This window comes from Hemiscyllium ocellatum, assembly GCF_020745735.1.
Source record: "Hemiscyllium ocellatum isolate sHemOce1 chromosome 27 unlocalized genomic scaffold, sHemOce1.pat.X.cur. SUPER_27_unloc_3, whole genome shotgun sequence".
Taxonomy (NCBI): Eukaryota; Metazoa; Chordata; class Chondrichthyes; order Orectolobiformes; family Hemiscylliidae; genus Hemiscyllium; species Hemiscyllium ocellatum.
In genome coordinates this window covers 1,912,824-2,035,799 of record NW_026867498.1, presented here as the reverse complement: position 1 = coordinate 2,035,799, position 122,976 = coordinate 1,912,824, and the positions used below count along the sequence as shown (strand labels likewise).

General features: G+C 48.1%; 1 protein-coding gene and 1 pseudogene across 1 annotated transcript; one reads left to right on the top strand and one right to left on the bottom strand.

Annotated features, from left to right (window-relative positions):
• Nucleotides 1-3,200: 3,200 nt before the first annotated feature.
• On the bottom strand, nt 3,201-42,570 carry LOC132808054 (zinc finger protein 850-like). The gene is made up of 6 exons (XM_060821965.1): nt 42,523-42,570; nt 41,896-42,433; nt 21,525-21,531; nt 16,071-16,901; nt 5,499-5,507; nt 3,201-4,947 (listed from the first exon to the last, which is right to left on the bottom strand). The coding sequence occupies exons 2-6, from the start codon at nt 42,423-42,425 to the stop codon at nt 3,844-3,846; spliced, it is 2,481 nt and encodes an 826-aa protein (XP_060677948.1). The 5' UTR covers nt 42,426-42,433; nt 42,523-42,570; the 3' UTR covers nt 3,201-3,843.
• A 16,984-nt stretch (nt 42,571-59,554) lies between these two features.
• LOC132808008 (zinc finger protein 850-like) lies at nt 59,555-122,268 on the top strand (annotated as a pseudogene).
• The last annotated feature ends 708 nt before the right edge of the window (nt 122,269-122,976 follow it).

Genomic DNA, 122,976 nt, shown 5'->3' with positions numbered 1-122,976 from the left:
GGTGACATCTCAGCTCTGACAATGCATTAAAGGTGTGAAATCAGGGTCTGTCTGTATCACAATCTTGAGTCAAACTGGTTCTATTTTCAAAGTGGAATTTACAAAATATTACATGGATTGAACAGCCTGCAGGCTGTGCATTTTTTGAGAAAAATAGAATGTATCTGCAAATACAAATTCACCCCCATGGATGTATGTGTTTATGTGTGTGAATGAGACAGAGTAAAGTCTATTGCGTGCTGTATATCCCGATGTCTACTTGATAACAGATGCTTTAATTCTGCTGGCGTAAATATTGTTATAAATCATAGCTGTTATAAATCATAAATCCCAGCTAGGACTACACTGTGTGTCTGGATGGTTGACAGGCTGGGGGATTGTGGCTTGGGTCTTAATTGACTGAATGTTTTATTGTTCCAGAAGGTGTAGGGGTGGGGGGTCAAAGCTTCAGCAGAAATCCAGCAGAGCAGAACAGACCAATATCTTACTCTGTAGGTACAGGGACATCACAGGACAGAGAAATCAGGACCTGAATCCAAGCTAACACTAGACTTCCCTGTGATCAGTGCTTTGATGAGCAGCGCAAAGCCTCTATCTTCACCTCGCTTCCCATTTGACTATCACCTTGATATTCAGGATCCAATCCTTGTCATCCTGAAGCCACGCCTCTGTAAAGAATCTCAGATCATAATTATTCTCTTCAATGTGTGCAGTCAATTTTGTTACAATGCACCACACATTCAGAAACATCATTTTTAGTTTCAAGTTTTGTGATCTTCAGATCCAGTTTTGATTGCTGGTACATTTACTCACCTTGTCCCTTTCTATCGTTCTCTGATGTTTATTTTCCTACATCACCACATTGCTCACCGGCCTTGATTTGGATTGGCCATGCTAAATTGCCCATTGTGCGCAGGGATGTGCAGGTTAGGTGGGGTAGCCATGGGAAATGCAGGGTTAGAGTTTCATAGTAAAAGAAGTAGTAGTTGGCCATTTGGCCCATCGAACCTGCTCCACCGTTCATTATGATCATGGCTGATATATGCGTCATCTGAGATCCTCCTCCCTGCATTGTCCCAACTACCCTTAATTCCCATACCATGCAAATACCCATCCAACTGTGTTTTGAATATTCTTAATGAAGATGCCTCTACCGCTTCCTTGGGCAGGGAATTCCATAGATTGACTACTCTCTGGGAAAAGCAGTTCCTCCTCATCTCTGTCCTAAATCTACTCTCCTCAACTCAAGGCCTGGTCTTATCCTGGGTAGGGTAGGGCTTCATCCCCACAGTGCAATAAATTCCCACTTTCCACCAAACTCCCAGATGTAGTCACTCACTCAGTTGCTGTCTCACAAACAAAATACTTCATTGTAACTTCTTTTGCTCCCAGTAAGGGCAACCCATCTTGGAAAGCTGCTCTGAAAGTCCAACCAGACTTCTGCATTCACCAGAGACAATTCCAGGATAACAGCACAGAAACAGACCCTCCAGCCAAACACGTCCATGCTGACCAAATATCCGAAATTAACCTTGTCTCATTTGCCCAGATATCCCTCTAATCTCTTCCTATTCATGTACCCATCAAGATGGGTTTTAAATGTTGTACCTGTTCCAGCCTCCACCACTTCCTCTGCCCCGGGCCGCACGGCGCCATTTTCCTAACGGCCGCCCTCCCGCCGCTTCCTCGCTCGAGCGACTTCTCCTCCCAACCGCCTTCGCCCCCGCGTGACGTCTGCACGGGGGGATGGGCGGGGCCGGGGGAGCCTCACCGTCACCAAGCAACAGCCACCTCGCGCTACAACTGCTCATTCACAAAAACAAACTCTCCTGTCTCGCTCTGCAGCTGCAGGGGGGGACACTGCCACGTTTCGAGGAGCCCTGTCTACATTGGGAAAGCTCACCGCTCCATTTAAACAGATATTCCCACATCTAACGGAACGGCCTCATATCTAAAGGGGGCAATCTGCATTTTAAAGGGACATGGACATTTTAACGGTATTTCTGCAAATGAAGAAATTTAAATGGACGAGATTACATTTCAAAGGGATGTGGCACATTCAAAGGGATATCTTAATATTTAAAGTGACGCAGTTATATCTAAATGAATCTACATTTCGAAGAGACGTTGCCCTGTTTATAAGTAGAGACCAATAGGTGTGAATTCTGTCTGTATCCCAATGTTGAGTCAAACTGACATTTTTCTCAGAAAAGCTCTGCACTTAAATTACATTCTTGAGAAGGTAATTTATAGATTAGAGTGTAGGTTAGGGAGAATTGGCCGTGCTAAGTTACCCATAGTGACCAGGGATGTACAGGTTCGGGTGGATTGGCCATGGGAAATACAGAGTAAGGGGTTGGGTGTGGGTGGGATACTGTTCAGAGGGCCAGAGTGAAATAGATCGGCTAAATGGCCTGCTTCCACATTGTCGGGATTCGAGACCCTCCCCACAAAGAGGCATTTTATCTGCATCTATCCTGTCAAGCCCCTTTCAGAATTCTACTGGTTTCAAAAGAAATATACAGCACAGAAACAGACATGATGTCCCAATCCCTATACTCAGTGGTGTGAACAATGAAGGCAATGTTGCGAGATGCTGCCTTAACCACCCTGTCTAGCAGTGATGCAACTTCCAAAGAACTATGTACTTGAACACCACCCGCCCCTCCCCACACCCCATGTCTGTCTGTTCTATAACACAACTCATGGCCCAACCATTATCTGGACAACCCCTTGCTTTTGTTAAGCATCTCTCTCACACACATACTCTATCTCTCAGACAGACAGACACACCCCCTCAACATTCTCTCACACTCACTTTCCCAAGCATGCACAACACACTTCTGCGCACTCTCACGCACAAACTCACATGCACACACTCTCACTCTCTCATGCACACACACACACACACACACTACTCTATGGGGTGAAATGTCTTGGCAGAATTATATTTGCAGATACATTCAATTTTGGTCAAAAAGCACACAATCTGCAGGCAGTCAATGCATGTAATATTTTACAAATTCCGACTTTGGAAACAGAACCGATCTGATTCAAGATTGGAATACTGACAGGTTCAAATCTCACACTTTTAATGCCTTTTTTTATAAAACCTTATGTCATCTCAAGAACATTGTTACATATTAATGAACCAAAGCCCACACCCATTCTAAGAGATGAAGACTATCTAAGTTTGTTCAATATATTCTATCAGTTGCATGACACTGATCTTTTGATACAAGTTCTGTGTCTTATGATGCTGTTCCATGAGGCTTATGTATTGATGAGGCAAGATGGTACAGATGAGGCAATAGAGAATTACAGATCACCGAGGAAGGATTGAAAGAGAGAGATAAGAAGAGCAAAGAGAGGACACGAGCAGCCTTTAGCAAATAGAATAAAGGAGAACCCTAATTGGATCCTTGGTACAGCCGTAACCCAGAGGAAGGATTGCCTCACTCAGCAATTTCAACCCATACCCTGTCTCCAAGTAAGTTTCTTCCCGCTCCTTTACCAGGAAGGGGCAGTGTAGAGTCAACCAGACTGCTGTGGGTCTGGAGTCACGTGTAGGCCAGACCAGGTAAAGGATGCAGCTGGAACGACTGAGTGAATCCTTTCCCACAATGGGGGTTCCCTCCCCTAACAACAAGGGAGAGAGGGAATCAGATGGGGGCTTTCTCCCCCGCACCACCCCCTCCCTGAAACGGTCTCATAATTAGATTCCGAACTCCACATTTCTGACTGAATACCAATTCTGCCATCTGTCGTGGCGGGATTCGAACCCGGGAGTCCCCGGAACCGGGTGGATAGTCCGGTCGATAATGGGACTCGGCCGTCACTCCTTCACTCCCCCTGCAATGGCACGTGAACTCGCTGGTGTCTCCGCAGGTTGGAGGAGCAGGTGAAGCCCTTCCCGCAGTGAGGGCAGGTGTACGGTCTCTCCCCGGTGTGGATCCGCTGGTGCCTCAGCAGGGAGGACGATGTGCTGAAGCCCTTCCCACACTGAGGGCAGGTGTACGGTCTCTCCCCGGTATGGATCCGCAGATGCTTCATCAGGGAGGAGATGTCGGTCAAGGCCTTCCCGCACTCTGGGCAGGTGATGGGCTTCTCCCCCGTGTGGATCCGCTGGTGTCTCCGCAGGTGGGAGGAGTAGGTGAAGCCCTTCCCGCACTGAGAGCAGGTGTACGGTCTCTCCCCTGTGTGGACCCGCTGGTGGGTCAGCAGGCCGGAGGAATACCTGAAGCCCTTCCCGCAGTGAGGGCAGGTGTATGGTCTCTCCCCTGTGTGGACATGCAGGTGGGTCAGCAGGTGGGAGGATGTGCTGAAGGCCTTCCCGCACTGAGAGCAGGTAAAGGGCATCTCCCCCGTGTGGATCCGCTGATGCTTCAACAGGGAGGAAATGTCGGTAAAGGCCTTCCTGCATTCGGGGCAGCTAAAGGACCTCTCCCCGGTGTGGACACGCCGGTGGCTCCGCAAGGCAGAGACGCGGGTAAAGGCCTTCCCACACTCGGGGCAGCTGAAGGGCCTCTCCCCCGTGTGGAAACGCCGGTGGGTCCACAAGATGGAGGAATACCTGAAGGCCTTCCCACACTCAGGGCAGCTGAACGGCCTTTCCCCCGCGTGGAAACGCCGGTGGGTCCGCAAGGTGGAGGAATACCTGAAGGCCTTCCCACATTCAGGGCAGCTGAACGGCCTCTCTCCCGTGTGGACATGCTGGTGGCTCAGCAGGGTGGAGGAAGTGCTGAAGGCCTTCCCACACTCTGGGCAGCTGAAGGGCCTCTCCCCTGTGTGGCCCCGCTGGTGGGCCAGCAGGTGGGAGGAATGTCTGAAGGCCTTCCCGCGGTCGGTACAGGGGAATGGCCTCTCCCCGGTGTGACTGCGCCGATGAGTCTCCAGGGCAGACGGGACGCGGAAGCCTTTCCCACAGTCACCACACTTCCACGGTTTCTCCATGGGGCGGGATTCCTCAGGTTTCTCCATGGCCACAGCTTCAGCTGCTCACAAACACGTCTAGAACTCCTCCCTGCCGTGAAATCCCCTTCCCAGGCCGTATAACTGTTTCAGGCTCCACACACAGTGTGCTGCAATAGTGGGGTCTCTTGTCCAGTCCCACCTGATGTTGAAAACGTCCTCAAACAGGAACCAAAAAGCGTTGATCCCTCTCACAGAAATCAAAATCAAAAATTGTTGTGGTCCCGATGGATTGAGTGACTGTCAGACATTGACATCAAAGTGAGGACTGCAGACGCTGGAGAGTCAGTCAAAAAATGTGGCGCTGGAAACACAGCAGGTCAGGCAGCGTCCGAGGAGCAGGAGAGTCAATGTTTCGGGCATCAGCTCCTCATCTGTTGATTTTGAAACTTCAGTCTTCAGATTTTCAAATACTCTGCAAAAAGAGATTACAAAAGTCATCACTATCAGTGCAGGGTAGAAATTCAGAACAAGCAACTCTACTTTCTGTGGAATATTCTTTTGTTGTTCCACATAATTGAAAGCACCATCCCACTCTCCCTCCCCCTCTGTTCTCACTCTGATCTAACTAATTCCCCTGAAGGTGCTGATTCAGGATCTTACAGGGACAGAAAAAGCAAAAACATCAAGACTGACATCTCTCTGAATTTTGGATGCCTCCACCTGAAAGTTAATATCTTTCCCAACACTGGGATCCTGCTGAGAGTGAGCAGATCTGATTTTGGGAAGCAAAAACAAAGTGCCAATTCAGGGTGAACCTGCAATGCAGCTTCTTGAGGAAGGACCAGACACAAAATGGTTAACGACCCCGGGAAGGTGGGAGCAAAATGAGACATCAAGGCATTAACACCGATACACTTCAGTCAAACTCTTCTGCTCCCAGTCAGGGCAAAACATGCCCTGAAAGTCCAGCCTTCACAACCACACTTCTGCTTTCACTGAAGACAATTAGAATCACACAGCACGGAAACAGACCCTTTGGCCCAACCTGCCCAGATATCCGAAATTAATCTAGTCATGTTTGCTATCACTTGCCCCTATATGGGCCAGGTGCTGGCAGCTGGGACTAAATTGGGTTGGCTATCTTGTCAGCAAGGACAAGTTGGACCGAAGGGTCTGTTTCTGTGCTGTACATCTCGATGACTCCAGTCGCATTTGCCATCACTTGGCCCTGACCCATCTGAACCCTTCATATTCAGATGCCCGCCCAGGAGCCTTTTGACATATCATCGTACCAGCACCCACCACTTCCTCTGGCAGCTCACGCCATCGCTCAAGCGACTCCACGTTGAAAGTGTCTGGTCTGGTGCACCAGATGACATCAGGATAATCTCAGATCGTTCCAGATCGCATCGATACTCAGTCAGTGGCTTTCCCGATCAGGATGTTGTACGTGATCATACAGGTCAGTGGGTAGGTGATCCCCCACCTCTTAGTTCAAGTATCTCTATGAAAACTCCCTTGGAGACACTTCAACTGGACTTCATTGAGTTGTAGAAATGAGTTGAGTTGCTATAAATATGTTTTGCTTATTGTTGATGTCTTTTCTAAGTGGATTGAAGCCTACCCTCTTCCTAACACTACTGCTGAGTCTGTGGTGAAGATTTTGTTTAAGGAAATAATTCCTTCAGTATACCTGCGTGCATTAGCTCGGACAATGGACCACACTTTGTAGGTAATATTAACGGAGAACTCTGTTCCCAGCCTTGTATTTGTCGGCAACTGCATGGTGCTTATCATCCTCAGGCGGCCGGCCTTGGTGAATGTTTTAACCAGAGTCAAGACTAAACTTGCCAAATTAATGGCTGAGTCTGGCCTCTCCTGGTTATGCTAATCCCTGTGGCCTCATTCCAGATGGGATCCATGTCTGTGGGCAAGATACGACTATCTTCAGCTGAGAATCTCTCTGGTCTCCCTCTCCGTACCCCTTGGAACGATTCGGCTCCCTTCTCAGTCCCCTTCCACCACATGACCGAAGAAATGGTTGGTTATGTTCTTGCTCTAACTAGTGTTATGCGTGCCTATCACACCCAGGAGCGTGCAGCCTACAGCGATGTTCCCTCCCTTTCAGCCTCATCACGGGTAGAGCCTGGTTCGTTGGTGCTCGTCAAGACCTGGACTGGCAAAGGTCTCCAACCTCGCTGGGATGGCCCCTTCCAGGTTTTACTTCCCACCCCTACGGCGGTCAAAGTCGCTGGGCACTCAGCTTGGGTCCAACTGCACCATTGTAAATTGATTGACCGCACCAATCAAAAGTGGGGAAGAGGAGGAGAGAATACTGGAATCCCAACAATAGGAGTGGACCCTGTCCAGTTGGGTTTTTGAATTTTGCTGTTGTTCTAATGTTAATCTTATTACAGATACTTGAACTCAGAGGAGGGACATGTGGGGGATCGCCTATCTCCTCACCTTTCTGATCACATACAACATCCTGATGAGGAAAGCCACTAAGTATGGATGTGACCAGGAATGATCAGAGATTATCCACCACCCATGCTGAGGAGATGTCGTCCAGTGCACCGGACCAGACGCCTTTGACGTGTGGGACGTGATGAAGATTGATTATTGCAATGGACTCTTACATCAGAAAGACCAGATGGTCCATCTGGACAGTAGAAATCAGTGGGAGTTACCATGTCGTTACCATGGTTTTTTGATTTTACCTGCAGACGCAAGCCTAGTGAGGATAAAAATGGTCAACCCCGTTATTATGGTAAATATTTTAAGGATGCCTGGGAACACCATCCCTTTTTGCAGGACGGGCCGACTCGAGAAAAGGGAAGCCTGATCGGGGAAACTCCACAATCCGCAAACAACTTATTTATACGGGCCCACAGAACGCTCTTCACCCCAGAGGCAGTAGTATGTTACTCCCCTCTATCAGGAGATGACTTACTTGCCCAGTCCCAAGTCCCCGATTCCATACTATTCGTCAGTCTTCCTGCTGCCGACCCTGCGAAGTGAAATATCACGTTCCAATACCTCCGGTCTGTGTGTACAAACAGCTGGTGTAACACTGGCTGGGGTACAGCAGGCCTTATGCGGTACATGGACCTGGAACGGAACCCTTCCCTTGTGCATTTATAGGCCTTTTCTCTTTTCAGAATCTGATATTGTCACCAAGACCATGTACAATAGAGCTAAGGGAGAGCCCAATGGGAACAGCATTCTGAGGACCATTGTCTCCTATACAGTGCGGGTGCTCGAGTCACTTGGCCCATTTTTTACAGCGCTCAAGCGAATCCTCTTGCAAAACTTCGACCCTTTGCTCCTGTATATCTGACCAGACCCTCTGCTGTAACATTTCAGTAACCTATTTTGACAAACTCTCCCTCATCTACCCCAAATCAGACTATTATTTCGTCAGCTGAGGTAAAGCTACCAATTTCCTTGTCATGGATGGCAAAGACGTCCCTCATAACATCAATATCGGAGACCTTGTTCCCACAACAGTGCCTTGTCCTGGCCAGTGGACAAGTCGATGGAACCTCCATCTGAGGAGAATGCAGCGGTCGGTCTCAGCCAACTTTACTCCGACTGGAAGGATCCCAATGGACTGGGTGACAATACAGGACACCCAATAGGCTGGGGAATCCAGAGTACCCTGAGGTTGGAAGGATCGGCAGGGGTGACAAGTCAAAAGAACCGCAATTCCCTCTTTTGTGGCCTGACCATTCGAGGAAATAAGACTAAAGAGGCTCTGGAACAGAGTAAACTGGGATTATCAGACCTGTGTCTTTACTCTATGCAGAATCGGTATGCCTTAGACTATATACTCGCCCGGGAGGGTGAGGTCTGCACCACTGTCCAAGATAAATGCACTATGGGCATTTCCGATCTCACTGGCAATATTACTAAGATACAAGAAGAGATCCAGGTATTCCTTGACAGAATGACTGAAGGGACCAGCTGGGGAAACTGCAGGTCCGGCTGATGGTACAATTGGCTTATCAATTTAGCTATTAATGTTTGTCGGTATTGGTATTGTTAGGTATTTAATTGCTTGGCTTATGAGGTCCCTTAGTGATATAGATTTGCCCCAGAAGATGCACCTTTTGCGATCCGATGGCTCACCCACATGTGTCGATGGCGATGATAAATATGACCAGATGAGCCGCGAAGATGGTGGTGCCGCTCTACAGGATGTTGATGGCTGGACCACCTTGAAGGGCATTCGTTTGGACCAGCCTTCTCTCTCAGTGATCGCGGTGCAATCAAAGGGAGGAATGAGGGTGTGGGCATCTGGGTGATAAAGTCTACAGCCTTAAAACTTGTCATTAAACATTCAAACTAAAATGTAATGCTGAATTATTGAACACATTTACTGCACTAGAAAATAAACAGGCAGGAAGGCTCAGAAAGAGGAGAGAACTTAAAGATAGGGACACCTGGGCTCACCAAGTGATAACAGGATGCTGTAAGGCAATTAAGAAGGTTTGCCTCAGCATCGGTGAATCTGTGTGAACAGGACACCAAGTGATAACATTCACAGCCGTTCCCTTGTGAGACCATTTTCGTGCTGAGGCTGTTGAATCCCGTAGAAAATTAACTCTTAGTGCTTATCTGCAATGGATTGAAATGAATGGCATTTTGGGACTTTATGATGATATTGAGTAGCCATTACTGGTTATTAAATACAAACTCTGTAAAAGGAAATACTGATAAACTTTTACCTTACTTGCTGCAGCCGAGACTCCAGCGGAGGGAACAGGCCGCGGACACACTTCCGTCTTCGGAACGGCCTCGGCCCCGCCCCCTCCGGCACCAAAGCGACACGTAAACTCCGCCCCCTCAGAACGCAGCACGTAAACCCCGCCCCTTCCGAACGCTGAGAGTAAATCTCGCCCCTTCCGAAGGCAACGCGTAAACCCCGCCCCTTGCGAACAAATCTCCTCATACCCGCCCCTTCCGAACGCAGCTCGTAAACCCTGCCCCTTCCGAACGAACCTCGTAGTACCCGCCCCTTCCGAACGCTGACAGTAAACCCCGCCCTTTCCGGACGCAGCACGTAAAACCTCGCCCCTTCCGAACACAACTCGTAAACCCTGCCCCTTCGAGACAAAGCCCCGCCTCTTGGAACCACACCCCGTCGCGCACGAAAACCCACCCCTTCCCTTGGTCCCCGCGCGAGTCAAAACCATGCCCCCTTACCCCACGAGCAACCGCGCGGCTCCAGGCTCAACGCGCCGCATCGCCCGCTGAGCCTCGCCCCGCCAACTAGCGCGTGATCCTTTCACGAGACACGCCCCGCCCATGAGCAACCCCCTCCCGCTAAAACCCGCCCCCAGGCTAAACCCCGCCCCCCCAGGTGTATGTGGAAGCACTAGCTTCTGCAGCGCTGCTCCTTCTGCGGGGAGCTGTGCTGCAGGATCATAAGGCACAGAATTAATAGCAACAGATCACAGCGTAATGCAACTGACGCAATATTTGGAACAAACCTGGATCGCTGCTGAGTCCTGCATCTTTTAGAATGGGTTGCAGGTTTCAGTTCATCAATATATAAATTCCAGAACTTTAGATCAGATTCCCTACAGTGTGGAAACAGGCCCTTCGGCCCAACAAGTCCACACCGACCCGCCGAAGAGCAAAACACCCAGCCCCATTCCCCGTCACCTAACACTATGGCGCAATTTAACGTGGCCAATTCACCCGAACCCGCATGTCTTTGGACTGTGGGAGGATACCCGCCCAGATGTGGGAGGGGAATTGAACCCGGGGCTCTGGCGCTGTGAGGCAGCAGTGATAACCACAAATAAAGGTGACATTTTCTGTTTTTCAGCGGCAGCAGCAACCCAGGAGCGGGGAGTCACTGATTTGAGGTTTTAAATTTGAAGTCAGAGAGCAGAGGTTCCTGGGAGAGTAGGGCTGACTTATTTTTATTTCCTTCTTGCTGTATAAGTCAGTGTTACTGTTGAGGCGGGAAAATGACCCACCAGGGGTATGCACTGGGGCCCAGGTCTCTGGCACAGAGCCTGTCCCTGTTGCACCAGAAGGGAAGGAGGGAAAGCAGGAGAGTGTTAGTCATTGGGGACTCGATAGTTAGAGGGTCAGATGGAAGGTTTGTTGGGAACGAACAAGACTCGCGGTTGGTGTGTTGCCTCCCAGGTGCCAGGGTGCGTGATGTCTCGAATCGTATCTTTGAGGTCCTGAAGGGAGAGGGTTTCCAGCCCCAAGTCATGGTCCATGTCGGTATCTATGACAAACGTAGAAATGTGAGAAACTGAACTCACTCATAAATCAATCAGCCTGAGACAAAGCCTTGGAAACAAGAACAATTTATTACAGTCTTGCAGGTACCGGACGCTTCTGCAATCAAGCAGAAATGCTCACCAAACACAGCATGTTAGCTTTCTTATTCAGTTTACAAGTTGCGGAATCACACCTCCCTTTTCCCATCCTATCATAAGCCGATTCCCTCACTTGTTGGTTGTTTTTTTATCTGGCCATCCTGCTGTCCTTGTCTGCATTCTTTGTTCCTTGTTTGTTACAGCTTGTTCTTTTGTCCACTTTCTCTTATCATACTATAAGCTTTATTGTGAAATGCCCCTGTTGCTTCTTCTTGTGGTCAACTACAACACTTTAAAGTTATTTCTGAGCTTCAAACTATTTTCTTTAAAAGGCCCTCCATATTTATTAAAGTCTTAGCCTGGAGTATGCTACATGCTACAAGAATTCCGCGACCGTTTGTATAATGTTCCCCTTCCCTTTCCCCCACTACACCCCGTCACCCATCTGCAAAAACATTTCTAATCTCCCACAGAAAGAGGGAGATGGAAGTAAGGCAGGATTTCAGGGAGCTAAGGTGGAAACTGAGGGCTAGAACAAACAGATTGGTTATCTCTGGTTTGTTACCCGTGCCACGTGACAGCAAGGCAAGGAATAGGGAGAGATATCAGCTGAACACGTGGCTGCAAGAATGGTGCAGGAGGAAGGGTTTCAGACTTTTGGATAATTGGGGCTCATTCTGGGGAAGGTGGGACTTGTACAAACAGGACAGTCTTCACTTGAACCAGGGTGGGAAATATCCTGGGTGGGAAATTTGCTGGTGCTATTTGGGTGGGTTTAAACCAGCTCAGCAGGGGGATGGGAACCGGGGGTGTAGCTGCAGTCCACAGGAGGATGAGAGTAGGGAGGACAGGGACAGGATTTCAGGGTCACAGGAATGTGCTGGCAGACAGCGAAGCGGTTTGAACTGTATCTACTTCAACGCCAGAGGATCTGCAATAAGGTAGGTGAGCTTGCAGCACGGCTAGGTACCTGGGACTTGGATGTTGTGGCCATTTCGGAGACAGGGATAGAGCAGGGTGAGGAATGGATGTTGCAGGTTCCAGGGTTTTGATCTTTCATTAAGAACAGGCAAGGTGTTGTGGTTCTGTTCGCCGAGCTGGGAGTTTTTGTTGCAAACGTTTCGTCCCCTTTCTAGGTGACATCTTCAGTGCTTGGGAGCCTCCTGTGAAGCGCTTCTGTGCTGATTCCTCCGGCATTTATACTGGTTTGTATCTGCCGTTTCCAGTTGTCAGTTGCTGTCCGCTGCAGTGGCCGGTATATAGGGTCTAAGTCGATGTGTTTGTTGATAGAATTTGTGGATGAGTGCCATGCCTCTAGGAATTCCCTGGCTGTTCTCTGTTTGGCCTGCCCTAGAATAGTGGTTGAAAATGTGTTGCTGGTTAAAGCACAGCAGGTCAGGCAGCATCCAAGGACCAGAAGATTCGACGTTGTGTCGAATGAAGGGCTTATGCCCGAAACGTCGAATCTCCTGTTCCTTGGATGCTGCCTGACTTGCTGTGCTTTAACCAGCAACACATTTTCAGCTGTGATCTCCAGCATCTGCAGACCTCATTTTTTACACCTAGAATAGTGGTGTTGTCCCAATCAAATTCGTGTTGTTTGCCATCTGAGTGTATGGCTACTAGGGATAGCTGGTTGTGTCGTTTCGTGGCTAGTTGGTGTTCATGGATGCGGGTTGTTAGGTGTCTTCCTGTTTGTCCTATGTAGTGTTTTGTGCAGTCCTTGCATGGGATTTTGTAAACTACACAGCGGACAGCAACTGATAACCGGAAGCGGCAGATACAAACCAGTATAAATGCCAGAGGAATCAGCACAGAAGCGCTTCACAGGAGGCTCCCAAGCACTGAAGATGTCACCTAGAAAGGGGACGAAACGTTTGCAACAAAAACTCCCAGCTCGGCGAACACAACCACAACAACGAGCACCTGAGCTACAAATCTTCTCACAAACTTTGAACAGGCAAGGTGTTAAAAGAGGGAGTGGCGTGGCCTTGTTAGTCAAGGATAGTATAACGGTGGCTGACAGAACGTTTGATGAGGACTCGTCTACTGAGGTAATGTGGGCTGAGGTTAGAAGCAGGAGAGGAGAAGTCACACTGCGTGGAGTTTTTTTTTAAAATAGGCCTCTGCTGAGTTCCAGGGAGGTGGAAGAGAGGATTAGCAAAATTATTCTGGGTAGGAGTGAATGGAACAGGGTGGGCATTATGGGGGACTTTAACTTCCCCAACATTGACTGGAAATGCTTTCACTCTAGTACGTCGTATGGATCAGTTTTTGTCCAGTGTGTGCAGGAGGGTTTTCTGACACAGTATGTCGAAGGGCTGACAAGAGGGGAGGTCACACTGGATCTGGTGCTTGGTAATGAACCAGGCCTGGTGTTTGATTTAGTGGTAGGTGAGCACTTTGGAGAGAGTGACCATAATTCAGTTAGGTTTCATTTTGCGATGTAAAGGGATAGGAACATGCCACAGGTCAAGAGTTATCAATGGGGCAAGGGCAATTATAATGCAATTAGGCAAGACTTAGGATGCATAGAATCGGGTAGCACAATGCAGGGGATGGGGACAATTGAAATGTGAGCTGGTTTAAGGAACAGATATTGTGTGTCCTTGATAGATATGTCCCAATCAGGCAGGGAGGAAGTGATAAGGTAAGGGAACCGTGGTTTACAACAGATATTGCATCTCTTGTTACAAGAAGGAGGAGGCTCATGTGTTGATGAAGCAAGATGGTTCAGATGAGGCGATGGAAGGATTTAAAGAGAGAGTTAAAGAGAGTTAAGAGTAAAGAGAGGACATGAGCAGTCTTTATCAAATAGAATAAAGGAGAACCCTAAAGCTTTGTGTAGGTATCTGATGAATAAAAGGACGATTAGGGTAGGAAGAGAGCCAATCAAAGCCAGAAGTGGGAAGTTGAGTGTGGGCCCTGTGGAGATTGGAGAGGTGTTAATGAATCTCTCTCATCGGTCTTCACTCAGGAAAAGGAGAATATTGTAGAGGAAAAGAATGAGGTACGAGATATTAGACTCGAAAGGATCGAGGTTAGTTGCACACAGGTGTTATCAATTCTAGAAGAGTGAAAGTAGACAAGTGCCCTGGGCCGGATGGGATTTATCCGAGGATTCTCTGGGACGCGAGGGAGGAGATAGCAGAGCCTTTGGCTTTGATATTTGAGTCGTCATTATCTACGGGTTTAGTACCAGAGTGGAGGATTGCAAATGTTGTGCTCTTGTTCAAGAAGGGCAGCAGAGATGACCCAGGTAATTATAGACCAGTGAGCCTTACTTATATTGTAGGAAAGCTTTTGGAAAGGTATATGAGAGATAGGATTTATAATCATTTAGCAAGCAACAATTTGATTTCAGATAGTCAACATGGTTTCATCAAGGGCAGGTCATGTCTCACAAACCCCTCAGTTTTTTGAGAAGGTGACCAAGCATGTAGATGAGTGTAGAGCAGTTGACGTGGTACATGGACCTCAGTAAAGCCTTTGATAAGGTTCCACATGGCAGGCTGTTGGAGAAAATGCAGAGGCATGGGATTGAGGGTGAGTTTGCAGTTTGTATTAGAAACTGGCTTTCTGAAAGAAGGCAGCGAGTGGTGGTTTATGGAAAATATTCAGCCTGGAATCCGGTTACTAGTGGTGTGCCACAAGGATCTGTTTTGGGACTACTGTGGTTTGTCATTTTTATAAATGGCTTAGACGCAGGCATAGGTGAATGGATTAGCAAATTTGCAGATGACACTAACGTCGGTGGAGTAGTGGACAGTTTGGAAGAATGTTACAGGTTGCAGGGGGACTTGGATAAACTGCAGAATTGGGCTGAGAGGTGGCAAATGGAGTTCATTGCAGCTAAATGTGAGGTGATTCACTTTGGGAAGAATAACAGGAAGGCAGTGATCTAGGAGTCCACGTGCATAGATCCCTGAAAGTTGCCACCCAGGTGGATAGTGCTGTTAAGAAGGCATACGGTGTGATCGGTTTCATTCGGAGAGGGATTCAATTCTGGAACTGCAATATCATGCTGCAACTATACAAAACGCTGGTGCAGCCACACTTGGAATATTGTGTATAGTTCTGGTCCCCATATTTCAGGAAGGATGTGGAAAACATTGGAAAAGGAGCAGAGGAGATTTATCAGTTTGTTGCCTGGTCTGGAGGGAGGGTCTTATGAGGAAAGGCTGAGAGACTTGGGTATGTTCTCATTGGAAAGAGGAAGGCTAAGGGGGGATTTGAGAGAGACATAAAAGATGATCAGAGGATTAGATAGGGTAGAGAGAAAGACTTTTTCCTAGGATGATGATGTTAGCTTGTACGAGAGGGCATAACTACATATTGAGGGTTGATAGCTTTAAGACAGATGTCAGAGGCAAGTCCTGCTAAGGTAGTCAACTCAGCCACATTAGGGAGATTTAAACAATCCTTAGATAAGCGCATGGTTGATTTTGGGATAGTGTAGGGGGACAAGCTGATAATAATTCACAGGTCAGCACAACATCGAGGGCCGAAGGGCCTGTTCTGCCCTGGATTGTTCTATGTTCTAAACTTAGTGCAGGAGGCTGAAAGAAATGAGCAGCTTTAAAACAAAAACCTCTTGGAGCTCAAAGCTTTCAATGAGAGTCTGAGCCCGGTGGGAAGTTCAGGTAACCTTTATTGCAACCCAACTTTGTTACAGCTTCAGATCCCCCCAGCAAAAAGGCAGAGAAAAAGTAGTTGCTTTTTGAACAGCTCAAGGTGAAAGTGCACACACCACACCTCCCCTGTCGATAATGGGACTCGGCCATCACTCCTTCAATCCCCCTGCGATGGCACATGAACTCGCTGGTGGCTCCGGAGGTGGGAGGAGCGGGTGAAGCCCTTCCCGCATTCGGGGCAGCTGAAGGGCCTCTCCCCGGTGTGGATCCGCTGGTGGGTCAGCAGGGTGGAGGAAACACGAAAGGCCTTCCCACACTCGGGGCAGCTGAAGGGCCTCTCCCCGGTGTGGATCCGCTGGTGGCTCTGCAGGTGGGAGGAGCGGGTGAAGCCCTTCCCACACTGAGGGCAGGTGTACGGTCTCTCCCCCGTGTGGACACGCTGGTGGGTCAGCAGGTGGGAGGAACTGCTGAAGGCCTTCCCGCACTGAGAGCAGGTAAAGGGCCTCTCCTCTGTGTGGACCCGCTGATGCCTCATCAGGGAGGAGTTGTTGGTAAAGGCCTTCCCACACTCGGGGCAGGTGAAGGGCCTCTCCCCAGTGTGGATCCGCTGGTGCCTGAGCAGGGTGGAGGAGCAGGTGAAGCCCTTCCCGCACTGAGGGCAGGTGAACGGCCTTTCCCCCGCGTGGAAACGCAGGTGGGTCCGCAGGGTGGAGGAATACCTGAAGGCCTTCCCACACTCTGGGCAGCTGAACGGCCTCTCTCCTGTGTGGACCCGCTGGTGGGCCAAAAGGGCAGAGAAAAATATGAAGGCCTTCCCACAATCTGGGCAGCTGATGGGTTTTTCCCCCGTGTGGCTCCGCTGGTGCCTCAGCAGGTGGAAGTAATCTCTGAAGGCCTTCCCGCAGTCGGTGCAGGGGAATGGCCTCTCCCCGGTGTGACTGCGCCGATGAGTCTCCAGGGCAGACGGGACACGGAAGCCTTTCCCACAGTCACCACACTTCCACGGTTTCTCCAGAGGGCGGGATTCCTCGGGTTTCTCCATGGCCACAGCTTCAGCTGCACACAAACACGTGTAGAGCCCCTCCCTGCCGTGAAATCCCCTTCGCTGGCCGTATAACTGTTTCAGGCTCCACACACAGTGCGCTCCAACAGTGGGGTCTCTCGTCCAGTCCCACTGATGCTGAAAACGTCCTCAAACAGGAACCAAAAAGCATTGATCCCTCTCACAGAAATCACAGTCAAAAGTTGTTGTGTTCCCGATGGATTGAGTGACTGTCAGACATTGACATCAAAGTGAGGACTGCAGACGCTGGAGAGTCAGTCAAAAAATGTGGCGCTGGAAAAGCGCAGCAGGTCAGGCAGCATCCGAGGAGCAGGAGAGTCAATGTTTCGGGCATAAGCCCTTCATCCGTTGATTTTGAAACTTCAGTCTTCAGATTTTCAAATACTCTGCAAAAAGAGATACAAAAGTCATCACTATCAGTGCAGGGTAGAAATTCAGAACAAGCAACTCTACTTTCTGTGGAATATTCTTTTGTTATTCCACAAAATTGAAAGCACCATCCCACTCTCCCTTCCCCTCTGTTCTCACTCTGCTTTAACTAATTCTCCTGAAGGTGCTGATTCAGGATCTTACAGGGGCAGAAAAAGCAAAAACATCAAGCCTGACATCTCTCTGAATTTTGGATGCCTCCACCTGAAAGTTAATATCTTTCACAACACTGGGATCCTGCTGAGAGTGAGCAGGTCTGATTTTGGGAAGCAAAACAAAGTGTCAATTCAGGGTGAACCTGCAATGCAGCTTCTTGAGGAAGGACCAGACACAAAATGGTTAACGACCCCAGGAAGGTGGGAGCAAAATGAGACATCAAGGCATTAATGCCGACACACTTCAGTCACACTCTTCTGCTCCCAGTCAGGGCAAAACATGCTCTGAAAGTCCAGCCTTCACAACCACACTTCTGCTTTCACTGAGGACAATTAGAGTCATACAGCACAGAAACAGACGCTTTGGCCCAACCTGCCCAGATATCCTAAATTAATCTAGTCACATTTGCCATCACTTAGCCCCTATAATAGGCCGGGTGCTGGCAGCTGGGACTAAATTGGATTGGCTATCTTGTCAGCAAGAGTTGGATCGAAGGGTCTGTTTCCGTGCTGTAGATCTCGATGACTCCAGTCACATTTGTCACCACTTGGCCTCTCTCTATCTGAACCCTTTGTATTCATCCGCCCATCCAGATGCTTTTTAACTGTAGGAATTGGACCAGCCCCCTCCCACTTCCTCTGGCAGCTCATTCCATATACGCACCACACTCTCCATGAAAAAGTTGACCCTGAGGTCTCTTTTCCATCTCCCCATTGCCCTCACCCTGAACCTATGACCCTCCAGTTCAGGACTCCACAATTCCAAGGGAAAGACCTTGTCTATTTACCCTATCCATGCCTCTCATGAAATTAGAAATGTCTCAGGCTCTGGCACGAGAAGGAGAGGCACCATCCTTACGTCCCTCCTCACCCGGGTAATTAAGACACATACCTGAGTTTGCAGCGTCTGCTCCCTCCTTGGATTCATTCTAGTTGCCACAAGTGAACATATTCCCCCCCCCCCCCCCCCCCCACTTGCTCCCAGGATGTAGAATTGCCCAGAGGGAGGGGGTTCATGCAAACTGACAGGGCCACTTCCACGTTGTGATGCCTTCAATGGGTCGGGGGTGGGGTAGGGAATGGGAGAAGGGGCGAGAGGAAGGGGTGCGGTGCGGTTCGCCGGCTGGCCATCCCACACTGCCCTGCACAGTTTGCGGGAATTCCTTCCCTTCACAGAATCCCCACAGTGTGGAAGCAGGCCACTCGGCCCGACGAGTCCACACTGACCCTCCGAAGGGTAACCCACCCACACCCATTCCCCTACACCTGTTGCTCTACTCCCTGACTATCACACCTCACCTGCACGTCCCTGGGCACGATGGGTAATTTAGCATAGCAATTCCCCCCTAACCTGGACAAAGTTAAAAATCACACAACACCAGGTTACAGTCCATCAGGTTTATTTAGAAGCACTAGCTTTTGGAGTGCTGTTCCTTCGTCAAGTGGTTGTGGAGAATAAGATCATAAGACACAGAATTTATAGAAAAACATGACAGTGTCCTGCCACTGAAATGATACATTGAACAAACCTGGATTGTTAAGTCTTTCATCTTTACAAATGGGTTGCAGATATCAGTAAAATGCAAATCCCAGAACTTCCTGGAAAGCACCTTATCAAGTGAACTTAAAGTTTTATTACGAAAAGTGACATTTCTGCTCAGCTCTGCAAATGTTCATTCACTCCCGCGGGGGTGTGTGTGTGTGTGCACATGAGAGAGAAAATGTCTATTTCCATCCTGTATATCTCTCTGTCTATTTGAGAACAGATGCCTTACTTCTGTTGACGTAAATATTGTTGTAAATCATAGCTGGGTTCTCATAGATAGATGCAAGGGAGAGAGAATTCCTCAAGTAGGATAGTATAAGAATCCTGGGAGACCCCCATTTCTCGTTTACTTCCTAATGAATAAACATTAAACAACAGCACCTATTTCTTACAAATTTGGTTTCATTTTTCTTCTTTGATTCCCTGCTAAGATTTAAGGGAGACAAAATTCCCCTGAGAATCCTGGGGGAGCCCTATTTCTGGTTTACTTTCTCATGAACAAACATTAAACACGAGCACCTATTCATTTCTAATTTGGTTTCATTTTTCTTGTTTGATTCCCTGCTGTGACTACACTGTGCCTGGATGGTTGACAGGCTGGGAGATTGTGGGTTGGGGCTTGATTGACTGAATGCTTTATTGTTCCAGAAGGTGTAGAAGGGGACAAAGCTTCAGCAGAAATCCAGCAGAGCTGAGCACAGACCGACATACTCCTTGGGAACAGGGAGATCAACAGAGGACAGAGAAACCAGGACCTGAAATCTGAGCTGACACCAGACTACCCTGTGCTCAGTGCTTTGATTAGCAGTGCCAACCCTCTACCTTAACCAAGCTTCCCATTAGACAACACCCTCAATATACAGGATCTAATCCTTGCCATCCTGAAGCCATGTCTCTGTGAGGAGTCTCAGACCATAATTCTTCACTTCAATGTGTGCAGTCAATTCATTCACTTTTGTCACAATGCAGCACATATTCAGACTCACCATTTTTAGTTTCAATTTTTGTGATCTTTTTGATTGCTGGTACATTTACTCTCCTTGTCCCTTTCTCTGATGTTCATTTTCCACATCACCTCACTGCTCACCGGCCTTGGTTTGGATTGGCCATGCTAAATTGCCTTTCATGACAACGGATGTGCAGGTTAGGTGGGTTAACCATGGGAAATGCAGGGTTACACAGTTACATAGCAATAAAAGTAGGGGAAGGCCATTTGGCCCGTCCAACCTGCTCTGTCATTCATTAAGATCATGGCTGATCTATTCATCATCTGAGATCCTCCTCCTTGCATTGTCCCAACTACCCTTAATTCCCTCACCATTGCAAAAACCCATCCAACTGTGTCTTGAATATACTTAACAAAGCTGCGTCTCCTGCTTCCTTGGGCAGAGAATTCTATAGATTCACTACTGTCCAGGAAAAGCAGTTCCTCCTCATCTCTGTCCTAAATTTACTCCTCCTAATCTTGAGCCTGGTTTCATTCACCAGTAGAAATGACTCAATAAGTAGAGCTTCATCCCCACAGTGCAAAGAATTCCCACTTTGCACCAAAACCTGGGATTTACTCACTCACTCAGTTGCTGTCTCACAAATGCAAGATTTAATTGTAGCTTCTTCTGCTCCCATTAAGGGCAAAACATCTTTGAAAGCTGCTCTGAAACTCCAGCCTTCACAATCACACTTCTGCTCTCACTGAAGATGATTAGAGTCATATAGAACGGAATCAGACCCTTTGTCCATCCAAACATCATTCCTGATGAAGTGCTCGGGACTGAACTGTCGACTCTCCTGGTCCTCAGATGCTGCCTGACCTACCACCTTTTTCAGCGCCACATTTGACTCTAATCTCCAACATTTGCAGTTCTCACTTTCTCCACATCCCAAAGTATCACCATTTAAACAATAAACCGCCTTTATGCTTTTTTTTCATAGCAAAGGCTATAACTTCACATTGTGGTACTGCATTTGCCACGTGTTTGCAAATTGTCATCTTCTCTACTTCGGGGAGACCGAGAGTAAACTTGGGGAACGGTTTGATGAGCATCACAGCTGGGTCTGGAGAGGCCATCCTGACCTCCCAGTCACCATCCATTTTAATTCCCCTTCCCACTCCCTTTCTGACAAAAATATCTTAGGCTTCCTCTATTGTCACGACAAACCAACTGCAAATTGGGGGAACAACACCCCATCTTCCGCCTGGGCAGCCGACAGCCTGCAGGACTCAACATCGAGTTCTCCAATTTCAAATAACCTCCCTTTCCATCCCCCGACTCCCTCCTCAGCCCGGTGCCCCTCATTTCCACTCCTTCCTGCCACCAACCTGATTTCTTCCCCCCATTGACTCATCAGGCCGTACCCTCTCCCTGTCTTCACCTATCCCCACTTTAGCCCCAGCACCTATCCCCAGTCCTGAAGAAGGGTTACACCCGAAACATCGACTTCTCCACTTCCTGATGCTGCTTGGTTTGCTGGGTCCTTCCAGCCTCCTTTCTGTCTATTTTGCCAATTGAGACACAGACCTCGACCACGTTTCCAGAGTCTGTCCTCCCCCTGGGTTCACCCCCTTTCCCTTCAGTTGCTGCAAGTCAACAATTGAACTCCGGAAAGAAGTAGAAATGGCAAAGGGGGCGAGAAAAGAGAGTGCCGTACTCACAGATCTTAGACAGAGGAAGGGGTTTGCAGTCTGGGTGAAGCTCAATGTGGATTCAGACAGAGAGGAGCAGGAGGAGCACCTTCAGAAACTCATGGTCCAACTTCTGCATTCAGACAATGGGATGGCTCTGATTGGCAGGAGGATCAATTTCGTTCCGGTCCTCCACGGTTCCCTATTGGACCATCAAAGGAAGGTCGGGCGCCTTTTTTTTGCGGAACGCGATGAGCATGCCCAGAGTTTTGCTGACACCGGTGAGCATGCGTACTGCGTTACTGACACCAGGAAACATGCGCAGTATGCTCACTGGGGATGCTGGTGTTCCTGTCAGATTTTAAGAGTCTAAATGCCAACAGGAAAAAAGGGGTCGAGCTACAATTTGTTTTTCCCTGTAATTAGACATTGTATTGTTTTTGCATTCTGTCTGGCTGCTCAACTTCTGTATGTCTTTTCCACACGTTGGGTGGCGAGTCCGGAACTGGAGGGCATGGGTTTAGGGTGAGAGGGGGATGGTTTCTGAGGGGTAACCTGTTTACACAGACGGTGGTGCGTGTCAGCCAGAGGAAGTGGTGGAGGCTAGTACAATGATAATATTCAAAATGTATCTGGATGGGGATATGAATAGGACAGATTCAGAGGAATAAGGGGCCAAATGCTGGCAAATGGTTCACTAGATTAATTTAGGATATCTGGTCGGCATACACCGAAGGGTATGTTTCTGTGCGTGTGATATTATTTCTAGATAGTTGGAACAACTTCACAAGACAAAGACTAGACCATTCACCCCTTACATTCAAGATCAGAGTGCTGCTGGAAATGCACAGCAGGTCAGGCAGCATCCATGGCGCAGGAAAATCGACATTTCAGACAAAAGTCTCGAATGCTGCCTGACCGGCTGTGCTTTTCCAGCACCACTCTAATCTTGACTCTCATCTGCAGTCCTCACTTTCGCCCATTCACCCCTTCCAGCCTGTCCTGAGCAGTGGCCTGACTGTGCTGATTTCAGTGAAAGTTTCAGATGGATTTCAGCAGCTCTTTAAAACAAAACTTGAACGTGCTTTCTGGCGTTAACGGTGTTTCTGAAGATATCATTTTAGGTATTCTCAATTTTGAAGATCAGCCATTTCTCACCCCTCCCGACTCCCAGGTAGAGTCATCGCGACCCATTCTCTCTCTTTCTCTCTCTCTGTGTCTGTCTTTTGAAGGGCTTGATACAGAGGTCAAAGATGGTTCGAGGCTCGAGAAAGGATGGGTGGGGTGTGGTGTGGGCTGGGGAGGAAAGAGACAGAATGGATGGGGGACAGAGAGAGAGAGAAAATGGAGGGGGGTAGAGTGAAACTGTGGCGGGGGGGACAGAGAGAGAGAATGAGTGGGGTTGATAGAGAGATTGAGCGGGGGAGAGAGAGTGGGCGCGGCGGAGAAGTGGGCGATGGCACAGGGCAGGGTGACACTAGGCACACGGATACACAAGATGGTCACTGAGCCATCAGTTGGCCAAGTTGACACACAAGATGGCCGCCGGATCACAATACTGAGAGAAACAGCAGAGCAGATACAGACACTGCCTGAGGGCCACCAGAATGCCAGCACAATGGACTCACAACCCAGGTGATTAGTTTAAGGCGGGTGGGGGAGAGAATACACATGAGTAATGAACACTGCCCGCCGAAGTGTCTGGGTCCGGCCAACACCTCTTATAGAAGTGCTAACAGCTTGATACAGACTCAAACCCAAATGCTAATAGCCAGGGCTGCAGGAATCCTCCTTCTCAGGAAGAGCAATTAGCGCCCATTACTACAACAATGGATTTCCATGCAGACATTGAAATGGACAATGTCTTCACTGAAACTGACAACGACTGTGCGGAAATTAACAAAGGCTGTGCCTGAACTGACAATGATTGTATCAACTATCAACGATTCTGCAAGGACTACCACAAACACATCATGTTACAAAGACAAGAATCTCATCCCTGACCGATTGTATCAGAAGATGGATCAAAGTTTCTTGACGTGTGCTCCGGGTGGAGAGAAGTCTCGCAGCTGACACTGTGCTGTTGGTGTCTTTCTCTCCCCGGAGCCCCGGGATTTCCTTGTGCAATAAACTCTGTCATTGAACCGCAATTCTGACTCCGAGCCTGGTGTTTTTCCCCACAGCAGGGGAGAGAGAATGGGGGTGAGGGGAGAGAGAATGGGGGTGGGGAGAGAGAATGGGGGTGGGGAGAGAGAACGGGGGATTGAGGAGAGAGAATGGGGGGGTGGGGAGAGAGAATGGGGTGGAGGGATGGGGGAGAGAGAATGGGGGTGAGGTGCGGAGAAAGAATGGGGGGTGGAGAGAGAGAATTGGGGTGGGTGTGGAGAGAGATTGGGGGGAGGGGAGAGAGAATGGGGGAAGGGGAGAGAGAATGAGGGAGGGGAGAGAATGGGGGTGGGGGAGAGAAAATAGGGAGGGGAGAGAGGAGAGGAATTGCGAGGGTGGCAGAGGGGAGAGAGAATGGGGATGGGGGAGAGAGAATGGGGGAGGGGAGAGAGAGAATGGTGGGAGGGGAGAGAGAATGGGGGGAAAGGGGAGAGAGAGAAATGGGGGAAGGGGAGAGAGAATGGGGAGGGGAGAGAGAATGGGGTGGGGAGAGAAAATGGGGAGGGGGAGAGACTGAGGTGAGAGAGACTTGGGGGAAGGGAAGAGAGAATGGGGGAGGGGACAGAGAATGGGGAGGGGGAGGTGAGAGAAAATGGAGAGAGATAGAATGGGGAGAGAGAGAAAGGGGGAGAATGGACATTGGACAGAGGGTATGGTGAGAGAGAATAGTAGGGGACAGATGGTGGGGAGAGAATAGATGGAGGGGACAGAGGATGGGGAAAGAAACGACAGGGATGCAGAGGGTTGTGTGAGGGAGAATGGACAGAGTGTTCAGAGGAAAGAGAGAATGGACAATAAGCTGGGGCTGGAGAGAGAATGGACGGGGGCACTGCAATTGGCGGGGGCAATGGACAGTGAGCACTGAGGGTGGTGGGCAGAATAGATGAGGGGCTGTGAGTGGCGGGGAGAATGGATAGAGGGTGCTGGACTGGCGGGGAGAATGGACAGGAGGCACTTTGAATGGCGAGGGCTAATGGACGGGGACACTCAGAGTGGCAGGGGATAATGGATAGGGAACGCTTGAGTGGCAGGGGAGAATGGATGGGGGTGCTGTGGGTGGCAGGGGAGAAATGGCCAAGATCAAAAGGGTTCATGACAGTCAACACTTATCAGATTGTTCCTGGAACAGAAAAACTTGCACTGAAGGCTCCCAGAAGAGGGGTGTCTCATATGTATTCCTTCAATTAGTTTTGAAATATTATTGTGTATCTTAAGTGTTAAGGTATACCTGCCATATAGAGAGATGGCTGTGGTTGTTGGAGGTCACTCATCTCAGTTCCTGGACGTCTATGCAGGAATTCATAAGGTAGTGTCTTAGGCTCAATCATCTTCATCAATGACCTTCCTCCATCATAAGGTCAGAGGTGGTGATATTCCCCAATAATTGCACAATGTTCAGCACGGTTCACAACTCCTCACAAACTGAAGCAGTTCAGTTTGAAATGCAACAAGACCTTAACAATATCCAATGGGCTGATGAGTGACAAGTAACATGTATGCCATTCCAATGCCAAACAATGACTCATCCCCAAAAGAGATAATCTGACCACTGCCCCGTGATATTCAACAGTGTTACTGTCATTAAACACCCCACTATCAACATCCTTGGGGTTTACCATTGACCTGAAACTCAAATAGACTAATCACAGACACAATGGCAACAAGAGCAGGCAACAGGCCAGGGATACTGTGGCGAGTGACTCACCTTCTGACTCCCCAAACCCTGTCCATCTTCTACAAGGCACAAGTCAGCAGTGTTATGGACTACTCTCCCACCAGCTTGGATGGGGGCAGCTTCAACAACATTCAAAAAGCTTGATACCATCCAGGACAAAGTCACCTGCTTGATTAGCCCCATCTCCACATACACCCACTCCCTCTGCCCCACTGTTAAGAAGCAGGAATGTGTTCAGTGTGTAAGATGTACCACGGAAATTCACCAAATATCCTGAGAAAATACCTTCCACACCAACAACCACTTCCATCCAGAAGGATCAGGGCAACAGATACTTGGGAACACAACCTCTTGCAAGTACCCCTCCAATCCACTCACCATCTTGACTTGGAAACATATTGCTGTTCCTTCAGTGTCCCTGGGTCTAAATCCTGGAATTCCCACCCAAAGGACATTGTGGGTCACCGTACCATTATGGATCACAGCAGTTGAAGAAGGCGGGTCACCACCACCTTCTCAAGGGGAACTAAAAGCTGGCCAGCCAGCGATGCACATGTACCATGAGTAACTTTTAGTAAATGATTGAAACAGAGGGTTGGAACCTGCAAACTAAACAAAAATCGAGGTTCAGGTGAAACAGATATAGGGCCTTGATTCTGTCCTGATGTGAGGACAAATAAAGAGTGCTGCACTGACACTGAATTGGAAATAGTGTTTAGAGTTGAATGCCTGCAGTGTTTCACTCAGTGTACCAATCTAATATCGATTAAAGATTAGTTCCTGACGAAAACATCAGCAATATACGACAAAGGACGTTTAAGAAGGCATATGGAACACTTGATTACATCTCTTTAATGGTTGATGTAACACCCACAATCCCATGCGATCAAGAAACCATTCTATCGGCCGTGAGCAGTGCTTATGGTGCGCATGTGTGAAATCGATCTGGGGCCCCGCCCCTCATCGCTCTGATGGACGGGGAGACGAACCTTTGGGAAACCCTGAAGGACCGGAAGGAACCTGGTCCTCCTGCCAATCAGAGCCCTCCTATTGTCTGAATGTGGATGGTTTTGACCATGAGCTTCTGAAGTTGCTGCTCCCCCTCTCTCCCTGAATGGAGGTTGAGCTTTATCCCAGATTGCAACTTCCTTCCTCTGTTTAACATCTGAAAGTACCGCACTCTCTTTTCTCGCTCCCTTTCCCATTTCTTTTCACATCCTTGGGTTCAGCTGTTGGTTTGTAGGAGCTGAGGGAAAAAGGAAGTCAATCGAGGTGAAGGGACAGACTCTGGAAAAGGTTGGTCTAGATCTGTGCCTGTTAATGTTTGACAGGCTTTGTTTCCTGAGCTTGAGACATTTACTTGTCTGGCAAAAAAGGATGGCCTCTTGATCCATGTTGGGGATGGAAGGGGATTATGCTGTGGGTGACTTGCTCGTAGTAGTCCAATAAGTATTGGATAAGTAATCATGACACACAAACCTTGAGTTATTGACTGTTTATTCGGGAGCTCACAGGGAGAGCCAAGACAACCTAATAATCACAAGTCACTCCGACGACAAACAAATTTGTGTGATTATATAGGTCACAATCATTTAACAATTAGCAATCTGTTAATTGCAGGATATTGAGCAAACTGAGGCACTTTGACCAGTCACGTAGTGTCTGGACAGTGTTGGTTAGAATCTGTTAAGTATACAATAGGTCCTTGCAAAGAGAAGGATATTCCCATGGAAGGAAAGAATTTGTTTATCAGGTAGCAGTACAGCTGCAAGGCCGAGTGTCTCTGTTGAGCCTGGGAAACACAATCTTAGCCTGGGAAACAGAAGCTTTGGCAAGCAGGCACTAAGCTGAGATTGAAAGTAGTTTCCAGGTTTTTAATATGTGACAAAATACCTGACCAGAATATAATAATTCTCCCACAATTCCTTCCTTCTTTCCTTTCACCAAATCAGGAGGTCAGTTCAGAGGAACCGGCAAAAGGAGGGATGTAGCAGACCCAGTGGGGCTTGTTGGCCATGGGGGTTTAGAGTCGCCAAGGTAACTGTCATAGTCCAGGTCACCAGGATCAGGAGAGAGAGTGTCAGTGAAACCATCCATTGGTGCGGAAATGTCAGAAATGAGAAGCGGCACAAGTTGGGAAGATGCTGGGATATTCGGCATCAGAAGGCAGCTGAAATGGGCACAGCACTGTTTCTGGAAAATAATGCCATGTGCCCGCAGAACAAAACCAGCAATGAGAAGCACAAGGCCCTGGAAGAGAGCGGAAGCCCAAGAGCCAAGCCAGCCACCCATCCATGTCCAAAGGTCCCAACGGGGAGTAGTGTCATGGAGGGAGGAGGCCGCCTTGCCAATGTGGGCGGCAATGTTAGTAATGTTGTCACTGGAGTCAGGGATGTAGGTACAGCAGTCAGAGTCGATAAGGGCACAAGTGCCTCCTTTCTCGGCTAACAGGGAGTCGAGGGCCATGTGACTTTGGAGAGCAATGGTGAGGAGAGTGACCATCCCTGCATTGAGCTGGTCAAAGGCTGAAGATGTGGCATTGACAATCTCTTCCAGAGTGGTAGCAATTCACTAACCCTCAACCTCAAGGTGGAGGGGAGAAGGTAGAGAAAAGGTGCTGAAAAGTTGCGAGCACTCTCTTGATTTGTGGTTTGGAAGTCTCAAAAGGCAAAGTGTGGGAGTGGTAAAGGAACGGGACAACATAACCTAAATCCCAGCTGCCAGTCCAGGAGGTAGGCAGCCAGGGGGAGGCCGTATGGCCACAAATGAAATCAGTGCCATTGAAGGGCAACAAATGATTGCATTGGGTTCCAATCCAAAAGGTGGGAAATGAGGAATTGATGGCAGTCTTGTTGGGAACCCTGAGGTTAAGTATGCTCCTGTCTGCAGTGGGCTGGTAAGCAGTTAAAGTAAGGAGTAGGGAGTGCAGACACTTACAGAAACCAGCCTGCCATCCTGAGGGATGCTTCCTCTTGATGCAAATACTTCCTAGATGTGGAGTCCTGGCTGTGAGATTGGTGAGGAACAGGGAGGGGGGTGTACGGGAGGGGTTGTATTTTTTCTCTTCTCTATCCCCACACTACTGCCTAACTGTGGGAGTGCTTATATTTCCCCCCACACCCATGTTGTGTGTGTGCAGGTGTGAGACACAGTGAGAGACAACAAGTGCACAAATCTTTATTCACCTTCCACCACCAGGAAGAAAGGAAACACCTGAGTGGCCAGTGACAAGCAGTGCCCCTCTCAGAGGGCAATGCTGCATGATCACATAGTGAGGGGGAGGGCAGGGATCAAATCCAAATAGAGTTGGAGGGGGAAATAATACACTCCACTCCCTGCAGTGCCCACCTCTCTCTGAACAGCCCAAAGATGTTGGTGGGCACCGCGTGCTCCTTCTCCAGAGACACCCCGGCTCTGACATACCCACAGAGGAGGGGCAGGCAGTCAGCCCTAATGACCCCCTCCACGGCCTGCTGCCTGGACTTGTTTATGGTCAGTTTGGCCAGGCCCAGGAGCAGACCCACGAGGAGGTCCTGTGACCTGTCCTCCCCACTTCACACTGGGTGCCCAAACATCACAGGAGTGATAGTATTGAGGCTGGAACCAACCCTTGAATGTATCCATTGTATATCCCACTGATTGCCAGCGGAAGTGGGTATTATCCCTGTCAGAGTTTGGGGTGCTCACCCACTTAGGAAACCAGGGGGATGTGAAAAGTTGTGACAGCAGCAGAATGACCCTGATGCAGCCCCCATTCAGCAGGGTCAGACTCATTAAAAGGTATGGATCTCAGGGGGATCCTTCCCTTGGAGTGGGTGGGAATATGGGCACAAACCCAGCAGCTAGAGCGGCTGTCCTTTTCTGCACAAAGCTATGTCCTGTAATGAAAAGTATTACACAGTAATTCCCATTTACTACAGGTTATCAGGCTATCCATTGTGTCCCAATCAAACATAGTCAGTGACAGAAAGATAAGGAAGAGTGCAGTGCCAGGCAGAATGATGAGACTGAGCCATTCACGGGTGAAGGCTGAAGATGTGTCTCTGACGGGGTCTTCTGGTGTTCCTCCAGGAGGTGGCGCTGGTTTGCATTGTGTAGTGTGTGTCCATGCGGCCTCCCCATGACCTTGCCTGCTGAACGGGGAACCAGCAGGACTAGGGACAGGCCTTTCCATCTCAGCTCCAATATACCCCGGGCCTAATGCTGAGGCTTGGCGGACCCGTGAATGTAAACTCTGAAGAGTTTTGGTTAACTGATGCAAATATTTCCCACTTGTCCAACACTGGAGAGTCAGCTGTTTCAGCCATTGGGATGGTTTTGATTCATCTACTAAATACATCTGCTATTATTAGACAATATTCATAACAATGTACGCGAGGTGATTCTATAAAAGCAAGTTGCAGACAGGCAAAAAGGCTGACCAGGCAAGGAGGGGGTTAACAACCTCAGGGCATCCCTCTTACAGCATGCATCCTGTTTGTTTACAAATTAAACACGCTTCAGCTCTTTTCCCAGCTGTTTTCTGGAAATCTGGGTGACACCAGGTTTGTAATACAGTATTAACCATTTCCTTCTTGCCCAAGTGTATACAATAAAGCACATAATTAACTGAAGTAAGCAGCAGCAAAGAAGGAACACAAACCAGTCCATCAGGGATCACCCACATTTCAGTTTGAGTATCAAAGGAGTACCCTATTTGAGGCCATAGTTTGTGCTGCTCAGCAGGGGGGCTTCCCCTGTGATTTCTGTCCCATACCCAGGCCTGGCATTCCGATCCCCATATTATCTCTATCCGGGTTTTACTGGGGACCCAATGGGACCAGAAGTTTGGGGTGTAAGGCTGCCTGCTTGGCAGCAGCATCCATCTGCTCATTCCTTTGGAAGACTGTATCCATTGCCTCAGCGTGAGCTGAACATCTTGATAGCTGCCAGATTGATTGGACAAAACAGCATTACTATTCGTCTGCCCCGTGGGGGTTACAAATCCTCTAGGTTCCCACAAGGCTCTGTAATCATGGGTCACACCAAAAGTACAGTGAGAGTTGCAGATCCAACCCCGGGAGGGGTCTCTCAGTTCCGAGATCAGTTAAATGAACACTAGGAGTATAGTCTGTTTCAGTAAGGTTTCACAATTTAATTACTAACGGCCGGGCAAAGATTTGTCCAGAAACATTCTGTGTTCCTTGGAGAAACTGCATGATTAACTTGGAACAAAAATTAATTTCATGTTTCTTAGGAGACAGTACAGCATGAAATTACAAATGGACAACAGGTTAACCCTGGGAAACAATGTTGTTCCACGTGCATTATCTCCTCATACCTGTGCTTCTAGGTTAGCTGGGATGGTAGTAATGTCCTATCTAGTTTAATTATATCCATACTATGAAGAAGGCATTGTTTGCTTAATCTGTGATTCAGTTAGTTCAGGAATGCAGAAATGCAGCTTTTGGCCATTTTAAACACAGTGTTAATTTGCAGCCTGAAGCCATGTTGTTATATTACTTTATATTGAGATGCCATTTTGTGGTTAATAAAAGCTCCTGACAACAGCCTAAATCCAGGTATTAGATCCTCATCTGGTGTGGACCTGCTCTGTCACTCAAAAGAAAACTGGATTTACAATTTAAAGCCAGACATGCTATTCTGCTAAATTTTTTTTTTAAAAGATATTTTTATTAGAAACTTAATATTTTGACAGATTTACAAAAATAAACAGAACTTTCAAGCACAAACATTAATATAAAAATAGATCTTAAATATATAATCATCAAAATTCAAAGGAATGATACTAAAGAAGAAAGAAAAACAATGAAACTCAGTTAACTACTAATCTAATCCACAATTATCCAGAGTGTATAGTTGAGTCACTTACATCCTTCAAACAAGAGAAAATGTTCTCTAATACACTCATAACAGTATAATAAAAAGGAAACTATTTCCAAACAATAAGAACAAAAAAAAACATGTTTGAATGGAGATCCTCCCCCTTGTTCTCAGGGGGCCTTACTTCCTTTCTAAAGGTCCACCATATCCTCTCCCAAACAGTGTCCCACCCTTGACCCGGGCGCTCCTTAATAGGATTTAGATATAATACTGAGCTAGAGTTAACAGTGAGCGCCCCACCCCCACCCCTCCCCACCCATACCTGAGTATATCTGATAGCATCAATGCCACGTACAAACACACATAACTATAAAATTACAACTCCAACAAATTACAGTTAAGTATAATAACATAAAATAGCAAGGGAAGACAACCCTGCTCCCAGAAGCAAAAGTAAAGTAGAGTAAAGTATCCACTTCTCCCCACGGAGTGTGGAAGAGGCAAGCCAACATAAATTGTCTCTTACGATTTATTTAAACGAGTCTAAAAGTTCCTTAGCCTCTTCTGGTGATCTAAAATTATACTCGGATCCTTCGTGGTTAAAGCATAACGTCGCTGGGTAGCGTAAGGTGTATTGAATATTTAAGTTCCTTAGATATTTTTTCACCTCATCAAACGCCTTCCTTCTTCGTGCCAAAGCCGGGGAGAAGTCCTGAAATAACATAATCTTGGATCCTTCATGAATCATAACTTTAGGATCCTTTCCAAGCTTTCTGGAGGCATCCAGGAGTATCTGCCTCTCCCTATAACTCTGCAGCCGGAACAGGACCGGGCGTGGGCGCTGGTTTGGGCCAGATCCGCGTGCTGCGACCCGGTAGGCCCACTCCACCCTTACCCGGTCAGTTTCAGCCCCCAGGTTTAAAAGCTGGGGCAACCATCGCTCCAGAAATACTGCTAACTGTCCCTTCTCTTCTTGTTCAGGGAGGCCCAGAAGACGGATATTCTTTCTCCGATTTCTATTATCCAGGTCATCCATGTAGATTTCAAAGGCCCGGACTCTCTGCTCCAGAGCTCGCACCTGTTCTGCAGCTGTTTGTGCTGCAGCCTCGGAGGTCGTGGCCTTTAGCTCCGCCCCCTTCACTCGGCCCTGTAATTCCTCAATAGCCTGGCTGTGCTTTTGTAGCTTTTCTTCGAATGAGTTCCATCTCTGTCTGGATTCTGCGATGAAATTGACGAGTGTCGTTTCCAGCCTGGCAATCATCTCTTCAAGGCCTGTTTTTACATCAGCTGCAGCCGGAGGAGGAGAGGAGGGTGGGGGAGGGGTCTTTGTTTTCTGAGAGCTGCCGGATCCCTTTGGTTTACTCATTATCCACTTAATATTAAACTGCTTAAATATAATAGTAAGCAGCTAATTAAGGTTAGAAAATTTTTTGGGTGGTTTGGTAAGTGTGGTGGGGGTGAGTAACTCACTTTACCCAGGTTTTGGGAAGAGCTCTGTAAACTCAGACTTGCTGAGTTGCCGCCATCTTGGATCTCGGTCCCGGTAAATTTAAGGTCAGGGTGGAATGTGTTGGTGAAGTTGATGAATTGCTCAACCTCCTCGCGGGAGCATGAGATGGCGCCAATGCAGTCATCAATGTAGCGGAGGAAGAGGTGGGGAGTGGGGCCGGTGTAATTATGGAAGATCAACTGTTCTACGTAGCCAACAAAGAGACAGGCATCGCTGGGGCCCATACATGTGTCCATGGCTACCCTTTGGTCTGGAGGAACCGGGAGGATTCAAAGGAGAAATTGTTAAGGGTGAGGACCAGTTCGGCCAAAAGAATGAGAATGTCGGTGGAAGGGTACTGTTGGGGATGTCTGGAGAGGAAAAAACAGAGGGCTTGGAGTCCCTGGTCATGGTGGATTGAGGTGTAGATGGATTGGATATCCATGGTGAAGATGAGGCATTGCGGGCCAGGGAAATGGAAGTCTTGGAGGAGGTGGAGGGCGTGGGTGTTGTCTCGAATATATGTGGGGAGTTCCTGGACTAGGGGGGATAGGACAGTGTCAAGGTAGGTAGAGATGAGTTCAGTGGGGCAGGAGCATGCTGAGACAATGGGTCGGCCAGGGTGGTCAGGCTTGTGGATCTTGGGAAGGAGGTAGACTCTCGGTCTGCCTTTTTGAAGAAAGGAGTTTTCCAATCTAAAGGAACCTTCCCTGAAACTAATGAGGTTTGGAAAATTTAAACCAATGCATGATGTGGGTTATGAAATTTCTGCAATTAATGGCTAACTGTTAAGAATAAACTGTCAGGGTCAAGCATTTTCGAAGTCAGCATTTTATTTGGGTTATGAAATTTCTGCAATTAATGGCTAACTGTTAAGAATAAACTGTCAGGGTCAAGCATTTTCGAAGTCAGCATTTTTTATAAATCAAGACAAAGAACCACAGTAAGACTGAAACTAAGTAGCAAAAGTATACACAGAAAGCGTGTAAGCGAGGGATGTTTAGACCAATTAGCAAAAGCTTACAAAATAAGGTGACCACAAAAAGCATATATGACTCATAGACGAAGGATATTTGAACCAATAAGGATACTACACAAGTGAAAAGTGCGCGTTTTAACTGATAAGCAAAGAAAATAATGTATAAATATTCTGACTGAAGGCAACTTGTGTGTGTGTGTGCCAGCCAGCAGCAGCTCCGCACACCCAATCTTGGAAGATTGAATAAACTTCATTGAGAAAGCTCATCTATGTGTCTCGTCCATTTCGATCTGCCATGGGTCAGATTTAGACGGAGGGTATAAGGGTCGGCCCCTAGGCTGGTCGGTGTTCTCCTTCCGAGGGGGTTCTGAACAGACGTCTACCTTAGACAGGTTGTTAAGAGCAGAGATCTGCCACACGAAGGTCAGGTTTTGAAAGACGTTCTGTTCCCTTTATCGGATCTGACGGAGGAGAAACTGGCTGGCCCTTGATGGGATCGCACCTATAGTATAGTGTAGTCAGGGGTTAGGGAATAAGGGCTGATTCTCAGGAGTGTCTCCCAGGGCCCTGGGATTGGGTCAGTTGCTTGGCCGGATGGCATACAAACTGACTGGCTCCAAATAAGAGATCACGCCTATATAAGAATAAAGGGGTTCATCTATAACATGCATTAACTATTTCACTAGCTAGTTTTTCTTTAAGGGTCTAGAATGAAATACTTTGGCCAACTGGGACTTGTGAACTCGTAGTTCCAACAGTTTACTCAGGACTACTTCCCTGGTCATTGTAAATGTCTTCAGTTCCTCCTTCCCTTTCAATTCCTGATTTCCATCTAGTTCTAAGCTGTTACTTGTATCCTCTCTAGTGAAGACAGATTCAAGCTCTTTTCAATTCTCCGACCATCTCTTTATCCTCTGTTATTGAATTCCCAGACTCATTTTTAAATGAACCAGCACTTAATTTGTTAGTTTTTTTTAAGAAAAGCTGATGAAACTTTCCTTCCTGTTTTTATATTTTTGGCTAACTTTCTAACTCTAATTGCTGTGTTCCTGCCTCCATTATTTCTGATGTTTGCCCCAGCTCTTAACTCTCCTATCAACCTGACTGCATATTCTATGGAACTGACCTTGGTTAAGTGTTGCAAAACACACAGGGGCAAATTTTTCATCTCCAGAAAGTCTTAGTACTGAACACGATAACATTCACTTTGAAATATTGTTCATTCAAAACTTTACCAAGCACACCCTCCAGATTCAAAATCCCACAATGACACCCAGTTTTGTTGTGATCTTCAATTTTGAAGAGAAATTTGAATATCCAGTGATTAACTGGAAGAACTGTTCACGAGGTTTTCACATTTTTAAACAAAAACAAATCAACTGGATTAATTTAGCAGAATAGCACGTCTGGCTTTAAATTGTAAATCCAGTTTTCTTTTGAGTGACAGAGCAGGTCCACATCAGATGAGGATCTAATACCTGGATTTAGGCTGTTGTCAGGAGCTTTTATTAACCACAAAGTGGCATCTCAATATAAAGTAATATAACAACATGGCTTCAGGCTGCAAATTAACACTGTGTTTAAAATGGCTAAAAGCTGCATTTCTGCATTCCTGAGCTAACTGAATCACAGATTAAGCAAACAATGCCTTCTTCATAGTATGGATCTAATTAAACTAGATAGGGCATTACTGACCATCCCAGCTAACCTTGAAGTACAGGTATGAGGAGATTGTTCCCAGGAAATATCATTGGGTTGACCTGTTGTTCATTATGTAATTTTATTACATTTTATTGGATTTACTCTGTAATTAAGGCTGTTCTGTCTCTTAAGAAACATATGAAAATTGATATTTTATTCCAAGGTAATCACACAGTTTTCTCCAAGGAACACAGAATCTTTTAATATCTGTGTTGCTGGACAAATCTTTGCCCGGCTGTTACTAATTAAAGTGTGAAACCTTACTGAAACAGACCATACTCCTAGTGTTCATTTAACTGATCTCGGAACTGAGAGACCCCTCCCGGGGTTGGATCTGCAACTCTCACTGTGCTTTTGGTGTGACCCATGATTACAGAGCCTTGTGGGAACCTAGAGGATTTGTAACCCCCACGGGGCAGACGAATAGTAATGCTGTTTTGTCCAATCAATCTGGCAGCTATCAAGATGTTCAGCTCACGCTGAGGCAATGGATACAGTCTTCCAAAGGAATGAGCAGATGGATGCTGCTGCCAAGCAGGCAGCCTTACACCCCAAACTTCTGGTCCCATTGGGTCCCCAGTAAAACCCGGATAGAGATAATATGGGGATCGGAATGCCAGGCCTGGGTATGGGACTGAAATCACAGGGGAAGCCCCCTGCTGAGCAGCACAAACTATGGCCTCAAATAGGGTACTCCCTCGATACTCAAACTGAAATGTGGGTGACCCCTGATGGACTGGTTTGTGTTCCTTCTTTGCTGCTGCCTTTTTCAATTGATTATGTGCTTTATTGTACACACTTGGGCAAGAAGGAAATGGTTAATACTTATTACAAACCTGATGTCACCCAGATTTCCAGAAAGCAGCTGGGAAAAGAGCTGAAGCGTGTTTAATTTGTAAACAAACAGGATGCATGCTGTAAGAGGGATGCCCTGAGGTTGTTAACCCCCTCCTTGCCTGGTCAGCCTTTTTCCCTGTCTACAACTTGCTTTTAGAGTCATAGAGATGTACAGCATGGAAACAGACCCTTCGGTCCAACCCGTCCATACCGACCAGATATCCCAATCCAATCTTGTCCCACCTGCCAGCACCTGGCCCATATCCCTCAAACCCTTCCTATTCACATACCCATCCAGATGCCTCTTAAATGTTGCAATTGTACCAACCTCCACCACATTCTCTGGCAGCTCATTTCATACACGTACCACCCTCTGCATGAAAAAGTTGCCCCTTAGGTCTCTTTTATATCTTTCCCCTCTCACCCTAAACCTATGCCCTCTAGTTCTAGACTCCCTGACCCCAGGGAAAAGACTTGGTCTATTTATCCTATCCATGTCCCTCATAACTTTGTAAACCTCTGTAATGTCACCCCTCAGCCTCTGACACTCTAGGGAAAACAGCCACAGCCTGTTCAGCCTCTCCCTATAGCTCAGATTCTCCAACCCTGACAACATCCTTGTAAATCTTTTCTGAACCCTTTCAAGTTTCACAATATCTTTCCAATAGAAGGAGACCAGAATTGCAAGCAATATTTCAACAGTGGCCTAACCAATGTCCTGTACAGCTGCAACATGACCTCCCAACTTGTGTACTCAATACTCTGACCAATAAAACATACCAAACGCCTTTTTCACTATCCTATCTACCTACGACTCCATTTTCAAGGAGCTATGAACCTGCACTCCAAGGTCTCATTGTTCAGGAACACTCCCTAAGACCTTACCATGAAGTAAATAAGTCCTGTTAAGATTTGCTTTCCCAAAACGCAGCACCTCGCATTTATCTGAATTAAACTCCATCTGTCACTTCTCAGCCCATCAGGTCCAGATCCTGTTGTAATCTTCGCTGTCCATTACACCTCCAATTTTGGTGTTATCTGCAAACTTACTAACTGTACCTCTTATCCAAATCATTTATGTAAATACCAAAACATAGAGGGCCCAGTACCGATCCTTGTGGAATTTCACTGGTCACAGGCCTCCAGTCTGAAAAACAACTCTCCACTGCCACCCTCTGTCTTCTATCTTTGAGACAGTTCTGTATCCAAATGGCTAGTTCTCCCTGTATTCCATGAGACCTAACCTTGCTAATCAGTCTCCCATGGGGAATCTTGTTGAATGCCTTAGTGAAGTCCATGTAGATCACATCTAAAGCTCTGCCCTCATCAATCTTCTTTGTTACTTCTTCAGAAAAACTCAATCAAGTTTGTGAGACATGATTTCCCATGCACAAAGCCATGTTTACTATCCCGCACCAACTGATCCCACACGGACTCCGGACTACGTTCCGACCAACAAAATTTGGACCCAACCAGGACAACCTGTACCTACAACAAATCCGAAGCCTCTAGCAACAGACCTCCCTCCGGATCCTCCGCTCCACCCTTGCAGCCATGCGTCGCTACCTACATTCCCTGCAATCATCCCTACCCCAGCTCAGGACAACTCTCTCACAGATCTCTACTGTTCTTCATCCACAGAAGAATCCATAACCTGACTGCCCCGCATGGGCCCCAGCTATGCCTGCCTCTTCGTAGGATATGTGGAACAGTCCATCTTCCACAACTACACTGGCACCAGCCCCACCTTTTCCTCCGCTACATCGATGACTGTATCGGTGCTGCCTCGTGCTCCCACGAGGAGGTTGAACAGTTCATCCACTTTACCAACACCTTCCACCCCGACCTCAAATTCACCTGGACTGTCTCAGACTCCTCCCTCCCCTTCCTAGACCTTTCCATTTCTATCTCGGGTGACCGAATCAACACAGACATCTACTATAAACCGACTGACTCCCACAGCTACCTACACTACACCTCCTCCCACCCTGCCCCCTGTAAAAACGCCATCCCATATTCCCAATTCCTTCATCTCCGCCGCATCTGCTCCCAGGAGGACCAGTTCCAATACTGTACAGCCCAGATGGCCTCCTTCTTCAAGGACCACAGATTCCCCCCAGACATGATTGACAATGCCCTCCACCGCATCTCCTCCACTTCCCGCTCCTCCGCCCTTGAACCCCGCCCCTCCAACCGCCACCAGGAGGGAACCCCACTGGTTCTCACCTACCACCCCACCAACCTCCATATCATCCGCCGTCATTTCCGCCACCTCCAAACGGACCCCACCACCAGGGATATATTTCCCTCCCCTCCCCTATCGGCATTCTGAAAAGACCACTCCCTCCGTGACTCCCTCGTCAGGTCCACACCCCCCACCAACCCAACCTCCACTCCTGGCACCTTCCCCTGCAACTGCAGGAAATGCAAAACTTGCGCCCACACCTCCTCCCTTACTTCTCTCCAAGGCCCCAAGGGATCCTTCCATATCCACCACAAATTCACCTGCACCCCCACACACATCATCTATTGCATCCGCTGCACCTGATGTGGCCTCCTCTATATTGGGGAGACAGGCCGCCTACTTGCGGAATGTTTCAGAGAACACCCGAACCAACCAACCCAACCACCCCGTGGCTCAACACTTTAACTCCCCCTCCCACTCCACCAAGGACATGCAGGTCCTTGGACTCCTCCATCGTCAGACCATAACAACACGATGGTTGGAGGAAGAGCGCCTCATCTTCCACCTGGGAACCCTCCAACCACAAGGGATGAACTCAGATTTCTCCAGTTTCCTCATTTCCCCTCCCCCCGCCTTGTCTCAGTCAAATCCCTCGAACTCAGCACCACCTTCCTAACCTGCAATCTTCTTCCTGACCTCTCCGCCCCCACCCCACTCCGACCTATCACCCTCACCTTGACCTCCTTCCACCTATCACATTTCCACCGCCCCTCCTCCCTACCTTTTATCCTAGCCTGCTGGACACACTTTCCTCATTCCTGATGAAGGGCTTATGCCCGAAACGTCGAATTTCCTGTTCCTTGGATGCTGCCTGACCTGCTGCGCTTTTTCAGCAACACATTTTCAACTCTATCCCTAATCAGTCCTTGCCTTTCTAAATACATGTACATCCTGTCCCTCAGGACTCCCTCCAACAACTTGCCCACCAATGACATCAGGCTTACTGGACTACACCCTTTTTAAACAGTAGAACCATGTTAGCCAAGCTCCAGTCTTCCGGCAACTGACCAATTGATGATAATAATATCTCAGCAACAGGCCCAGCAATCACTTCTCTAGCTTCCCACAGAGTTCCAGGCCACGCCTGATCAGGTCCCGGGGATTTGTCCACCTTTATATTTCAAGACGTCCAATACTTCCTCCTCTGTATTTAGGGTGTAAGTTAGGGTGGATTAGCCATGGGAAATACGGCGAAAGGGGTTAGGTATGGGTGGGATGCTCTTCAGAGGGCCAGTGTGGAATAGATGGGCCGAATGGCCTGCTTCCACATTGTTGGGATTCTATGACCCTCCCCATAAAGGAGCATTTGATCGGCATCTATCCTGTCAAGCCCCTTTCAGAATTCTACTAGTTTCAATAAGATCACTTCTGGTTCAGAGAGGTAGACAGCACAGAAATAGACCCTTCGGTCCAACTCGTCCAAGCTGACCAGGATTCCCAAACTAAACTAGTCCCACTTACTTACATTTGGCCCATATCCCTCTAAACCTTTCTATTCATGTACCCATCTGAATGTCGTTTAAATGTCGTAACTGTCCCTGCATCTACCACTTCCTCAGCAAGTTCATTCCATATGCAAACCACCAAAACGTTGTCCCTCAGGCTCCTTTTAAATCTCTCTCCCCTCCCTTTTAAAAATATGCCTCCTAGTTTTGAGCACCTCTACACTAAGGAAGAACCCTTTGCTATTCACCGAACCTCCATTCCTCAGGATTTTATAAATCTCAATGACATCACCACTCAACCTCCTGTGTTCCAGTGAAAAGTGTCCCAGTCTCTTGTTATAACCCAAATCCTCCAGTCCTGGCAACATCCTGGTAAATCTTTATTAAACCCTCTCTAATAGTTTTCTTCCTATTACAGGGCCACCAGAACTGTACTCAATACTCTAAACGTGGCCACAACCTCAACATGATGTCTCAACCCCTGTACTCAATGGGGTGAACAATGAAGGCAAGTGTGCTAAATGCCTTCTTAACCACCCTGTCTCCCAGTGATGCAGCTATGCACCTGAATCCTCCCATGTCTCCGTTCTACAACACGACCCAAGGCCCTACCATTACCTGTATAGGTCCGCCCTTCGGTGTTTCAGCAAAATGCAACCCCTTGCTTTTATTCATATCTCTCTCATACATATACACACACATACCCCCCCCCCCCCCAACACTCTCACAGGCTTATACTCTTTACCAAGGATGCACACAAACTCACATGCACACACACAAATAACTCTAAGAAGTGAATTTGAATTGGCAGAATTATGTTTGCAGATACATTCAACTTTGCTCAAAAAGTGCAGAAACTGCAGGCAGTCAATCCATGTAATATTTTATAAATTCCTACTTTGGAAATAGAACTAGTCTGATTCAAGATTGGGGTATGACAGACTCGAATCTCACACCTTTAACACATTGTCTGAGCTGTAAGTCTTTTTTTAAAATAAAACCTTAAGTCATCTCAAGAACGTAACTTAAAAGATGTTCTGGGATTTACAGATTAATGAACCAAAACCTGCAATCCATTCTCAAAGATGGAAGACTCAACAGCAATCTAGGATGGTTCAATATATCCTATCAGTTGCATGACACTGAGCTTTTACTATAAATTCTGTGTGTTTTGATCCTGCTCCACAGCTACCCGGTGAAGGAGCAGCGCTCTGAAAGCTAGTGCTTCCAAATAAACCTGTTGGACTATAACCCAGTGTTGTGTGATTTTTAACTTCATCCAGGCCAGTCCACCACCAGCCCCTCCACATTGTTTCCAACGAACACAGCCCACACCTCCCGATGCTGCCAGTAAACTTTACAATGTTGATGAACTGAAGCACTCCACACTCCTGAGAAATTTACAATTTCTAATGATACTGGCTCCTCATTCACTGCTCCATCTGATAGACAACATTGGCAGCTTAGTGCAGGAGGCTGAAAGAACTGATCAGCTTTAAAACAAAACCTCTTGGAGCTCAAAGCTTTCAAAGAGAGTCTGAGCCGGGGGTAAATTCAGGTAACCTTTATTGCAACCCAACTTTGTTTCAGCTTCAGATCCCCCCAGTAAAAAGGCAGAGAAAAAATAGCTGCTTTTTAAACAGCTCAAGGTCAAAGCACATACACTTCCCCCACCCTCCCATCTCACATTCTTTACTATTGGTTAGCACCCAGTCGTCCCTTTGTAATTGGACCCTTGGTACAGCCGTAACCCGGAGGAAGTATTGCCTCACTCAGCAATTTCAATCCAAGAATGTAACTTGGCCATCACTGTTTCAATTCCCCGACAGGTGAACTCGCTGGTGCCTCCGCAGGGCGGAGGAGCAGGTGTAAGCCTTCCCGCACTGACAGCAGGTGAACGGCCTCTCACCTGTGTGGACCCGCCGGTGGGTCAGCAGGGTGGAGAGCTGGGTAAAGCACTTCCCGCACTCTGGGCAGCTGAAGGGCCTCTCCCCAGTGTGAACCCGTTGGTGGGTCAGCAGGGCGGGGGAATTGCTGAAGGCCTTCCCACACTCGGAGCAGCTGAAGGGCCTCTCTCCTGTGTGGACCCGCCGGTGGGTCAGCAGGGCAGAGGAATTGCAGAAGGCCTTCCTGCACTTGCGGCAGCTGAAGGGCCTCTCCCCCGTGTGGACCTGCTGATGCCTCAGCAGGTTGGAGGAATTGCTGAAGGCCTTCCCGCACTCGGGGCAGGGGAACGGCTTCTCCCCGGTGTGGCTGCGCCGATGAGAGTCCAGCGAAGATGGGAAACAGAAGCTTTTCCCGCAGTCATCACACTTCCATCGTTTCTCCAAAAGGTGGGATTCCTCGGGTTTCTTCATGGCCGATGCTTCAGTTACACACAAACAAGTCAACAATTGAACTCCGGAAAGAAGTAGAAATGGCAAAGGGGGCGAGAAAAGAGAGTGCCGTACTCACAGATCTTAGACAGAGGAAGGGGTTTGCAGTCTGGGTGAAGCTCAATGTAGATTCAGACAGAGAGGAGCAGGAGGAGCACCTTCAGAAACTCATGTTCCAACTTCCGCATTCAGACGATGAGATGGCTCTGATTGGCAGGAGGACCAATTTGGTTCTGGTCCTCCACGGTTCCCTATTGGACCATCAAAGGAAGGTCGGGCGCCTTTTTTTTGCGGGAAACGATGAGCATGCCCAGAGTTTTGCTGACACCGGTGGGCATGCGCACTACGTTGCTGACACCGGGAAACATGCGCAATATGCTCACTGGGGATGCTGGTCAGATTTCAAGAGTCCAAATGCCAACAGGAAAAAAGGGGTAGAGGCACAATTTGTTTTTCATTGTGGTTCGACATTGCATTGTTTTTGCATTCTGTCTGGCTGCTCAACTTTTGTATGTCTTTTTCCCACGTTGGAGGGCGAGTCCTGAACTGGAGGGCATGGGTTTAGGGTGAGAGGGGGAAGGTTTCTGAGGGGGTAACCTGTTTGCACAGACGGTGGTGCGTGTCAGCCAGAGGAAGTGGTGGAGGCTAGTACAATGATAATATTTAAAATGCATCTGGATGGGTTTATGAATAGGACAGATTCAGAGGGATAAGGGGTCAAATGTTGGCAAATGGGTCACTAGATTAATTTAGAATATCTGGTCGGCATAGACCGAAGGGTATGTTTCTGTGCTCTGTGACGCTATTTCCAGATCGTTGGAACCAACTTCACAAGACAAAGACTACGCCATTCCCCTCTTACATTCAAGATCAGAGTGGTGCTGGAAATGCACAGCAGGTGAGGCAGTATTCATGGAGCAGGAAAATCAACGTTTCAGGCAAAAGTCTCGAATACTGTCTCACCAGGTGTGCTTTTCAAGCACCACTTTAATCTTGACTCTCATCTGCAGTCCTCACTTTCGCCCATTCACCCCTTCCAGCCTGTCCTGAGCAGTGGCCTGACTGTGCTGATTTCAGTGAAAGTTTCAGGTGGATTTCAGCAGCTCTTTTTAAAAACTTGAACGTGCTTTCTGGCGTTAACGGTGTTTCTGAAGATATCATTTTAGGTATTCTCAATTTTGAAGATCAGCCATTTCTCACCCCTCCCGACTCCCAGGTAGAGTCATTGCTACCCATTCTCTCTCTCTCTCTCTCTCTCTCTCTCTCTCTCCTTTGAAGGGCTTGATACAGAGGTCAAAGATGATTCGAGGCTCGAGGCTCGAGAAAGGATGGGTGGGGCGGGGCCGGGCCTGGGGAGCAAAGACAGAATGGATGGGGGACAGAGAGAGAGAAAATGGCAGTCAGACGGTGGGGTAGAGAGAGAGAGAATGAGTGGGGTTGACAGAGATTGAGCGGGGGAGAGAGAGTGGGCGTGGCGGAGAAGTGGGAGATGGCACAGGGCAGGGTGACACTAGGCACACGGATACACAAGATGGTCACTGAGCCATCAGTTGGCCAACTTGACACACAAGATGGCCGCCGGATCACAATACTGAGAGAAACAGCAGAGCAGATACAGACACTGCCTGAGGGCCACCAGAATGCCAGCACAATGGACTCACAACCCAGGTGATTAGTTGAAGGCGGGTGGGGGAGAGAATACACATGAGTAATGAACACTACCCGCCGAAGTGTCTGGGTCCGGCCAACACCTCTTATAGAAGTGCTAACAGCTTGGTACAGACTCAATCCCAAATGCTAATAGCCAGGATTGCAGGAATCCTCCTTCTCAGGAAGAGCAATTAGCGCCCATTACTACAACAATGGATTTCCATGCAGACATTGAAATGGACAATGTCTTCACTGAAACTGACAACGCCTGTGCGGAAATTAACAAAGGCTGTGCCTGAACTGACAATGGTTGTATCAACTATCAACGATTCTGCAAGGACTACCACAAACACATCATGTTACAAAGACAATAATCTCATCCCTGACCGATTGTATCACAAGATGGATCAAAGTTTCTTGACGTGTGCTCCGGGTGGAGAGAAGTCTCGTAGCTGACACTGTGCTGTTGGTGTCTTTCTCTCCCCGGAGCCCCGGGATTTCCTTGTGCAATAAACTCTGTCATTGAACCGCAATTCTGACTCCGAGCCTGGTGTTTTTCCCCACAACAGAGGAGAGAGAATGGGGGTGAGGGGAGAGAGAATGGGGAATTGAGGAGAGAGAATGGGGGGGGCGTGAGGAGAGAGAATGGGGGTGTGGAGGGAGAATGGGGGGGTGGGGAGGGAGAATGGGGGGTGCGGAGAGAGAATGGGGGCGTGGGGAGAGAGAATGGGGGAGTGGGGAGGGAGAATGGGGTCGGTGAGAGAGAATGGGGAAAAGGGGAGAAAGAATGTGGAAAGGGGAGAGAGAATGGGGGAGGGGAGAGAGAATGGGGGTGGGGAAAGAGAATGGGGTAGAGGAGAGAGAATGGGGAGGGGAGAAAGAATGGGGAGAGAGAGAATGGGGGAGAATGGACATGGGACAGAGGGTGTGGTGAGAGAGAATAGTGGGGGGGGCAGACGATGGGGAGAGAATAGATGGAGGGGACAGAGGATGGGGAAAGAAACGACAGGGATGTACAGGGTTGCGTGAGAGAGAATGGACAGGGTGTTCAGAGGAAAGAGAGAGAATTGACAAGAAGCTGGGGCTGGAGAGAGAATGGACGGGGGGCTGCAGTGGGCGGAGGCAATGGACAGTGAGCGCTGAGGGAGGTGGGCAGAACAGACGAGGGGCTGTGAGTGGCGGGGGTGAATGGATAGAGGGTGCTGGACTGGCGGGGGTGAATGGACAGGAGGCACTTTGAGTGGCCGGGGCTAATTGACAGGGGGCACTCAGGGTGGGGGGAGGTAATGGATAGGGGGCGCTTGAGTGGCAGGGGAGAATGGATGGGGTGCTGTGGGTGGCAGGGGAGAATGGATAGGGGGCGCTGGGGGTGGCCAAGATTAAAAGGGTTAATGACAGTCAACAATTATCAGATTGTTCCTGCAACAGAAAAACTTACACTGAAGGCTCCCAGAAGAAGGGTGTCTCATATGTATTCCTTCAATTAGTTTTGAAATATTATTGTGTATCTTAAGTGTTAAGGTATACCTGCCATATAGAGAGATGGCTTTGGTTGTTGGAGGTCAGTCATCTCAGTTCCAGGACAACTCTGCAGGAATTCATAGGGTAGTGTCTTAGACTCAACCATCTTCATCAATGACCTTCCTCCATTATAAGGTCAGAGGTGGAGATATTCACCAATAATTGCACAATGTTCAGCACGGTTCACAACTCCTCACAAACTGAAGCAGTTCAGTTTGAAATGCAACAAGATATTAACAATATCCAATGGGCTGATGAGTGGCAAGTAACATGTATGCCATTCCAATGCCAAACTGACTCATCCCCAAAAGAGATAATCTGGCCACTGCCCCGTGATATTCAACAGTGTTACTGTCACTAAACAGCCCACTGTCAACATCATTGGGGTTTACCATTGACCAGAAACTCAGCTAGACTAATCACAGACACAATGGCAACAAGAGCAGGCAACAGGTCAGGAATACTATGGCGAGTGACTCACCTTCTGACTCCCCAAACCCTGTCCATCTTCTACAAGGTACAAGTCAGCAGTGTTATGGACTACTCTCCCACCAGCTTGGATGGGGGCAGCTTCAACAACATTCAAAAAGCTTAATACCATCCAGGACAAAGCCGCCTGCTTGATTAGCACCATCTCCACATACATCCACTCCCTCTGCCCACTGTTAAGAAGCAGGAATGTGTTTGGTGTACAAGATGTACCACGGAAATTCACCAAAGATCCTGAGAAAATACCTTCCAAACCAACAACCACTTCCATCCAGAAGGATCAGGGCAACAGATACTTGGGAACACAACCTCTTGCAAGTACCCCTCCAATCCACTCACCATCTTGACTTGGAAACATATTGTTGTTCCTTCAGTGTCCCTGGGTCCAAATCCTGGAATTCCCACCCAAAGGACATTGTGGGTCACCGTACCATTATGGATCACAGCAGTTGAAGAAGGCGGGTCACCACCACCTTCTCAAGGGGAACTAAATGCTAGCCAGCCAGCGATGCACATGTACCATGAGTAACTTTTAGTAAATGATTGAAACAGAGGGTTGGAACCTGCAAACTAAACAAAAATCGAGATTCAGGTGAAACAGATATAGGGCTTTGATTCTGTCTTGATGTGAGGACAAATAAAGAGTGCTGCACTGATACTGAATTGGAAATAGTGTTTAGAGTTGAATGCCTGCAGTGTTTCACTCAGTGTACCAATCTAATATCGATTAAAGATTAGTTCCTGACGAAAACATCACCAACATACAACAAAAGACGTTTAAGAAGGCATATGGAACGCTTGATTTCATCTCTTTAATGGTTGATGTAACACCCACAATCCCATGCGATCAAGAAACCGTTCTATCGGTCCTGAGCAGTGCTTATGGTGCGCATGTGTGAAATCGATTTGGGGCCCCGCCCCTCATCGCTCTGATGGACGGGGAGACGAACCTTTGGCAAACCCTGAAGGACCGGAAGGAACCTGGTCCTCCTGCCAATCAGAGCCCTCCTATTGTCTGACTGCGGATGGGTTTGACCATGAGCTTCTGAAGTTGCTGCTCCACCTCTCTCTCTGAATGAAGGTTGAGCTTTATCACAGATTGCAACTTCTTTTCTCTGTTTAACATCTGGGAGTACCGCACTCTCTTTTCTCGCTCCCTTTCCCATTTCTTTTCACATCCTTGGGTTCAGCTGTTGGTTTGTAGGAGCTGAGGGAAAAAGAAAGTCAATCGAGGTGAAGGGACAGACTCTGGAAAAGGTTGGTCTAGATCTGTGCCTGTTAATGTTTGACAGGCTTTGTTTCCTGAACTTGAGACATTTACTTGTCTGGCAAAAAAGGATGGCCTCTTGATCCATGTTGGGGATGGAAGGGGATTATGCTGTGGGTGACTTGCTCGTAGTAGTCCAGTAAGTATTGGATAAGTAATCATGACACACAAACCTTGAGTTATTAACTGTTTATTCGGGAGCTCACAGGGAGAGCCAAGACAACCTAATAATCACAAGTCACTCCGATGACAAACAAATTTGTGTGATTATACAGGTCACAATCATTTAACAATTAGCAATCTGTTAATTGCAGGATATTGAGCAAACTGAGGCACTTTGCCCAGTCACGTAGTGTCTGGACAGTGTTGGTTAGAATCTGTTAAGTATACAATAGGTCCTTGCAAAGAGAAGGATATTCCCTGGGAAGGAAAGAATTTGTTTATCAGGTAGCAGTACAGCTGCAAGGCCGAGTGTCTCTGTTGAGCCTGGGAAACACAATCTTAGCCTGGGAAACAGAAGCTTTGGCAAGCAGGCACTAAGCTGAGATTGAAAGTGGTTTCCAGGTTTTTAATATGTGACAAAATACCTGACCAGAATATAATAATTCTCCCACAATTCCTTCCTTCTTTCCTTTCACCAAATCAGGAGGTCAGTTCAGAGGAACCGGCAAAAGGAGGGATGTAGCAGACCCAGTGGGGCTTGTTGGCGATGGGGGTTTAGAGTCGCCAAGGTAACTGTCATAGTCCAGGTCACCAGGATCAGGAGAGAGAGTGTCAGTGAAACCATCCATTGGTGCGGAAATGTCAGAAACGAGAAGCGGCACAAGTTGGGAAGATGCTGGGATATTCGGCATCAGAAGGCAGCTGAAATGGGCACAGCACTGTTTCTGGAAAATAATGCCATGTGCCCGCAGAACAAAACCAGCAATGAGAAGCACAAGGCCCTGGAAGAGAGCGGAAGCCCAAGAGCCAAGCCAGCCACCCATCCATGTCCAAAGGTCCCAATGGGGAGTCGTGTCATGGAGGGAGGAGGCTGCCTTGCCAATGTGGGCGGCAATGTTAGTAATGTTGTCACTGGAGTCAGGGATGTAGGTACAGCAGTCAGAGCCGATAAGGGCACAAGTGCCTCCTTTCTCGGCTAACAGGGAGGCGAGGGCCATGTGACTTTGGAGAGCAATGGTGCGGACAGTGACCATCCCTGCATTGAGCAGGTCAAAGGCTGAAGATGTGGCATTGGCAATCTCTTCCAGAGTGGTAGCAATTCACTAACCCTCAACCTCAAGGTGGAGGGTAACATAGGGAGGGGAGAAGGTAGCGAAAAGGTGCTGAAAAGTTGTGAGCGCTCTCTTGATTTGTGGTTTGGAAGTCTCAAAAGGCAAAGTGTGGGAGTGGTAAAGGAAAGGGACAACATAACCTAAATCCCAGCTGCCAGTCCAGGAGGTAGGCAGCCAGGGGGAGGCCGTATGGCCACAAATGAAATCAGTGTCAATGAAGGGCAACAAATGGTTGCATTGGGTTCCAATCCAAAAGGTGGGAAATGGGGAATTGATGGCGGTCTTGTTGGGTACCCTGAGGTTAAGTACGCTCCTGTCTGCAGTGGGCTGGTAAGCAGTTAAAGTAAGGAGTAGGGAGTGCAGACACTTACTGAAACCAGCCTGCCATCCTGAGGGATGCTTCCTCTTGATGCAAATACTTCCTAGATGTGGAGTCCTGGCTGTGAGATTGGTGAGGAACAGGGAGGGGGGTGTACGGGAGGGGTTGTATTTTTTTTCTCTTCTCTACCCCCACACTACTGCCTAACTGCGGGAGTGCTTATATTTCCCCCCCACACCCATGTTGTGTGTGTGCAGGTGTGAGACACAGTGAGAGACAACAAGTGCACAAATCTTTATTCACCTTCCACCACCAGGAAGAATGGAAACACCTGAGTGGCCAGTGACAAGCAGTGCCCCTCTCAGAGGGCAATGCTGCATGATCACATAGTGAGGGGGAGGGCAGGGATCAAATTGGAGGGGGAAATAATACACTCCACTCCCTGCGGTGCCCACCTCTCTCTGAATAGCCCAAAGGTGTAGGTGGGCACCGCGTGCTCCTTCTCCAGAGACACCCTGGCTCTGACATACCCACAAGAGGAGGGGCAGGCAGTCGGCCCTAACAACACCCCTCCACGGCCTGCTGCCTGGACCTGTTTATGGTCAGTTTGGCCAGGCCCAGGAGCAGACCCACGAGGAGATCCTGTGACCTGTCCTCCCTACTTCGCACTGGGTGCCCAAACATCACAGGAGTGATAGTATTGAGGCTGGAACCAACCCTTGAATGTATCCATTGTATATCCCACTGATTGCCAGCGGAAGTGGGTATTATCCCCGTCAGAGTTTGGGGTGCTCACCCACTGAGGAAACCAGGGGGATGTGAAAAGTTGTGACAGCAGCAGAATGACCCTGATACAGCCCCCATTCAGCAGGGTCAGACTCATTAAAAGGTATGGATCTCAGGGGGATCCTTCCCTTGGAGTGGGTGGGAATATGGGCACAAACCCAGCAGCTAGAGCGGCTGTCCTTTTCTGCACAAAGCTATGTCCTGTAATGAAAAGTATTACACAGTAATTCCCATTTACTACAGGTTATCAGGCTATCCATTGTGTCCCAATCAAACATAGTCAGTGACAGAAAGATAAGGAAGAGTGCAGTGCCAGGCAGAATGATGAGACTGAGCCATTCATGGGTGAAGGCTGAAGATGTGTCTCTGACGGGGTCTTCTGGTGTTCCTCCAGGAGGTGGCGCTGGTTTGCATTGTGTAGTGTGTGTCCATGCGGCCTCCCCATGACCTTGCCTGCTGAACGGGGAACCAGCAGGACTAGGGACAGGCCTTTCCATCTCAGCTCCAATATACCCCGGGCCTAATGCTGAGGCTTGGCGGACCCGTGAATGTAAACTCTGAAGAGTTTTGGTTAACTGATGCAAATATTTCCCACTTGTCCAACACTGGAGAGTCAGCTGTTTCAGTCATTGGGATGGTTTTGATTCATCTACTAAATACATCTGCTATTATTAGACAATATTCATAACAATGTACGCGAGGTGATTCTATAAAAGCAAGTTGCAGACAGGCAAAAAGGCTGACCAGGCAAGGAGGGGGTTAACAACCTCAGGGCATCCCTCTTACAGCATGCATCCTGTTTGTTTACAAATTAAACACCCTTCAGCTCTTTTCCCAGCTGCTTTCTGGAAATCTGGGTGACATCAGGTTTGTAATATAGTATTAACCATTTCCTTCTTGCCCAAGTGTGTACAATAAAGCACATAATTAACTGAAGTAAGCAGCAGCAAAGAAGGAACACAAACCAGTCCATCAGGGATCACCCACATTTCAGTTTGAGTATCGAGGCCATAGTTTGTGCTGCTCAGTAAGGGGCCTCCCCTCTGATTTCAGTCCCATACCCAGGCCTGGCATTCCGATCCCCATATTATCTCTATCCAGGTTTTGCTGGGGACCCAATGGGACCAGAAGTTTGGGGTGTAAGGCTGCCTGCTTGGCAGCAGCATTCATCTGCTCATTCCTTTGGAAGACTGTATCCATTGCCTCAGCGTGAGCTGAACATCTTGATAGCTGCCAGATTGATTGGACAAAACAGCATTACTATTCGTCTGCCCCGTGGGGGTTACAAATCCTCTAGGTTCCCACAAGGCTCTGTAATCATGGGTCACACCAAAAGCTCAGTGAGAGTTGCAGATCCAACCCCGGGAGGGGTCTCTCAGTTCCGAGATCAGTTAAATGAACACTAGGAGTATGGTCTGCTTCAGTAAGGTTTCACACTTTAATTAGTAACGGCCGGGCAAAGATTTGTCCAGCAACACAGATATTAAAAGATTCTGTGTTCCTTGGAGAAACTGCGTGATTAACTTGGAATGAAATATCAATTTTCATATGTTTCTTAAGAGACTGTACAGCCTTAATTACAGAGTAAATCCAATAAAATTTAATAAAATTACATAATGAACAACAGCTTAACCCAATGATATTTCCTGGGAACAATCTCCTCATACCTGTGCTTCAAGGCTAGCTGGGATGGTCAGTAATGCCCTATCTAGCTTAATTAGATCCATACTATGAAGAAGACATTGTTTACTTAATCTGTGATTCAGTTAGCTCAGGAATGCAGACATGCAGCTTTTAGCCATTTTAAACACAGTGTTAATTTACAGCCTGAAGCCATGTTGTTATATTACTTTATATTGAGATGCCATTTTGTGGTTAATAAAAGCTCCTGACAACAGCCTAAATCCAGGTATTAGATCCTCATCTGGTGTGGACCTGCTCTGTCACTCAAAAGAAAACTAGATTTACAATTTAAAGCCATACGTGCTATTCTGCTAAATTAATCCAGTTGATTTGTTTTTGTTTAAAAATATGAAAACCTCATGAATAGTTCTTCCAGTTAATCACTGGATATTCAAATTTCTCTTCAAAATTAAAGATCACAACAAAACTGGGTGTCATTGTGGGATTTTGAATCTGGAGGGTGTGCTTGGTAAAGTTTGAATGAACAATATTTCAAAGTGAATGTTATCGTGTTCAGTACTAAGACTTTCTGGAGATGAAAAATTTGCCCTTGTGTGTTTTGCAACACTTAACCAAGGTCAGTTCCATAGAATATGCAGTCAGGTTGATGCGAGAGTTAAGAGCTGGGGCAAACCTCAGAAATAATGGAGGCAGGAGCACAGCAATTAGAGTTAGAAAGTTAGCCAAAAATATAAAAACAGGAAGGAAAGTTTCATCAGCTTTTCTTAAAAAAAACTAACAAATTAAGTGTTGGTTCATTTAAAAATGAGTCTGGGAATTCAATAACAGAGGATAAAGAGATGGTCGGAGAATTGAAAAGAGCTTGAATCTGTCTTCACTAGAGAGGATGCAAGTAACCGCTTAGAACGAGATGGAAATCAGGAATTGAAAGGGAAGGAGGAACTGAAGACAATTACAATTCCAGGGAAGTAGTACTGAGTAAACTGTTTGGAACTATGAGTTCACAAGTCCCAGTTGGCCAAAGTATTTCATTCTAGACCCTTAAAGAAAAACTAGCTAGTGAAATAGTTAATGCATTGGTTTTAATTTTCCAAACCTCATTAGTTTCAGGGAAGGTTCCTTTAGATTGGAAAACTCCTTTCTTCAAAAAGGCAGCTGAGAGTCTACCTCCTTCCCAAGATCCACAAGCCTGACCACCCTGGCCGACCCATTGTCTCAGCATGCTCCTGCCCCACTGAACTCATCTCTACCTACCTCGACACTGTCCTTTCCCCCCCAGTCCAGGAACTCCCCACATATGTTCGAGACACCACCCACGCCCTCCTCCTCCTCCAAGACTTCCGTTTCCCCGGCCCGCAACGCCTCATCTTCACCATGGATATCCAATGCCTCTACCTCCATCCACCATGACCAGGGACTCCAGGCCCTCTGTTTTTTTCCTCTCCAGACATCCCCAACAGTACCCTTCCACCGACATTCTCATTCTTTTGGCCGAACTGGTCCTCACCCTTAACAATTTCTCCTTTGAATCCTCCCAGTTCCTCCAGACCAAAGGGTAGCCATGGACACATGTATGGGCCCCAGCTATGCCTGTCTCTTTGTTGGCTACGTAGAACAGTTGATCTTCCATAATTACACCGGCCCCACTCCCCACCTCTTCCTCCGCTACATTGATGACTGCATTGGCGCCACCTCATACACCCGCGAGGAGGTTGAGCAATTCATCAACTTCACGAACACATTCCACCATGACCTTAAATTTACCTGGACCATCTCTCACACCTACCTCCCCTTCCTGGACCTCTCCATCTCCATTAATGACGACTGACTTGACACTGACATTTTTTACAAACCCAACGACTCCCTCTTCCCACCCTACCTCTTGCAAAAATGCCATCCTGTATTCCCAATTCCTCCGCCTCCGCCATATCTGCTCCCAGGAGGACCAGTTCCACCACGGAACACACCAGATGGCCTCCTTCTTTCGAGACCGCAATTTCCCTTCCCACGTGGTTAAAGATGCCCTCCAACACATCTCGTCCACATCCTGTACCTCTGCCCTCAGACCCCACCCCTCCAACTGTAACAAGGACAGAACACCCCTGGTGCTCACCTTCCACCCTACAAACCTTCGCATAAACCAAATCATCCACTGACATTTCCGTCACCTCCAAAAAGACCCCACCACCAGGGATATATTTCCCTCCCCACCCCTTTCCGCCTTCCGCAAAGACCATTCCCTCCGTGACTACCTGGTCAGGTCCACGCCCCCCCCACAACCCACCCTCCCATCCTGGCACTTTCCCCTGCCACCACAGGAACTGTAAAACCTGGACCTACACCTCCTCCCTCACCTCTATCCAAGGCCCTAAAGGAGCCTTCCACATCCATCAAAGTTTTACCTGCACATCCACCAATATCATTTATTATACTAGTTGCTCCCGGTGCGGTCTCCTCTACATTGGGGAGACTGGGCACCTCCTAGCAGACCGCTTTAAGGAACATCTCCGGGACACCTGCACCAATCAACCACACTGGCCCGTGGCCCAACATTTCAACTCCCCCTCCCACTCTGCCGAGGACATGGAGGTCCTGGGCCTCCTTCACCGCTGTTCCCTCACCACCAGACACCTGGAGGAAGAACGCCTCATCTTCTGCCTCGGAACACTTCAACCCCAGGGCATCAATGTGGACTTCAACAGTTTCCTCATTTCCCCTTCCCCCACCTCACCCTAGTTCCAAACTTGCAGCTCAGCACTGTCCCCATGACCTGTCCTACCTGCCTATCTCCATTTCCACCTATCCACTCCACCCTCTCCTCCCTGACCTATCACCTTCATCCCCTCCCCCACTCACCCATTGTACTCTATGCTACTTTCTCCCCACCTCCACCCTCCCCGAGCTTATCTCTCCACGCTTCAGGCTCATTATTCCTGATGAAGGGCTTTTGCCCGAAATGTCGATTTCGCTGCATCTTGGATGTGCCTGAACTGCTGTGCTCTTCCAGCACCACTAATCCAGAATCCGGTTTCCAGTATCTGCAGTCATTGTTTTTACTTCGAGAACAGGAAACTGCAGACCATTTAACTTAACATGTCATAGGGAAAATGTTCAAAGCTATGATTAAAGATGTGATGACAAGGCACTTGTATAAGTTCAGGCAGCGTGAATCTGTTTTTGTCAATGAGAAATAATGTTGTAATAATGTTTTGAAGAACTGCCTCTCCGCACTGCGACGGAGCTGATGAATCTCCAGTGCTGACAGGGAATGGAATCCCTTCCCACTGTCCCCACATGTCCAGGCTTCTCCCCAGTTCTGGTATCCTTTTAGCTCCCTGTTTCTGATGAACAATTGAAACTGTGACCACACTCAGGAAACGTGTACAGTCACTCCCTGCTGCGAACAGGGTAATGTTTCTTCACCTGTGTAACTGGTTACAGCTCCTTCCCACAGACAGCTCACTGGGGCACACTCTTTCTCCCAACAAGGGGAAAAGACATACAAAAGTTGAGGAGTCAGACAAAATGCGGAAGCAATAAAATGTCGAATCACGGGGGGAAAATATTGTGGCTCTCCCCCCTTTTTTTCCCTGTTACCATTTGGACACTTAAAATCTGTCAGAAACACCAACATCCCAAAGAGCACACTGCGCATGTTTGCCGGTGTCACCAACGCAGTGCGCATGTTTATCGGTGTCAGCAAACATCTGGGCATGCTCGTCACTGTGCGTTAAAAAAGGTGCGCGATTAAAAGTCGATTGCCCAATAGGGAGCCCTGGAGGACCGAAAGGACGTTGGTCCTCCTGCCAATCAGGGTCACCCCATTGTCTGAATGCGGAAGTCGGACCATGAGGTTCCGACGCTGCTGCTCGTGTCTGAATGAAGAATGAGCTTTATCCCAGACTGCAAATTCCTCTGTCCGTTATCTGTGAGTACGGCACTCTCTTCTCCTGCCACCTTTTCCATTTAATCTTCATTTTGGGGTTCAGTTGTTGACTTGCAGCAACTAAGAGAGAAGGGAGTGTGTCGGGGTGGGGACAGACTCTGGAAACGTTGCTCCAGGTCTGTGTCTGAATTGGCAAAATAGACAGGCAGAAGGTTGGAAGAACACAGCAAGCCAGGCAGTATCAGGAGGTGGAGAAGTCAATGTTTCGGGTGTAACCCTTCTTCAGGATTGGGGATGGGTGTAGGGGGTGATGCAGATAAAGGGTGTGTTGGGTGGTGAAGTGGGCATAGGTGTAGACAGGTAGAGGGTTCGACCTAGGCAAAAGTGAGGACTGCAGATGCTGGAAACCAGAGTTTAGATCAGAGTGGTGCTGGAAAAGCACAGCAGGTCGGGCAGCATCGAGGAGCAGGAAAATCGACGTTTCGGGCAAAATCCCTTTATCAGGAATTTCCCCAGGTTAGGGGAGTCCAAAGCTAGAGGGCATATGTTTGAGGTGAGAGGGGAATGATTTAAAAGGGACATGAAGGACAACTTTTTCACAGACGGTTGTGAGTGTATGAAACGGACTGCTAGAAGAGTTGGTGGAGGCTGGTACGATTATATTTAAAATGCATCTGGCTGGGTACATGAATCGGGATGGTTTGGAGTCGTGTGGGTCACGTGCTGCCAAACGGGACGAGATTAATTTCAGATATGTGGTCGGCACAGACAAGTTGGGCCGTAAGGTCTGTTTCCATGCTGTGAAAGCAGAAGTGTGGTTGTGAAGACTGGACTTTCTGGGTTTATTTGGAAGTACTCGCTTTTGGACACTGCTCCATCATCAGGTGGTTGTGGAGTACAAGATCATATGGAAAAAGATTAAAGTGTCCTACCACTGAAATGATGTATTGAACAAACCTAGATAGTTACGTCTTTCATCTTTTAAAGTGGGTTGCAACTATCATTCATGTGTAAATCTCGATAACATAAGGTTTTATAACAAAAGGTAACAACATCTGGGCGGCATGGTGGCTCAGTGGTTCTTAATTCTGCCTCACAGCGCTTGGGACCCAGATTCAATTCCAGCCACTGGCCACAGTCTGTGTGGAGTTTGCACATTCTCCCCGTGTCTGCATGAGATTTCTCCAGGTGCTCCGGTTTCCTCCCACAATCCAAAAATATGCAGGTTCGGTGAATTGGCCATGCTTAAATTGCCCATTGTGTTCCATCCATTGGTCAGGGGTAAATATGGGGAATGGGGCCTGGTGGGTTACTCTTTGGAGGGTTGGTGTGGATCAGTTGGGCCAAAGGGCCTGTTTCCGTACTGTACAGAATCTCATCCAATCTCAGCTCAGACAATGTGTTCAAAGTGTGAGGTCAGAGTCTGTCTTTATCCCCATCTTGAATCTGACTAGTTCTGTTTCTAAAGTAGGAATTTATAAAATGCAACATGTTCTGACAGCTTGCAGATTGTGCATTTTTGAGCGAAATAGAATTTATCTTAAAATATAATTCTGCAAATGCAAATTCACCCCCATGGACCTGTGTGTGCTTACATGCATGAGACCGCAAAAACGTTTATTTCCTTGCTGTGTATCTCTGTCTATTTGGTAACAGATACAACAATATTTACGCCAACAGAAATAAAGTAAGTCATAGCTGGGTACTAATAGTTAGATATAAGGCAAAGAGAATTCCTCAAGTCGGGCACTATCAGAATCCTGGGAGACCCCTATTTCTGGTTTACTTCCTATTGACAAACCTTAAGCATGAGCACCTATTTATTTCTATTTTTTTGTTTCACTTTTCTTGTTTGATTCCCTGGTACAACTACACTCTGTGTCTGGTCGGTTGTCAGGCTGGGAGATAGTGGATTGGGTTTCGATTGACTGAATGTTGTATTGTTCTGGAAGGTGTAAAGGATGTGGGGGGGTTGGGGAATCAAAACTTCAGAAATCCAGCAGAGCTGAGAACAGACCAACATCTTACTCTGTGGGAACAGGGAGATCAACAGGACAGACAAACCAGGACCTGAAATCCGACCTGACACCGGATTACTGTGATCAGTGTTTTGATTAGCAATGCCAACCCTCTTCGGGCATGAGCCCTTTTTCAGGAATGAGGAAAGTGTGTCCAGCAGGCTAAGATAAAAGGTAGGGAGGAGGGACTTGGAGTAGGGGTGTTGGAAATGCGATAGGTGGAAGGAGGTCAGGGTGAGGGTGATAGGCCGGAGCTTCCTGTTTGACTACCCCCTCGATATTCAAGATCCAATCCTTGTCAGCCTGAAGCCATGTCTATGTAAGGAGCCTCAGATCATAATTATTCTCTTCAATGTGTGCAGTCAATTCATTCACTTTTGTAACAGTGCAGCACACATGCAGACGCACTGTTTTCGGTTTTAATTTGTATGATCTTTGCAATCCGGTTTTGATTGCTGATACATTTACCCTCCTTGTCCCTTTCCATCATTCTGTGATGTTCATTTCCCACATCACTACATTGCTCACTGGCCTTGATTGGGATTGGCCGTGCGAAATTACCCATAGTGCCCAGGGATGTGCAGGTCAGGTGTATTTGTCAGGGTAATGTAGAGCAGTAGGGGTATGGGTGGGTTCCCCTTCAGAGGGTCGGTGTGGACTCGTTGGGCCGAGTAGCCTGCTCCCACTCTGTGGGGATTCTCTGTAGCGAATGAATAGGAGCAAACGGTGCAGGACAACGCAGGCGCAGTGCGTGCGCCCGGCTTGGCCACGCCCACCCTCTCAATCGTCTGAGTACAGGATTTGGGAGATTACGTTGTAGCTGTCCAGGACATTGGTAAGGCCACATTTGGAATATTGTGTGCAGTACTGGTCTCTCTGCTGTAGGAAGGATGTCATCGATGTTGTGAAACTTGAAAGGATTCAGAAAAGATTGGCATGGATGTTGTCAGGGTTTGAGCTGAACAGGATGGGGCTGTTTTCCCTTGAGTACCAGAGGCTGAGGGGTGATCCTACAGGTTTCTATAAAATCATGAGTGACATGGATAGGATAAATACACAAGGCATTTCCCTGGAATGGGGGAGTCCAGAACTACAGGGTAATAGGTTTAGGGTTGGGGGGAGATTTGAAAGGGCCCTAAGGGGCTACTCTTATATTCAGAGGGTGGTATTATGTAAGGAATGAGCTGCCAGAGGAAGTGGTGGAGGCTGGTACAATTACAGCATTTAAAAGGCATCTCGCTGGGTATATGAATAGAAAGGGTTTAGAGGGATATGGGCCATGTGCTGTCAAATGGGACTAGATTGATTTAGGATATCTGATCGGCATGGATGAGTTGGACCGAAGGGACTATTTCTGTGCTGTACATCGGGTAGACAACGGTCCTCAAAATTCTGTTCCCATTAGGCTCTCCCTTAGCTCTATTGCACATGATAGCCGACCCAATTTAGTCCCAGCTGCCAGCACCCGGCCCATATAGGGGCCAAGTGATGGCAAACGTGACTAGATTACTTTAGAATATCTGGTCAACTCGGACAGATTGAGCTAAAGGGTCTGTTTCTGTGCTGTGTGACTCTAATTGTCTCCAGTGAAAGCAGAAGTGTGGTTGTGAAGGCTGGACTTTCAGAGCATGTTTTGCCCTGACTGGGAGCAGAAGAGTTTGATTGACGTGTGTCGGTGTTAATGCCTTGATGTCTCATTTTGCTCCCACCTTCCCGGGGTCATTAACCATTTTGTGTCTGGCCCTTCCTCAAGAAGCTGCATTACAGGTTCACCCTGAATTGGCACTTTGTTTTGCTTCCCAAAATCAGACCTGCTCACTCTCAGCAGGATCCCAGTGTTGGGAAAGATATTAACTTTCAGGTGGAGGCATCCAAAATTCAGAGAGATGTCAGTCTTGATGTTTTTGCTTTTTCTGTCCCTCTAAGATCCTGAATCAGCACCTTCAGGGGAATTAGTTAGAGCGGAGTGAGAACAGAGGGGAAGGGAGAGTGGGATGGTGCTTTCAATTTTGTGGAACAACACAAGAATATTCCACAGAAAGTCGAGTTGCTTGTTCTGAATTTCTACCCTGCACTGATAGTGATGACTTTTGTAATCTCTTTTTGCAGAGTATTTGAAAATCTGAAGACTGAAGTTTCAAAATCAACGAATGTAGGGCTTATGTCCGAAACATTGACTCTCCTGCTCCTTGGATGCTGCCTGACCTGCTGTTTTGCCAGCGCCACATTTTTTGACTGACTCTCCAGCGTCTGCAGTCCTCACTTTGATGTCAATGTCTGACAGTTACTCAATCCATCGGGACAGCAACTGTTTTGGACTGTGATTTCTGTGAGAGGAATCAACGCTTTTTGCTTCCTGTTTGAGGACATTTTCAGCATCAGTGGGACTGGACGAGAGACCCCACTGTTGGAGCGCACTGTGTGTGGAGCCTGAAACAGTTATACGGCCTGGGAAGGGGATTTCACGGCAGGGAGGGGCTCTACACGTGTTTGTGAGAAACTGAAGCTGTGGCCATGGAGAAACCCGAGGAATCCCGCCCTGGGGAGGAACCGTGGAAGTGTGGGGACTGTGGGAAAGGCTTCCGTGTCCCGTCTGCCCTGGAGACTCATCGGCGCGGTCACACCGGGGAGAGGCCATTCCCCTGCACCGACAGCGGGAAGGCTTTCAGCACATCCTCCCACCTGCCGGCCCACCAGCAGCACCACACAGAGGAGATGCCCTTCAGCTGCCCAGAGTGCGGGAAGGCCTTTACCCGGTCCTCCACCCTGCTGAGGCACCAGCGTGTCCACACCGGGGAGAGGCCTTTCAGCTGCCCTGAGTGTGGGAAAGGCTTCAGCAATTCCTCCGCCCTGCTGACCCACCGACGGGTCCATACTGGGGAGAGGCCGTTCATCTGCTCTCAGTGCGGGAAGGGCTTCAGTACTTCCTCCGACCTCCAGACCCACCAGCGGGTCCACACGGGGGAGAGGCCCTTCAGCTGCCCCGAGTGCGGGAAGGCCTTCAGCACATCCTCCACCCTGCTGAGGCACCAGCGGGTCCACACCGGGGAGAGGCCGTTCACCTGCTCTCAGTGCGGGAAGGGCTTCAGTACTTCCTCCCACCTGCTGACCCACCGGCGGATCCACACGGGGGAGAGGCCCTTCAGCTGCCCCGAGTGTGGGAAGGCCTTCAGCGATTCCTCCACCCTACTGACCCACCAGCGGATCCACACCGGGGAGAGGCCCTTCAGCTGCCCCGAATGCGGGAAGGCCTTCACCTGCTCCTCCAACCTGCGGAGACACCAGCGAGTTCACGTGCCATCACAGGGGTATTGGAGGAGTGACGGCCGAGTGCCATTATGGATTCGATTATCAATCGACCGGTTCCGGGGGACTCTCGGCTTTGAATCTCACCACGACAGATGGCAGAATTGGTATACGGTCAGAAACATGGAGTTTGGAATCTAACGATGAGACCGTTTCAGGGAGGGGGTGGTAGGGGGAGAAAGCCCCCATCTGATTCCCTCTCTCCCTTGTTAGGGAAGGGAACCGCCATTGTGGGATAGGATTCACTCAGTCGTTCCAGCTGCATCTTTTACCCGGTCTGGCCTACACGTGACTCCAGACCCACAGCAGTCTGGTTGACTCTACACTGCCCCCCCCCCCCCCCCCCCCCCCCCCCTCCCCCACTGGCAAAGGAGTGAGGAGAAACTTAACTGGAGACAGGGTATGGGTTGAAATTGCTGAGTGAGGCAATACTTCCTCCGGGTTACGGCTGTACCAAGGATCCAATTACTAAGGGACAACTTGGTGCTGACCAATAGTAAAGACAGTGAGGGGTGGGGGACAGGTTAGGTGTGGTTTGTGCGCTTTGACCCTGAGCTGTTCAGAAAGCAACTACTTTTTCTCTGCCTTTTTGCTGGGGGGATCTGAAGCTGTAACAAATTTGGGTTGCAATAAAGGTTACCTGAACTTACCACCGGGCTCAGACTCTCATTGAAAGCTTTGAGCTCCAAGAGATTTTTGTTTTAAAGCTGCTCATTTATTTCAGCCTCCTGCACTACGTTTAGAACATAGAACAATCCAGCACAGAACAGGCCCTTTGGCCCTCAATGTTGCACTGACCTGTGAACTATTCTCAGCTCATTCCCCGACACTATCCCAAAATCATCCATGCGCTTATCTAAGGATTGTTTAAATCTCCCTAATGTGGCTGAGTTGACTACCTTAGCAGGTAGGGCATTCCACGCCCTTACCACTCTCTGTGTAAAGACCTTGCCTCTGACATCTGTCTTAAATCTATCACTCCTCAATTTGTAGTTATGCCCTCTCGTACAAGCTAACGTCATCATCCTCGGAAAACGGCTTTCACGGTCTAAACTTTCTCATCCTCTGATCATCTTTTATGTCCCTATCAAATCCCCCCTGAGCCGCCGCCTTTCCAATGAGAAAAGACCTAAGTCTCTCAGCCTTTCCTCATAAGACCTTCCCTCCAGGCCAGGCAACATCCGGTAAATCTCCTCTGCACCTTTTCCAATGTTTCCACATCCTTTCTATGATGGGGCGACCAGAACTGTACACAATATTCCAAGTATGGCTGCACCAGTGTTTTGTATAGTTGCAGCATGATATTGCGGTTCTGGAACTCAATCCCTCTCCCAATGAAAGCTAACACACCGTGTGCCTTCTAAACAGCACTGTACACCTGGGTTGCAACTTTCATGGATTTATGCACATGGACTCAAAGATCCCTCCGCACATCCACAATACCAAGAATCTTTCATTGACCAACTACTCTGCCATCCTGTTATTCTTCCCGAAGTGCATCATCTCACATTTAGCTGCATTGAACTCCATTTGCCACCTCTCAGCCCAATTCTGCAGTTTATCCAAATCCCCCTGCAATCTGTAACATTCTTCCAAACTGTCCAGTTCTCCACCGACTTTAGCGTCGTCTGCAAATTTACTAATCCATCCACCTGTGCCTTCATCTAAGTCAGTTATAAAAATGACAAACAGCAGTGGTCCCAAAACATCCTTGTGGAACACCACGAGTAACTTGACTCCAGACTGAGTATTTTCTATCAACCACCACTCGCTGCCTTCTTCCAGTTTCTCATCCAAACTGATGAAGGGCTCTGGCCCGAAACGTCAAATTTCCTGTTCCTTGGATGCTGCCTAACCTGCTGTGCTTTAACCAGCAACACATTTTCAGCTCTAATCCAAACTGCTAAACCACCCTCAATTCCATGCCTCTGTACTTTCTCCATCAGCCTACCATGTGAACCTTATCAAAGGCTTTACTGAACCAAGTATACCACGTCAACTGCTCTACCCTCATCTGCATGCTTGGTCACCTTCTCAAAAAACTCAATGAGGTTTGTGAGACACGATCTGCCCTTGACGAAACCATGTTGACTATCTGAAATTAAATTGTTGCTTACTAGATGATTATAAATTTTATTTCTTATGATCCTTTCCAAAATCTTTCGTACAATAGAAGGAAGGCTCACTGATCTATAATTACCTGGGTCATCTCTGCTGCCCTTCTTGAACAAGGGCACAACATTTGCAATCCTCCAGTCCTCAGGTACTAAACGCGTAGACAATGATGACTCAAATATCAAAGCTAAAGGCTCTGCTATCTCCTCCCTCGCTTCCCAGAGAATCCTCGGATAAATCCCATCCAGCCCAGGGACTTTTCTACTTTCACTCCTTCTTGAATTGATAACACCTGTGTGCAACTAACCTCGATCCTTTCGAAGAGAAAGTGAGGACTGCAGATGCTGGAGATCAGAGCTGAAAACGTGTTGCTGGAAAAGCACAGCAGGTCAGACAGCATCCAAAGAGCAGGAGAATCGATGTTTCAGGCATAAGCCCTTCTTCAGGAATGAGGAAAGTGTGTCCAACAGGCTAAGATAAAAGTGGGGGAGGAGGGACTTGGGGGAGGGGCGTTGGAGATGCGATTGGTGGAAGGAGGTCAAGGTGAGGGTGGTAGGCCGGAGTGAGGTGGGGGTGGAGAGGTCAGGAAGAAGATTGCAGTTTAGGAAGGCGTTGCTGAGTTCGAGGGATTTGACTGAGACAAGGTGGGGGGAGGGGAAATGAGGAAACTGGAGAAATCTGAGTTCATCCCTTGTGGTTGGAGGGTTCCTAGGTGGAAGATGAGGCGCTCTTCCTCCAACCATCGTGTTGCTATGGTCTGGCGATGGAGGAGTCCAAGGACCTGCATGTCCTTGGTGGAGTGGGAGGGGGAGTTGAAGTGTTGAGCCACGGGGTGGTTGGGTTGGTTGATCCGGGTGTCCCAGAGGTGTTCTCTGAAACGGTCCACAAGTAGGCGGCCTGTCTCCCCAATATAGAGGACACATCGGGTGCAGCGGATGCAATAAATGATGTGTGTGGAGGTGCAGGTGAATTTGCGGTGGATATGGAAGGATCCCTTGAGGCCTTGGAGGGAAGTAGTGGGGAGGTGTGGGCGCAAGTTTTGCATTTCTTGCGGTTGCAGGGGAAGGTACCAGGAGTGGAGGTTGGGTTGGTGGGGGGTGTGGACGTGACGAGCGAGTCACGGAAGGAGTGGTCTTTCGGAACGCTGATAGGGGAAGGGAGGGAAATATATCCCTGGTGGTGGGGTCCGTTTGGAGGTGGCGGAAATGACGGCGGATGATACGCTGTATATGGAGGTTGGTGGGGTGGTAGGTGAGAACCAGTGGGGTTCTGTCCTGGTGGCGGATGAAGGGGTGGAGCTCAAGGGCGGAGGAACGGGAAGTGGAGGAGATGCGGTGGAGGACATTGTCGATCACGTTGAAGAAGGAGGCTATCTGGGTTGTACGGTATTGAAACTGGTCCTCCTGGGAGCAGATGCGGCGGAGACGAAGGAATTGGGAATATGGGATGGCGTTTTTACAGGGGGGCAGGGTTGGAGGAGGTGTAGTCTAGGTAGCTGTGATCGTCAGTCGGTTTATAGTAAATGTCCGTGTTGATTCGGTTATCCGAGATAGAAATGGAAAGATCTAGGAAGGGAAGGGAGGGATCTGAGACGGTCCAGTTGAAGTTGAGGTCAGGGTGGAAGGTGTTGGTAAAGTGGATGAACTGTTCAACCTCCTTGTGCATGGCTACTCCTTTGGTTTGGAGGAGTGGGAGGATTGGAAAGAGAAGTTGTTCAGGGTGAGGACCAGTTCAGTCAGTCGAAGAAGGGTGTCAGTGGAAGGGTACTGGTTGGGTTGGTGGGAAAGGAAGAAGCGGAGGGCTTTGAGTCCTTCATGATGGGGGATGGAGGTGGAAAGGGACTGGATGTCCATGGTGAAGATAAGGCGTTGGGGACCGGGGAAGCGAAAACCATGGAGGAGGTGGAGGGCGTGGGTGGTGTCCCGAACTTATGTGGGGAGTTCTTGGACTAAGGGGGACAGGACCGTGTCGAGGTATGCAGAGATGGGTTCAGTGGGCCAGGAGCAGGTTGAGACAATGGGTCGGCCGGGGCAGTCAGGTTTGTGGATTTTGGGCAGGAGGTAGAAACGGGCAGTGCAGGGTTGTGGGACTGAGGTTGGAGGTGGTGGATGGGAGATCCCCTGAGCTGATGAGGTTATGCATGGTCTGGGAGATGATGGTTTGGTGGTGGTCAAGGGGGCAGAAGGAGGAAGTGTCCATGAGTTGGCGTTTAGCCTCACCGGTGTAAAGGTCGGTGCGCCAAACTACTACCGCGCCTCCCTTGTCTGCCAGTTTGATGGTGAGGTTGGGATTGGAGCGGAGGGAGTGGAGGGCTGCATATTCAGTGGGTGAGAGGTTGGAGTGGGTGAAAGGGGTGGAGAGGTTGAGGCGGTTAATGTTGCGGCGGCAGTTGGCTATAAAGTGATCAAGGGCAGGTAAGAGGCCAGCACGGGGCGTCCAGGTGGATGGGCTGTGTTGGAGGCGGGAGATGGGGTCGTCAGAGGGTGGGCAAGAATCTTGGTTGAAGAAGTAGGCAGGGAGGCGAAGGCGGCGGAAGAATTGTTCGATGTCTCGCCGCGTGTTGAACTCGTTAATCCGAGAGCGTAGGGGAATGAAGGTGAGGCCTCTGCTGAGGACTGATCTTTTATCCTCAGAGAGGGGGAGGGCTGGAGGGATGGTGAAAACACGGCAGGGCTGGGAGCGAGGACCTGCTGTGGGGCTGGAGCTGGGAGTGAGGGTGGGTTTAGGGGCGGGGACGGGGACGAAGATCGGTGTGGGGGCGGAGTTGGGCATGGTGACAGAGATCGGCATGGGGTGGGGGTGGGCGCGGTGACGGAGATCGGCAATGGGGTGGGGGTGGGGGTGGGCGCGGTGACGGAGATCGGCGTGGGGGCGGAGACACATGCGGCGTTGTGGTCGTGCGGGTTAGTGATGTCACTGGGGGCGGAAGTGGCTGCGGCGATGGCAACCCAAGGGGCTAAAGTGGCTGTGGCGACGAAAGAAACCATGTTCTTCCCGATAGCCGCGGAGGTCGCAAATTGGCCACAAACAGGTCCAGGCGGTGGGCCGTGGAGGGGGTCGTTAGGGCCGACTGCCTACCCCTCTTCCGCGGTTACGTTAGAGCCCGGGTGTCCTTGGAGAAGGAGCACGCGGTGTCCACCAACACCCTGGAGTTGTTCAGGGGGAGGTGGGCGCTGCAGGGAGTGGAGTGCATCATTTCCCCCTCCAACTCTATTTTGATTGAGTCCCTGCCCTCCCCTTCACTGATTGATCACACAGCATTGCCCTTTGATGTGAAGGGCGCTGCTTGTCACTGGCCACCCGGGTGTTTTCCTATCTTCCTGGTGGTGGCAATTGAATAAAGATTGGTGCACTTTGTTTCTCTCACTGTGTCTCACACCCGCACACACACAACATGGTCAATGTGACTATGACAGGACAGGCCCCACATTCCTTCCCCTCCGTCCCCCCCACAACCTGCCTCACCTTTCACCTCCCGGGCCCAGTACCTTCCAGGTGGCCCCATAGTTGACACAGGGGCCGCCCCACGACCAGTAGAACTCCACCACCCAGGCGCCCGACCAGTTCCCAAGCAGGTCCTTAACCCCATCCGCCTCCAGAATGTTCACCGGCTCCTGGCTGCTGTACAGCCGGCCGGTGTGGCCGTGACACAGCAGCTGCGCCAGGAAGGCGGCGGCGGCGGCCAGTGCCGGGTGTCTGCCCCGGGCCGCACGGCGCCATTTTCCTAACGGCCGCCCTCCCGCCGCTTCCTCGCTCGAGCGACTTCTCCTCCCAACCGCCTTCGCCCCCGCGTGACGTCTGCACGGGGGGATGGGCGGGGCCGGGGGAGCCTCACCGTCACCAAGCAACAGCCACCTCGCGCTACAACTGCTCATTCACAAAAACAAACTCTCCTGTCTCGCTCTGCAGCTGCAGGGGGGGGACACTGCCACGTTTCGAGGAGCCCTGTCTACATTGGGAAAGCTCACCGCTCCATTTAAACACATATTCCGACATCTAACGGAACGGCCTCATATCTAAAGGGGCCAATCTGCATTTTAAAGGGACATGGACATTTTAAAGGTATTTCTGCAAATAAAGAAATTTAAATGGACGAGATTACATTTCAAAGGGATGTGGCACATTCAAAGGGATATCTTAATATGTAAAGTGACGCAGTTATATCTAAATGAATCTACATTTCGAAGAGACGTTGCCCTGTTTATAAGTTGAGACAATAGGTGTGAATACTGTCTGTGCCCCAATGTTCAGTCAGACTGACATTTTTCTCAGAAAAGCTCTGCACTTAAATTACATTCTTGAGAAGGTAATTTATAGGTTAGAGTGTAGGTTAGGGAGAATTGGCCGTGCTAAGTTACCCATAGTGACCAGGGATGTACAGGTTCGGGTGGATTGGCCATGGGAAATACAGAGTAAGGGGTTGGGTATGGGTGGGATACTGTTCAGAGGACCAGAGTGAAATAGATGGGCTGAATGGCCTGCTTCCACATTGTCGGAATTCGAGACCCTCCCCCACAAAGAGGCATTTTATCTGCAGCTATCCTGTCAAACTCCTTTCAGAATTCTACTGGTTTCAATAGAGGCTGCTGCCGCTGGAATACAGAAAATGTCACCTTTATTTGTGGTTAGCACTGCTGCCTCACAGCGCCAGAGCCCCGGGTTCAATTCCTCTCCCACATCTGCGTGGGTATCCTCCCACAGTCCAAAGACGTGCGGGTTCGGGTGAATTGGCCACGCTAAATTGCACCATAGTGTTAGGTGACGGGGAATGGGGCTGGGTGTTTTGCTCTTCGGCGGGTCGGTGCGGACTTGCTGGGCCGAAGGGCCTGTTTCCACACTGTAGGGAATCTGATCTAAAGTTCTGGAATTTATATATTGATGAACTAAAACCTGCAACCTATTTTAAAAGATGAAGGACTCAGCAGCGATCCAGGTTTGTTCCAAATATTGCGTCGGTTGCATGACGCTGTGACCTTTTGCTATTAATTTTGTGTCTTATGATCCTGCAGCACAGCTCCCCGCAGAAGGAGCAGCGCTCCAGAAGCTAGTGCTTCCAAATACACCTGGGGGGCGGGGTTTACCAGGAGGGGCGGGGTTTAGCGGGAGGGGGTTGCTCATGGGCGGGGCGTGTCTCGTGAAAGGAACGCGCGCTAGTAGGCGGGGCGAGGCTCAGCGGGCGATGCGGTGCGTTGAGCCTGGAGGCGGCGGCTTTGTGGGCGGTTGCTCGTGGGGGAAGGGGGCGTGGTTTTTTTCGCGCGGGGACCAAGGGAAGGGGTGGGTTTTGGTGCGGGAGGGGGAAAGAGGTGTGGTTCCAAGAGGCGGGGCTTTGTCTCGAAGGGGCAGGGTTTACGATGTTTGTTCGGAAGGGACGGGGTTTACGGGCTGCCTTCGGAAGGGGCGGGGTTTACGTTCTGAAGAGACGGGGTTTACGTGCAGCGTTCTGAAGGGGCGGGGTTTACGTGCAGCGTTCTGAAGGGGCGGGGTTTACGTGATGCGTTCGTAAGGGGCGGGGTTTACGTGTCGCATTGGCGCCGGAGGGGGCGGGGTCGAGGCCGTCCCGAAGACGGAAGTGTGTCCGCGGCCTATTGCCTCCGCTGGAGTCTCGGCTGCAGCAAGTAAGGTAAAACTTTATCAGTATTTCCTTTTACAGAGTTTGTATTTAATAACCAGTAATGGCTACTCAATATCATCATAAAGTCCCAAAATGCCATTCATTTCAATCCATTGCAGATAAGCACTAAGAGTTAATTTTCTACGGGATTCAACAGCCTCAGCACTAAAATGGTCTCACAAGGGAACGGCTGTGAATGTTATCACTTGGTGTCCTGTTCACACAGATTCACCGATGCTGAGGCAAACCTTCTTAATTGCCTTACAGCATCCTGTTATCACTTGGTGAGCCCAGGTGTCCCTATCTTTAAGTTCTCTCCTCTTTCTGAGCCTTCCTGCCTGTTTATTTTCTAGTGCAGTAAATGTGTTCAATAATTCAGCATTACATTTTAGTCTAAATGTTTAATGACAAGTTTTAAGGCTGTAGACTTTATCACCCAGATGCCCACACCCTCATTCCTCCCTTTGATTGCACCGCGATCACTGAAAGAGAAGGCTAGTCCAAACGAATGCCCTTCAAGGTGGTCCAGCCATCAACATCCTGTAGAGCGGCACCACCATCTTCACGGCTCATCTGGTCATATTTATCATCACCATCGACACATGTGGGTGAGCCATCGGATCGCAAAGGGTGCATCTTCTGGGGCAAATCTATATCACTAAGGGACCTCATAAGCCGAGCAATTAAATACCTAACAATACCAATACCGACAAACATAAATAGCTAAATCGATAAGCCAATTATACCATCAGCCGGACCTGCAGTTTCCCCAACTGGTCCCTTCAGTCATTCTGTCAAGGAATCCCTGGATCTCTTCTTGTATCTTAGTAATATTGCCAGTGAGATCGGGAATGCCCATAGTGCATTTATCTTGGACAGTGATGCAGACCTCACCCTCCTGGGCGAGTATATAGTCTAAGGCATACCGATTCTGCATAGAGTAAAGACACAGGTCTGATAATCCCAGTTTACTCTGTTCCAGAGCCTCTTTAGTCTTATTTCCTCGAATGGTCAGGCCACAAAAGAGGGAATTGCGGTTCTTTTGACTTGTCACGCCGGCCGATCCTTCCAACCTCAGGGTACTCTGGATTCCCCAGCCTATTGGGTGTCCTGTATTGTCACCCAGTCCATTGGGATCCTTCCAGTCGGAGTAAAGTTGGCTGAGACCGACCGCTGCATTCTCCTCAGACGGAGGTTCCATCGACTTGTCCACTGACCAGGACAAGGTACTGTTGTGGGAACAAGGTCTCCGATATTGATGTTATGAGGGACATCTTTGCCATCCATGACAAGGAAATTGGTAGCTTTACCTCAGCTGAAGAAATAATAGTCTGATTTGGGGTAGATTAGGGAGAGTTTGTCAAAATAGGTTACTGAAATGTTACAGCAGGGGGTCTGGTCAGATATACAGGAGCAAAGGGTCGACGCTTTGCAAGAGGATTCGCTTGAGCGCTGTAAAAAATGGGCCAAGTGACTCGAGCACCCGCACTGTATAGGAGACAATGGTCCTCAGAATGCTGTTCCCAAGGACTCTCCCTTAGCTCTATTGTACATGGTCTTGGTGACAATATCAGATTCTGAAAAGAGAAAAGGCCTATAAATGCGCAAGGGAAGGGTTCCGTTCCAGGTCCATGTACCGCATGAGGCCTGCTGTACCCCAGCCAGTGTTACTCCAGCTGTTTGTATACACAGACCGGAGCTATTGGAAAGTGATATTTCACTTCGCAGGGTCGGCAGCAGGAAGACTGACGAATAGTATGGAATCGGGGACTGGGGACGGGGCAAGTAAGTCATCTCCTGATAGAGAGGAGTAACATACTCCTGCCTCTGGGGCGAAGAGCGTTCTGTGGGCCTGTATAAATAAGTTGTTTGCGGATTGTGGAGTTTTCCCTATCAAGCTTCCCTTTTCTCGAGTCGGCCTGTCCTGCAAAATGGGATGGTGTTCCCAGGCATCCTTAAAATATTTACCATAATAACGGGGTTGATCATTTTTATCCTCACTAGGCTTGCGTCTGCAGGTAAAATCAAAAAAACCATGGTAACGACATGGTAACTCCCACTGATTTCTACTGTCCAGATGGACCATCTGGTCTTTCTGATGTAAGAGTCCATTGCAATAATCAATCTTCATCACGTCCCACACGTCAAAGGCGTCTGGTCCGGTGCACTGGACCACATCTCCTCAGCATGGGTGGTGGATAATCTCTGATCATTCCTGGTCGCATCCATACTTAGTGGCTTTCCCCATCAGGGTGTTATACGTGATCAGAAAGGTGAGGAGATAGGCGATCCCCCACATGTCCCTCCTCTTAGTTCAAGTATCTGTAATAAGATTAACATTTGAATTTTGCTGTTGTTCTAAAACCCAAATGGACAGTGTCCACTCCTTTTGTTGGGATTCCAGTATTCTCTCCTCCTCTTCTCCACTTTTGATTGGTGCGGTCAATCAATTTACAATGGTGCAGTTGGACCCAAGCCGAACGCCCAGCGACTTTGACCACCGTAGGGGTGGGAAGTAAAACCTGGAAGGGGCCATCCCAACGAGGTTGGAGACCTTTGCAAGTCCAGGTCTTGATGAGCACCAACGAACCAGGCTCTCCCAGCGACGAGGCTGAAAGGGAGGGAACATCGCTGGAGGCCGCACGCTCCTGGGAGTGAAAGGCACGCATAACACTAGTTAGAGTAAGAACATAACCAATCATTTCTTCGGTCATGTGGTGGAAGTGGACTGAGAAAGGAGCCGAATCGTTCCAAGGAGTACGGAGAGGGTAACCAGAGAGACTCTCTGCTGGAGACAGTCATGTCTTGCCCACAGACATGGATCCCATCTGGAATAAGGCCACAGGGATTAGCATAACCAGGAGAGGCCAGACTCAGCCATTAATTTGGCAAGTTTAGTCTTGACTCTGGTTAAAACATTCACCAAGGCCGGCCGCCTGAGGATAATAAGCACCATGCAGTTGCCGACAAATACAAGGCTGGGAACAGAGTTCTCCGTTAATATTACCTACAAAGTGTGGTCCATTGTCCGAGCTAATGCACGCAGATATACTGAAGCGGGGAATTATTTCCTTAAACAAAATCTTCACCACAGACTCAGCAGTCGCGTTAGGAGGAGGGTAGGCTTCAGTCCACTTAGAAAAGACATCAACAATAAGCAAAACATATTTATAGCAACTCAACTCATTTCTACAACTCAATGAAGTCCAGTTGAAGTGTCTCCAAGGGACCCTCCAACAAGGGAGTTCTCGTAGAGATACTTGAACTAAGAGGTGGGGGATCGCCTACCCACTGACCTGTATGATCACGTACAACATCCTGATCGGGAAAGCCACTGACTGAGTATCGATGCGATGTGGAACGATCTGAGATTATCCTGATGTCATCTGGTGCACCAGACCAGACACTTTCAACGTGGAGTCGCTTGAGCGATGGCGTGAGCTGCCAGAGGAAGTGGTGGGTGCTGGTACGATGATATGTCAAAAGGCTCTTGGACGGGCATCTGAATATAAAGGGTTCAGGTGGGTCAGGGCCAAGTGATGGCAAATGCGACTGGAGTCATCGAGATGGACAGCACGGAAACAAACCCTTCGGTCCAACTTGTCCTTGCTGACAAGATAGCCAACCCAATTTAGTCCCAGCTGCCAGCACCTGGCCCATATAGGGGCCAAGTGATGGCAAACGTGACTAGATTAATTTCGGATATCTGGGCAGGTTGGGCCAAAGGGTCTGTTTCCGTGCTGTGTGATTCTAATTGTCTTCAGGGAAAGCAGAAGTGTGGTTGTGAAGGCTGGACTTTCAGGGCATGTTTTGCCCTGACTGGGAGCAGAAGAGTTTGACTGAAGTGTATCGGTGTTAATGCCTTGATGTCTCATTTTGCTCCCACCTTCCCGGGGTCATTAACCATTTTGTGTCTGGTCCTTCCTCAAGAAGCTGCATTGCAGGTTCACCCTGAATTGGCACTTTGTTTTGCTTCCCAAAATCAGACCTGCTCACTCTCAGCAGTATCCCAGTGTTGGGAAAGATATTAACTTTCAGGTGGAGGCATCCAAAATTCAGAGAGATGTCAGTCTTGATGTTTTTGCTTTTTCTGTCCCTGTAAGATCCTGAATCAGTACCTTCAGGGGAATTAGTTAGAGCGGAGTAAGAACAGAGGGGAAGGGAGAGTGGGATGGTGCTTTCAATTTTGTGGAACAACAAAAGAATATTCCACAGAAAGTAGAATTGCTTGTTCTGAATTTCTACCCTGCACTGATAGTGATGACTCTTGTAATCTCTTTTTGCAGAGTATTTGAAAATCTGAAGACTGAAGTTTCAAAATCAACAGATGAAGAGCTTATGCCCGAAACATTGACTCTCCTGTTCCTCGGATGCTGCCTGACCTGCTGTTTTGCCAGCGCCACATTTTTTGACTGACTCTCCAGCATCTGCAGTCCTCACTTTGATGTCAATGTCTGACAGTCACTCAATCCATCGGGACCACAACAATTTTTGACTGTGATTTCTGTGAGAGGGAGCAACGCTTTTTGGTTCCTGTTTGAGGACGTTTTCAACATCAGGTGGGACTGGACGAGAGACCCCACTGTTGCAGCGCACTGTGTGTGGAGCCTGAAACAGTTATACGGCCTGGGAAGGGGATTTCACGGCAGGGAGGGGCTCTACACGTGTTTGTGAGCAGCTGAAGCTGTGGCCATGGAGAAACCCGAGGAATCCTGCCCTGTGGAGAAACCGTGGAAGTGTGGTGACTGTGGGAAAGGCTTCCGTGTCCCGTCTGCCCTGGAGACTCATCGGCGCAGTCACACCGGGGAGAGGCCATTCCCCTGCACCGACCGCGGGAAGGCCTTCAGACATTCCTCCCACCTGCTGGCCCACCAGCGGGGCCACACGGGGGAAAGGCCCTTCAGCTGCCCAGAGTGTGGGAAGGCCTTCAGCACTTCCTCCACCCTGCTGAGCCACCAGCATATCCACACGGGAGAGAGGCCGTTCAGCTGCCCTGAGTGTGGGAAGGCCTTCAGGTATTCCTCCACCTTGCGGACCCACCGGCGTTTCCACGCGGGGGAAAGGCCGTTCAGCTGCCCCGAGTGTGGGAAGGCCTTCAGGTATTCCTCCATCTTGTGGACCCACCGGCGTTTCCACACGGGGGAGAGGCCCTTCAGCTGCCCCGTGTGTGGGAAGGCCTTTACCCGCGTCTCTGCCTTGCGGAGCCACCGGCGTGTCCACACCGGGGAGAGGTCCTTTAGCTGCCCCGAATGCAGGAAGGCCTTTACCGACATCTCCTCCCTGATGAAGCATCAGCAGATCCACACTGGGGAGATGCCCTTTACCTGCTCTCAGTGCGGGAAGGCCTTCAGCACATCCTCCCACCTGCTGACTCACCTGCATGTCCACACAGGGGAGAGACCGTACACCTGCCCTCACTGTGGGAAGGGCTTCAGGTATTCCTCCGGCCTGCTGACCCACCAGCGGGTCCACACCGGGGAGAGACCGTACACCTGCTCTCAGTGCGGGAAGGGCTTCACCTGCTCCTCCCACCTGCGGAGACACCAGCGGATCCACACGGGGGAAAAGCCCATCAGCTGCCCAGAGTGCGGGAAGGCCTTGACCGACATCTCCTCCCTGATGAAGCATCTGCGGATCCATACCGGGGAGAGACCGTACACCTGCCCTCAGTGTGGGAAGGGCTTCAGCACATCTTCCTCCCTGCTGAGGCACCAGCGGATCCACACCGGGGAGAGACCGTACACCTGCCCTCACTGCGGGAAGGGCTTCACCTGCTCCTCCAACCTGCGGAGACACCAGCGAGTTCACGTGCCATTGCAGGGGGATTGAAGGAGTGACGGCCAAGTCCCATTATCGACCGGACTATCAACCCGGTTCCGGGGACTCCCGGGTTCGAATCCCGCCACGACAGATGGCAGAATTGGTATTCAGTCAGAAATGTGGAGTTCAGAATCTAATGATGAGACCGTTTCAGGGAGGGGGTGGTGTGGGGGAGAAAGCCCCCATCTGATTCCCTCTCTCCCTTGTTGTCAGGGGAGGGAACCCCCATTGTGGGAAAGGATTCACTCAGTCGTTCCAGCTGCATCCTTTACCCAGTCTGGCCTACACGTGACTCCAGACCCACAGCAGTCTGGTTGACTCTACACTGCCCCTTCCTGGTAAAGGAGCGGGGAGAAACTTACTTGGAGACAGGGTATGGGTTGAAATTGCTGAGTGAGGCAATACTTCCTCCGGGTTACGGCTGTACCAAGGATCCAATTACAAAGGGACAGCTTGGTGCTGGCCAATAGTAAAGACAGTGAGAGGGGTGGGGATGGGGCCAGGGGAGGTGTGGTGTGTGCACTTTCACCTTGAGCTGTTCAAATAGCAACTACTTTTTCTCTGCCTTTTTGCTGGGGGGATCTGAAGCTGTAACAAAGTTGGGTTGCAATAAAGATTAACTGAACTTACCACCGGGCTCAGACTCTCATTGAAAGCTTTGAGCTCCAAGAGGTTTTTGTTTTAAAGCTGCTCATTTCTTTCAGCCTCCTGCACTAAGTTTAGAACATAGAACAATCCAATGCAGAACAGGCCCTTCGGCCCTCGATGTTGCGCCGACCTGTGAACTATTCTCAGCTCGTCCCCCTACACTATCCCAAAATCATCCATGCACTTATCTAAGGATTGTTTAAATCTCCCTAATGTGGCTGAGTTGACTACCTTAGCAGGTAGGGCATTCCACACCCTTACCACTCTCCGTGTAAAGAACTTGCCTCTGACATCTGTCTTAAATCCATCACCCCTCAATTTGTAGTTATGCCCTCTCTTGAATAAGGGCACAACATTTGCAATTCTCCAGTCCTCAGGTACTAAACCCGTCGACAATGACGACTCAAATATCAAAGCCAAGGGCTCTGCTATCTCCTCCCTCGCTTCCCAGAGAATCCTCAGATAAATCCCATCCAGCCCAGGGACTTGTCTACTTTCACTCCTCCTCGAATTGATAACACCTGTGTGTAACTAACCTTGATACTTTTGAGTCTAATATCTCGTACCTCATTCTTTTCCTGAGTGAAAACCGATGAGAAATGTTCATTTAGCACCTCTCCGATCTCTACAGTGTCCACACTCCACTTCCTGCTTCTGTCTTTGACTGGCCCTATTCCTACCCTAATCAACCTTTTATTCCTCACATGCCTATGGGAAGCTTTAGGGTTCTCCTTTATTCTATTTGCCTAAGACTGTTCGTGTCCTCTCTTTGCTCTTCTTAACTCTCTCTTTAAATCCTTCCTCGGTGATCTGTAATTCTCTATCGCCTCATCTGTACCATCTTGCCTCATGGAACAGCATCATAAGACACAGAACTTATATCAAAAGATCAGTGTCATGCAACTGATAGAATATATTGAACAAACTTAGATAGTCTTCATCTCCTAGAATGGGTGCGGGCTTTGGTTCATTAATATGTAACAATGTTCTTGAGATGACATAAGGTTTTATTAAAAGAAAGGCATCTCCGTTCAGACAATGCATTAAAGGTGTGAGATTTGAGTCTGTCAATATTCCAATCTTGAATCAGACCGGTTCTGTTTCCAAAGTCGGAATTTGTAAAATATTACATGGATTGACTGCCTGCAGATTGTGTGCTTTTTGAACAAAATTGAATGTATCTGCAAATATAATTCTGCCAATACAATTTCAACCCATAGAGTGGTGTGTGTGTGTGCATGAGAGAGTGAGAGTGTGTGCATGTGAGTTTGTGTGTGAGTGTGCACAGAAGTGTGTTGTGCATGCTTGGGAAAGTGAGAGTGTGATGGAGTATGAGGCTGTGTTTGTGAGAGAGTGTTGAGGGCTGTGTGTGTGTGTGTCTGTCTGAGAGATAGAATATGTGTGTGAGAGAGAGGCTTAATAAAAGCAAGGGGTTGCATTTTTGGTAAAACAAGGACTTGTACAGATAATGGTTGGGCCATGAGTCATGTTAGAGAACAGATAGACATGGAGATGGGGGGTGGCGGTGTTCAGGTACATAGTTCTTTGGAAGTTGCATCACTGCTCGACAGGGTGGTTTTCAGACGGCATTTTGCAACATTGTCTTCATTGTTCACACCACTGAGTATAGGGGTTGGGACATCATGTTGAGGTTGTACAGGATGTTGGTGAGGCCACTTTCAGAGTACTGAGTACAGTTCTGGTGGCCCTGTAATAGGAAGAATACTGTTAGAGAGGGTTTAATAAAGATTTACCAGGATGTTGTAAGTTCTGGAGGGTTTGCGTTATAAGGAGAGGCTGGGACTTTATTCACTGGAGCACAGGAGGTTGGGGGGTGACCTCATTGAGATTGATAAAATCATGAGGAGTGGAGGGAAGGTGAATAGAAAATGGCTCTTGCTTAGCGTAGGGGAACTCAAAACTAGGGGACTTTTTTTAAATATGAGGAAAGAGATTTAAAAGGACCGGAGGGGCAACGATTTGAAAGAGGGTGATTTACATGTGGAATGAACTTGTTGAGGATGTGGTCGATGCAGGTACAGTGACAACATTGAAACAGCATTTGGATGGGTACATGAATAGAAAGGTTTAGAGGGAAATGGGCCAAATGCAGGCAAGTGGGACTGGTTTAGTTTGGAATCCTGGTGGGCATGGACGAATTGGACCGAAGTGTCTGTTTCTGTGTTGTATACCTCTATTGAAACCAGTAGAATTCTGAAAGGGGCTTGCTAAGATAGATGCAGATAAAATGCCTCTTTGTGGGGAGGGTCTCGAATTCCGACAATGTGGGAGCAGGCCATTCAACCCATCTATTTCATTCTGGCCCTATGAACAGTATCCCACCCATACCCAACCCCTTACTCTGTAGTTCCCATGGCCAATCCACCCTAGCCTGTACATCCCTGGTCACTATGGGTAACTTAGCACGGCCAATTCTCCCTATGACCTACACTCTAATCTAAACTCGTCGGGCGCCTGGGTGGTGGAGTTCTACTGGTCGTGGGGCGGCCCCTGTGTCAACTATGGGGCCACCTGGAAGGTACTGGGCTCGGAACGGAAAAGGTGATGCAGGTTGTGGGGGGACGGAGGGGAAGGAATGTGGGGCCTGTCCTGTCATAGTCACATTTTACACTCACTTTCCATCTGCTTTTACTGGCGCTTGTGCTGTTTACCCCTCACTGTGTGTTTAATCCTTGTGCTGTTTACCCCTCACTGTTTTGATTAATCCTTGTGCTGTTCCTTGTGACAGTGCAGGGAGGAGAAGATGAGACGATGGAAAGATCAGCCATGATCTTAATGAATGACGGAGCAGGCTCACTTGTAGCAACTGGAGTGAATCCAGAGAGGGAGCAGACTTTGCGACCTCAGGTATGTGTCTGGGTGACCCGGGTGAGGAGAGACAGAAGTTCAGGTTGGGACTGTTTTCTGTAGCTTGCCAGAGTCTGAGGAGTGACCTGATACACTTTTATATCATCATGAAGGGCATGGATAGGGTAAATAGACGTGGTATTTTCCTTTGGATGGGGCTGTCCAGAACTGGAGGGTAATAAGTTTAGGATCAAGAGGGTGGTGCTGCAGCAAGTCAGGCAGCATCCGAGGAGCAGGAAAACTGACGTTTCGGGGAAGCGCCCTTCATCAGGGAAGTGTGTGTGTGAGAGTTTGTGTTTAAGACTGTGCGCTGTGAGTGTGTATTTACATGTGTGCCTGCTTGATAAAGTGTGATTGTGATGGAGTATGAACCTGCGAGAGGGTGTGTGTGTTGAGGGGGTGGTGTATGTGTATGTCAGAGAGACAGCGTGTGTGTGTATGAGAGAGGTATGGATATAAGTGAGGGGTTGCATTTTGCTAAAACAAAGGAGGGCAAGACTTGAACAGGTAATGGTAGGGCCCTGGGTCATGTTGTAGAACAGAGACCTGGAGGTGTTCAGGTTCATTGTTCTTGGAAGTTACCTCAGTGGTAGACGGGGGTGAAGAAGGTGTTCAGCACACTTGCCTTCATTGTTCACATGCTGAGTACAGGAGTTGGGACATCATATTGGAGATGCACACAGAAAGTACGTTACTCAGAGGGTGATAGGTGCCTGGAACGCATTGCCAGCAGAGGTAGGGACGGTAGATTCATTCAAGGTGCATCCGAGCAGTAGGACAGTCAAAGTTTCGGGCACAAGCCCTTCATCAGGAATGATGCGTGGATGTTCAGAGGGGCATCAGCGTCCTTCTGTGCCAGTTGTCAGACAGGAGCAGCAGGCAATGAGCAAGGCAAGTGGTGTGTTAGCAAGAGGAATTGAGTTCAGAAATGGGGATGTCATCCTGCAGTTAGGGGGTCATTTGAATAAATACAAGGCTGAGTTAATCTGATTTTTGAACAAGAAAGAAGTGGATGTTTATGGAGGAAGGCAAGAAAATGGTTTTAAGCCCAGTTTAGAACAGTTCCAGAGTCAGACAACACAGAAACAGACCCTTCAGTCCAACTAAACCATGCTGACTGTGTTCACAAACTAAACTAGTCCCACCTGTGTGTATTTGGCCCATATCCCTCTGACCCTTTCCTATTCATGTCCTTATCCAAATGTCTTTTAAACCTTGTTACTGTACCTACATCCACCACCGTGTCTGGACATTGATTCCACACACAAACTACTCTCCAAAAAAAAAAGGCGCTACTCCAGTCTTTTGAAAATCTTTCTCCACTCCCCTTCCTCATTTGCTCCCTAATCTTGAAACCCCCATCCTAGGGAAAGGACACCTGCGGTTCACCTCATCTACCCTCCTCAGGATTTTATGAACCTCTTTTAAGGTCACCTCTCAACCTCATGTGTTCCAGTGAAAAAAAGTCCCAGCCTATCCACCTAGCTGTAGGTATATTCCTATCCAGTTATGAATTGTTCAATGCTGGTGCCGACTCGAAAGACCGAATGGTCTAGTCTTGCTCCCAACTCTCTCACTCTGTGTCCAGGACAACAAGAGGCCCTAAGTCAGAGGAGCAGAAATTAGGCCATTCAGTCCATCAGGTCTAATCACCCCATTCAATCGTGGCTGCTAGGTTTCTCAACCCCATTCTCCCCGTAACCCTCGATCCCCTTGATACTCAAGAACCTATCTGTCTCAGTTTTAAATATCCCCAGTGACCTGGCCTCCACAGCCTTCTATGGAAATAGATTCCACAGATTCACCGCTCTCTGGCTGAAGAAGTTTCTCCTTTCTAAAAGGACTTCCCTTTACTCTAAAGCTGTGCCTCTGGTCTGAGTCTGTCCTACCAATGGAAACATCTTCGCAACGTCCACTCTGTCTGGGCTGTTCAGGATTATGTAGGTTTCATTTAGACCCACCCCCTCCCGAGTGTGGGCCTATTAATCAGCATGAACCAGACCCTTCAGGATGAGGTACAGCAGGGATTAGGGTCAGTAAACTGAGAATGGAGGGAGAGTGTGTGGGATGGCGATTTTCAGCTTCTAGAGAATGAGAGAGAAAAGTGAGATCGCTATAAATTAGAATTGATCAGATGGGCCAAAGTGTGGTAGATGGAATTAAATTTTGAGAAATGAGAGTTGTTGCATTTTGGTCAAGCAATCCAGGCAGGAGTGACACAGTTAAGGGGAGTGTTGCAGAACAAAGAGACCTTGGAGGGCAGGGTCCATAGTTCCTTGAAAGTGGAGTCTCAGGTAGACAGGATAGTGAATGAGGCATTTGGTAGGATGGCCTTTATTGGTCAGAGCATTGAGTAGACGAGTTGGGAGGTCATGTTGTGGCTGTCCAGGATGTTGGTTAAGCCAATTTTGGAATACTGCGTTCAGTTCTCATCTCCCTGCTGTCGGAAAGATGTTATGAAACTTTGAAAGGGGTCAGAAAAGATTTGGGCTATAGGGAGAGGCTGAATAGGCCAGGGACATTTTCCATGGAGCATCAGAGGCTGAGGGGTAAACTTAATGACCTTTGTAATGGGCATGGATAGTGGGGGGAAACCTAAGGTCTTTTCCCCAGGGTAGGGGAGTCCAAGAAAACTAGAAGGCGTATGTTTGAGGTAAGAGCAGAATGATTTAACTGGGGTCTGAGGGGCAACCTTTTCACACAGAGGGTGGTGCATGTATGGCACGAACTGCCAGAGGAAGTGGTGGAGACTGGCACAATTACAACATTTAAAAGGAATGTGGATGTCGGTCTGTTCTCAGCTCTGCTGGATTTCTGTTGAAGTTTTGACCCCCCCCCCCCCCCCAGAAATAGGGCTCTCCCAAGGATTTGTATGGTATCCTATTTGAGGAATTCTTTCTGTCTTACATCGAACTGTTCGTATGCAGCTCTGATTTACAACAGTATTTACGTCAACAGGACTAAAGCATCTGCTATCAAATTGGCATCGAGCTATACAGCACGGACATTGACTTTTTCTCTCTCTCATGCACAGACGCACATAACAAGTCCATGGGGGTAAATTTGTATTTGCAGAATGATATTTGCAGTTATGTTCTATTTTGCTCAAAAAATACACAACCTGTAAGCAGTCAATCCATGTAATATTTTGTAAATTCCACTTTGGAAGTAGAACCAGTCTGACTCAAGACTGGGACACACAGACAGACTCTGACCTCACACCTTTAATGCATTGTCTGAACTGAGATGTCACATTTTGCTATAAAACCTCGAGTTACCTTGATAAGGTGCCTTGCAGGAAGGTCTGGGATTTACATGTGAATGATAGCTGCAACCCAGTCTAAAAGATGAAAGACTTGACAATCCAGGTTTGTTCAATATATCATTTCGGTGGCAGGACACTATAATGTTTTTCTATAAGTTGTGTCTTATGATCTTATTCTCCACAACTACCTGAAGGATCAATGCTCTGAAAGCGAGTGCTTCTAAATAAACCTGTTGAACACTCACCTGGTGGTGTGAATTTTAACTTTGTCCAGCTTAGGATGGATTGACCGTGCCCAGAGATGTGCAAGTTAGGTAAATGTAGAGCAGTAGGGGTAGGGGAATAGGTGTAGGTCTGTTACCTTTCAGAGGGTCGGTGTGGATTTGTGGGGCTGAGTGGCCTGCTTTCACACACTGGGAATTCTCTGAAGGGAAGGGATTGGCACAAACTCATTTTTTTTTTTTTGGCTTCCCAAATTCAGACCTCCTCACCTCTCAGCAGTATCCCAATGTTGTGAAAGATATTAACTTCCAGGTGGAGTTATCCAAAATTCAGAGAGATGTCAGTCTTGACGTTTTTGCTTTTCTGCCCCTGGAAGATCCTGAATCAGCACCTTCAGGGGAATGAGTTAGATCAGAGTGAGAACAGAGGGGGAGAGAGAGTGGGATGGTGCTTTCAATTTTGAGGAATAACAAAAGAAAGTATTCCACAGAATTCCTTGTTCAGAATTTCTACCCTGCACTGACAGTGTTGACTTTTGTAATCTCTTTTTACATTTCAGGATCTGAAGATGGAAGTTTCAAAATCAACAGATGAAGGCCTAATGCCCAAAACGTTGACTCTCCTGCTCCTCGGATGCTGCCTGACCTGCTGTGCTTTTCCAGCACTGCACTTACTGACTCACTCTCCAGCATCTGCAGTCCTTACTTTGACGTCCATGTCTGACTGTCATTCAATCCATTGGGACAGCAACAGTTTTCAACTATGATTCTGTGAGAAGGAGCAAAGCTTTTTGGTTCCTGTTTGAATACGTTTTCAGCATCAGTGGGACTGGATGAGAGACCCTACCGTTGCAGTGCACTGAGTGAGGAGCGTGCAACAGCTCTACGGTTTGGAAAGAGGAATTCACGGTGGAGAGAAGCTCCACATGCGTTTGTGTGGGGCTGAAGCTTCGGCCATGGAGAAACCCGAGGAATCCCACCCTGTGGAGAAACCATGGAAGTGTGGCGACTGTGGGAAAGGCTTGTTTCCCGTCTGCCCTGGAGACCCATTGGCGCAGTCACACTGGGGAGAGGCCGTTCCCCTGCCCTGACTGCGGGAAGGGCTTCAGCGATTCCTCCAACATCCAGACCCACCAGTGGATCCACATGGGAAAGAGACCCTTAAGCTGCCCCGAGTGCAGGAAGGCCTTTACCCAGGCCGCCTCCTTGCTGACCTACCAGCGGGATCGCATGGCATTGCAGGGGGATTGAAAGAAAGACAGCCGAGTGCATTTACCAACTGGACTATCAACCCAGTTCTAGTGGCTCCCGAGTTCGATTCCCACCGCGACAGATGGTGGAATTGGAATTTGGTCAGAAATCTCGAGTTCAGAATCTAACGGTGAAACCATTGTCGGTGGGGTGAGGGTGGAAGAAAACCCCCATCTGATTCACTCAGTTCTTTTTTAGGGAAGAGCAGCGTGGAGTCAACCAGACTACTGTGGGTCTGGAGTCACGTGTAGGCCAGACCGGGTAAAGGATGCAGCTGGGACATCGGGAAAAGTTTGTTTATAAACAGTGTGTTTCATGTATTGAGTGAATGTAAAGAGGAAGTGGTGGATGCATGTTCAGATGCAACGTTTAAAAGACATGTGGATAAGTACATGAATAGGGAAGGTGTGGAGGTATATGGGCCAAACACTGGCAAGTGGCACTAGTTTAGTTTGAGAACATAGTCAGCGTGGCATAGTTGGACTGAAGGGTCCGTTTCTGTGCTGTCTGACCACAACTGTTCTGTCATGGTCTTAAATCCATTTTCTTGCCTTCCACTATAAATGTGGTTCCTGTACCTGCATCCAACACAAACCACAAAAAAACCCCTCATGCACACAACATAAAAATCCACACTTTATTGTTCAAAACTCAGATGAACTCAGCCTTGAATAAACTCAATGACCCCCTAACTGCAGGAAGACATCCCCACTTCTAATCTCAGTCCAGCCTGCTAATATACCACTTGCCTTGCTGCACCTGTCTGACAACTGGCATTGACTGATGTAGAAGGATGCTGCTAATCAAAGCACTGATCACAGGCTGGTCTGGTTTCAGGACCTGATTTCTCTATCCTCTGTTGATCTCCCTGTTCCCACAGACTAAGATGTCGGTCTGTTCTCAACTCTGCTGGATTTCTGCTCAAGCTTGGACCCCGCCTTTTATAACTTCTGGAACGATAAAATATTCAATCAAGACCCAAGCCACAATCTCCCAGCCTGTCAACTATCCTAATACAAGGTGTAGTCATTGCAGGGAATCAAACAAGAAAAATGAAAAAATCATAAATAAATAGGTGCATGTGCTTAATGTTTGTTCATGAGGAAGTCAACCAGAAATAGGGGTCTCCCAGGAATCTTACAGTGCCCTACTTGAGGAATTGTCACCCTTACACCTATTAGGATCCAGCTATGAATTACAACAACATTTACACCAACAGAAATAAAGCATCGGTTATCAAATAGAGATAAACAGCACGGAAATAGACTGTTTCTCTAACTCATGCACACACGAGATAGATCATCCATGGGGGGTGAGTTTGTATTTGCAGCATGCTGTTTGCAAATACATTCTACTTTGCAAGGTTTGTGAAGGTTTGTAGCTCAGGTTGAGGTTTAGGGTGTAGGTTTGCTCACTGAGCTGTAGGTTTGATATCCAGACGTTTCATTACCTGCCTAGGTAACATCATCAGTGGCGACTTCTATGTGAAGCGAAGCTGTTGTCTCCTGCTTTCTATTTATATGTTTGTCCTGGATAGGGTTCCTAGGGTTTGTGGTGATGTCATTTCCTGTTCATTTTCTGAGGGGTTGATAGATGGTATCAAGATCTGTGTGTGTGTTTATGGCGTTGTGGTTGGAGTGCCAGGCCTCTAGGAATTCTCTGGCATGTCTTTGCTTCGCCTGTCCCAGGATAGATGTTGTCCCAGTCGAAGTGGTGGTTTTTTTCATCCGTATGTAGGGGTACGAGGGATAGAGGGTCGTGTCTTTTTGTGGCTAGCTGGTGTTCGTGTATCCTGGTGGCTAACTTTCCTCCTGTTTGTCCTACGTAGTGTTTGTGGCAGTCCTTGCAAACCCCCGGAGTATGGGTCTGGGTGGTGTACACGTCGACAGGTCGGTGTGGACTTGTTGGGCCGAAGGGCCTGTTTCCACACTGTAAGTAATCTAATCTAAAAAGATTTACAAGGATGTTGCCAAGACTGGAGGATTTGAGCTATAGGGAGAGACAGAACAGGCTGGGGCTGTTTTCCCTGGAGCGTCAGAGGCTGAGGGGTGACCTTATAGAGGTTTATAAAATCATGAGGGGCATGGATAGGATAGATAGACAAAGTCTTTTCCCTGGGATGGGAGAGTTCAGAACGAGAGGTCATAGGTTTAGGGTGAGAGGGGAAAGATATGAAAGAGACCTAAAGGGCAACCTTTCCATTTAGAGGGTGGTACGTGTATGGAATGAGCTGCCAGAGGAAGTGGTGGAGGCTGGTACAATTGCAACATTTAAAAGGCAACTGGGGGAATATGGGCCCCGTGCTGGCAGGTGGGACTAGATTGGGTTGGGATATCTGGTCGGTATATACGAGTTGTCCAGGTTCAGGTGGATTGACAGTACTAAAATACCCATAGTGCCCAGGGATGTGCAGGTTAGGTGGATTAGTCAGGGCTAAATGTTGAGCAATAGGGGTTGGGGAATTGCGTGGTGGGTTACCCTTTGGAGGATCGGTGTGTAGTCTTTGGGTCGAGTGGCCTGCTTCCACACTGTGGGGAGTGTCTGAAGGGGAAGGGATGTTTGTAAACTGTGCAGGGCAACGCAGGTGTAGTGCGGGGGCCTGCTGTTGGCCTTGCCCTGCCTCTTGCTCCTCCCCCTGTTGTTGAGCTGTCTAAAAAACAGCTACTCTTTCTCTGCCCTTTTGCTGGGGGCATCTGAAGCTGTAACAATGTTGGGCCACAATAAAGGTAACCAGAACGTACTGCTGGGCTCAGGCTCTCATTGAAAGCTCCAAGCGGTTTTTGTTTTAAAGCTGCTCATTTCTTGCAACCTCCTGCACTACGTTCCCAATGTCGTGTATCAGATGGAGCAGTGAATGAGTAGCTGGGTTCGTTAGAAATTATAAACTTTTCAGGAGTGCAGGCACTGCATCGTTTCATCTGCAGTTTACTGGCAGCACCGGGAGGTATGAGCTGTGTTCATTAGAAAGGAGGTGGAGGTGCTGCTGTTGGACTCGGTGGGACATGGTTTAAAAATCACAACACCGGGTTATAGTCCAACAGTTTTATTTGGAAGCACTAGCTTTCGGAGCGCTGCTCCTTCATTGGGTAGCTGTGGAGCAGGATCATAAGACGCAGAGTTAAGAGCAAAAGGTCACAGTGTCATGCAACTGATATGATATATTGACAAATGTAGATTGATGTTAAGCATTCAGCACACTTACCTTAATTGTTCACACCATTGAATAAAGGAGTTGGGACATCATGTTGAAGTTGTACAGGATGTTGGTGAAGTCACTTGTAGAGTACTGAGAAGGCTTCTGGTGGCCCTGTAATAGGAAGAATACTATTACAGAGGGTTCAGTAAAGATTTACCAGGATGTTGCCAGGACTGGAGGGTTTGAGTTATAAGGAGAAGCTGAGACTGTCTTCACTGGAGCACAGGAGGTTGAGGGGTGACCTCATTGAGATTGATATAATCATGAGGGCTCTAAGTAACATGAACATCAAATAGCGAGGAGCCTGCACGGTTATGTCAAGTGAGTGGGGGAGAAATTGTGGCATTTGGACACTTGAAATCCATCAGAAATAGCATCTCCATAGAGCATACTGTGCATGTCAGGTGAGGTGCCAGAAGACTGGAGGTTGGGTCATGTGGTGCCACAGTTTAAGAAGGGTGGTAAGGACAAGCCAGGGAACTATAGACCAGTGTGCCTGACATCAGTGGTGGGCACATTGTTGGAGGGAATCCCGAGGGACAGGATTCTACCTTCATCTAGGTGGATGGGCTGGGACTTTTTCACTGGAGCATTGGAAGTGGAGATGTGACCTTATCAACGTGTATAAAATCATGAGGGGGGAGATGAGGTGAACGAAGGGTGTCCTTCCCTGAGGGTTGGGGTTTCAAGATTAGGAAGCAAATTTTGACAGTGACAGGAGAAAGAGATTTTAAAAAGAAGGGCACAATTGTTTTTACACAAAGTGGTTCACGTGAGGACTAAATGTCGAGAGGAAGTGGTGGATGCAGGTACAGTAACGTCATGAATAGGAAAGGTTTGGAGGGATATGGGCCAAAACACTGGCAGGTGGGACTGGTTTAGTTTGAGAACATAGTCAGCATTGACTAGTTGGACTGAAGGGTCTGTTTCTGTGCTGTCTGACTCTGGAACGGTCTTAAAACTGGATACTGGTCTTAAAACCATTTTCTTGCCTTCCCCCACAAGCATCCACATAAAAATCACGTGAACTCAGCCTTGAATGTATTAAATGACCCCCTAACTGCTGGAAGACATTCCCACTTCTGAACTCAATTCCTCTTGCGAACACACCACTTGCCTTGCTCATTGCCTGCTGCACCTGTCTGACAACTGGCACAGAAGGACACTGATGCCCCTCTGAACATCCACGCATCATTCCTGATGAAGGGCTTGTGCCCCAAACTACGACTGTCCTACTGCTCGACCCACTGTGCTTTGCCAGTTGTGGTCGTCTCTACATCAGGAAGACCGAGCGTAAACTTGGGGAATGGTTTGCCGAGCATCACAGCCGGGTCTGCAGAGGCTGAGCGGACTTCCCAGTCTCCACCCATTTTAATGCCCCTTCCCACTCCCCTTCTGACAAATTGGAGGAACAAAACTTCATCTTGTCTGAGCAGTCCACAGCCCGGAGGACTCGACACTGAGTTCTCCAACTTCAAATAATCTCTCATCCCATCCCCCAACTCAATTCCCAGCCCCTTCCACTCTTCCCTGCTAACTAGATTCCTTCCTCCCATTCACCAACCAGGTTATGGGGATAAGGCAGGAACAGGATACTGATTGAGGATGATCAGCTATGATCATAATGATTGGTGGTGCTGGCTCGAAGGGCAGAAGAGCTGCCTCCTGCACCTATTGTCTATTGTACCCTCTACCTGTCTCCACCTATCCTCACTTCATCACCCTGCCCCCAGCACACCCTTGTTCCACAGCTCTGCCTATACACACCCCCAATCCTGAACAAGGGTTACACCAGATACCTCAACTTCTCCACCTCCTGATACTGCCTGGCTTGCTGCGTTCTTCCAGTCTCCTGCCTGTCTATTTTGCCAATTGAGACAAAGGCTTGGACTAACTTTTCCAGAGTCTGTCCCCTCGCTGGATTCACTCCCATTCTTTTCAGTTGCTCCAAGTCAACAATTGAACCCCAGAATGAAACGTAAATGGAAAAGGGGGTGAGAAAAGAGAATGCTGTACACACGGATGTTGGACAGAGGAAGGAAGCTACAGTCTGAGTGAAACTCAATTAAGATTGAGAGAGAGGAGGGGCAGGAGCTTCAGATCCTCATGGCCCAACTTCCGCATTCACCAATAGGGGAGCTCCGAATGGCAGGAGGACAAGTCTCCTTCCGGTCCTCCAGTGATCCTTATTTGTCCATCAAAAGTCGGTTTTGCCCCTTTTCTGCCAACAATGAGGAACACACCCAATGTTTTGGTGACAGTGGCAAACATGTGCCCTGCTTGTTGACACTGAGGAGTGTACACAATATGCTCTGTAGCAATGCTGGTGTTACTGACAGATTTTAAGTTTCCAAATGTCTATAGGAGATCAAAAAGGGCAGAGCGATATTTTTTTCCCCCATGTGGCTCGATATTTGATTGAGCAGCCAGACAAACGCAAAAGCAATGTTTTTAAGTCTTTTCCTCCATGTTGGGGTGACCTTCACAACTAGAGGACATAGGTTTAGGGTGAGGCCACAAAGATATAAAAGGTACCTGAAGGGCAATGTTTCCATGCAGAGGGTGGTGCAGGTATGGAATGAACTGCCAGAGGAAGTGGTGGAGGCCAGTATAATTACAGCCTTTAAAAGGTATCTGGATGGATATATGAATAGGAATGGTTTAGAGGGATATAGTGCTGGCAAAGGGGACTAGATTAATGTAGGATATCTGGTTGGCGTGGACAGGTTGGACTGAAGGGGTATGTTTCCGTGCTGTACATCTCTATGACTCTAAATAATAAAAAGTCAACTTTTCCAATGAACAAACTATATCCATGTTAACAAGGCTTAGTGCACAACCTGCTTTACTAACCATTCTCAACAGGTCCTGCCCCTTCAATGACTGAGGAACATATACATGCTGGTGCATAGTATCCTTCACTAGTATTTACACACTACCCTCAGCAATTGCACAAGTAACAGCAAAGGGCAAACAGCACAAGGATTAAACACACAGTGAGGGGTAAACAGCACAAGGATTAAACACACAGTGAGGGGTAAACAGCACAAGGATTAAACACACAGTGAGGGGTAAACAGCACAAGCGCCAGTAAAAGCAGATGGAAAGTGAGTGTAAAATGTGACTATGACAGGACAGGCCCCACATTCCTTCCCCTCCGTCCCCCCCACAACCTGCCTCACCTTTCACCTCCCGGGCCCAGTACCTTCCAGGTGGCCCCATAGTTGACACAGGGGCCGCCCCACGACCAGTAGAACTCCACCACCCAGGCGCCCGACCAGTTCCCAAGCAGGTCCTTAACCCCATCCGCCTCCAGAATGTTCACCGGCTCCTGGCTGCTGTACAGCCGGCCGGTGTGGCCGTGACACAGCAGCTGCGCCAGGAAGGCGGCGGCCAGTGCCGGGTGTCTGCCCCGGGCCACACGGCGCCATTTTCCTAACGGCCGCCCTCCCGCCGCTTCCTCGCTCGAGCGACTTCTCCTCCCAACCGCCTTCGCCCCCGCGTGACGTCTGCACGGGGGGATGGGCGGGGCCGGGGGAGCCTCACCGTCACCAAGCAACAGCCACCTCGCGCTACAACTGCTCATTCACAAAAACAAACTCTCCTGTCTCGCTCTGCAGCTGCAGGGGGGGACACTGCCACGTTTCGAGGAGCCCTGTCTACATTGGGAAAGCTCACCGCTCCATTTAAACACATATTCCCACATCCCACTTGCCTGCATTTGTCCCATTTCCCTCTAAACCTTTCTATTCATGTACCCATCCAAATGCTGTTTCAATGTTGTCACTGTACCTGCATCGACCACATCCTCAGCAAGTTCATTCCACATGCAACTCACCCTCTTTCAAAATGTTGCCCCTCCGCTTCCTTTTAAATCTCTCTCCTTACATTAAAAAAAATGCTCCCCGAGTTTTGAGTTCCCCTACGTTAAGCAAGAGCCATTTTCTATTCACCTTACCTCCGCTCCTCGTGATTTTATCAATCTCAATGTGGTCACCCCCCCCAACCTCCTGCACTCCAGTGAATAAAGTCCCAGCCTCTCCTTATAACTCAAACCCTTCAGTCCTTACAACATCCTGGTAAATCTTTATTAAACCCTCTCTAATAGCATTCTTCCTATTACAGGGCCACCAGAACTGTACTCAGTACTCTGAAAGTGGCCTCACCAACATCCTGTACAACCTCAACATGATGTCCCAACCCCTCTCCTCAATGGTGTGAACAATGAAGGCAATGTTGCGAGATGCCGTCTGAAAACCACCCTGTCTGCCAGTGATGCAACTTCCATCGAACTAAGTACCTGAACACCACCACACCTCACCCCCACCCCATGTCTGTCTGTTCTATAAGTAACTAATGGCCCGACCATTATCTGCACAACCCGATGCTTTTATTAAGCCTCTCCCTCACACCCTTCAGACAGACACACACTCCTCAACACTCTCTCACACTCGCAGCCTCATACTCCATCTCACACACACACTTTCCCAAGCATGCACACACTCTCACATGCACACACACACACTACTCTTTGGGGTGAAATTGTATTGGCAGAATTATATTTGCAGATACATTCAATTTTGTTCAAAAAGCACACAATCTGCAGGCAGTCAATCCATGTAATATTTTACAAATTCCGACTTTGGAAACAGAACCAGTCTGATTCAAGATTGGAATATTGACAGACTCAAATCTCACACCTTTAATGCATTGTCTGAGCGGAGATGTCTTTTTTTAATATAAAACCTTAAGTCATCTCAAGAACATTGTTACATATTAATGAACCAAAGCCCACACCCATTCTAAGAGATGAAGACTATCTAAGTTTGTTCAATATATTCTATCAGTTGTATGACACTGATCTTTTGATATAAGTTCTGTGTCTTATGACGCTGTTCCATGATGTTTATGTATTGATGAAGCAAGATGGTACAGATTAGGCGATACAGAATTACAGATCAGCTAGGAAGGATTTAAAGAGAGAGTTAAGAAGAGCAAAGAGAGGATATGAGCTGTCTTTAGCGAATAGAATAAAGGAGAACCCTAAAGCTTTCTATAGGTATGTGAGGAATAAAAGGTTGATTAGGGTAGGAATAGGGCCAGTCAAAGACAGAAGCGGGAAGTGGAGTGTGGACACTGTAGAGATCGGAGAGGTGCGAAATGAACATTTCTCATCGGTGTTCACTCAGGAAAAGAATAAGGTACGAGATATTAGACTCGAAAAGCTCGAGGTTAGTTACACACAGGTCTTATCAATTCGAGAAGGAGTGAAAGTTGACAAGTAGGTTTTATAAAAATAGATGACATCTCAGCTCAGATACTGCACAAAAGTGTCTGTGTCCGAATCTTGAATCAGACTGGTTCTATTAATCAAAGTAGGAATTTATAAAATATTACATGGAATGACGGCCTGCAGTTTGTGTGCTTTTTGAGCAAAATTGAATATTTATATCTGCACATATAATTCTGCAAATGCAAATTCACCCCATTGACTGATGTGTGATTGTATCTGCACGAGTGTGTGTGTGTGCGCATGTGCGAGTTTGTGCATGCATGCTAATGAAGTGTGTGTGAGCTGGAGTATAAGCCTGTGAGATGGTGTGGGTGTTAGGGTGTGTGTGTCTGAGAGAGTGACAGGTAAAGGCAAAAGGTTGCATTTTGCTAAATCATGGAAGGGCAGGACTTGAACAGTTAATGGTAGGGCCCTGCATCGTGTTGTAGAACAGATTCATGGGGGGAGGGGGTGGGTGGGGCTGCGTGGAGGGGTTCTGGTACATAAAGTTTAAAATCTCTCAACACCAGGTTATTGTCCAACTGGTTTATTTGGAAACACAGCTGTTGGAGCGCTGCTCCTCCATGGGGTGTTTGTGGAGCAGGGTCATAAGACACAACCACCTGATGAAGGAGCAGCGCTCCAAAAGCTAATGCTTGTAAATGAGCCTGTTGGAGTATCACCTGGTGTGGTGTGAATTTTAACTTCGTACACCCCAGTCCGACACCGGCATCTCCAAATCGGGGACATAGTTCTTTGAAAGTTGCATCATTGCTGGACAGGGTGGTGAAGGAGGCGTTTAGCACACTTGCCTTCATTGTTCACACCGTTCAGTGTAGGAGTTGGGACATCACGTTGAGGTTGTACAGGATATTGGTGAGACCATGTGTAGTGTACTGAGTACACTTCTGGTCGCCCTATGGGTGGCACGGTGGCACAGTGATGCTCCAGGGTAAAATAAATGCCCCAGCCCCTCTCTCAGTCTGTGTAACTGGTTAAAACTCCTCCCCATAGTCAGCTCCCTGGGACACATACACTCATTCTGTGTAACCAGTTAAAGCTCAGTTCACTGGTGTGTTCCTCTCTGAGTGCTTCTCTGCTCACACTGATGTCTAGTACTTTTGAAGCAGGTCAAATGGATTTCTCTTTCCAGACTCAACCTCCTCAATGATATTGAGTGATCAGATCTTGGTATGGAATTTCTTCCAAGATTTCTGTCTGCAGATCCTCCCCTTCTGATACCCTGTTAGCAAAGTTGAAAGAAGTCATCACTGTCTGTACCGAATAGAAATTCTGATGATAATGTATGTGTCTGTGTGTTTAAAGTGCTAACCCAGTAACATACAACCACTATTATTGATTTAAAATGCACAGGAGACGTGAGGAAGGAGGTCTCAGGACCTGGCACACTCTGAACCCTAACAGGGTGTTCCAAGTGGTAGTGAAAACATTTCAAAATGAAGTGGATGGCCATAGAGCTGTACAGCACAGAAACAGTCCGACTCGTCCCTGCTGACTAGATATCCGAAATTAATCTATCCTATTTTCCAGCACTTGGCCCATATCCCTCTAAACCCTACCCTTTCACATCCCTATCCAGCTGTCTTTTAAATGTTGTATTTGTGCCAGCCTCCACCACTTCCTCTCGCAGCTCATTGCACACACGCACCACCCTCTGTGTGAAAAAGTACAAATCTATGCCTTCCTCATCCCCCGTTTTACCTGTACTGATACCTTCGGGGATCTCTGAACTTGGACAGTTAGTTTCCCTTGTTCCTCAGCACTCTGTAGTATTTGTTCTGTACTTCCTTCCCTTATTAAATTTCCCAAAATGCCTGGAGATTACATTCCATAGTTCTGCCCCATTTACTAGCTGATAGATATCAGAGTGTAGCTGGAGACCATCCTCCTCCCTAGGAACAATACAACCTTTCCAGCGTTTACTCCTGGACAGAGGAGGCAGTGTTTTCTCCAGCTGAGCAGTGTGTTTGTAAGCTGATCAGCATGTCCAACGATATTAATCAAAAGTACCTCACGCTAGCTACACAATAAACCAGTGATTTTAGTTCCCATTATCTCTTTAGTTGTGCCCTTATAGTTTTTCCTACATTCTACTTAATGTTATTCTAATGTCACAGTTTGAGATTTAGTGTCAGCTTTTGCAACAATGGTCTTGCATTCCAGACCCTACTTAATATTTTCCTAATGTCATGATGAGATATTTATTATCAATAGTCTCAAGCAGGCTGACTCTACTCATTATTAATTAGATATTTGATGTCATGTCCCAAATATTTATTGTCCTAATCCTGTCAATCATATTTAGCAAGTGAGGCTAACTTTACTGACTGTTACCTCATCTTGCCAAAGTGACCTTTCAGCCTCAACCTTACTCTGCTAATTGGTGTAAGAGTGTTCCACTATCCTTTGCAACAAATTGGCAGTAGTCTCCATGCTCTAACCCTTCCCATGCTTTCATGCTCTTTATTTTCCATAATATCTAAAAATAGACTCAGAGTTGTAGAGCACAGAAACAGACCCTGCGGTCCACGCTGACCAGATGTCCTAATTAATCTAGTGATCCATTTGTCAGCATGTCGCCCCTTACCCCTCTGAATCTTTCCTATCCATATCCGCATTCAGATGCATTTTAAATACTGTAATTGTACCAGCCTCCACCACTTCCTCTGGCAGCTCATTCCATACACATACCACCCTCTGTGCGAAAGGATTGCCCCTTCGGACCCTCAGAAATCTTTCCCCTCTCACCCTAAACCTATGCCCTCCAGTTCTGATCTCGGCGTCTTGCTCCCACAACAAGGGGAAAAGACATACAAAAGTTGAGCAGCCAGACAAAATGCAAAAGGAATAAAATATCGAGCCAAAGGCAAAAAAATTGTGGCTCTATCTTTTCATCCCGCTGGCATTTGGACACTTAAAATCTGTCAGGAACACAAACATCCCCAGAGAGCATACTGCGCATGTTTGCTGGTGTCAGCAACGCAGTGCGCATGCTGGCCAGTGTCAGCAAAACACTGAGCATGCTCATCGCTGTACGCAAAAAAGGGGCGAGACATTCTTTTGATTGACCAATAGGCAGCATTGGAGGACCGGAAGGAGCCTGGTCCTCCTGCCAATCAGAGTCAGCCCATTGTCTGAATGCGGAAGTTGGACCATGAACTTCTCAAGCTGCAGCTCCTGATCCTCTCTCTCTGAATAAAGATAGAGCTTTACCCAGACTGCACATTCCTTCCTCTGTCCCAGATCTGTGAGTACGGCACTCTCTTATCTCGCCCCCTTTTCCATTTCTTTTTCATTCTGGGGTTCAGTTGTTGACTTGCAGCAACTGAAAGGAAAGAGTGAATTCGGCAGGGACAGACTCCGGAAACGTTGATCCAGGTCTGTATCTCAATTGGCAAAATAGTTAGGCAGGAGGCATCAGATGGTGGAGAAGTCGACGAATCGGTTGTAACCCTTCTTCAGGGCTGGGGCTGGGTGCAGAAGCTGCAGAGAAAAGGGGGTGGGGATGAAGTGGGAAAAGGTCAAGACAGTTAGAGGGTACGACCTGGTTGGTCAATCGGAGGAATGAATCTTGTTGGTGGCAGGGAGGAGGGCGGGGATGGGAATGGAGTCAGGGAATGGAGAGGGAGGATTTTTGATATTGGAAAACTCAACGTTGAGTCCTTCGGGCTGCAGGCTGCCCGGAAGATGAGGTGTTGTCCCTCCAATTTGCGGTTAGATTCGTTGTGGCAATGGAGGAGGCCAAAGATAGTCATGTCAGAAACGGGGTGGGAAGGAAATTGGAATGGGTGGTTACTGAGAGGTCTGGTCGCCCTCTGCGGGCACAGCTGTGATACTCGGCGAATCGTTCCCCAAGTTTGCACTCGCTCTCCGATATAGAGAAGACCACAATGGCAAATGCAGTACCACAATATGAAGTTATAGCCTTGGCTGTGGAAAAAAACCGCAGAAAGGAAGTGCATTGTTTAAATGGAGATGTATTTGAATGTGGAGAAAGTGAGAACTGCAGATGCTGGAAATCAGGGTCAAACATTGTGGTACTGGAAGAGCACGGGAGGTTAGGCAGCATCTTAGGAGCAGGAGTGTTGACGTTTTGGACATGAGCCCTTTATCAGGAATGATGTGTGGATGGACAAAGAGGCCTCAGTGTCCTACTCCAGTCACTGCCAGTTGTCAGACAGATGTAGGAAGCAATCGGCAAGGCAAGCGTTATATTAGCAAGAGGAATTGAGTTCACAAGTGGGATGTCTTCCTGCAGTTAGGGTGTCATTGAGTATATTCAAGGCTGAGTTCATCTGATTTTTGAACAAAGAAGTGGATGTTTGTGGGGGAAGGCGAGAACATGGTTTAAGACCAGTATAGAATGGTTCCAGAGTCATACAGCACAGAAACAGACCCTTTAGTCCAACCTGTCATAGAGATATACAACATGGAAACAGACCATTTGGTCAAACTCATCCATGGTGGGACCAACAATCTGGTCCCACCTGTCAGCATCTGGTGCACATCCCTCAAAATCCTTCCCATTCATATACCCAGCCAGATGCCTTTTAAATATTGCAATTGTACTAACCTCCACCTCCGACAGCTCATTCCAAACATGTACCACCCTCAGTGTGAAAAGGTTGCTCTTCAGATCTCTTCTGTATCTTTCTCCCCTCACTCTAAACCTATGCCCTCTTGTTCTGGACCCACCCCTTCCTGGGAAAAGACCTTGGCTATTTATCCTATTCATGCCCTTCATAATTTTGTAAACCTCTATAAGGTTACTCCTTAGTCTCCAACGCTCCAGGGAAAACAGCCCTAGCCTCCAAATAGAACAAATCCTCCAACCCTGGCAACATCCTTGTAAATTTTTATGAACCCTTTCAAGTTTCACAACATCTTACTGATAGTAAGGAAACCAGAATTGCACACAATATTCCAAATGTGGCCTAACCAATGTCCTGTACAGCCACAACATAACTTCCCAAATCCTAAACTCAGAGGATTGGGAGAGTTTTCAAAACCTACAAAAGACAACTGGGAAAGAATGGAGGACAAACGAAACCTTCGAGGGTCAGCTTGGAGGCATCAAGGTCTCAGGACAGGGGGTGGGGATGATCCCAGCTATGGGCCACATGCCAGCAAATGGGACTAGATTAATTTAGGATATCTGCTCAGTACAATTGTGTTGGACAGAAGGGTCTGTTTCTGTGCTATGTATCTCTATGACTCTGGCATTTGCCAGAGTCAGGAGGTTCACTTTCTCTCTACTTTCAATGTTAATGCCTTGATGTCTCATTTTGCTCCCACCTTCCTGGGGTCGTTAACCATTTTGTGCCTGGTCCTTCCTCAAGAAGCTGCGTGGCAGGTTCACCCTGAATTGACACTTTCTTTTTGCTTCCCAAAATCAGACCTGCTCACTCTCAGCAGGATCCCAGTGTTGGGAAAGATATTAACTTTCAGGTGGAGGTATTCAAAATTCAGAGAGATGTCAGTCTTGACATTTTTGCTTTTCTGTCCCTGTAAGATCCTGAATCAGCACCTTCAGGGGAATTAGTTAGAGCGGAGTGAGAACAGAGGGGGAGAGAGAGTGGGATGGTGCTTTCAATTTTGTGGAATAACAAAAGAAAAGAATTGCTTGTTCAGAATTTCTACCCTGCACTGACAGTGATGACTTTTGTAATCTATTCCGACAGAATTTTTGAAGATTTGAAGAGGGAAGTTTTAAAATCAACAGATGAAGGGCTCATAACCGAAACATTGACCCTCCTGCTCCTCGGATGCTGCCTGACTCCCCTGTGCTTTTCCAGTACCACATTTTTCGACTGACTCTCCAGCATCTCCGGTCCTCACTTTGTCAATGTCTAACAGTCACTCAGTCCACTGGGGCCAGCAAAGATTTTCGCCGTGATTTCTGTGAGAGGGATCAACGCTTTTTGGTTCCTGTCTATGTTTTCAGTATTAGTGGGACTGGATGAGAGACCCCACTGTTGCAGCGCACTGTGTGTGGAGCCTGAAACAGTTATACAGCCTGGGAAGGGGATTTCACGGCAGGGAGGGGCTCTACACGTGTTTGTGTGCAGCTGAAGCTTTGGCCATGGAGAAACCCGAGGAATCCCGCCCTGTGGAGAAACCGTGGAAGTGTGGGGACTGTGGGAAAGGCTTCCGTGTCCCATCTGCCCTGGAGATTCATCGGCGCCGTCACACCGGGGAGAGGCCATTCCCCTGCACCGACTGCGGGAAGGCCTTCAGACATTCCTCCCACCTGCTGGCCCACCAGCGGGACCACACGGGGGAAAGGCCCTTCAGTTGCCCCGAGTGCGGGAAGGCCTTCGTGTTTTTCTCCACCCTGCTGAGGCACCAGCGGGTCCACACAGGAGAGAGGCCGTTCAGCTGCCCAGAGTGTGGGAAGGCCTTCAGGGATTCCTCCATCCTGCTGGCCCACCAGCGCGTCCACACGGGGCAGAGGCCCTTCAGCTGCCCAGAGTGTGGGAAGGGATTCAGCACATCCTCCGCCCTGCTGAAGCACCAGCGGGTCCACACCGAGGAGAGGCCGTACATCTGCTCTCAGTGCGGGAAGGGCTTCAGCAGATCCTCCACCCTGCTGACCCACCAGCGGGTCCACACCGAGGAGAGGCCGTATACCTGCTCTGAGTGCGGGAAGGCCTTTACCCGGTCCTCCACCCTGATGAGGCACCAGCGGGTCCACACCGGGGAGAGGCCCTTCAGCTGCCCCGAGTGCGGGAAGGCCTTCAGCAGGTCTTCCTCCCTGCTGACCCACCAGCGGATCCACACCGGGGAGAAGCCGTACATCTGCTCTCAGTGCGGGAAGGGCTTCACCCGCTCCTCCCACCTGCGGAGACACCAGCGAGTTCACGTCCCGTTGCAGGGAGATTGAAGGAGTGACGGCCGAGTCCCATTGTCAATTGGAATATCAACCCAGTTCCGGGGACTCCCGGGTTCGAATCCCGCCACGACAGATGGCAGAATTGGAATTCGGTCAGAAATGTGGAATTCGGAATCTGACGATGAGACCATTTCAGGGAGGGGGTGGTAGGGGGAGAAAGCCCCCATCTGATTCCCTCACTCCCTTGTTAGGGAAGGGAACCGCCATTGTGGGAAAGGATACACTAAAGCCGTTCCAGCTGCATCCTTTACCCGGTCTGGCCTACACGTGACTCCAGACCCACAGCAGTCTGGTTGACTCTACACTGCCCCTTCCTGGCAAAGGAGCGGGGAGAAACTTACTTGGAGACAGGGTATGGGTTGAAATTGCTGAGTGAGGCAATACTTCCTCCGGGTTACGGCTGTACCAAGGATCCAATTTCAAAGGGACAGCTTGGTGCTGACCAATAGTAAAGGCAGTGAGGTGGGGGGGGGGGGGGGGGTGGTGCGTGGGGGGAACAGGAGAGGTGTGGTGTGTGCACTTTCACCTTGAGCTGTTCAAAAAGCAACTACTTTTTCTCTGCCTCTTTGCTGGGGGGATCTGAAGCTGTAACAAAGTTGGGTTGCAATAAAGGTTACCTGAACTTACCACCAGGCTCAGACTCTCATTGAAAGCTTTGAGCTCCAAGAGGTTTTTGTTTTAAAGCTGCTCATTCTTTTCAGCCTCCTGCACTAAGTTTAGAACATAGAACAATCCAGCGCAGAACAGACCCTTCGGCCCTCGATGTTGCGCTGACCTGTGAACTATTCTCAGCTCGTTCCCCTACACTATCCCAAAATCATCCATGCACTTATCTAAGGATTGTTTAAATCTCCCTAATGTGGCTGAGTTGACTACCTTAGCAGGTAGGGCATTCCACACCCTTACCACTCTCTGTGTAAAGACCTTGCCTCTAACATCTGTCTTAAATCCATCACCCCTCAATTTGTAGTTATGCCCCCTCATACAAGCTAACGTAATCATCCTAGGAAAAAGTCTTTCTCTGTCGACCCTATCAAATCCTCTGATCATCTTTTATGTCTCTATCAAATCCCCCCTTAACCGCCTTCTTTCCAATGAGAAAAGACCCAAGTCTCTCAGCTCGAAATGTCGACTCTCTTGCTCCTTGGATGCTGCCTGACCTGCTGCGCTTTTCCAGCAACACATTTTCAGCTCATCAATATATAAAGCCTCATGGAACAGCGTCATAAGACACAGAACTTATATCAAAAGATCAGTGTCATGCAACTGGTCGAATATATTGAACAAACTTAGATAGTCTTCATCTCTTAGAATGGGTGCAGGCTTTGGTTCATTAATATGTAACAATGTTCTTGAGATGACATCAGGTTTCATAAAAGAAAGGCATCTCCGTTCAGACAATGCATTAAAGGTGTGAGATTTGAATCTGTCAGTATTCCAATCTTGAATCAGACTGGTTCTGTTTCCAAAGTCGGAATTTGTAAAATATTACATGCATTGACTGCCTGCAGATTGTGTGCTTTTTGAACAAAATTGAATGTATCTGCAAATATAATTCTGCCAATACAATTTCACCCCAAAGAGTAGTGTGTGTGTGTGTGTGCATGAGAGAGTGAGAGTGTGTGCATGTGAGTTTGTGTGTGAGTGTGCGCAGAAGTGTGTGTGTGCATGCTTGGGAACGTGAGAGTGTGATGGAGTATGAGGCTGTGTTATAGGTGACTTCTGTCTAGGTATTCTAAATCTCCGGAGAATAGTCCCTGACACTCGGCTTACTACTCAACACTAGGGCTATGGTTCAGATCAACCGGGTTCTGCCTCCACACTCTGCTGACCGCGGACTGTCCTTTAACCCTTGACTTCTGTGTGGCAGACGAACCGCTCCAACACACAGTCTAAGGGAGACTGTCCACAAGGTCCCGTCCTAGGAGGCGAACTCCAAGCTGTCAGCACCAGCCCTTATCCCCGTCGGCTACCGCTATCCCGTGGCAAATCGAAATGCTGCGAGACACACAAATGAAGCAACGAATGTTTATTCAAACTTGCAAGTTTGGGTGTCTTCCAAAAGAAAAAGGGAAGGTCCGTGCCGAAAGATTTACAGCAGTAATATTTATACATTATTTTTACATCTGAAAAGGTTAGTAACAATTCCATTGGTTAAAACATTTCACGCTTCTCTCTGCCAATTCTTTGATTAAACATTATATTGTTTTTAACAATTCTGCTGGTTAAAGCATTTCTTGGTTATCTGTATGTTTCTAATGTTATAAAGGGCTTCTATTGTATCTTGCCCTCTGTGTCTTAATCATTACATCATTTTAACAATTCTGCTGGCTAAAGCATTCCTTGGTATCTTGCCCAAGGTTACCTAACTTCATAGCAGCCTAGTTTTAATTAATAACTTATGTCAATTTTATGCAAGGTCACAATCCGCCATGTTCTTGACATAACAGTTCCTTCTGACTTCTTTCATGTTCCCAAGCAGGCCTGCTTGCATTTTAGTCTCATAATTAGCCCTTACTCATTCATCCTTAGTTTTAGTACAGAAATTACCTCATCCATACCAAGAGAGTGTGTGAGTGTGTGTGTGTGAGAGTGTGTGTGTATGTGTGAGAGAGTGAATGTGTGTGAGAGAGTGTGTGTGTGAGCGTGTGTGTGTGTGTGTGAGAGAGATAGAGAGAGTGTGTGAAACTGCAGAAATTACATTACCCATATCAGCTGCGAGTGTGAGAGTGTTGAGGGGTGTGTGTGTGTCTGTCTGAGCGAGAGAGTATGTGTGTGAGAGAGAAGCTCATTAAAAGCAAAGGGTTGCATTTTTGCCAATACAAGGACTTGTACAGATAATGATCGGACCATGAGTCGTGTTATGGAACAGACAGACATGGGGCTGGGGTGTTCAGGTACATAGTTCTTTGGAGGTTGCATCACTGGTAGACAGGGTGGTTAAGGCGGCGTTTTGCAACATTGTCTTCATTGTTCACACCACTGAGGAGAGGGGTTGGGACATCATGTTGAGGTTGTACAGGATGTTGGTGAGGCCACTTTCAGAGTACTGAGTACAGTTCTGGTGGCCCTGTAATAGGAAGAATACTGTTAGAGAGGGTTTAATAAAGATTTACCAGGATGTTGTAAGGACTGGAGGGTTTGAGTTAGAAGGAGAGGCTGGGACTTTATTCACTGGAGCACAGGAAGTTGCGGGGTGACCTCATTGAGATTGATAAAATCATGAGGAGTGGAGGTAAGGTGAATAGCAAATGGCTCTTGCTTAGCGTAGGGGAACTCAAAACTAGGGGGGCATTTTTTAATGTGAGGAGAGAGATTTAAAAGGAAGCAGAGGGGCAACATTTTGAAAGAGGGTGAGTTGCATGTGGAATGAACTTGCTGAGGATGTGGTCGATGCAGGTACAGTGACAACATTGAAACAGCATTTGGATGGGTACATGAATAGAAAGGTTTAGAGGGAAATGGGACAAATGCAGGCAAGTGGGATGTGGGAATATGTGTTTAAATGGAGCGGTGAGCTTTCCCAATGTAGACAGGGCTCCTCGAAACGTGGCAGTGTCCCCCCCCTGCAGCTGCAGAGCGAGACAGGAGAGTTTGTTTTTGTGAATGAGCAGTTGTAGCGCGAGGTGGCTGTTGCTTGGTGACGGTGAGGCTCCCCGGCCCCGCCCATCCCCCCGTGCAGACGTCACGCGGGGGCGAAGGCGGTTGGGAGGAGAAGTCGCTCGAGCGAGGAAGCGGCGGGAGGGCGGCCGTTAGGAAAATGGCGCCGTGCGGCCCGGGGCAGACACCCGGCACTGGCCGCCGCCTTCCTGGCGCAGCTGCTGTGTCACGGCCACACCGGCCGGCTGTACAGCAGCCAGGAGCCGGTGAACATTCTGGAGGCGGATGGGGTTAAGGACCTGCTTGGGAACTGGTCGGGCGCCTGGGTGGTGGAGTTCTACTGGTCGTGGGGCGGCCCCTGTGTCAACTATGGGGCCACCTGGAAGGTACTGGGCCCGGGAGGTGAAAGGTGAGGCAGGTTGTGGGGGGGACGGAGGGGAAGGAATGTGGGGCCTGTCCTGTCATAGTCACATTTTACACTCACTTTCCATCTGCTTTTACTGGCGCTTGTGCTGTTTACCCCTCACTGTGTGTTTAATCCTTGTGCTGTTTACCCCTCACTGTGTTTTTAATCCTTGTGCTGTTTACACCTCACTGTGTTTTTAATCCTTGCGCTGTTTACTCTTTGCTGTTACTTGAGCAATTGCTGAGGGTAGTGTGTAAATACTAGTGAAGGATACTATGCACCAGCATGTACATGTTCCTCAGTCATTGAAGGGGCAGGACCTGTTGAGAATGGTTAGTAAAGCTGGTTGTGCACTAAGCCTTGTTAACATGGATATAGTTTGTTCATTGAAAAAGTTGACTTTTTATTATTTAGAGTCAGATGTACAGCACGGAAACACACCCATTGAGTCCAACTTGTCCACGCCAACCAGATATCCTACATTAATCTAGTCCCCTTTGCCAGCACTATATCCCTCTAAACCATTCCTATTCATATACCCATTCAGATACCTTTTAAAGGCTGTAATTATACCGGCCTCCACCACTTCCTCTGGCAGCTCACTCCATACCTGCACCAACCTCTGCATGGAAACATTGCCCTTCAGGTACCTTTCGTATCTTTGTGGCCTCACCTGAAACCCATGTCCTCTAGTTGTGAAGGTCACCCCAACACGGAGGAAAAGACTTAAAAACATTGCTTTTGCATTTGTCTGGCTGCTCAATCAAATATCGAGCCACATGGGGGAAACCAAATATCGCTCTGCCCTTTTTGATCTCCAATAGACATTTGGAAACTTAAAATCTGTCAATAACACCAGCATTGCTGCAGAGCATACTGTGTACACTCCTCAGTGTCAACAAGCAGCGCACATGTTTGCCAATGTCACCAAAACATTGGGCGTGTTCCTCAATGTCGGCAGAAAAGTGGCGAAACCGACTTTTGCTGGACAAATAAGGATCACTGGAGGACCGGAAGGAGACTTGTCCTCCTGCCATTCGGAGCTCCCCTATTGGTGAATGCGGAAGTTGGGCCATGAGGTTCTGAAGCTCCTGCCCCTCCTCTCTCTCAATGAACATTGAGCTTCACTCAGACTGCAGCTTCCTTCCTCTGTCCAACATCTGTGTGTACAGCATTCTCTTTTCTCACCCCCTTTTCCATTTACGTTTCATTCTGGGGTTCAATTGTTGACTTGGAGCAACTAACAGGAATGGGAGTGAATCCAGCGAGGGGACAGACTCTGGAAAAGTTAGCCCAAGCCTTTGTCTCAATTGGCAAAATAGACAGGCAGGAGACTGGAAGAACGCAGCAAGCCAGGCAGTATCAGGAGGTGGAGAAGTTGAGGTGTCTGGTGTAACCCTTGTTCAGGATTGGGGTGTGTATAGGCAGAGCTGTGGAACAAGGGTGTGCTGGGGGCAGGGTGATGAAGTGGGGATTGGTGGAGACAGGTAGAGGGTACAATAGACAATAGGTGCAGGAGTCAGCTCTTCTGCCCTTCGAGCCAGCACCACCATTCATTATGATCATGGCTGATCATCCTCAATCAGTATCCTGTTCCTGCCTTATCCCCATAACCTGGTTGGTGAATGGGAGGAAGGAATCTAGTTGGCAGGGAAGAGTGGAAGGGGCTGGGAAGTGAGTTGGGGGATGGGATGGGAGATTATTTGAAATTGGAGAACTCCGTGTCGAGTCCTCCGGGCTGTGGACTGCTCAGACAAGATGAGGTTTTGTTCCTCCAATTTGTCAGAAGGGGAGTGGGAAGGGGCATTAAAATGGGTGGAGACTGGGAAGTCCGCTCAGCCTCTGCGGACCCAGCTGTGATGCTCGGCAAACCATTCCCCAAGTTTACGCTCGGTCTTCCTGATGTAGAGACGACCACAACTGGCAAAGCACAGTGGGTCGAGCAGTAGGACAGTCGTATTTTGGGGCACAAGCTCTTCATCAGGAATGATGCGTGGATGTTCAGAGGGGCATCAGTGTCCTTCTGTGCCAGTTGTCAGACAGGTGCAGCAGGAATGAGCAAGGCAAGTGGTGTATTAGCAAGAGGAATTAAGTTCAGAAGTGGGAATGTCTTCCAGCAGTTAGAGGGTCATTTAATACATTCAAGGCTGAGTTCACATGATTTTTATGTGGATGCTTGTGGGGGAAGGCAAGAAAATGGTTTTAAGACCAGTATCCAGTTTTAAGACAGTTCCAGAGTCAGACAGCACAGAAACACACCCTTCAGTCCAACTAGTCAATGCTGACTATGTTCTCAAACTAAACCAGTCCCACCTGCCAGTGTTTTGGCCCATATCCCTCCAAACCTTTCCTATTCATGACATTACTGTACCTGCATCCACCACTTCCTCTCGACATTTAGTCCTCACGTGAACCACTCTGTGTAAAAAAAATGGTGCCCTTCTTTTAAAAATCTCTTTCTCCCGTCACTGTCAAAATTTGCTCCCTAATCTTAAAACCCCAACCCTCAGGGAAGGACACCCTTCGTTCACCTCATCTCTCCCCTCATGATTTTATACACGTTGATAAGGTCACATCTCCACTTCCAATGCTCCAGTGAAAAAGTCCCAGCCCATCCACCTAGATGAAGGTAGAATCCTGTCCCTCAGGATTCCCTCCAACAATGTGCCCACCACTGATGTCAGGCACACTGGTCTATAGTTCCCTGGCTTGTCCTTACCACCCTTCTTAAACTGTGGCACCACATGAGCCAACCTCCAGTCTTCTGGCACCTCACCTGACATGCACAGTATGCTCTATGGAGGTGCTGTTTTTCATTGATTTAAAGTGTCCAAATGCCACAATTTCTCCCCCACTCACTTGACATAACCGTGCAGGCTCCTCGCTATTTGATGTTCATGTTACTTAGAGCCCTCATGATTATATCAATCTCAATGAGGTCACCCCTCAACCTCCTGTGCTCCAGTGAAGACAGTCTCAGCTTCTCCTTATAACTCAAACCCTCCAGTCCTGGCAACATCCTGGTAAATCTTTACTGAACCCTCTGTAATAGTATTCTTCCTATTTCAGGGCCACCAGAAGCCTTCTCAGTACTCGACAAGTGACTTCACCAACATCCTGTACAACTTCAACATGATATCCCAACTCCTTTATTCAATGGTGTGAACAATTAAGGTAAGTGTGCTGAATGCTTAACATCAATCTACATTTGTCAACATATCATATCAGTTGCATGACACTGTGACCTTTTGCTCTTAACTCTGCGTCTTATGATCCTGCTTCACAGCTACCCGCTGAAGGAGCAGCGCTCCGAAAGCTAGTGCTTCCAAATAAAACTGTTGGACTATAACCCGGTGTTGTGATTTTTAAACCTAGTCCCACCTAGTCCAACAGCAGCACCTCCACCTCCTTTCTCACGAACACAGCCCATATCTCCCGGTACTGCCAGTAAACTGCAGATGAAACGATGCAGTGCCTGCACTCCTGAAAAGTTTATAATTTCTAACGAAACCAGCTACTCATTCACTGCTCCATCTGATACACAACATTGGAAACTTAGTGCAGGAGGCTGCAAGAAATGAGCAGCTTTAAAACAAAAACCGCTTGGAGCTTTCAATGAGAGCCTGAGCCCAGCAGTACGTTCTGGTTACCTTTATTGTGGCCCAACATTGTTACAGCTTCAGATGCCCCCAGCAAAAGGGCAGAGAAAGAGTAGCTGTGTTTTAGACAGCTCAACAACAGGGGCAGGTGCAAAGGGCAGGGCAAGGCCAACAGCAGGCCCCCGCACTACGCCTGCATTGCCTTGCACAGTTTACAAAACTCCCTTCCCCTTCAGAGACTCCCCACAGTGTGGAAGCAGGTCACTCGACCCAAACACTACACACCGATCCTCCAAAGGGTAACCCACCGTGCAATTCCCCAACCCCTATTGCTCAACATTTACCCCTGACTAATGCACCTAACCTGCACATCCCTGGGCACTATGGGTATTTTAGTACTGTCAATCCACCTGAACCTGGACAACTCGTATATGCCGACCAGATATCCCAACCCAATCCAGTCGCACCTGCCAGCACGGGGCCCATATCCCCCCAGTTGCCTTTTAAATGTTGCAATTGTACCAGCCTCCACCACTTCCTCTGGCAGCTCATTCCATACACATACCACCCTCTAAATGGAAAGGTTGCCCTTTAGGTCTCTTTCATATCTTTCCCCTCTCACCCTAAACCTATGACCTCTAGTTCTGGACTCTCCCATCCCAGGGAAAAGACTTTGTCTATCTATCCTATCCATGTCCCTCATGATTTTATAAACCTCTATAAGGTCACCCCTCAGCCTCTGACGCTCCAGGGAAAACAGCCCCAGCCTGTTCTGTCTCTCCCTATAGCTCAAATCCTCCAGTCTTGGCAACATCCTTGTAAATGTTTTTAGATTAGATTAGATTACTTACAGCGTGGAAACAGGCCCTTCGGCCCAACAAGTCCACACCGACCCATCGAAGCGTATACCACCCAGACCCATACTCCGGGGGTTTGCAAGGACTGCCACAAACACTACGTAGGACAAACAGGAAGAAAGTTAGCCACCAGGATACACGAACACCAGCTAGCCACAAAAAGACACGACCCTCTATCCCTCGTAGCCCTACATACGGATGAAAAAAACCACCACTTCGACTGGGACAACATCTGTCCTGGGACAGGTTAAGCAAAGACATGCCAGAGAATTCCTAGAGGCCTGGTACTCCAACCACAACGCCATAAACACACACACAGATCTCGATACCATCTATCAACCCCTCAGAAAATGACATCACCACAAACCCCAGGAACCCTATCCAGGACAAACATATAAATAGAAAGCAGGAGACAACAGCTTCGCTTCACTTAGAAGTCGCCACTGATGATGTTACCTAGCCAGGTAATGAAATGTTTGGATATCAAACCTACAGCTCAGCGAGCAAACCTACACCCTAAACCTCAACCTGAGCTACAAACCTTCACAAACCTTGCAAAGTAGAATGTATTTGCAAACAGCATACTGCAAATACAAACTCACCCCCATGGATGATCTATCTCGTGTGTGCATGAGATAGAGAAACAGTCTATTTCCCTGTTGTTTATCTCTATTTGATAACAAATGCTTTATTTCTGTTGGTGTAAATGTTGTTGTAATTCATAGCTGGATAGGAGTAAGGGTGACAGAATTCCTCAAGTCGGGCACTGTAAGATTCCTGGGAGACCCCTATTTCTGGTTTACTTCCTCATGAACAAACATTAAGCACGTGCACCTATTTATTTATGATTTTGTTTCATTTTTCTGCTATGACTACACCTTGTATTAGGATAGTTGACAGGCTGGGAGATTGTGACTTGGGTCTTGATTGAATATTTTATCGTTTCAGAAGTTATAAAAGGCGGGGTCAAAGCTTGAGCAGAAATCCAGCAGAGCTGAGAACAGACCGACATCTTAGTCTGTGGGAACAGGGAGATCAACAGAGGATAGAGAAATCAGGACCTGAAACCAGACCAGCCTGTGATCAGTGCTTTGATTAGCAGCATCCTTCTACATCAGTCAATGCCAGTTGTCAGACAGGTGCAGCAAGGCAAGTGGTATATTAGCAGGCTGGACTGAGATTAGAAGTGGGGATGTCTTCCTGCAGTTAGGGGCTCATTGAATTTATTCAAGGTTGAGTTCATCTGAATTTTGAACAATAATGTTTGGATTTTTATGTTGTGTGCATGAGGGTTTTTTGTGGTTTGTGTTGGATGCAGGTACAGGAACCACATTTAAAGTGGAAGGCAAGAAAATGGTTTTAAGACCACGACAGAACAGTTATGGTCAGACAGCACAGAAACGGACCCTTCAGTCCAACTATTCCACGCTGACTATGTTCTCAAACTAAACTAGTGCCACTTGTCAATGTTTTGCCCATATACCTCCACACCTTCCCGATTCATGTACTTATCCACATGTCTTTTAAACGTTGCATCTGAACATGCATCCACCACTTCCTCTTTACATTCACTCAATACATGAAACACACTGTTTATAAACAAACTTTTCCCGATTCTGTCCATTCCATGGAATCATTCTCTTTCCTTTCAGTTGCTGCAAGTCATAAATTGAAGCCCAGAATGAAAAAAATGGAAAAGGAGTTGTGAAGAGAGTACCTTACTCACAGATGGTTGACAGAGTAAGGAGGTTGCAGTCTGGAGCAAACCCGAAATGTCGATTTTCCTGCTCCTCGGACGCTGCCTGACCTGCAGTGCTTTGCCAGCACCACTCTAATCTTGACCCTGATCTCCAGCATCTGCAGTTCTCACTTTCTCCTGTAAGAAATCAGCAGTTTTAAACCAAAAACCTGTTGCAGTTTAAAGCTGTCATTGAGAGTCTGAGCTCAGTGTGAAGTTCAGGTAATCTTTATTGTGACCCTACTTTGTTACAGCTTCAGAATCTCCCAGCAGAAAGGCGGAGAAAAAGTAGCAATTTTTTTAACAACAGCTCAAGGTCAAAGTGCAACCCCTCACTTTCTTCATTATTGGTCACCACTGAGTTGTCCCTTTGTAATTGGATCCTTGATATAGCCTTAACCTGGAGGAAGTATTGCCTCACTCAGCAATTTCAACCTGTATCCAAGTAAGTTGGATGAGCAGCGTAGAGTCAACCAGACTACTGTGGGTCTGGAGTCACGTGTAGGCCAGACCGGGTAAAGGATGCAGCTGGGACGACTGCTCTAATAACTGCTCAAGTCTTCCCTAAAAAAGAACTGAGTGAATCAGATGGGGGTTTTCTTCCACCCCCACCCCACCGACAATGGTTTCACCGTTAGCTTCTGAACTCCAGATTTCTGACCAAATTCCAATTCCACCATCTGTCGCGGTGGGAATCGAACTCGGGAGCCACTGGAACTGGGTTGATAGTCCAGTTGGTAAAGACACTCGGCCATCTTTCTTTCAATCCCCCTGCAATGCCAAGTGATCCCGCTGGGAGGTCAGCAAGGAGTCGGCCTGGGTAAAGGCCTTCCCGCACTCGGGGCAGCTTAAGGGCCTCTCCCCCCATGTGGATCCACTGGTGGGTCTGGAGGTTGGAGGAATTGCTGAAGCCCTTCCCACAGTCACGGCAGGGGAACGGCCTCTCCCTAGTGTGACTGCGCCAATGGGTCCCCAGGGCAGACGGGAAACAAGCCTTTCCCACAGTCGCCACACTTCCATGGTTTCTCCACAGGGCGGGATTCCTCGGGTTTCTCCATGGCCGAAGCTTCAGCCCCACACAAACGCATGTGGAGCTTCTCTCCACTGTGAATTCCTCTTTCCAAACCGTATAGCTGTTACACGCTCCTCACTCAGTGCACTGCAACAGTAGGGTCTCTCATCCAGTCCCACTGATGCTGAAAACGTACCCAAACAGGAACCAAAAAGCTTTGCTCCTTCTCACAGAATCATAATTGAAAACTGTTGCGGTCCCGATGGATTGAATGACTGTCAGACATGGACGTCAAAGTAAGGACTGCAGACGCTGGAGAGTCAGAGTCCGTTAGTGCGGCGCTGGAAAAGCACAGCAGGTCAGGCAGCATCCGAGAAGCAGGACAGTCGACGTTTTGGGCGTAAGGCCTTCATCTGTTGATTTTGAAACTTCCATCTTCAGATTCTGAAATGTAAAAAGAGATTACAAAAGTCATCACTGTCAGTGCAGGGTAGAAATTCTGAACAAGGAATTCTACATTCTGCGGAATATTCTTTTCTTTTGTTATTCCACAAAATTGAAAGCACCATCCCACTCTCTCTTCCCCTCTGTTCTCACTCTGATCTAACTCATTCCCCTGAAGGTGCTGATTCAGGATCTTCCAGGGGCAGAAAAGCAAAAACGTCAAGACTGACATCTCTCTGAATTTTGGATAACTCCACCTGGAAGTTAATATCTTTCACAACACTGGGATACTGCTGAGAGGTGAGGTGGTCTGATTTTGGGAAGCCAAAAAAAAAACCAACGAATTTGTGCCAGTGCCAATCCCTTCCCTTCAGAGAATTCCCAGAGTGTGAAAGCAGGCCACTCAACCCCACAAATCCACGCCGACCCTCTGAAGGGTAACAGACCCACACCTATTCCCCTACCCCTACTGCTCTACATTTACCCCCTGATTAATGCACCTAACCTGCACATCTCTGGGCACGGTCAATCCATCCTAACCTGGACAAAGTTAAAAATCACACCACCAGGTGAGTGTTCAACTGGTTTATTTGGAAGCACTCACTTTCAGAGCGCTGATCCTTCATCAGGTGGTTGTGGAGAATAAGATCATAAGACACAGCTTTTGCCTGAAACGTCGATCTTCCTGTGCTCTAGATGCTGCCTGACCTGCTGTGCTTTTCCAGCACCACTCTAATCTAATCTAGACTATTCCATAGATTCACGACCCTCTGGGAAAAGCAGTTCCTCCTCATCTCTGTCTGAAAACTACTCCCTCTAACCTTGAGGCCCAGTCTCACCCACCAGAAATTACTGGACGGGTTAGGGCTTCATCCCCACTGTACAATGACATTGGGAATATGTTTCCATTGGTAGGAGAGACGAGGACCAGAGGACACAGCTTTAAGAATAAAGGGAAAACCTTTAGGAACAGAGATAAGTGATGTCTCCTTTTCTGCCGACAGCGAGGAGCATGGACAATGTATTGGTGACATGAGCGAGCAGGTGTGCTGTTGTTCACACCAAGGAGCAGACACAATGTGCTCTGTGGTGATGCTGGTGTTATTGACAGATGTTAAGTGTTCAAATGCCAAGAGTAGAAATAAAGGGTAGAGCCACATTTCTTTTTCACCATGTGGCTCAATATTTTATAGCTTTTGTCTGGCTGCTCAACTTTTTTTTTGATGTCTTTTCCCCAGAGTCGGGGTGAGGTTCACAACTAGATGGCATAGGTTTAGGGTGAGAGCAGAAAGATATTCAAGGTACTTAAGGGGCAACTTTTCCATGCAGAGGATGGTGCATGTATGGAATGAGCTGCGAGAGGAAGTAGTGGAGGCTGGTATAACTACAACATTTAAAAGGTATCTCGATGGGTATATGAATAGGAAGGTTTTAGAGGGATATGAACCAAGTGCTGACAAATGGGACTAGATTAATTTAGGATATCTGGTTGGCATGGGCAGGTTGGACCAAATGGGTGTGTTCATGTGCTGTACATCTTTATGACTCGAAATAATACAAAAATATATTTTTCCAAATACCAAACTATCTCCATGTTAAACGGGCTTAGTTCACCACGTACTTCACTAACCATTCTCAACAGGTCCTGCCCCTTCAATGACTGAGGAACATATACATGCTGGTGCATAGTATCCTTCACTAGTATTTACACACTACCCTCAGCAATTGCACAAGTAACAGCAAAGGGCGAACAGCACAAGGATTAAACACACAGTGAGGGGTAAACAGCACAAGGATTAAACACACAGTGAGGGGTAAACAGCACAAGGGCCAGTAAAAGCAGATGGAAAGTGAGTGTAAAATACCGGTGTCTGCCCCGGGCCGCACGGAGCCATTTTCCTAACGGCCGCCCTCCCGCCGCTTCCTCGCTCGAGCGACTTCTCCTCCCAACCGCCTTCGCCCCCGCGTGACGTCTGCACGGGGGGATGGGCGGGGCCGGGGGAGCCTCACCGTCACCAAGCAACAGCCACCTCGCGCTACAACTGCTCATTCACAAAAACAAACTCTTCTGTCTCGCTCTGCCGCTGCAGGGGGGGGGGGACACTGCCACGTTTCGAGGAGCCCTGTCTACATTGGGAAAGCTCACCGCTCCATTTAAACACATATTCCGACATCTAACGGAACGGCCTCATATCTAAAGGGGGCAATCTGCATTTTGAAGGGACGTGGACATTTTAACGGTATTTCCGCAAATACAGGGATGTAAATGGACAAGATTACATTTCAAAGGGATGTGGCACATTCAAAGGGATATCTTAATATGTAAAGTGACGCAGTTATATCTAAATGAATCTACATTTCGAAGAGACGTTGCCCTGTTTATAAGTAGAGACAATAGGTGTGAATTCTGTCTGTGTCCCAATGTTGAGTCAAACTGACATTTTTCTCAGAAAAGCTCTGCACTTAAATCACATTGTTGAGAAGGTAATTTATAGATTAGAGTGTAGGTTAGGGAGAATTGGCCGTGCTAAGTTACCCATAGTGACCAGGGATGTACAGGTTAGGGTGGATTGGCCATGGGAAATACGGATAGGGGTTGGGTATGGGTGGGATACTGTTCACAGGGCCAGAGTGAAATAGATGGGCTGAATGGCCCACTTCCACAATTCGTCCATCCCCACCAGGATTCCAAACTAGACCAGTCTCACTTGCCTGCATTTGGCCCATTTCCCTCTAAACCTTTCTATTCATGTACCCATCCAAATGCTGTTTCAATGTTGTCACTGTACCTGTATCGACCACATCCTCAGCAAGTTCATTCCACATGCAAATCATTTTCAAAATGTTCCCCCTCCGGTTCGTTTTAAATCTCTCTCCTCACATTTAAAAAAAATGCCCCCCTAGTTTTGAGTTCCCCTACGCTGAACAAGAGCCATTTTCTATTCACCTTACCTCCACTCCTCATGATTTTATCAATCTCAATGAGGTCACCCCCCAACCGCCTGTTAAATAAAGTGAATAAAGTCCCAGCCTCTCCTTATAACTCAAACCCTCCAGTCCTTACAACATCCTGGTAAATCTTTATTAAACCCTCTCTATCAGTATTCTTCCTAATACAGGGCCACCAGAACTGTACTCAGTACTCTGAAAGTGGCCTCACCAACATCCTGTACAACCTCAACATGATGTCCCAACCCCTCTCCTCAGTGGTGTGAACAATGAAGGCAATGCTGCGACATGCCGTCTGAAAACCACCCTGTCGACCAGTGATGCAACTTCCAAAGAACTATGTACCTGAACACTCCCCCCAATCATGTCTGTCTGTTCTACAACAGGACTCATGGCCCAACCATTATCTGTACAACCCCTTGCCTTTATTAAGCGTCTCTCTCAGACAGACAGACACACACCCCTCAACACACTCGCAGCCTCATACTCCATCACACTCTCACTTTCCCAAGCATGCGCACACACACTTCTGCGCACTCTCACACAAACTCACATGCACAAACACTCACTTTCTCATGCACATACACACACTACTCTTTGGGTTGAAATTGTATTGGCAGAATTATATTTGCAGATACATTCAATTTTGTTTAAAAAGCACACAATCTGCAGGCAGTCAATGCATGTAATATTTTACAAATTCCGACTTTGGAAACAGAGCCAGTCTGATTCAAGATTGGAATACTGACAGACTCAAATCTCACACCTTTAATGCATTGTCTGAGCGGAGATGCCTTTTTTTATATAAAACCTTAAGTCATCTCAAGAACATTGTTACATATTAATGAACCAAAGCCCGCACCCATTCTAAGAGATGAAGACTATCCATCAGTTGTATGCCACTGATCTTTTGATATAAGTTCTGTGTCTTATGATGCTGTTCCATGAGGCTTATGTATTGATGAAGCAAGATGGTACAGATTAGGCGATAGAGAATTACAGATCAGCTAGGAAGGATTGAAAGAGAGAGTTAAGAAGAGCAAAGAGAGGACATGAGCTGTCTTTAGCAAATAGAATAAAGGAGAACCCTAAAGCTTCCCATAGGTATGTGAGGAATAAAAGGTTGATTAGGGTAGGAATAGGGCCAGTCAAAGACAGAAGTAGGAAGTGGAGTGTGGACACTGTAGAGATCGGAGAGGTGCTAAATGAACATTTCTCATCGGTGTTCACTCAGGAAAAGAATAAGGTACGAGATATTAGACTCGAAAAGCTCGAGATTAGTTACACACAGGTGTTATCAATTCGAGAAGGAGTGAAAGTAGACAAGTAGACAACCTTTCACAATAAAGATTACCTGAACTTCACGCCGAGCTCAGACTCTCATTGAGAGCTTTGAACTCAACAGGTTTTTGTTTTAAAACTGCTGATTTCTTACAGGTGAAAGTGAGAACTGCTGATGCTGAAGATCAGAGTCAAGATTAGTGTGGTGCTGGCAAAGCACAGCAGGTCAGGCAACGTTGATTTTCCTGCTCCTCAGATGCTGCCTGACCTGTTGTGCTCATTTCTTACAGCCTCCTGTACTATGTTTCCAATGTTGTGTATGAGTTGCAGCAGTGAATGAGTAACCAGTATTGTTAGAAATTGTGAATTTTTCAGGAGTGCAGGTACTACATCATCCCATTGTCATTGTACAGTTTCCTGGCAGCACTGGGAGGTGTGGGCTGTGTCCACTGGAAACGATGTGGAGGTGCCGGTGTTGGACTGGGTGGTTAAAGTTAAAAATCACACAACACCAGCTAATAGTCGAACAGGTTTATTTGTAAGCATGAGCTTTCAGAGTGCTGCTCCTTCATCAGGTAGCTGTGGAGCAGGGTCATAAGACACAGAATTTATAGCAAAAGATCACAGTGTCATGCAACAGATAGGATATATTGAACAAATCTAGATTGCAGATTAATCTTTCATCTTTTACCATGGGTTTCAGGTTTCAGTTCATTAATATGTAAACCCCAGAACTACTTGTAATTCACCCTCTCGAGATAATTTAAGGTTTTATAAAAATAGATGACATCTCAGCTCAGATACTGCACAAAAGTGTCTGTGTCCGAATCTTGAATCAGACTGGTTCTATTAATCAAAGTAGGAATTTATAAAATATTACATGGAATGACGGCCTGCAGTTTGTGTGCTTTTTGAGCAAAATTGAATATTTATATCTGCAAATATAATTCTGCAAATGCAAATTCACCCCATTGACTGATGTGTGATTGTATCTGCACGAGTGTGTGTGTGTGTGCATGTGCGAGTTTGTGCATGCATGCTAATGAAGTGTGTGTGAGCTGGAGTATAAGCCTGTGAGATGGTGTGGGTGTTAGGGTGTGTGTGTCTGAGAGAGTGACAGGTAAAGGCAAAGGGTTGCATTTTGCTAAAACAAGGAAGGGCAGGACTTGTACAGTTAATGGTAGGGCCCTGCATCGTGTTGTAGAACAGATTCATGGGGGGGGGTGGTCTGCGTGGAGGGGTTCTGGTACATAAAGTTTAAAATCTCTCCACACCAGGTTATTGTCCAACTGGTTTATTTGGAAACACAGCTGTTGGAGCGCTGCTCCTTCATGGGGTGTTTGTGGAGCAGGATCATAAGACACAACCACCTGATGAAGGAGCAGCGCTCCAAAAGCTAATGCTTGTAAATGAGCCTGTTGGAGTATCACCTGGTGTGGTGTGAATTTTAACTTCGTACACCCCAGTCCAACACCGGCATCTCCAAATCGGGGACATAGCTCTTTGAAAGTTGCATCATTGCTGGACAGGGTTGTGAAGGAGGCGTTTAGCACACTTGCCTTCATTGTTCACGCCGTTCAGTGTAGGAGTTGGGACATCACGTTGAGGTTGTACAGGATATTGGTGAGACCATGTGTAGTGTACTGAGTACACTTCTGGTCGCCCTATGGGTGGCACAGTGATGCTCCAGGGTAAAATAAATGCCCCAGCCCCTCTCTCAGTCTGTGTAACTGGTTAAAACTCCTCCCCATAGTCAACTCCCTGGGACACATACACTCATTCTGTGTAACCAGTTAAAGCTCAGTTCACTGGTGTGTTCCTCTCTGAGTGCTTCTCTGCTCACACTGATGTCCAGTACCTTTTGAAGCAGGTCAAATGGATTTCTCTTTCCAGACTCAACCCCCTAATGATATTGAGTGACCAGATCTTGTTATGGAATTTCTTCCAAGATTTCTGTCTGCAGATCCTCCCCTTCTGATACCCTGTTAGCAAAGTTGAAACAAGTCATCACTGTCTGTACCGAATAGAAATTCTGATTATGATGTATGTGTCTGTGTGTTTAAAGTGCTAACCCAGTAACATACAACCAGTATTATTGATTTAAAATGCACAGGAGACGTGAGGAAGGAGGTGTCAGGACCTGGCACACTCTGAACCCTAACAGGGTGTTCCAAGTGGTAGTGAAAACATTTCAAAATGAAGTGGATGGCCATAGAGCTGTACAGCACAGAAACAGTCCGTCTCGTCCATGCTGACTAGATATCCGAAATTAATCTATCCTATTTTCCAGCACTTGGCTCATATCCCTCTAAACCCTACCCTTTCACGTCCCCATCCAGCTGTCTTTTAAATGTTGTATTTGTGCCAGCCTCCACCACTTCCTCTCGCAGCTCATTGCACACACGCACCACCCTCTGTGTGAAAAAGTACAAATCTATGCCTTCCTCATCCCCCGTTTTACCTGTACTGATACCTTCGGGGATCTCTGAACTTGGACAGTTAGTTTCCCTTGTTCCTCAGCACTCTGTAGTATTTGTTCTGTACTTCCTTCCCTTATTAAATTTCCCAAAATGCCTGGAGATTACATTCCATAGTTCTGCCCCATTTACTAGCTGATAGATATCAGAGTGTAGCTGGAGACCATCCTCCTCCCTAGGAACAATACAACCTTTCCAGCGTTTACTCCTGGACAGAGGAGACAGTGTTTTCTCCAGCTGAGCAGTGTGTTTGTTAGCTTATCAGCATGTGCAACTATATTAATCAAAAGTACCTCACGTTAGCTACACAATAAACCAGTGATTTTAGTTCCCATTATCTCTTTAGTTGTGCCCTTATAGTTTTTCCTACATTCTACTTAATGTTATTCTAATGTCACAGTTAGAGATTTAGTGTCAGCTTTTGCAACAATAGTCTTGCATTCCAGACCCTACTTAATATTTTCCTAATGTCATGATTAGATGTTTATTATCAATAGTCTCAAGCAGGCTGACTCTACTCATTATTAATCAGATATTTGATGTCATGTCCCAAATATTTATTGTCCCCGTCTTGTCAATCATATTTAGCAGGTGAGGCTAACTTTACTGACTGTTATCTTGCCAAAGTGACCTTTCAGCCTCAACCTTACTCTGCTAATTGGTGTAAGAGCTTTCAACTATCCTTTGCAACAAATTGGCAGTAGTCTCCATGCTCTAACCCTTCCCATGCTTTCATGCTCTTTATTTTCCATACTATCTAAAGATAGACTCAGAGTTGTAGAGCACAGAAACAGACCCTGCGGTCCACACTGACCAGATGTCCTAAGTTAATCTAGTGACCCATTTGGCAGCATTTTGCCCCTTCCCCCTCTGAATCTTTCCTATCCATATCCGCATTCAGATGCATTTTAAATACTGTAATTGTACCAGCCTCCACCACTTCCTCTGGCAGCTCATTCCATACACATACCACCCTCTGTGCGAAAGGATTGCCCCTTCGGACCCTCAGAAATCTTTCCCCTCTCACCCTAAACCTATGCCCTCCAGTTCTGGTCTCGGTGCCTTACCCCCACAACAAGGGGAAAAGACATACAAAAGTTGAGCAGCCAGACAAAATGCAAAAGGGATAAAATATCAAGCCAAAGGCAAAACAAATTGTGGCTCTATCTTTTCACCCCGTTGGCATTTGGACACTTAAAATCTGTCAGGAACACCAACATCCCCAGAGAGCATACTGCGCATGTTTGCTGGTGTCAGCAACGCAGTGCGCATGCTGGCCAGTGTCAGCAAAACACTGAGCATGCTCATCGCTGTACGCAAAAAAGGGGCGAGACATTCTTTTGATTGACCAATAGGCAACATTGGAGGACTGGAAGGAGACTGGTCCTCCTGCCAATCAGAGTCAGCCCATTGTCTGAATGCGGAAGTTGGTCTGTGAACTTCTCAAGCTGCGACTCCTGATCCTCTCTCTCTGAATAAAGATAGAGGTTTACCCAGACTGCACATTCCTTCCTCTGTCCCAGATCTGTGAGTACGGCACTCTCTTATCTCGCCCCCTTTTCCATTTCTTTTTCATTCTGGGGTTCAATTGTTGACTTGCAGCAACTGAAAGGAAAGAGTGAATTCGGCAGGGACAGACTCCGGAAACGTTGATCCAGGTCTGTATCTCAATTGGCAAAATAGTTAGGCAGGAGGCATCAGATGGTGGAGAAGTCGACGAATCGGTTGTAACCCTTCTTCAGGGCTGGGGCTGGGTGCAGAAGCTGCAGAGAAAAGGGGGTAGGGGTGAAGTGGGGATAGGTCAAGACAGTTAGAGGGTACGACCTGGTTGGTCAATAGGAGGAATGAATCTTGTTGGTGGCAGGGAGGAGGGCGGGGATGGGAATGGAGTCAGGGAATGGAGAGGGAGGTTTTTTGAAATTGGAAAACTCAACGTTGAGTCCTTCGGGCTGCAGGCTGCCCGGAAGATGAGGTGTTGTCCCTCCAATTTGCGGTTAGATTGGTTGTGGCAATGGAGGAGGCCAAAGATGGTCATGTCAGAAAGGGGGTGGGAAGGAAATTGGAATGGGTAGTTACTGCGAGGTGTGGTCGCCCTCTGCGGGCACAGCTGCGATGCTCGACGAATCGTTCCCCAAGTTTGCACTCGCTCTCCGATACAGAGAAGACCATAATTGGTAAACACATGGCAAATGCAGTACCACAATATGAAGTTATAGCCTTGGCTGTGGAAAACAAACGCAGAAAGGAAGTGCATTGTTTAAATGTAGATGTAGATCAGGGTCAAACATTGTGGTACTGGGAGAGCACGGTAGGTTAGGCAGCACCCGAGGAGCAGGAGAGTTAACGTTTTGGACATGAGCCCTTTATCTGGAATGATGTGTGGATGGTCCTTCAACACCAGTCACTGTCATTTGTCAGACAGGTGTAGCAAGCAATCAGCAAGGCAAGTGGTATATTAGCAAGAGGAGAAAGTGAAGACTGCAGCTGCGGGAGATCAGAGCCGAAAATGTGTTGCTGGAAAAGCGCAGCAGGTCAGGCAGCATCCAAGGAGCAGGAGATTCCACGTTTCGGGCATGAGCCCTTCTTCAGGAATGAGGAAAGTGTGCCAAGCAGGCTAAGATAAAAGGAAGGGAGGAGGGACTTGGGGGAGGGGTGTTGGAAATGCGATAGGTGGAAGGATGTTAAGGTGAAGGTGATAGGCCGGAGTGGGAGCGGGGGTGAGGGTGGAGAGGTCAGGAAGAAGGTTGCAGGTTGGGCAGGTGGTGCTGAGTTCGAGGGTTGGGACTGAGACAAGGTGGGGGGAGGGAAAATGAGGAAACTGGGGCTCAAGGGTGGAGGAGCGGGAAGTGGTCCAACTAGTCATGGAGATGTACAGCTTAGAAACAGACCCTTCGGTTCAACCCGTTCATGCCAACCAGATATCCCAACCCAAGCTAATCCCAACTGCCAGCATTTGGCCCATATCCCTTCAAACCCTTCCTATTCATACACCTGTCCAGATGTCTTTTAAATGTTGCAATTGTACTGGCCTCCACCATTTCCTCTGGCAGCTCATTCCATACACGTAATACCCTCTGTGTGAAAAGGTTTCACCTCAGATCTCATTTGTATTTTTTCCCCTCACCCTAAACATATGCCCTCTAGTTCTGGACTCTTTTCCCCCAACCCCCTCCCCTGGATAAGTCTTTGTCTATTTATCCTATCCATGCCCTTCATGATTTTATAGGTTACTCCTTAGCCTCCAACGCTGAGGGGAAACAGCCCTCTCCTCCCTATCGATCACATCCTCCAACCCTGGCAACATCCTTGTAAATTTTTTCTGAACACTTTGAAGTTTCCCAACATCTTACCGATACTAAGGAAACCAGAATTGCACACAATATTCCAAATGTGGCCTAACCAATGTCCTGTACAACCACAACATAACTTCCCAAATCCTATACTCAGAGGATTGGGGAAGTTTTCAAAACCTACAAAAGACAACTGGGAAAGAATGGAGGGACAAACTAAAACTTTGAGGGTCAGCTTGGAGGCATCAAGGTCTCAGGACAGGGGGTGGGGATGACCCCAGCTATGGGCCACATACCAGAAAATGGGACTAGATTGATTTAGGATATCTGGTCAGTACAGGCGTGTTGGACAGAAGGGTCTGTTTCTGTGCTGTACATCTCTATGACTCTGGCTTTCCACTAACTTTTGCCACGTCAGTAGGTTCACTTTCTCTCTAATGTCGGTGTTAATGCCTTGACGTCTCATTTTGCTCCCACCTTCCTGGGGACGTTAACCATCTTGTGTCTGGTTGTTCCTCAAGAAGCTGAGAGGCAGGTTCACCCTGAACTGACACACTTTCTTTTGCTTCCCAAAATCAGACCTGCTCACTCTCAGCAGGATCCCAGTGTTGGGAAAGATATTAGCTTTCAGGTGGAGATATTCAAAATTCAGAGAGATATCAGTCTTGATGTTTTTGCTTTTTCTGTCCCTGTAAGATCCTGAATCAGCACCTTCAGGGGAATTAGTTAGATCAGAGTGAGAACAGAGGGGGAGGGAGAGTGGGATGGTGCTTTCAATTTTGTGGAATAACAAAAGAAAAGAATGTTCTGCAAAAAGTAGAATTGCTTGTTCAGAATTTCTACCCTGCACTGACAGTGATGACTTTTGTAATCTATTCTGACAGGATTTTTGAAGATATGAAGAGGGAAGTTTTAAAATCAAGAGACGAAGGGCTTATAACCGAAACATTGACCCTCCTGCTCCTCGGATGCTGCCTGACTCCCCTGTGATTTTCCAGTGCCACATTTTTCGACTGACTCTCCAGTATCTCCGGTCCTCACTTTGATGTCAATGTCTGACAGTCACTCAATCCACTGTGGCCAGCAAAGATTTTCGTCCGTGATTTCTGTGAGAGGGACCAAAGCTTTTTGGTTCCTGTCTGAGTATGTTTTCAGCATCAGTGGGACTGGACAAGAGACCCCACTGTTGCAGCACACTGTGCGTGGAGCCTGAAACCGTTATACAGCCTGGGAAGGGGATTTCACGGCAGGGAGGGGCTCTACACGTGTTTGTGAGCAGCTGAAGCTGTGGCCATGGAGAAACCCGAGGAATCCCGCCCTCTGGAGAAACCGTGGAAGTGTGGTGACTGTGGGAAAGGCTTCCATTTCCTGTCTGCCCTGGAGACTCATCGGCGCAGTCACACCGGGGAGAGGCCATTCCCCTGCATCGACTGCGGGAAGGCCTTCAGACATTCCTCCCACCTGCTGACCCACCAGCAGGACCACACGGGGGAAAGACCCTTCAGCTGCCCTGAGTGCGGGAAGGCCTTCGTGTTTTTCTCTGCCCTGTTGGCCCACCAGCGGGTCCACACAGGAGAGAGGCCGTTCAACTGCCCAGAGTGCGGGAAGGCCTTCAGGTATTCCTCCACTCTACTGAGCCACCGGCGTGTCCACACTGGGGAAAGGCCCTTCAGCTGCCCCGAGTGTGGGAAGGCCTTCAGCGATTCCTCCACCCTGCGGAGCCACCGGCGCGTCCACACAGGGCAGAGGCCCTTCAGCTGCCCTGAGTGCGGGAAGGCCTTTACCCACGTCTCCTCCCTGATGAGGCACCAGCAGATCCATACAGGAGAGAGGCCCTTCAGCTGCCCCGAGTGTGGGAAGCTCTTTACCCAGGCCTCCACCCTGCTGACCCACCAGCGGGTCCACACAGGGGAGAAGCCCTACAGCTGCCCCAAGTGTGGGAAGGCCTTCAGCAATTCCTCCACCCTGCTGACCCACCAGCGGGTCCACACAGGGGAGAGGCCGTTCACCTGCTCTGTGTGGGAAGGGCTTCACCTGTTCCTCCAACCTGCGGAGCCACCAGCGGGTCCACACGGGGGAGAGGCCCTACAGCTGCCCTGAGTGTGGGAAGGCCTTCAGCACATCCCCCACCCTGCTGAGGCACCAGCGGATCCACACCGGGGAGAGGCCGTTCATCTGCTGTCAGTGTGGGAAGGGCTTCACCTACTCCTTCCACCTGCGGAAGCACCAACGAGTTCACGTGCCATCGCAGGGGGATTGAAGGAGTGACGGCCGAGTCCCATTATTGATTGGAATATCAACCCGGTTCCGGGGACTCCCGGGTTTGAATCCCGCCACGACAGATGGCAGAATTGGTATTCGGTCAGAAATGTGGAGTTCGGAATCTAACGATGAGACCGTTTCAGGGAGGGGGTGGTGTGGGGGAGAAAGCCCCCATCTGATTCACTCTCTCCCTTGTTAGGGAAGGGAACGGCCATTGTGGGAAAGGATTCACTCAGTCGTTCCAGCTGCATCCTTTACCCGGTCTGGCCTACACGTGACTCCAGACCCACAGCAGTCTGGTTGACTCTACACTGCCCCTTCCTGGCAAAGGAGCGGGGAGAAACTTAACTGGAGACAGGGTATGGGTTGAAATTGCTGAGTGAGGCAATACTTCCTCCGGGTTACGGCTGTACCAAGGATCCAATTTCAAAGGGACAACTTGGTGCTGACCAATAGTAAAGACAGTGAGGTGGGGATGGGGCCAGGGGAGGTGTGGTGTGTGAACTTTCACCTTGAGCTGTTCAAAAAGCAACTACTTTTTCTCTGCCTCTTTGCTGGGGGGATCTGAAGCTGTAACAAAGTTGGGTTGCAATAAAGGTTACCTGAACTTACCACCGGGCTCAGACTCTCATTGAAAGCTTTGAGCTCCAAGAGGTTTTTGTTTTAAAGCTGCTCATTTCTTTCAGCCTCCTGCACTAAGTTTAGAACATAGAACAATCCAATGCAGAACTGGCCCTTCGGCCCTCGATGTTGTGCCGACCTGTGAACTCTTCTCAGCTCGTTCCCCTACACTATCCCAAAATCATCCATGCACTTATCTCAGGATTGTTTAAATCTCCCTAATGTGGCTGAGTTGACTACCTTAGCAGGTAGGGCATTCCACGCCCTTACCACTCTCTGTATAAAGAACTTGCCTCTGACATCTGTCTTAAAGCTATCACTCCTCAATTTGTAGTTATGCCCTCTCGTACAAGCTAACGTTATCATCCTAGGAAAAAGTCTTTCTCTGTATTCCCTATCAAATCCTCTGATCATCTTTTATGTCTCTATCAAATCCCCCCCTTAACCACTTTCTTTCCAATGAGAAAAGACCCAAGTCTCTCAGTTCGAAACGTCGACTCTCCTGCTCCTTGGATGCTGCCTGACCTGCATCACATTTTCAGCTCATCAATATGTAAGCCTCATGAAACAGCATCATAAGACACAGAACTTATATCAAAAGATCAGTGTCATGCAACTGATAGAATATATTGAACAAACTTAGATAGTCTTCATCTC

Coding starts and splice junctions, on each gene's coding strand:
- LOC132808054 (XM_060821965.1), bottom strand. CDS start 42,425: ATGAAGAAACCCGAGGAATCCCACCTTTTGGAGAAACGATGGAAGTGT.